The sequence below is a fragment of the Quercus robur genome, chromosome 12 (assembly GCF_932294415.1).
Source record: "Quercus robur chromosome 12, dhQueRobu3.1, whole genome shotgun sequence".
In the NCBI taxonomy this organism is placed as follows: Eukaryota; Viridiplantae; Streptophyta; class Magnoliopsida; order Fagales; family Fagaceae; genus Quercus; species Quercus robur.
The window spans coordinates 27,756,279-27,899,706 of NC_065545.1; the positions used below are offsets into that span (position 1 = coordinate 27,756,279).

Genomic DNA, 143,428 nt, shown 5'->3' on the forward strand with positions numbered 1-143,428 from the left:
CATGTTTTTAAATTTTATTTATTTAATATGACACATATGCGTAATCCATAACAGTTTTGTGTCTATCCAAAAAAAACATGCATGCACCTACCTAGGCACTTTCCAGGAAAATACCCAAAAGCACTACTTATACCAGCTTAAGATTTTAATATTATTCTCAAAAAAAAAAAAAAAAAAAGGAAAAAGGAAAAAGAGAGCTTAAGATTCCATATTATATATATATATATATATATTTCAAGAACGATTTGATTATCTTATAATTTTTCTCATTTATAATTTTATAGTAGACATTATAACTAAAACCTTTTACCACTCACAAGTCTATGACATTAATACAACACTCATTCTAGAAAATGTGTAGACTAACGCCTAAATTTTCTAGTACCATATAAACTACTATAACTTTTGTTATAAGTATTTTCCGTGTCAGATTACATGTCAAATTGTGATTGGCTGCTTATTACTTTTACATGAATTCATCACTTTTTTTTTACCATTCATAGTCTATCATGTGGATAGTTGTGATGCAAGTTGTGTCATTTGATGTGGTCTTAGAATTTCTCCGCTAGTTGTGTATATGCTTAAGGAGTGGGGGTCGGCCTCATGGTCACCTATAATGGAGGCTTTTTCTGTATCCTTCTGGGATCATATCTATAAGTAATTCTTAAAGGTTGCAGATTTAAGAAAGATAGTGGGTAATTAATCTCATTTATTCAACATTGTTTTATTGGGTAAGATTGCTAATAAGGTTAAGAGAGGTTAGGTTTGGAATGGACAAGTATATATGTTTTGTTATAATTAAACGAATAATGTCAGGGATAATACATCATCAATTAGTGAGAAGAAAAAAAAAAAAAAAAAGTGTGACCCTAAGTATATTTTAGTTAAACAAACTTATATATCATCAGAAGCCCACATTAGTTAACTCCAAAAACAATCTAATTTATTCAACACAAAAAACAAGAGCAGTTTATGGGTATATTTGGGATCTATTTATTTTACTGAAATTGAAAATTTTTTGCTAAAATTACTGTATATAAAGATAAAAATTAGCTGAAATAGTACAATAGAACTCATGATAGTACTAAAAAGTGCAGTAAAACCTATGAATAATAACAAAAATAAACTGAATAATAAAATAAATTGACAAAAATAAGTGTTACCAAATGCACAATGAATTATTGAGTCAAACCTTCAAAGAGACATAATAAAATAACTAAACGGAATTTCCTTTGTGATAATGCAGACAAGGACAAAACTCCGGCTACATTTGAACAACCCACTTTCCTCCCTTGGTTCCTGGTTTCACACTATGTGTAGAGTTTATAATACACACACTGAGTACATTGAAATCATGACTTCCTTCTCGATTTTAGTGCATTTCAAATGTGATGTAATAGGGAGTGTATGCTAAAAAAATAATTTGAATGTTCAAAATGTGTATAAAACACCTATGAACGTTTAGATCCCTAATTAACAAATTACCAATTCAATCTTATCAACAAATAATGTACATGCTGAAAATGTAAATAAGTTAAAACAGAATTGATAACATAATCTAAACCAAATAAAATCACACTCATAGCAAAAATTAAATGGCAAAGATTAAGGAAGAGAGATGCAAATACAAAGACAACACAGCGATGTGTTATCGAAGAGGAAACCGAAACTCTCGGCGTAAAACCTCTTCGCCGCCCTCCAAGCGGTCAATAATCCACTAAAGAATCAAGTTGGGATACATGAATAGCAGAAGACCCTCCAAGTCAAATCTATCCAGTGTACCTAAGTCCTCTAAGCTCTTACTCCAACGAGGTTACGTCAAACCTATTTCTTTTTTAACTTGCCGGATTCCACAATAATCCATAGCATCAACTAATATGAATTGATCCCTTCCTAATTACTTCCCAAGCACCAAAATAGTCTTTTCACAGATATGGGTATGGTGAGAAAAGGTTTTGGCTAATGTACCTCTCAAAGATGTAACAATGGAGAAGGTGAGAATTGAGGAATTTGAAGAGTCACTATGTAAAGATTGTGGATGAGTCAATCTTATTTTTCTCTAGGGTTTCTCTCTCAAAATTCTCTCTAGAAACTCTCTATATTTCGTGGGTATAAGGGGTATTTATACTAGAGTGAGAAAGAAATGTGAAGAGTCAGTTTTTCATAACAGAGTGAATTGGCGACTTGACTGAGTTGCAAGTCCAAACTGTGAGCTAACTGAATGGCCAGTCTGGAGTTTTTGTCTTGTAGTGCTACAACTGGCATGATGGTTCAGCTTCTCTGCATGCTTCACTCATATGCATCTTCTAGCGGCTTGCAAACCGCAAGTCACCCGCGAGATCTAGTCGCGAGTCTCTACTTCACTACACAGTCTTGAGCATTTTTTCACACTCTCACACACACAACCCTTACATGATTCCCACCTAAACACAGGGTTACTAATTGCTAAATTACAAGCAAATTTGGTACGAAATAAAACCAACAAGATGGTTGATTAAATTCAACCTTACATAATTCACGCATCCGATGTATATTTTCTCTCTCACACATGAAGGTGGATCACATGTGTGGGTCCACTCCCATGTGAGAAGAGTTTACTAGTATACCTGCTCATGCATACCTCCTCGTGCATAGTATGTGTACTAGTATTTTCTCTCACACTATTATAAGAGTAGTACCTAGAATTGTCTAGGCCCACATACTCCATGATATCATCCTCAACTTCACCTATCTAGGCTAGCCTTGTCACCGTAAACTTTTATTTATTCATTTATTTAGATGTTATCAATTAGAAAATTAGATGTTAAAAGTTTAGATGTTATCCATATTATCAATTAAAAAATTAGATGTTAAAAGTACTTGAATACAAAAAGTTAATTAGTAATGTTGCATATCAAAAGGCAATAAAATAAATCTTAAATATAAAATACTGTATATAAAATTAATAATATATCATAGATATTTAAATAGTAAAAAAGGTCCAATTTTAAAATTGTCGCTTGGAGCCTCAAAATACCTTTAGCTAGTCATGAATCTTAAGCAAAATGAAATTCAAATATGTCTTATATATAAAATAATTTAATCGAGAAACACATTTATAAATGGAAAATGGATTAGAGGAGACACAAGAGTTTAGAGCACTAGCATCAAGTGTGTTAACCTTCATGAGATGTGCAAAAATGTCAAATAAATTTACTACAGTAATATTCTAATTCTAATAATAACAGTGTATATATAGGAAGATATGGAATAAATATTTGGTTATTTTTTTTATTCAAAACTTTCTCTCTCTTCATGACCGTTGGGATTAATTAGAAGAGACCGTTGGGATCAATTAATAATTATTCGAACTTTCTCTCTCCTCTATCTTTTTAATGATGTTGGGAACAACAGAAAAGAAAGAATTAAAAACATTAAGAAAGAATAAATAAAGTGGTAAAATAATAGATTGTGTGATTTTTTTTTTTTTTTTTTTTTGAGAAACAAATACACACGCATACACACAAGGGAGAAGGAAAGGGGTTCTAACACAAAGGCACACCACAACTCCACTCAAAAGCCATGGTAACTTTTAAGGGAGGGTAGAGCAAGTTAATAGATTGTGTGATTTAGGGTGTATTGTAGTTAAAGTGGCATGTTAAAATAGATAAAGTAAAATTTTAATGTGTCAAGATAGTTTTTTTCTTTTTTTTTTTAAGAATGCTTGATACTGCTCTTAGTGAGATTGATGCCAGTTAAGTTGGGCGGAATTTTGAGAAAATATGGAACCAAAATTTTTTATATCATAACTTGATGTAATAGATTGTGAATGGTGAAAAAAAAATAGCAAATTCTTATAAATGTGAGATGTAATACATCAAAATTATGGGAAAGTTGTGATAAAAAATAGTTTTCTTGCTATAACTACTAAACTTACCTCCTAAGCTTTCCAACCTCGACTAGACTTTTGTTAGGACATATGTGGTTCACATGTTAAGAATATATGTTATGATTTTATGTAATTGGCTAATCTTTTGACAAAACGCACTTTAGTTGTATTTGGTAGATTTAGGATGAGGCTTAATACTTCAAGAAACTGTGTTTCAAAATCAAGTGTTGAAGTCATCAAATTTGTCCAAGAAACAAGTGAAGAAGTGCTGAGTTTTTAAAGTTCGATAGCTGCTCGACACCTCTCGACAACTAGGCTATCTATCGAGCCTCTTAAGGTGTTTCTTATCGCAATCTCGACACCTTCTCAATAGCTAGTCGATCGATCGAGAAAGTTCTTATCCCCTCGATAGCTTCTCAACACCTGATGGATCAATCGAGCCTCATCTCTTGTGTCTGATGTTTTAATCCTCGACACCTGCTCGACACCTTATTTGTCAAGCTTTACAAATTTCAGATTTTCAAATCTGATTTTCGGCCCATGCTTATGTATTTGTTTAGGATTTCTTTTCTCACAACCCTAGACCTATATAAGGCTTATTTTAGAGGTCGTCACATAAGAGAATACAAGGAGAACACATGCAAAAGGTGACCGAGACCTTATTCTCTCTGAAAGAAGCTACTGCATCTTTGCGCCTTAGGGTTTTATAACCAAGTGCTTCTTGATCTTCATTGTTGATGAAGTGAAGAACTTTGCAGCCAACATCTTCCTCAAGTTGGTGAGTGAGTCACGTATTGGGATTTGTGCAAAAGAGTTAGTCACGTACTGGGATCCGTGCAACAAAAAGAGTGGCGTTCATATATTGAAGAGTTTTGAGGTTCTAAAGCGGTAAAATGTTTCTGCTGTAAGTTCATCTACGGGGATTGTAGAGTCTAGGGACAAAGGTTTTGTACTAGATCTGAAACTTCTCTTTACTATAGTAGATTGCTTTTCAAGAAGGTTTCCCCCTAGGTTTTTTACTGTGAAACTAGTTTGTTTCATTGGTTTTCTTAGGTCATCATATCTTGTCTTATTTATTTTTTCACTGCATGATTTTGACATGATATTGATGTTTGTTTGTTTTAACAAGTTTTATTAATTATAAATCTAATTAACAACTTAGGTTTAAAACTTGTTAATTCTATCAATCGGGATCTAAATTTTCCAACAACTTTTCAAAACGTGCAAAAAGAATAAAGTTACGAAATTGGAAGAACGTCACATGCGCTTGCGCCTTGCGCACAATGAGAATGGAATGCATCATTTTATGTTCTACTCATAAAGGACGAAAGTCAAAACCCACCTGTCAAGATATTACATAGGGGTCACATGGTCTAGAAAGTAAGAAAGAAATAAATGGCCGTAGGAGGAGAAATAAATGGCCATAGGAAGAAAAGTCTCTGAGAGGATCTCAGCATTAGCACTCAGCCGTCGGTTCGTGGCATCTGCTAGAGAAAAGGACTTTTTTTTTTTTTTTTTTGAGAATAAGAGAAAGGGACATTTAACATTTTCACTTGCGTGCAATTTTAATGTTGGGGCCTAATTATCATATTCATAGTTTAATACCCCATTCTTGTTGAGAAGAATACACCATTCAAGTCAAACTCAAACTTTGCACACATTATATAATCAAATATAAGATCATTTGATTCTCAAAATATATATATATATATATATATATATTATTAGTTCATTTGTTAGAAAGGAACTTATTATCTCTCTAAACTTTAATGAGTATATATATAAATATTTTCTAAATTGTTATAAATAAATAAATAAACAAACTTAGTACGTCTTCTATCAAAATTATGTTCATGATCTTTCATATATATATATCATAAACTTAATCAATTATTATCTTCATGGTGAAACTCTTAAGAATCTCCTTTGATGTTTAAATTATCAAATTGTATGCAAAGAGCCAAGTTTCATGTTTAAAAAACTCATTTCATAATTACCATGGAAACTAAAAGAACCAATATAATTAAGATGAATTAACATATTAATCAAATGAATAGATTTTTATTTCTTATGAAATTGCTAATCCCTTACATATATAGTTCAGATATTGTTATATATTCTAAAATTTTGGATATTTTAGCATATCAAGTTCATTGTGCAATAAATACTACCAATGACGGTCAAATGGAATTTTTTTTATGCTTCAATGATGCTATATGATTTAGAGCAAATGTCAAAAGATATAATTTTTTTACAACTTATTAAGGAAACAAGTTATGATTAGTGCAGTATGTATTAAAATGTAAATATGTATGCATCAATTATAAATATATGTGTGAAATAATGGAGGTGAACAAAATGTGAAAGAATATTTAACCTTAAATCTTACACAAGCAAAGTTTGATACCAATAGGTGAAAGCAACTATGATTCATATATTTAGAAAGGGAAAATTATTGAATACTCCTTGAGTATCATAAATGCATACTCCCCCCTCTCACATAAATTGTGAGTCTCACCATAAATTTAATTAGTGAGACTCATAATTATGTTAGAAGGGAGAGTAAGCATTTATGATATTCTGGGAATGTTCAATAATTACCCAAAAGAAAGATGCTGGTCAAGACCATATCGGTTAGCCCCAGTGTAAGGTGTAAGTATGTCCATAACACAGGTTTCATGTTCATTTATTACCTCCTATTCCCAATAGTTACATTATGTACCGCCAACCAACCAAAGAATCAAACAATGATCAAATAGCACTGACGTAGAGAGTTGCTACTTGCAAACACATGGGAATAGGAGGTTAAGTTGAAAAATAATTTCTTGATTTACAAAAAGGAAAAAAATAAGGAGGTTATAAACGTTATACATTAATATCTTCCATCATTGAAATTTTTCTACAGCCTCACGTGAATATGTAAAAATACAACGTGCATAGTACTGCATCTTATCAAAAGCCCTCAAGCTTTTATAAATTATTACCCCAGTTATTAATACTACTGGTTGATAGTTCTATGCCTCTTACCAGAAGAAAGAACTGCTTTTAAGGGCAGATATTAACAAAACTTTTAGCAACCTATTACCTATAATACAGTGTGCACAATACAACATGTGTTCACAATCCCTCAAGCTTTTATTACATACTAGCTACTAGTGATGTGCCTGTTATACCAAAGGAATGAACTGCTTTAAGGGCAGAACATAACATTATAGTTAGTCCCACCATTGCAAGTAAATGTGCTTGTTGCATCATCCTTAGGGTAACTATAAGCATCTGGGCACAAATTCTTGAAAAATTCAGAAAAAGTTGTAGGCCCACAATTCCCAGAATTGCAACAATATTCATCTGTTTTGAAAACAGTACAAGGGTTGTTACAGTACCCGCTAGGAGTTTTCAATTCAGCTGGGCACTGTCCATTAATATCAGCTGTACATGTTATTCCTTTGGTGCACCCATTAGAGGTTGGGCTAAAATCCATAGGAACATTAAACCCATCAACAAGAGAGATGTCAAAGAAATCCAGGTTTAGATATCGGTTTAAAGCGAATTCGGCAAGGGTGTTTGGGGGTGCACCATAGGCTTGGCATTGAAGAAGCCCACCACAATCACCAGTCTGACAACTGCCACGCCCGTATCCATCAAAATTGCACCCAGTTCGAGCCCAAACGCGGCCCCCGGTTGTGCCAGCATTCACATCAAGGGGCCAAGACTCTTGAGTTGAGTTGCCTACCACCACCAGGCACGGCTGCAGCCCAAACCACATAGGGACAATTGTTTGTTATGTTGAATCGGGCTGCATGAGCGAAAGTAATGAAAAGAGTGGCAAAAAAGATGAAGGAAATGGACAAGTTTTTGAAGATGCTCATTTTGGAGTGTGAGTGGGATATATATGCTATAGTGGTTTGAGGTTATGATTATTTGGAGATGGGTAGGGGTTTATATAGGATTTGAGATTGGATATAACCTGTTGGGGTTGGCGTGGAGAATTTACAGGCGTGATTAATTGCCTAATTAAATTCATGTTGTTTGGAACTGAAATTGTCTTGGCTTGACTTGATCACTTGAACACTATTCTAAAAATTTAGTAGTACTGTGTGACATGAAGCTCAATTAGTTCACATTTGCTAAAACAAATAGTTTAGTTTACAGTTACACCTCCTAAACTCTTAAGAGTGAGAGGTATATTTAAGTTGGTTGCAGTCTTGCAGATAAGATCACATGCAATCTTCCAGTCAATAGAAATCTATTGGAAAAGTCTTACTTTTTGCATGTTAGGGTTATCACACTTTACTGCAATTTCGAAACGTTGTCACCTTTTTTTTTTTTTTTTTTTTAATATATATATATATATATATATAGAGAGAGAGAGAGAGAGAGAGAGAGAATTTAGGTTCAAGTTACACTTGGTGTATAGAACTCTAAGCAATGTTATACCACCCAATAATTTGTTATAGATTTCATATTTTGAAAATCTTACCATTGAATTACATGTTTTATAAGTTTTTAACACTCATGCCAATTTTCATGTCAGTTAGATGTTATTTACCATACAATTCATAAACTCATCTTCTATGCATTATTTTAAGTTATAAAAACTTGAATTTAAACAATTGATTGATGACATGGCTATTAACTTTTGATGACTTTGAAAATTTTCAAGTATGGAAAATATACAAAAATAATGTAATATAATGGTGAATTTTTGTCAAAATTCACATCCAATTAAAAAATATTGAGTTGTGTAACATTGCTTAACTTGAACCCAACCCATATATATATATATATATATATATATAGAGAGAGAGAGAGAGAGAGAGAGAGATGTATACATTATTTAGTTCTTTCTATAGGATAACTTTTGAATTCAAATCTCTCTTCGCTCACCCAGTGTCAAGAAAAAATAATAATAGTAATAAATTTTCATTATGTTATTTGTAAAAGATGCCTTTAATCTATAATCAATATTTCCAGAATAATGGTCCGTTTGGATTAAGGGAGAGGGAGGGGGAGTAGAATAGAGTAGAGTAGATTTAGCACAAAATTAACTAATTTTTGGCCAACTCTACTCTACTTCCCTGCACTCCCCCTCCTTTTCCCCTCCATCCAAACAGGCTATAAGTTTCCTTCGTATGGTTGTGAACACCATAAACCTTTTGGCTCAACCATTAGGTAACTTAGGTCATTACCTAAGCCCCTAAATGTAAGTGAAAAAAAAGGCTCTAAATAAAGGACAAAAAAATTCTAAAAAATAAAATCTCAAATTTTAGTCAATACTTATACAATAATAATTTTTGTTATTAAAAAAAAAAGCACTAGAATAAAATTTTTGGACAATAATTATCTTAGAGGAGTATTAATTAAGCTCCAAAATTTTACCATTACATGGCAATTTTTATCTTAATAGGTGTGTATTTTGTCTTACTCTCTCTTTCAGATGATTAGAATTTTTCATAAGCATGTGAATTTTAGACTAATCTAGTCCCCTACACGCAGTACTAAAACATAGAAGAAACTCAAATATCTCTTTCTCTCTCTCCAAAATTAAAAAGGATTAGCTAAAATATTCCCCAAATAATCTAAAATTGCCGTTAGATTTATCATCTCTACCTGAAATAGTAGTTAGGCAATTCCCTTAGCAATAGCAATCCCTTGAAGACGAAAAACAATGATTATTATTCCAAAAAAAAAAATCTATCTTTATGTGACATAACTTTATTATTTTACTTCTCTTTAGACTGTTTCGCAAAGAATGGGAGAATGAAAGGCAATGTTTTGCCTTTTTAACAAATATATATGGCAGACGTTCGCTTTTCTGGGTTTTTGACGCAAATGTTTGGTAAAGACTAACACTGCATTTGGAAATGGGGGAAGAGGAAGGAAGGGAAGGGAAGTGGTTTCTTGTGTTTGGACAACTTTGGAGGATAGAAGAGAAAAGAAATGCATAGAAAACAATTCTCTTTGGGCTCACATTTTGCAATCCGCCCAATTTGCAGAGAAAAGTGGGGGGAGAGAGCGAAATAAAAAAGTGGAACTCACTTTTTGACTTTTTATAGAGTGGTAAAAAATGGAATATGTGATATATTGTTTATTATAAAATGGTGTATTATAATATATAAAATAACTTTTTGATATGTTAAAATAACATTTTTTTAGAACACTTGAACTTAGAGAAAATTTAAGATCACAATCTTTTTTAGCACAACTTGATGTTATAGATTGTGAATAATGAAGAAAAAATAGTAAATCTTACCTCCTAAGCTTTCTAACATTGACTAGACTTTAATCAAAACGTGCAAAGAGAATTAAGTTATGAAATTGGAAGAATGTCACATGCACACACGATGAGAATGGGATTGCATCATTTTATGTTCTAAGTTCTATTCATAAAAGACGTAATTAAGTCAAAACTCAAAACCCACCTGTCAAGATATTACAGAGGGATCACATAATCTAGAAAGTAAGAAAGAAAGAATTAATGGGCGTAGGGGGGAAAAGTCTCAAAGAGGATCAAACAGAATAATTCTTAGCATAGCACTAAAGGCTCTCGATTCTTGGCATCTGGTGGAGAAAGGGACATTTAACATTTTTACTTGCATGCAAATTTATGTCACTGTTGCTAGCCAATGACTCCGTCTCCGTGTATATACCGGCCCGTAGGGGGCGGGGCTAATAATTTTGACTTGGGGGCCTAATTATGGTATTAATATTTTAATAATACACCATTCAAGTCTTTTTGTTGAGAAGAATACACCATAAGTCAAACTCAAACTTTAGACATTATATAATCAAATATAAGATCATTTGATTCTTAAAAAAATTATTAGTTCATTTGTTAAAATGGAACTTATCATCTTTCTAAACTTTAATGAGTATATAAATATCGTCTAAATTGTTATAAACATTTTAAATAAAAAAAATAAATGAACTTAGCAAATCTTCAATCAAATTTATGCTCACAATATTTCGTTACGTATAATAAACTTAATCAATTATTATCACTGCCGTAAAACTCTTAAAAATATCCTTTTTGAAGTCTAAATTATCAAATTGTATGCAATGAACCAAGTTTCATGTTTAAAAAAAACTTGTTTCATAATTACCGTGGAAACTAAAAGAACCAATATAAGATGAATTAACATATTAATCAAATGGTAGATTTGGATATTTTGGCATACCAAGCTCATAGAGTCATAGTGCAATAAATAGATTCTAATGACAGTCAAATGGAATTTTTTTTTATGCTTTAACGATGATACTTGATTTTGATTTTGAGCAAACATAAAAGATATAATTTTTTTCACAACTTGTTAAGGTAACAAGTTATGATTAGTGTAGTGTTACCAATTCCAATATGCATATCTCATCTATTATGAAAAAATAGGTGAAAATTTTTGTATTAAATTTTAGGTTTTGATTCTCACACCTTCACTATTTTATATATTAAAATGCAAATACTTATCAATTATAAATATATGTGTAAAATAATAAATATGATCAAGGTATGAAGGAATATTTAGCCTTAAGTTTAACATAAGCAAAGTTTAATAACAATAGGTTAGTGTGGATTGAAATGAATGATGTCCAATGTATCAATAAAACTGAACATGGTAATATACAGTCACATGTTCATAACGTGACAGCAGCTATAATTTGTATATTTAGAAAGATGCTTGTCAAGTCTATGTCGGATAGCTCCTATGTAAAGTGTACTTGTGGTCCACAACACAAGTTTCAAGTTCATTTATTACCACCCAATGTAAGGTGTACCGTCAACCAAATAGTCAAACAACCCATCTAAAAAAAAGAATCAAACAACGAATAGCACTGAGACGGGAGTTGCAAACACATGGTGGTAAATCAAACAACGGACGCGAACTACAAGGTTAAGCTGAAAGTAAATTATTGATTTACCAATAGAACAAAAGTATGGAATATGGAGGTTATAAGCGTTGATATCGCCATATCTTTCATCATAGAAAATTTGCTACAACCTAACATGAATACGTAAAATACAACATATATGGTACTGCATATGCTTAAAAGCCCTCAAGCTTTTATTAACCCAGTTATTAATATTTAATACTATTGGTTGGTAGTTCCAAGCCTCTTGTACCAGAAGAAAGAACTGCTTCAAGGGTAGATATTAACTACCTTATAGCAACCTATACGGCGTGCACAATACTGCATATGCTCACAAGCCCTCAAGCTTTTATTACGTACATACTAGCTACTAGTGTTGTGCCTATTATACTTGTGCCAGAGGAAAGAGCTGCTTCAAGGGCAAAACACAACCTTATAGTTAGTCCCACCATTGCAAGTAAATGTGCTTGTTTTATCATCCTTAGGATAACTGTAAGCATCTGGGCACAGATTCTTGAAAAAATTGGAAAAGGTTGTAGGTCCACAACTCCCAGAATTGCAACAATATTCATCGGTTTTGAAAACAGTACAAGGGTTGTTACAGTACCCGCTAGAAGTTTTCAATTCAGCTGGGCACTGCCCATTGATATCAGCTGTACATCTTATTCCTCTGGTGCACCCATTAGAGGTTGGACTAAAATCCATAGGAACATTAAACCCATCAACAAGAGAGATGTCAAAGAAATCCAGGTTTTGATATTGGTTTAAAGCGAATTCGGCAAGGGTGTTTGGGGGTGCACCATAGGCTTGGCATTGAAGAAGCCCACCACAATCACCAGTCTGACAACTGCCATGCCCGGATCCATCAAAATTGCACCCAGTTCGAGCCCAAACGCGGCCCCCGGTTGTGCCAGCGTTGACATCAAGGGGCCAAGACTCTTGTGGGTTGAGCTGCCTGCCACCACCAGGCACGGCTGCAGCCCAAACTACGTAGTGACAATTGTTTGTAATATCAAATCGGGCTGCATGAGCGAAGACAATACAAAGAGTGACAAAAAAGTAGAAGGAAATGGACAATTTTTTGAAGAGACTCATTTTGGAAAGTGAGAAAGAGAGATGCTATAGTGGTTCGAGGTTATGATTATGAGGAAATGGGTAGGGGTTTATATAGGATTTGGGATTGGATATGGTCTGGAGGGATTGGTCTGGAGGGATTGGATATGGTGTGGAGGGATTGGATATGGTCTGGAGGGATATGAACTTGGATAAGTATCGATCATACAATCCAACAATATGAGTCCCACGAAGATTATCACATATATTTGGTTAGGACACAAAGGATAAAATTTGATGGAAGTAGATGGAAGGATAGAAAGTGCAACATATATTTTTAATAATTTAGGGAGAAAAAGAACAATTTTTTTTTTAAAGTTTATGGATAAAAAAATTGGAAACGAAAACAATATTTTTTCTTTAAAATAAAAACTGAAAAATCTCTCTCTCTCTCTCTCTCTCTCTCTCTCTCTCTCTCTCACATATATATATATATATATATACTAGTTGCAAATCCGTGCAATGCACGACTAGTTGTGAAAATATATATATTTATAGATAATTAATGGTTAATAAGTATGAATAAATAAAAAATGAAATTGAACTATTTGTAAAAAAAATAGCTTACCTAATTTAGTTAGAATTTTTATTTAGTTTTGGATCCCTTTATTAAATTCTAAATAGTTCTAATTAACATAGTTGAAAACCATATGTAATTCTTTTTCTTTTTTTTTGATACCATAGAAAACAGTTACAGGACACAAGTTATATAACATAAGATTTGGAGAGATCCAACAGTAATTGGGTCGAATAATGAACTGCTAGAGAATTGAAGCTACTTCTAACACATTACACATGATAGTTTTTGGTACAAAAATGGTGTGAAAAGTTAAACCTTATTAAGTTAGAAAATGCAAGTCTGTTGTCATAGGTTATTCCTGCAATCTTGGTTAACTTCTTCCATTGCAAACCTGTTCAATCCGTTTGCAACCACTGCCAAACAAAATTAGTGTAAATCCAAGGTCTCTAGCTTTTATTGCAACCTCCACGATTGCATCCTGAAATGCTGCTGGGTAAGATGTTGACAGACTGCTAGGCTCCCCCACTAATATTAGATCTCTCTTCAAGTCCTTTGCTTCATATGCATAGCCACTCTGTTTCAATTTCGTTTTCCTTCAACAAACTACTTTGATAATGAGTTGCCAATCCCTATTGGAGACATCTTTATGAGTTGGTATGCTGTGATCTTGATATTAGGATTGTCCATTTCTAAAGGCCTCCTGGTACCTGCATAAAAGAGATTTGGCAGTGAGTGAGAACAACATTTATCAGATTTGGGGTCTTCCCATCATGAACCACTTGATTTCTATGGTTCCATAAGGACCATAGAATGGTAAAAAGAGATTGAAGATATAGGTCCTTTTCCTAATTGACTATATGTAACTATAAAAAGTAAAATTTTAACATATACATTAGAATAACAATGTAGAAAAATAGCATTTCAAATGGTTATCTATAGGAAATCCCAAGGGATGCAAATTAAATCACAATTAGCAACTTGCCCCATCGTCACTAAGGGATGCAAATCTTGAGGAGATTGTTTTTTGTTAAAACTTTAAAAACAGCTTACATTGATAATATGGGACAGAAATAATTCAATAACCTACAACATAACATTAATTATTCAATAATTGAAAATATACTTGCATTTTGTTTATAGTAAAAAAAAATAATAATAAAAAGAAGGAAAAGAAGAACAATTATGAAAATTTTCAATTTATAATTAACAGCAAAGAAAAAAAAAATGAAACTTAGAAACTTATATGGTCTTTATAGATTTAATACTTCAGTTTAGCACATAACATATGCAACAATGATAATTGACAATTATCAGTGGTATACTTAGGCTTCCCAATCATTAGTGGTATACCTTTTCCTTATTCCCATATCTACATCAGATTGGCTGAAATCACAAACATGAATTCTACTTTATGCAAATGTGCTGCAAAAAATATTAATGATAAATACGAAAAAAAAAAAAAAAAAAACCTTTTGAGACACTGAACCATGATCACAAAGTATTGGGACTGGACCATGATTTCTCTCTAGCACAACAAATTCATAGGAGTCACATAAGAGTAAATCAAGATTGAACATGGTGGCTCAGCATTTAAGAGAACTTGTATAAGAGATGTTAGCAAATTAATTTTTACTAAATTGGAATTGAAAATTACAGGAGAAACATTAGTATAGACAAAAAAGTACAATATTGCAAATAGAACTCAATTTAGAAATTGCTTTTGGCTCAAGTGACAATTTGCCAAAAAGAATAACTTGCCTTGATTCACTCTATCAGCCATATCTTTAATTGAATAACATACTACATATCCTTGTCTTTCTCTATTAATCTTTTTATGTGACTAAGCATTTGTAGCAATTGCAATACCTCAAATTCAAAATATATATGATAAATCATTGTTAGATACTTCTGCAACCTAAAGCCATGTTATCACCCAACTAACCTAACATTTCAAATCCATTATTAATAGAATTAATGATTGATCAACCAACTGCAAAGGGGGAGGTTTCTCAACAAACAAACAAAAACCTGAATTTCTGCCTTTTCAATCAAATAATAATAATAATAATAATAATAAAACGAAACTGAATTTAACTCCCAACTATTAAAACAAATTAAAATAGAGACTCACTTAAATAGCAAGTTCCACACAATTACACACCATATGAATTTATTTCTATTTTTTTCAAAGAGAATCCATATTGGTTCTTCCAATGACATTATTTAGAAACACCCTACCCTGTGGTCAAGTTTGAGACTTCCCCTAAAGTATTTCAAATTATTACCATTCTTCTACATCTAAGCAAATAATTTTTTGAATCAAATTATAATTTTTCAGCTTACAGAGATTTACAAACGATGTGAACTTTACATTAGAATTTCTGTTTTCCCCAAAAGAAAATACATATTTTCTAAGCACAACTCATTTTGGCATAAAAGTAAACCACAATCAAGTGATCAAATCAGAAGTTCTCAAAGCTTTAAATTAAGGCAGTTAAAAACTAAAAACAGAGTTCAACACATGGAGAAAAGATGTTGACAGTGTGCTTCAATTAATTGAAAGGCATGACCTATAAAGTATAAACTGACCGGCACATATTGAACACCTCCACCACCTTGATATTACACAAATATGTGTAAAATTGCATATACGTAAAGATCTCTACTTTTAATTTATATTAGAGGAAGTGATTCGTCCACTAACAGACTAATCTGTAGTAGCACGCCAACATTATTTTATAACCCGTGCTATTTCAGGTAAGCTTGTAAATGCATTGTTAAGCTATTTGATAAAAATCAAGGTCAAGTTGGCTTTGAGTTCATACCTCATACCACTTGAGTTCCCATTGCCTTTGTAATGCGGCCCCTGGAATTAACCAGCAGGACTTATTCTTTCCTAGCTTGGCTGCAAGACACAATGCACTATTCCCTTTATCATCCAATTTTTGAAGCGTTGTATCTTTGAGTAACCTGCTTTCAAGCAATAGCTGATATACTTGGGGTTGTCTGCTCTCCTCTGCCAAAAGTACTATATTTTTTCCTTCGCTCGTAACATCATGGATAGCCATTGGAAACTTTTTGAGTATTTCCTCAACTTTATGCGATTTTGATCGAAAATCTCAAAAAATAAGAAATAGAAGAAGAAGAAAACGAACCCTAATTTTCTGAAACAAAGTTCTAATTCAACCATCTGATGCAATCTGTATATTTTTTAATGAAAAAAAGCAGAAAATTTCAGATCCAATGTGAAATCGTATAGATTACCTGAAAATACACTGAAATTGGCGAAGAGCGAGCAAAGCAGGAGCGAATGACTGAATGAGGATAGCTTGTAAGAGAGGTTTGAGGAATAAAGAGAGAAAGGGGAAACGGCAGCAGGACCCAAGACAAAGCGGAGAGAGAGAGGGGTCAAAGGTTAGGGTTTTGGGTTTTAAGAATGCGTATATGTTAGAGAGAGTCAATCGCATAAAAGACTGAAAAAAAAAATCGAAATTTAAAAAATAGAATAAATAAATAAATGCTGACGTGGAAAACTGTGGGAGCTTTAAAAGCTTCGGTTTTATATATATATAGATTAATTATAGTTTTTTTTTTAATTAAAAACTTATGAATTACAATAATATATAAATTTAATTTGAAATGAAAATTTTGGCTTAGGTAACAAAAAAAATAGCATTTCTATGGACATTGCCCCCATAGGAAAAAAAAAATTCAATCCTCAGCCACCCCCGCCCTCCAGCGCCTCACCCCAAAAAATGAAGACGTGGGAGGAAAAGTATAGAGACTTTGAGATTAGTATAGTTCTTAGCATCAGCATCAATCTTATCTCTTTGCATCTGAATGAAGGTTGACAATCACCATTTTTACTCCATATAATTTTGCAAGGTCTATTATTATTATGGAGCTATTGTGTAATTTATACTAATAAGCTCTCATGATCTTATCTTGCAAACGCCTTTTATCTCTCACTCTCTCTCTCTCTCTCTCTCTCACATCTAGTATTCTCACTTATCTTTTTGTTTTTTCTTTTCTACTCTCTCACTTTCGATGGTAAAATTTAGTTAATGTTGTTATCCCAATTTAAGCTCCAAGGTTTTCTTTTGTTACTTTTCAAAAGTTGAAATTTGAGATTTAGAGTTTAATTTAGAACTTCTTAAACTATAAGGTTTAATTTAGATTGTCCTTAAATTATATTGTTTAAGCTGAAATTTACCATTCTTCTCAACAAAACAAAAAAATCGAAATTTACCCTCCAAAAAATAAGTACAACTAGCTTCATTAGTCATTACATGCACTTTACACGTGCAATGAGACTCTTTTATTTATTTATTTTTAATTTAGTGTCATAATTTTTCATTAAAATAAAATAAATATATAATATGAGAGATTAATTTAAATATGCAAAGTTGTTATGAAAGTTTTGAGGGTAGAACAATTAAAGAAAGAGAGACAAAAAGAAAGACAAAGGGAAAGATAAAACAATATAATGAAATTTATTAAAAACAAGTGGTATATATGTTCAAATCTTCTTAATTGAGTTTTGAGTGATTGTTAACTATTTTTTTTAACTGGATTTAAAAAAAATAAAAATAAAAACAGTTTATTGGTTTTTTTTTTAAGTTGTTTTATTATTATTATTTTTTAATTTGAAAGAAAAGTGGAGGGGGTTTTTTTTTTTAATTTATCTAAAATTTAGAAGTGTTAAAATTAATAATTTTACATATCTAACTATATTATTTAAACTTTCTAAACAATATGAATTTGAAAGTAACTTGGACATACAAGAGTAAGAATCTAAAAAGTCCTTTAAATAGTAATTATAGATGTCATAAAAATATGAATATTGGTTGACAAGTCATGAGTCTAATACCGAAGCTACTAGGGCTGTAAACGAGCCGAGTTTTATCGAATAGTGCATGTTTAAACTTGGCTTGTAAGGAAAAATCAAAAGTTTGAGCTTGGCTTGAGCTTGTGACAAGCCTAAAAATAGTGTTTGAGCTTGAGCTCGTGGAAAAGCCAAAAAGTTTGAGTTTGACTTGGCTTGGCTTAATTAATTAGTCAAGCCAAACTCAAGCTTAATATCAAGCTTAAACTTGAACTTAGATTAAGTTTTTGAGCTTGAGATCTAAAAAAATTACATTATTAAATGCTTAAATCAATAAAATTAAGAAGAAGAAAAATAGTATACTCATTTTATCATGCATCTAGTCCTACTTATGGTTAGCCATTATTCAAATTAATAATTTACATAATTAAATTCGTTCATTCATCATTCCTTATCTATAGTTTCAACAACTGTTCAAAATACAATTTTTACATTCATGTTAGATGGTGAAAGACTAGAAAAATACTTGTTTATAACTATTATGAATAAAAAAATACTAACATATTTCATAACTTTGCTTTAGATGATTGATAGGGAAGGATCATATGTGGCCTTCTTATTTATTTATTTATTTTTAAATGTAACTATAGTCTAAAGTGGTTATTGAGCAGTTTAAAGGAAAGAAAAAATTAAGGTAATATAGGTAGTGGTCTCATGTTGGTAATGTCATTATTAAGATATATATAATGAATATATTTAGCTAACACATATAAACTTATAAATGAGTCTATTCTTGAATTGTTGTGTATTAAGCCTAATAACTCACGAGTTTGTTCGTAAACAAATTTTTTTTGCTTGAGTTGGATTGTTTATTAAACGAGCTTAAAACTAAGGCTCAAGTTTAGATTATTTATAAACAAACAAATATAAACAAGCTTTTTATTGAGTCAAACCCAAGTTGTTCATGATCGGTTTGGTTCATTTACAACCCTAGAAGCTACTCCCTCTTTTTTTTTTTTTATTGGACCCAAGCCACTCCTTGAATGCATTAACACGTGTTGAGATTTTTCTTGTGGGGCCCACTCAAAATAAATAAATAAATAAATCTATGTAGGTTAGCTCCTTTGTAAGGCGTATGTGTGTCCACAACACAAGCTTCAGGTTCATTTATTACCTCCTATTCCCAATAGTTACGTTATGTACCATCAACTAAAGAATCAAACAAAGAATATCACAAACATAGAGAGTTGCAACTTGCAAACACATGGTAGTAAATCAAATAACGCACTACTAGGTTAAGCTGCAAAATAATTTCTTCATTTACCAAAAGAAAAAAAGTAAAGAGGTTATAAACGTTATACGTTAGTATTTTCCATCATAGAAGCTTTGCTACAGCCTCACGTGAATATGTAAAAATACAACATGCATAGTACTGCATCTGCTAAAAAAAGCCCTCAAGCTTTTATAAATTATTACCCCAGTTATTAATACTGTTGGTTGATAGTTCTATGCCTCTTACCAGAAGAATGAACTTCTTCCAGGGCAGATATCAATAATTTTATAGCAACCTATAATACGGTATGCACAATACTACATGTGCTTACAAGCCCTCAAGCTTTTATTACATACTAGCTACTAGTGATGTGTCTGTTATGCCAAAGGAAAGAGCTGCTTCAAGGGCAGAACACAATCTCATAGTTAGTCCCACTATTGCACATAAATGTGCTTGTTGCATCATCCATAGGGTAACTGTAAGCATCTGGGCACAGATTCTTGAAAATTTTGGAAAAATTTGTAGATCCACAACTTCCACAATTGCAACAATATTCATTGGTTTTGAAAACGGTACAAGGGTATTTATAGTACTTTCTAGGAGTTTTCAATTTAGTTGGGCACTGCCCATTAATATCAGTTGTACATCTTATTCCTCTGGTGCACCCATTAGAGGTTGGGCTAAAAGCAATAGGAACATTAAACCCATCAACAAGAAAGATGTCATAGAAATACATGTTTTGATGAGATTGGCGCAGTGAGTATTCGGCAAGGGTGTTTGGGGGAGCACCATAGGTTTGGCATTGAAGAAACCCACCACAGACACTGGTTTGACAACTGCCATGCACAGACACATTGAAACTGCACCCAATTCGGGCCCAAATGCGACAACAACCCATTTGTTGAGTTAGGCCTAAATTTGAGGGTCTAGGTTTCACCTGGGTAATTCTGCCTACCACCACCAAGCACAACTCCGGCCCAAATTGTGCTGTTGCAATTGTTTTTTATATCAAATCTGATTGCATGGGCTAATAAGGCATTGAAAATCGTTATCGTTTGTAACGATTTTACTCTTCACCTTCGTAACAATTTCTTTTTTGAATTCGTTTCATTTGTTCCAAGGTTTAATTTGTTTCATTTCTAAAGTTTAGGAACTTTAATTTAGACTATCCCTAAATTATAAGGTTTAAATTGAAATTTACCCAACAAAATAACTACAATACCATAAAAAAATATTGGTTGATGAGTCCAATTACTCCAATACCCAAGCCCCTTTTTGGATGACCAAGAGGCTTGTAACTCAATTAGTTGGCACCTTTTATTGTTTTCAATTAAGGCATCTAAAATTTTTTACCACAAATTATTATGGACGTCTCTTATGAAGCCTAATCACCTCATGAATCGCAACTCAAAATTTTCCTCACAATATGGGCTTCACAAACCGCAAACTTTACTTCATGGTGTGGGCTTTTCTCTCACTTCACATGTTGCTATTGGGTTTACAGCCCTGCTTTCTCTTATTTCAAGATTCAGGCTCACAACCCATATTTTTTCTCTTTCATTATCCAATGAAATAGTTTCCCTCAATTATAGTCCATATTTACACAAAGTGGGCTTTGGGGAAATGTTCAAGTTCAATTTATTTAGCAAGTACCATGAGTTATTGGGTAATGAGTCCGTTAAGCCCATCAATTTTTTATTTATTTATTTATTGTAGTGTATAATTTATTACTTTTCAAAATTTTAATTCAATTAGTTACTTTTTGAAATTATAAGGTTTAATTTGTTATAACTCTTAAATTAGAAGGTTTAAATTATAATTTATAAGGGTAAAACACTACGTTATAGTTATTCCCACTAGGGCACGTATATGTGCTTAGTTTATCATCCAGAGGAAAACTGTAAGCACCCGGGCACCCACCCTTGAGAAACATGGAATAATTTGTAGCTTTACAGTCTGCAGAACCAGCATTGCAATATTCCTTGGTCTTGAATACAGTACAAGGGTTGTTACACCCGCCCGGAGCTTTCAACACAGTTGGGCAATTCCCATTGAGATCACCTGTACAGTCTATGCCTGTGCACTTAAGAGACGTAGGGTTGAAAACCATAGGAACATTAAACCCATAAACAAGAGAGATGTCATAGAAATCCAAATTTTCAAATTGGCCTAATGTAAATTCGGCAAGGGTGTGTGGGGCTACACCATATCCACTGCCTTGGCATTGAAAAAGCCCACCACAGTCACCACTTTGAAATGTACCAATCCTGAATCCATTGAAACTACACTCAGTTCGGGCCTAAATGCGACCATTACCCCTTGCTGAGTTAGGCCTAACTTCGAGGCTCCAGGTTCCACCTGGGTTAATCTGCCTGCCACCACCAGGCATAGCTGCAGCCCAAATTGTGATGTTGCAATTGTTTTTAATATCAAATCTGGCTGCATGGGCTAATAAGGCAATGAAAATAAGAGTATTGACAAAGCAGTAGAAGGAAATGGACAGGTTTTTGAAGGGCTTCATTTTGGAAAGTGAGAGAGATAGGTCTTGAAGTTGGCTATGGGATATGTTATGTTAAATGTTACGCAGGGAAAGACCTTCCGAGTTAGTGTCTTCTAAACTTCTTTGTTCAAAATTTGGCTGTTATATATATATATATATATATATTGCATTTGGCTAATTGGCTTGACTTGAAGACTAGTCGACAAACGAGTCCACGCGGATGCCGCGTTATCCATTGAAAAAAGGGGTTGTTGGTTTCTTATTTGTGGGTTCAAGTGAGAATGACATATTTATTTTATGGTGCTTCATCTTCCTTCTTTTTATTAATCTACCTATCTAGAAACAAAATATGTTCATTTCAATAAATATATATTTTAAATATCTATAAAATTGTTATAATCTATGAACGATGATAGTTTGATAATTACAAGAAGAGAGATTTTATTTGAATCCAGATATAAAAAGAGAGCATGCAAAACCTCTGATGTAGTCTGATTTTCAGAATGAACTTGCTCCATAAGGTAGTGATTCTAGTGAACACACCATATATATGTTCAAAATAATTTCCAAAGTTCAACAGTCAGAGAGAGAAAACATACCAAAAATTTTCAAACATCTTCTCCACTCAATTAAAAATAAAAATCAACTTCATCGACTCCACTTCTCCACCTTCAACCTCAACCTCAACCTCAAGCAATCAAATCCAAAAAGAAAAACCTAAAACCTCTCTGCAAAATAAGTGTGAATTCTGTGAGGTGGGAAATTGGGTTGAGCTAGAGCCCGAGTAGATTGAGAGACTCGGAGGTCGAGGATATCATAAACGTAGATACATTGTAACTTTATAATTAAGCACCAAAAAAGATTATTATTCTTGTTTTAATCAAAAAAATGGATCTGAATTTTTAAAGCCCATTCTTATTGGGTTCAGCCTAATTGGGTCACTTGTTAGTGAAAGAAGAATTTGTTCACTTTTAACTAAACCCACCACATTTTTTTTTTTGGGCCACTGAATGATCTCCCTCCACAACAACGTAGTACCACTTCCTTCTTTCAATTGTTTTTGACCGGGCCTGGAATTTTAAAAAATGACCTTCATCTTTTATCAAGCCCAAAGCTCTAGATTGACTAGGGATGGCAATGGGGTAGGGTAAGGCCAAAGGATGAGATCTTCGCCCCCACCCCACATGCATTTTTCTTTCCCCATCCCGCCCCACCCCGCATGACGGGGAAAATTTCTTGCCCCATTCCCGCCCCTTAAGGCCCTGCGAAGACCCGCGAAGTCCCGCCCTACACCGTAAAACTTTATTTCTTATTAATTTTCCCTACAACTATTACCATTTTTTCAAATAAAATGACATATTTCAATAATAAAAATATACTTGAAATTATAAATAAATTTATCCTATCAAATCAAACTAATTTTTAGCAAAAATTAAATAACATTATCTAAATGTTTATATTTCATTGGCCTAAAAAACACTAAAACAAATCTCCTTTATACTAAGTAGTGTGCATTATTTAATTCCTCCCATTTTGTGACTATTTCATAGAGAATGGGACAAAGTCTCAAACCTGTACCTTATATTTTTTTATAAAAATACAGAAAACTAAATTAAATTGTATATAATTTTTGTGTGGAGAACGAGAACAATCAGCTAGAGCTAGTACATGATTGATGCCATCATATCTGCAATCAAACCAATAGGGAAACATATTCCTCATCATCTCGTTCTCCAAAAATTAAAAAACAAAAACCCAGCTTGTAAAATAGATATGGATTTTGACAAGCATAAAGAAGCAGTGTTGTTAAGCAGCAAAATGCCCACACAAAATTACAAAAACAATGACACAGACACAAATATTTAGAGCCTCAAACCCATACCTCATTAAAAATATATATATTATGTTCATGATGAAAAGTAAGTTGAGAAAGATGTATGAATCATGAATGAAATCAGTAATTCAATAGTATATAAATTTGTTTCTAATAAAGACCAAAAAAACCGTTAAAATTGGTACCTTATTTCCAACTTTGCTAGAGAGAAAAAAAGAGGTAGAGCCACGTTAGGTAGAATAAAATAAGCTAATGATATTTTTGTTTAAATAGTAGGGTTTTAGGGTATGAAAAAATTACAATTTAACCCTTATTAATGCAGGGTGGGGCGAGGATGGGGCGGGGCGAGGTGGGTCTAAAAAGTGTAAACCCATCCCCGCCCCGCCCCATGATGCGGGTCTAAAATCTCGCCCTACCACCTTTGTGGGGCAGGGAAGACCCGTATGGGGCGAAGCGGGAGAGGGGCTGGTCAAGCGAGGCGGGGCAAAATTGTCATCCCTAAGATTGACTAAAGGAATCCCTTTTTTGTTTTTTTGTTTTTTTTGTTTTTTTTTTCCTTTTTTTTTGAGAAGAAGGCTGAAAATTCCAAGGAGTCCCATAATTTTGAAAGGAAGTCTACTTTCTTACAAAACATAATCCCAATCCGAATTTAGAATAAAGTCCAAACTAAATTTATTTTCTCTTGTCTAAGTAAGTTAACGTTTAGCATGCTATTCTAAATTTCATTATCCTTCCTCACGTCACTTATTTTATCTCATGTATTGTCATGTAATATAATTTTAAGCCAACAAATAAAATTTACTACTTTTTGGAGTTGTTTTGTTGAGAACCCAATTAGGGTTAGGTTTAGTGTTCATGAGATGATTCAAGTTGGTTTTTGGATGGAAATCTTAAGGTTTCATGTATAGGAGGTGGGACCTATTGCTCGGGAGGATGTTGAACCCGAAGTGTCCGTTGTGGGGAGAGCCAAAAGTACTTTCTCAACCAAGTAATGATAGGATTACAACTTTTGTCACAATTTTGTCACATGTTAAGTTGTGTGTGGTGGAGTTGTGACCCACCACTTTTACTCCACCTGCATTTACAACTTGCCACGTGAGTAAGTTGTGACAAAAGTTGTGATCTTAGCATTTTCCATAAGTCGGGTGGTCACTAAACTATAAGTAATGCTAGGGACATAGACTGCATGATGAGTTATAAGTGATAGAGGTGTAATGGTAATACACCTCTACCACTCACAACTCGCCACGCGAACTATGTGTCGCTAGCATTACTTATAGTTGACACACCTCTACCACTCACAACATGCCACGTGGGCGAGTTGTGACACAATTGTGTCATTTTTTGTGTCCCTATTATTACTCCTAGACTATTAGCTTTGAGTTTTGCAAAGGTATATCTAGGTGTTAGGATTAGTGCCCTTAAATCCTATTGTATGATGCTATATATGATATTATGTTGTGATTAATAAAGTTGTTTTATTATTATCTAAAATAATGGTAACATAAATATTTGGACATGATCATATAGTCCATGTGATTTATGTGATTTAGTCACAGAAGATATAAATCACAAATTCTTTGTAAACTCAAAATTTTAATTCGTAGTCGGTGATAAAATTGGGCATTTCATCTGCGAAAACTATAACATATCAACAAAGATGATTTTTCTTGATCATGGATATGGAGACTTCTAGTTGATATGTTTTAAGTGTTAAGACATATTGAACTGGAACCCTATGAGATTTATTATTCTACTAACGACCATTAAATGAATGATAAATCTCACAACTTTTATTTACATCAACTTTTAATCTTGAAAGAATAATGAACCAGATCATAAAGTGTAGGTTGCTTTGATATATCAAGAGTGAGATCTAATGTCACAATCAAAACCTCAGTATGTTGGGCAACCACATTTAATGTTGAAGGAACATATATTCTCAAGATGGAATTTCTAATCTCTTAACGAAGATATAAAATATTCTTTTGAAATAAGTTTAATAGGTTTGGTTATTCAGAATGTTAGGCCTAACTACTTTAGTAAGAAGTTACTAAAGTATATACTTATGAAATTGGATTTCATAAATGATGAATAACTTAAAGGATTAAACTAGGTACTCAAGGATTAAGATGTAGTAATTTTCAAAGTGGTAATTGTCAACGCTCGGCCTCGATAGGAACGGAAAACCGCCATCGGGCCTTCATTCGACCACCCACCATGGCGACACTCCCGCGCACACGGGGCCCGTTAGAGGCCCCTTTCTATGATCTGTGTGTGATTCGTGCGGTGCTTCAGGTCCTCTCTCTCTCTCTCTCTCTCTCTCTCTCTCTCTCTCTCTCTCTCTCTCTCTCTCTCTCTCTCTCTCTCTCTCTCTCTCTCTCTCTCTCTCTCTCTCTCTCTCTCTCTCTCAATGGAGGAAGGTATTTGTCTACCTTTGGTGGTGTGGCAGGAATCTTGGCCAAATTTTAAGGAAATTACCAAAGGTAAATGAAGTCGCCACCAATCATTAGGTTTTTCTAAGGTGTGATTGGTTACCTGTTTCTAGTTGATTTTATTACCAATCCTAGGCTAAGAAAAATGGCATTTTTCCTAATCTAATGTAGAAGGCAAAAATCTTGATTCTTGAGTCCAGAAGTTTGGTTATGTGTGGAAATGGTGTTAGGCACCCCACAACACCTGTCCAAGGACAGTCCTTTGTTTTGATAAAATCTTAATTTTCAGAGATTGGTAGTAAAAAACATGATTTTAGGATTGGATTTCGGGACTTTGCATACACAGGGGTTTTGAGGTTTGGCTTTTGCATGGGTGTGGTCCTAATTTATACTTTCCTAAGGCATTCAGGCAAAGTACTAGATTTCCACAGTGACATGTCACCTTACTTTCGCGATGGAAATTAGGCATCGCTTTACCTTAGGTGACATGGACTGTGACAATCACACCAGGAAGGGGCGAGCAGGTGTATATATATATATATATATATATATATACATACATCATGCTTAATGCAAGCACACAGAGCAGGAAAGTAAATGCCTATATCCCTAGAGCATGACCCAAAATATAGGTGTAGGAAAGTAAACAAGGGCCACCGTACTCTAGAGATGAGGATGAATAGTACATGGCATGATATACCTAATACAACTCATCTAAGAGAGAAAGGAGAGAGGAAGGAAGGGGGTTTAAGAGAGTACATAAGCAAATGGGAAAGGCTAGACCCCTAAATCTACTGAACATAGCTGCTTGGCTTATATCTACATGCGTGCATCCTTGTCCTTTTTGCTTGCGCCTAGGAAGCTATGCCCTAGCTCCATGTGTCCTCGTTCCATGTGTGTACATGTAAAGGAAAAGAAAAGAAACCAGCAGACAAGCAACGGAAGGAAAAAGATGTAAAGAGCATGTGAAAGAGGCATAAAGGAAATAAGCATAGTTGACATGGCAAACATAGCATATGGCAGGAGACATGACAAGCCACAAGATAAAACAAACAAACAGGAAGGCAAACAGGCAAGCAAGCAAATAAGAAAGAAGACAAACAAGCAAAAAGGCAAACAAAAGGTGGTGTCCACGGTGGACAAATGTAGGTCTGGATTGGATGTCCATAGCTTCATTGTATTAAAGTATGGAAAACACACTAGCAAGCAAAACTTATGCATAGACATGTAAGCAGGCGTGTAAAGATGCAAAGAAAGCCAACAAGTGGCACAAACAAGCATAGCATCGCACGGAGCGGAAAAGGGAAGGGTACGCACAGAGCAACCCGACACCCAGAAACGCATCCCAAGGGGTTACACCCAAAAAAAACCAAGCCCATGGAGGGCGTCGGATGTAACCAAACAAAATCAAGCCCATGGAAGGCATCAAACATGGCAAAGCCTAGAATAAGAGAGGCTAGCACAAGCATAAAGCATAGAAGCAAGCAAGCGTAAACATGCAAATAGGGTGATCCAAACCCTTTAATATGGGCCTTGGTGTATGGATAATGACAAAGACCATAGGGTCTAGATCGGGTCCTAACCATTAGGCCAAAATATAAGAAAGAAAGACAAAGCAACAAAAAGGCTACAATAGCATACGGCATAACAAACATAGCCTAAATCTAGGCACACAAACATGGCATGGAGCACACAAGCACATGGAAGATAGTATAAAGCATGTAGGGAACACAGATTCAAGCACATAGGCATGTGAAAACATAGATCTAGACATATAGGCATAGAAACATGCATGTAAACATGTAGAAACCTGGCACATACGCATGGAAGAACATGAATCCAAGCATATAAGCATGTGAAGACACAGATCTAACCATGTAGCATGGAAATAAACATATAAACACATAGATCCAAGCAAGGCATGGCCAACAACATCATACAAGCATGTAAGCATGTAACCCTAACATTAACATAGAACAAAAAGATGCACAGAGTATAGGAAAACATGGCATAAGATATAAAGCATGTAGATCTAAAAATATAAGCATGTAAGGATGTAGATCTAAGTATGAAACATGGCATAAGACATAAAAAGCAAGAAGATTTAAGCTAGAAGCACAAATAAAGCAAAAAACATGCTAAAAAAAGTAATAAATCATGCTATTCAAGCAAAAATAGCAAGATAAATGCTACAAGAAAAAGATAGAAATATAGGGGTGTGGATAGTAGCTAAAAAACTACATCCACACCCCTAAACCCCAAACCCAAGGTGTAGAACCAAAGAGAAGAAGATTAGGTATAAGAACAATACCTTGTATTTTTGGTGAAGAATGAAGAATCAAGAGGCTTTGATGTGTTTTTTTTTTTTTTTTTTTTTTTTTTGTGTGTTTTTGTGTGTTTTTTGTGTTTGGAAGAGAGGAGAAAAGCTCAAAATTTGTCCAGGCAGAGCACAGGACCAAGGGAGTCTTCTTTTTTTTGGTCTGGGGGTGCCTAAGGCCTTTTATAGCCCTGGCACGCTTTATAGCCCTGTCTCTGATCAGGTTGATCTTGACACCCCTGAAAAGATCTCAACTTCATGTTTCTGAAAAGGTATGCAACTTGAAAATCCAATAGTCAAATCAAAAGTTATGGCTTTCGAAAGTTAGCGGTGCATCGATCGATGCGTTAACCTAGCTTTCATGATATCTCAACCATTCTAACTCTGATTTTGACCCATGAATAGTTGTTAGACTGAAAATTTGATAATCTTCGCGTTGGCATAGGTTTCAACCCATTCTAACGACCTAATCAAAATTAGGGTTTCTAGGGCCCGTTAAGAGTCAGCTTCAGGTCAAACTTGATCAAAGTTGTTAAAAATCTCCGTGGAACTCGGATTTGATGTAAAACTATGAAAGGTGCTATTCTAAGGGGATTTTGACTTTGTTTGACTTTCAGTCAACCTAGGATTGACTAAGGGCATTTTAATCATTTTAACTGAAAAAGGCACTTTGGGTGTTCTGGTGTCCGAATGGGTTACGCCATATCATTCTGGATGTTCTCGCAGTCCCATGGAGAAAAAGTAATATTTTAGGATTTTTCGGGGTCTGACACACAAATCGAGAGTAGACAAAATACAGTATCAACAGCAATTAACATTCATGACTTTATATTACTACAAATATTTTAATGAAGGGGTTAGATGTATAATAAAGTCTTGGGATATAATTTATTAATAAGGCCTAGAGTGCAATTATATTTATATAGTAGTATTAAATATATGGTAATTTTGGGCTTGTCAAGAGTTGACAAAAACCCTATTAACTTTAGCAATCTACAAGGAAAAATATGAGCAATCTTTAGCCACACCAAAAAAAAGATACTTATTTTCAAAACTTCTAGGAAACCCTATTAACTTAAGTATCAAAGAGACCCCTGCAAAAAAATGCATGACTACTCTTCAGATGTTTTCCTCTTTCTTTATAGATGCTCGTGGACTGAGGTCAACCTAGTGATCAACTACGTCATCATTTGGTGTCTTTTGTGGGAAATGGTTGTAAGTTTTCTTTGGACTAAAGATTGTGGCAGCATCATGTCTTGTCTTAATTAGAGTAAACCCAATCATGGTGCTTCCCAACAATGATTTAGCCATTAATCACCAAGAAGGTAAAGAGTGAGGTGGGTAGACATGATGGTGGGTAGGGGGAAGGGTACAGGACTATGGTACTATCTTGACCTTGCCTCTTAGCATTTGCAAGGTGCAAATACAATGTTTCTATTATCATCTCCATAAAAAGTTCCTTAATTTTATGTTTCTTGTTAAAATTAAATATATATGTTGTAGATTGTGATATGGAAGGAAGGAAAGTAATACCAATACCTACAATAAAATACTTGAGAGAATTTATAGACAAGTGGCTGTAGAACAAGGACAAATGCTTGCGGATGGCTTGTGGCACAACATGTGTGTGTGATTAAGATCAGACAATGATTTTATTTTATTTTAGATCATAACCCATGAAAGTAATGTTTTGCTAAGTAAATAACTATTTTTTGAAGAATTATGAATTAATCTAAAAATCCTTGATAGTAAATGATGATACACAAAAATCATCAGTGAATCGATCGTCTAGACGCGTAGTGACAAGGGGGTGGCTGATGAACAAAAGGTGAAGAACCTGAAGAATAAAAGGTGAAAAACTTGAAGAGATCACAAGTGGTGTAGCTGAAGAATGAAAGTTGAAGAACTTAAAGAGAGCACTAGTGAGGAGTCGGCAAAAGACCCTCTGAAGGTTAAGTCAGTGACTGAATGATCCCCAATAACTTAAAGTATCAGAGCTAGGAAATTCTACGTACCTTGGAGAAGATGAGGCTTTGTGCTTATATAGTAGTTTAGAGCTAACCAAGATCCCATAAATGTAGGATCTTCCCTTGTAGGGAAGATATGGAGTTGATGTTTCTCGATCATTGGGCCTAGTTTCTCATATTTGGAGGATATGAATATGTAAAATCATATTTGGAGGATATGAATATGTAAAAAGATCTTTGAGCATGGTGTGCAAGTTCTTTCCATATCATGAAGACATAGGAGTGTAGGATACGCAAACGGCATGGAACTAAGTATACGTAGTCATCGATATGATGATGGTCATTGGCACCACAAGGAGACGAAGGAGTCATGTTGTCTTTCTCAAGTCCCCTAAGGCATGGGAGGCATGACGATCCCTTAGGAGACTGGCGTCTATAATCCTGACAACTCAAACAGAGCTTTGACTAGGCAAACAAGGTGACTAACATGTTGGTGACCGACTACACCTTTAGAGGCAAAATATCCTTTAGTGGCCAAAGACCCTTTAGTGGCCAAAGACCCTTCAATGGCTGAAGATACTTTTGGTGATTGAAGACTCTTTTGGGGAGCTCATAATGCTTTTGGTGATCGAAAACTCTCTTAGAGACCGAAGACTCTTTCAAAGACTAAAGATGCTTTTGGCCACCGAAGACTCTAAAGTGTTAGAAAAATATTCGGGATGGTGAAAATGTTCTCTATCAGTAAAAAACGTACCAAATTAAATGAAGAGTTCAACTCTTCATTGTCTATATATTAAGGGCCTAAATCATGGTAAAATATACAATTTCATATGAAATTCTCTTTAATAGAAACTTTGGAATTGCTGTTTGTTATTGTTGATTTTGTTATATCGTGGAGGTGAACTGTTCTTAACTTGATAGCAAACTTTGGGTGAAACTAGAAAACAATTGATACACAACTCAAATTCATACTATCAAAAATATCTTTTTGATCATTGCTTCATACTCATGTTATTCAATTGCTTTAATAACCATGACTTTAAAGGTAAAGTGGTTATATTTCCGATATCCATGTCTCTTATACACTATATATAAAATAAATAAAATAAAAACCCAAGAAATCCCTTAGGGTATGTTTAATTGAAGGTGAAAAAGGGTGGATGGAAAATTAATGAGAGAAAATAGGGGAGAAAATAGAAGTGGGTGTTGTTTGGTAAGGAGAGAAGGGGAGGAAATTTTTTAGTAGGGCCCAGGCATTTTCCACCTGGGCCTACAAAAAATTTATCTCACCAATTTGGAGAGAAAACAAGCATGGAAAGCTTGTTACTTGCCCAATTACCGAATTGCCCCAATTTAAGTCTCACCTACACTCCTACAACATTTGAAATACATCGATATCTCTCTCCCAATCGCTTCTCTTTTGTTTCTTTTGCACAAGCACAACCATAACCACAACCATGTGAAACAATCAAACAACAATATGTCCAGCTCTAGGTTTGTTATTTCTTTGCCAAGTTTTTTTTTTTTTTTTTTTTTGAGCCACTAAGAGGCTGTTTGGATGAATTTTTTTATCACTCAATTTCCATCACTCATCACTCATTACTTAATTTTTCACACCCTTTTTGGCACCATCACTCACTTTCCATCACTCATCACTCATTACTCATCACTCATCACTTAATTTTTCACACCTGTTTGGCACAATCACTCACTTTCCATCACTCAATATTTTTCACACTATTTGTGGGTCCCATAACTATCACTCGATGTAGCTTTTTTTTTTTTTTAGTACCCAAACTCACTGAATCCAGTAAAATTAAAAAATTAAAAAATTAAAAAAAAAAAAAGAAGAAGAAGAAGAGAAAGAACTGAACCCAGAAAAACCCAGTCAAAAAAAGAACCCAGTGAAAGAACAAAAAAAAAAAAAAAAAAAAAAGAACTGAACCCAGTGAAGAATGTGAAGAAGCCACTAGTGTGAAAGGAAAAAGAAAAAAAAAAAAAAAAAGAACATGAAGAACACACGCATTGAACCCAATGAAAAAAAAAAAAAAAAGATGGTCAAAAGTTGTGGCTCTGACTGATAGTAGGTCCCTGCATGTAGTGTTATTTACGGAAATGCCATTGAGTTATGAGTTATGGAAACTGAAAATAGCTAAAATGTGTTTTCAGTTTCCATAACTCATAATTCAAAAATCAAATAATTAAGTGATGGAAACGGAGTTATGGAAATAGAATTTTCGTGCGCCAAACGGATATTGAGCTATGGGTCCCACCATTTTTTAGTTATGAGTTATGGAAACTGAGAATTGAGTTACGGAAACAGGCTATCCAAACAGTCTTTAATATATCATATATAATAATAAAGGAAAATAATATAATGAGTACAAAAATAATAATTAATATATTATATTACATATAATGTTATTTTGTTAATTTTAATTATTAATAATTAATATTTTCTTCTTCTTTAATGAGTACAAAGAAATTATATATTTTTTATAACACGCATTAAGGGAAAATTAAATCTTTTTTATCCTTCCACTTTTTCATCCTTCTAATCAAACGGTCCCTTAACGTATAATGACTTTCACCCTAGTTGTAGCTACACAAAAATGCCAAGTAATTTCTTCCAGATGAGTACAGATTATTCTAGGGGAAGAACCAAAAATAAAAATAAATAAATAAACAAAAAAAGGTTTATAGGGTGAGTGATTTGTATGATATGGGCATGGTTTTGGTGCCATTATTTAACCTTAGGCTTGCAGAATATCGAACAAACATTCCATAGACATTGAGAAAGTTGAAAGCTCATTCCGAACGAACAATGGAGAGTATGTCGAGTACCAATTAACAAGAAGAAAACTTTGTTCCTTAAACATTAAGGTACTTGTCAAAACAAATTATTACAATCATTTTATTATATGGTAAATCAAAAATATGACAAACCATTCCATTTCTATTTTACGCCTATTCCATACTAATATTCCAACAACTCAGTAGTGAAAAACTGTCACATTCCACCTGATGATTGCATTAGAATTGGGAATGTCAAGAAAAACAGTCTCCAAAGTAGCATAACCACGAGCCAACCTGAATAACCCGGTTCCTGAAACCACGGATACCTCCCTATACTTTAGGTAGAACCTGTCTGCCCCTTGTATTTCTAAGGTGCTACCATTGTACTCCTTGTTGGTGAACACAAATGACATCAATAGATGCAAATCAGAGCCATCCAATGCTGAGTTCACGTAAATTCCATGAGCCCTTCCAACCTCAGATGAGTTCCTTTCAATAGCCACTGTCAACTTATCATCCGTGGCAAAGATCGTTCCGAACCCAAGGATCCACCACCGCTTGTGGGGGATGCCAGCGACTGGGGTGGCAGTGGCATTGGCGCCCGTCTCCCAATCTTGCATGTAGAACACCATGTTGGTTTCTTTGAGCTTTTGGAACTGGTACTTTGAGGCTTCAGTGGATGTGGCTAGAGCTAGGAGGAACACGAAAGACAAGGTGACAATTTTAGTTGCCATTGTGGATTGAGCTAACTAAAATGGCAATCAATTAAGCTCTTAGAGGGTGAATGAAGTTGATTGTGTGATGTGGTGATGAATGGTGAGGGTGCAAGGGGTTCTATATATAATGCTGGAGAGAGAGAGAATATATCTACGTCACGTGCGCACGCCGGCTTGGTAACTGATTGATTTTCCATGTTAGAGTTGGGTTAGTATACTTTGGAAGTTTATGACTGAATTGTATGAGTTTGGTAGGTCAGAGCAAGTTGGAATTAAAAATTATTTTCTTAGCAGGTGGGATGATTCATTTCACATGTCCATAGTTAATTATTGGCCAAATATCATTAACCAATGCTAAGAACACAGCATACCACACCATTTTTGTCATAATTCATCAAATGATGAGTTGTTGTGAACGTTGAAAATATGAATCAATATGAGTTCATTTTCACTCCTATTTTAACAAGGTGTGGCAATAATTATGTAATAAGTTGTGTCTCTAATATTTATCATAATTATTTTTAGTTCAATCATTTTGTATTGCATGTCATACATATGTAAAAGCCTATGTGCTAATTGGTTGGCTGATCTGTGCGTTTCTGCTAGTAAAACCTACATTATTCAAGTTCAACTCAATGTTACACGTAAATTATCGTAGAAACAAATGTCAGGCATCGACAATAAAACATGATATAAAAAAAATATCGATTGATTTTTAGAATTGAGGGAAAATATAGTGGCAAACTATTGAAATCCGCATCATGTTCTATATAAAATGCTTAATCCAAAGTTCATCGATCTCAAACCAAAGTTACCCATCTGGCGGGCGCCCAACAACTTTGAAAGTTAATCAAAGTTCTTTCGAAACTTTCATGAGCTACTTTGACTTCTTGTTTACTGTTATAGTCTTATAGTAGCAACTGCCTACATTGATGCCCACCACATGTTATTAAATTTTTTTTATTTAAATATGACACACATGCCTAATCCATTACAGTTTTGTGTCTATCCAAAAAATCATGCAAGCACCTACCTAGGCAGTGTAGGCACTTTCCAGGAAACGATGAAACGAAAATACCCTCCAATACCCAAAATCACTGCTTATACCAGCTTAAGATTTTAATATTATTCAAAAAAAAAAAAAAGAGCTTAAGATTCTAATATTATTTGGAAAAACTTAAAACTATTAAAAATTTAAGATTGTTTAAATAAACACAAGTCAACATCGAATTCCTCACAAAATTGGACTCTATATATATATATATATATATATATTTAGTTCATTTTTTTATTCAACGTAATTGAATTTGTTCAAGAACTATTTTGATTATCTTAATTTTTCTCATTTATAGTAGACATTATAACTGAAACTTTTTACCGCTCACAAGTCTACAATAAATAATAATAATCACTGACACCAAATGACATTAATACAACACTCTTTTTAGAAAATGTGTAGACAAAGCCTAAATTTTATAGTACCATGTACATTATTATAACTTTTGTCACAAGTATTTTACATGTTAAATTGTGATTGACTATCTGTTACTTTTATATGAATCCATCACTTTTTTTCACCATTTATAATTTACCATGTGAATAGTTGTGATACAAATTATGTCATTTGAGTCGTATCAATAAATAATTCTTTTTTTTTTTTGAGAGAATCAATAAATAATTCTTAAAAATTGCTGATGTAAGAAAGATAGTGGGTAAGTGTTAATCTCATTTATAAAACATTCTTTATAGGGTAAGATTGCTAATAAGGTTAAGAGAGGTTAGGTGGGAATGGACAAGTATACATGCTTTGTTATAATTAAACGAATGATGTCAGGGATAATACATCATCAATTAGTGGGAAAAAAGTGTGACCCTAAGTGTCTGTAAGATAAACAAACATATATATCATCAGAAGCCCACATTAGTTGACTCTAGAAACAGTCTAATTTATTCAGCAAAAAAAAAAAAAGAGCAGTTTAAGTATAGTGAATTATTGGATCAAACATTCAAAGAGGCATGCTAGAATAACTGAACAGAATTTCCTTTGTGATAATGCAGACAAGGACAAAACCCCAGCTGCATTTGAACAACCCACTTTCCTCCTTTGGTTCCTAGTTTCACACTATGTGTAGAGTTTATAATACACACACACTAGAATACATTGAAATCATGACTTCCTTCATGATTTTAGTGCATTTCAAATGTGATGTAATAGGGTGTGTGTACTGAAAAAATACATCACGCATCCGGTGTATGTTTCCTCTCTCTCACATGGAGGTGAACCACACGTGTAAGATCCATTCCCATGTGAGAAGAATGTACTAGTATACCTCCTCATGTGTGCCTCCTCATGCATAGTATACTGTATTTCTCATCATGTGTATTAGTATTTTCTCTCAGGCTATTATAAGAGTAGTACCTAGAAATGTCTAGGCCCACATACTTCATGATTTCATCCTCAGCTTCACCTATCTAGGCTAGCCTTGTCACCATAAACTTTTATTTATTTATAATTTTATAGTTACAAGTTACAAGTAAAACTACGGGAAATGAGAATTTGAACCCTCAATTTCTATTGAAAATGACAGAAAGTACTGGTTAAATTATAAGACTTTTGATATCACCATGGACTTGACAATATTCTCACTAGGCCATCTGAGTTCTATATGGGCCTCGTTAATGCCCATGACAACAACCATATTTCTTAGATACCACTTTTATGAAAAATATAAAAAACAGTAAAAAAATATTAATTACTTTCTTTTTTCATAAAAAGTTTCTAAAAATATTATCTAAACCAATGCTCTTAGGGCCTGTTTGGATGGAGGGGAGAAGGAGAGAAGTAGAATAGAATTGGTTGAAATTAGGTTAAGTTTTTGCCAAATTTAGTCTACTCTACTCCCCTCCTTCCCCCTCAATCCAAATGAACTATAAAGGCATTCGTTAAGCTATCTTTTATCTCTTTATGGGTATTACATTTCAATTCCACTTCTACAAGCCAATGCATCAAAGTTGAGACACAGCTGCCAAAACGAGGTCACGAAAAACAGTGGATATTCATTTGGCCATTCTTTCAGCGATCTCGCGAGATCGCTAACAAACACATCACTACTGTTCGCATTATTAATTGCTGATGTTATGATATCTTGTCTGCCCTTGATTGTTACCCAAAAAAAAAAAAAAAATCTTTATTTTGGCTTGTGAAGATCCTAATTGTATTTTTCACTAAGAACCCTTAGGAATGAAGCCAATTAAGTCAATTTAAATCGATTGGATGAAAAAAAAAAATACCAAGTGTCACCAATTAAAAGGTCTAACCCTTATTCGTTGCACTTTGACTATATGATTGACCAGGTTTGACTATATAGGCCACTGAGAATTTTTTTTTTTAAAAGATACTGGAATGTTGAATTTCATGATTTTACAATCAAATACTCCATGTTTTGAAACACTTGTCAATTATTTTTTATTTTTTATTTTTTTTAAAGAATCACTTATCAAAGTTGAATTGGCAATTATATTTTTGATCTTGGGTGGCCTATAGTCAAAAGATTAATGCTAGATATACCAACTTTTTTACAAAAATTTTTACAAACAATTGATATGGTAAGGTTGAATTGACAATTATATTTTTGATTTTGGGTGGCTTATAGTCAAAAGATTAATGCTAGAGATACAAACTTTTTTACAAAAAATTTTACAAACTATTGATATGGTGAATAGTTATTGGTAAATGAAAAAATAATGTTAATGTTAGGTTTAGATGAAAACCAATAAGAAATTGGACACATCAACAATTTGTAAAAATATTGTACAATAGTTTGTAGTTATAATATTACTCAGACAAAATTGCCGAGAGACAAATCCACCATCCACGTATAAAGAAATCCTTAGTTTAAGAAGCACACAGAGGAATAGAAAACAAAGTAGGCAATGACCATAGACAAAATAATAATAAATGTACACACTATGTTGGAACCTGTAGATAATCAAAAAAGATTTGAAATTCATAAGCAATAAGCAACCACGGACCACAATCAGTGCCAAAGGCCTTGTAGCTGAATTGACACATCCTTATGTACAAAGTGCTTGGGGGTCTAGGGGGGAAAGGGTTTGAGCTACGGGGTTAGCACCATGTTGTAATTATCTCTCAAAACAAAAACAAAAAAGGACCACAATTAGTACAACATTAAATAAAGGCGAAAATACTATTTTTGTTCCTACATTTTTACCCCATTTTCACTTTGGTCCCTATTTTTTTATTTTACCATTTTTAGTCCCCAAAATCAAAAACCGTTCCATTATGGTCCCTACATGGCAAACAGAGTGCACTGTTGACATATAGAAAGCTGACGTGGCTATTAAAAAAATAATAATGAAATTTATTTGACAGTTAAAATTGCCACGTCAACATAAATTTTTTTTAAAATAATTTATTAATTTTAACTAAATAAAAAACAAAATCAAACACAAAAAATCATATGAATTGAGATCTGAGTTTATCTTTAACAAGAAGACAAACTCAAAAGTTTTTTTTCATTATATTTCTAAGTTTTTCTTTTTATTTTATTTTATTATATTTAAAAAAAAATAAATAAACTTTTCTTCCATGAACCTAAAGCTTTTTGAGAAACCAAACACAACCCAAAAACAATACTCAAACCTAAAGACCCAAAAGCTCTCTCAGTGTATTATCTCATCTCAAACTCTCTCTTCGCTCATGCTGAAATTCCAATCATGGAGACCCAATCCCTCTCTCTCTTCTCTCATCTCAAACCTGAGCTCTCTCTCTTCTTTCATGGCCGATCCAGCTCATGACTGAAAACCCATGGCCTATCATCTTCTCTAAATCCATGGCTGAAGACCCATGACCGAATCCTAGGGTTGAAGACCCAAAGACCCATGGCTGAATCTCATGGTTGAAGACCCAAAGACCCAGATCTATAGTGGCTGACCCAGATCACCTGTCATCTCATCTTCTCTCTCTCTTTCTCAAATTGGTAGTGGCTGACCAGATCCAAAATTAATGAGAATTGGCTTGTGTTTTGGTGTAGTTTATTGATGAATCGGCTTTGAGTTTTGTGTTTGTGTGTTTGGTTTCAAAGCATAAGAAAATCTTGTTGAATGTCTTACTGTAATTGTTAAATGTCTCTATGTTTTGTAAATTTTTATGGGCATGTCTTTTTATCTTGTAAATCTAAGTGATTTATGGGTTTTGGTTGCCAAGAAAATGTAGAATTTTAATTTTCTGGGCAAGCTTAGTTGGGAAAGAAAATGAAGAACACATGTTTTGGGTTCTGAGGTATTGTGCAAATCAGCTTCCTTCAACCATTCAAATTAGTTAGTTAGGCACGTTTTCAAACAATTTAGAAAACTAACATCTCGAGTTTTTGAAACTCGAGATCCATATTAGAACTCGAGTCTTAAAGACTCGCTTTAGATCTCGAGTCTTTAAAACTTGAGTTTTATGCAAAAAAAATTTAACCTATAGTGGCGCTTTTAAGACTTACAGTGACGTTTTAAAACCCTATAGCGACGTTTTCCTGCAAAAAATTTTTTTTATAAGTACAGGTTTAAGGAGTCCTATAGTGGCGTTTTTAAGCCCTATAGTGACGTTTTATAGACCTATAGCGGCGTTTTTTGCAATTTATGAAAATCGAGTCTCTAAAACTCGATTTTCAGCGCAATTTTTTTTCTCCAAATCGAGACTTAAAAACTCGAGTTCCATCTGGAACTCGAGTTTTAGATACTCGAGATGTTATTTTTCAAAATTGTTTTAAAATATGACAATTAACTAAATAGTTTAATATTTATTGTTATTTTAAAAAAAAAATTCTTTGGGTTCTCCGTGATCTTCAAAAAAAAAAAAAAATTAATTTAACTATTTTCTTTTCTTTAAAAAAAAATAAGAAGGTTAGAATTTTTTTTTTAATTTTTTATTTGATGTGGTTTTTTTAAAAAAATTAAATTGCTGACGTGGTATTTTTAAAAAGGCAAATAAATTTTTTAATACTATTTTAATGGGCACATCTATATTTACTGTGTCAATAGTGCATTCTGTTTGTCATGTATACTATTTTTCGTTAATAAGCTAACTGTAGAGATCAAAATGGAACGGTTTTTGATTTTGGGAACTAAAAGAGGTAAAATAAAAAAGTAATGACCAAAGTGGAAATAAGGTGAACATATAGGAGCGGAAATTGTATTTCCGCCTTAAATAAATCCATTAACTTCGGAATTGTGAGGGAAAAAATATTTTAAAGAGAGGACACTCATAAATTTATGTGCATGCACCTGTATGGCTGTATTGAGTATTAAAGCAAAAGATTCCCAAGATCAAGCCCAAATCAAAATTGTCATAAAGTTTGTAACTCAATTAGTTAACATTATTTCTCACGGAAACATAAAAAATTCAAATCCTCATCTCCTGGTAGGATTATTATTGAATTATCCCCACCCCCCCCCCCCCCCCAAAAAAAAAAAAAAAAAAAAAAAAAAAAAAAAAAAAAAAAAAAAAAACTCCAAACAAAAAATGCAATAGTAACTAAGGAAAAAGATCTATAAGGACCACAATTAGTACAACTAGTCGCTAACCCGTGCGATGCACGGGATAATTTTTATAATTTGGCTCAAAGCATATTATGGCTCAAAGCATATTATAATTTTTTTTTTAACTCATAATAGTACAGAATGTTAAAGCAAGAGCAAAATGGGGGAAAATATAAGGAGAATACAAATTGACTAAAAAAGGGATGAGAATCTTAACAAATTTAAGTTAAGAATAAGCAGTTGCCAATGTAAATCCTTCAATTTAAGAACTTTCATGGCCTTACAATTAATGCCCAAAAACCAAGTCTTGTCTGGTTGAAAATAGCTACGGAATAAATAAAAAATTTTAAAAAGGGGGGCTCTCTCCTTTTCTTCTAACCTCAAGTGTCAAGCAAGGATCATAGGATGGATTATGGGCAATAATAAAAGTCCACAACACAAATTTGGGTAAAAGAAACCACCTGCAACATTTAACATTTTGTGAGGCAAAAGATATGACAATCCAACTACAAATTTGAGTTAAAAAATTAATTGCAAGTAATATAGAAAAGCATGATTCCAATCCAAAATCTGGATTCTAAAACAGTAATAGGTTCAATAACAAAATATGATCCAACTCAGATTTTCAACAAAGATGAAAAAATTGATGTGTAACCCCAAAGTCTTAGGGCATAAAGTTCAACCTAAGCAATCTATATATTAAACTCTAGGAGTTTAAACTTTCTTTTTCAGTTTTAGATGTCTTTGTGATTCTCATTATAAAAAAAAAAAAAAAAAAAAAAAAAGCTTTAAATGTAAATAATCACCCTTTCATCAACATGTTTAATATAAACATAGGCTAGGGAAAAAAACCATAACCAAAAAAAAAAAAAAAAAAAAAAAAAAAAAAAAAAAAAAGAGAAGAGAATCCTATAGAGATGAGAACAATTACATCTCAGCGAAGAAGCAATTAACAATAAAAGTACTAAATTTCTAAACTTTGTTTTATCAACATAGTACAACTTTTTCATTAAAAAAATTAAATTAAAAAAAAAAAAAAAAAAACATAGTACAACTTAAAATGATGAACCATAGAACAATGGAGAACTTTGTTATGTTTTTTTTTAATAGTAGAAAAAGGAACAAAACGGAATAGTAGAAGAATTAAAACCTTCTAGGTTGTGTTCCTTGCAATCCTCCAAAACCAAAGGAAACCCATCAAACAAAAAAAAAAAAACATAAAAAATAATCAAGCAATAGGGAACCAAACGAAATAAAAGAAAAATCCATATGGAAAAAAGAGAGGAAAAAATAGGGATGTACAGAGATTCAATGGTGGAGTTTACAAACAAATAGAGAGACAAACGGATATAATTTAGGAAAACAAATTTGAAAAGAATTGGGAGAATTACCTAACATGAGAAACCAATCAAAATCTCATCCTGATTATATTTATGCTGAATAAAACTTTGGAGGCTGTACTTATTTTGCTAAATCTTGTCTTTGCCATTGCAAGGTGAAAACAACACAACTTTCTTATATCCTTTATGCAACATAAATTTCAATGAGGTTGATGGCATGCTAAGCATGGCTGTAGCTCTGTACTTGCAATTACATATATGTACTTACATATTTGTATTGTAAAAGTTCCAATTAAAACAAATTAGAGATAATTAATAACTTCCCTAATATGAAAAAAATTCATCAAGAGCATTTACAAATATAATAAGTCTAGAGGATAATTCAGTGATATAACAATAAGGGAAGTGGCAGAATAAATAAAATCTAAATGCATCTTATAGGGAGTAACAATTAGCATAGCTGCTCCTGGCTGCTCCTTTTGGAATTTAGATCAAACATATCTTTGCAGCTCTCCATACCATTTTAAATCACAATCATATCATTGAAAAAACTATAACACTATAAGAAGAAACTATACAATGTATAAAAGGAATTGAAATGGAACAGAGCTGATATTGTACAAAATTACAACAGAAATTGCTATGATAAGCCTAAAGACTGAGCTAACCTACATTTTTTTTATAAGTAAGATACGCATACATTGGCTGGATCTTGAACCCAAGACCTCACCATCTACTTTGCTCTTACTAACATACAAGCAGGTTTAGAACACAAAGAGCCTCCACAAAGCTGATCAAGCTTGCTCTCCAAAATTCTTCACAGGTTTGATACCCAATAAATTAAATCAAAACCAACCGACCAAAATACAGAAAACTAAATCCTACGAAATGTAAAATTAAAAATATTTTTGTTAGTGTTCATATATTTTGATGAAGATTAAGTCTTTCAAACATGGAAGACTCATAGCTTGCCTACAATTATATGGATAACAACAAATAGAACCCAAAATATATTTAAAACCTTATTCAGAAGTTTTGAATTAAAAAAACACAAATTAGTAAGCCAAAGTGCTAAACTGAACCCAAAAACCACAATTTCACTCCTACTAACAAATAAATAAAGAGAACAGGTTAGGGAGGAAATCCTAAATTAAATTAAAACTCAAAACACAAAGAGACAAAGCATAGGTAGAATTTGATCTTCTATGGTGTTTCCCTGGGAAAAACAAAAAAGAACAAAGAGGAAACATATTAGCAATTGAAATCTATAATTGCAGCAAACCCTAATTAGGAACCCCAAAATCCCAAAACTAATAAAAACCCCAAATCAATCCTTCAGCCTCAAAGTCATCTTGATTTCGTCCTAATTCAAGAATGTTCAAAAACTATGGAAACAAAAACCACAAATTAATTATAAGCAAATAGATTAGGACAACAACAACAAAAAAGGAAGAAGATAAGGAAGATTGAGGATTCAAGGTGATCTTACCAAGGAGTTCTTGAGAAATTGAACCGGGAGATTTTGGGGCAACATTGACTTTTACCCTCTGCTTCATCCTGAAAACAAAACCGTCACATGCATGTGATTGGTCCTTATGAAAAACACCAAAATTATTGAATTCCTCTTTGTTCAATAATTTTAGCGGTGTGTAAGAAGAGGTTTAGGGTTTTATCGGGGAACTTACACAAAGGATAGTATATAATAGAAAAATTAGCACGAACGATCAATGTTGGTGATGATGATTCAGTGGCTACGTGATTGACCTGTCAATGAAATATGCAAGAAGCAAAGAATTAATTTAGATAATAGCAGTGATTCAACAAAAAAAAAAACAGAAAAGAAAAGAATGTAATTGGGCTAATTAGTACTCTGATGTTTAGGGTTTTAATGGGTTTGTTTGAAAAATAAATCAGAGGTTGAAAGGGTAGAGAAGAGAGATGAGGGAGAGAAATAAAGAACAAAGAGGCGGTGTGTAAGAAGAGGTTTAGGGTTTGGGGAAGGAGAACAAAAATTTGGGTATCGGGTTTGGTTTTGTCGTGGAAATAGAAATAGGTTTTTTTAGCTTTTTTTTTTTTTTTTTTTTTTTAATAATGCTGATGGTTTTAAAAAAAATGATGACGTGGAGCTTTTTTTTTTTTTTTTAATAATGCCGATGATTTTTAAAAAAATGATGACGTGGATTGGAAAATAAAAATAGTTTTTTAATTTTTTTTAAATGGCGATGATGTGGAAAATTGTGGAAGCTTCAAAAACTTCGGTTTTATATATATATAGATAATAACTGGGAGAGAAAGAAAATAGGAAATAGCTACGCTCTACTATTCAAATTTCTACCCAAATTCAAAAACTTAAAATAAATAAAATCTTAAATTTCACATGTTACCTATATGTTTCTTTGAAAATTTGAAAACCGGTATGGAACATACATTGCATTTGCATCAAGAACAACAATGAGGAAAAGGAAATAAAATTCTTTCTCCTGACTAATTGAAAATCCCAATATCTTACGCTAGTAGTAAAACTCTTGAGAATTTTCTTCAACTGAATAGGATTTTTTAAATAGTGAGACAAAAAGCATAATAAATTCTAATTTAGTCTTTGTATATTTTTACAATTTGAAAAATGATATATCCACAACATTTTTACAACATTCTTACAATAAATCCTAAGTAGTAGATTGTTACTGGTTGTTATTGTTGAGGCAAAAAAGTAATCTTAGCGTTAAGTTCAAATTTGAACCAATAACAACTAACCACCTATAATTTGTTGTAAAAATGTTGTGGACTTAGCTTCTCTCGTGAAATTGAGATGCATTTAAAATCTAAACACATGACATTACATGATATTTAAACAAACACTTGGCATCAATTATTGCAAAATTTTGGAATTGTGAGAGACCAGACTTGGCTCTCAAAAAGATAGGCTTTGGTACCTCTTTTTCTGGGATTATGTGAAGTTACCACTTATTTTATAAGAAAAATAAGAAAACTATACTAAAAAAATACAAAATATCTTTACAGTTCATATTCTTATTGATTTCAATACATCTTGATAAAAAAGAACTATACATAGCTTTATTTCCTAGTTACAATCTAGTAAAAAAATACAAAGCCTTGTTTCCTAGTTACAATCTATCAAAAGAAAATAAGACACTATATCTACGATCCTAAGATTCTAATGTTCGGGGACAAGGTTACAGAATGGGAAGGTATTAGACACTATTATTCTTAGACAGAGTCTGGTCTTCTAGACTCTAAATGATCATTTAAATACCCTTATAATGACATGCAACATGTTGTACTAATATTCTTACACTTATAATTAGATATTATACAAAAATCATAGATCTGTAGCTCTTCTATATGAAGAAATTAAATCTAATTTTTTTAATTATAAAAAAAATGATTTTTAAAGAAGAATTTCAAATTTGATTTTTAATTAACATAGAGAATGATTTTTGAAGAAAAATTTCAGATCTGATTTTTTAATTAACAAAGAGAATGAATTTTAAAGAGAATTTTCATATCTGATTTTTTTAATTAAAAAGCAGAATGAACTTCAAAGAAAATTTTCAAATCTGATTTTTTAATTAAACAACAAAATGAATTTTAAAGAGAATTTTTAAATCTGATTTTTTTAATTAAAAAACAGAATGAATTTTAAAGAGAATTTTCAAATTTGATTTTTTAATTAAACAACAGAATGAAAGAGAGTTTTAGTTCTAAATTTTTAGTTAACAAAGAGAATGAATTTTAAAGAGAATTTTCAAATCTGATTTTTTTTTTAATTAAAAAACAGAATGAACTTCAAAGAGAAATTCCAAATCTGATTTTTTAATTAAACAACAGAATGAATTTTAAAGAGAATTTTCAAATCTGATTTTTTTAATTAAACAACTGAATGAATTTTAAAGAGTAATTTCAAATCTGATTTTTTTAATTAAAAAATAAATAGAATGAATTTTGACTTTAGTGGTATTTTGGTAATTTTGATAATTGGGTGGGTTGGGGTTTATCCATAATAATTGGGTTGGGTTGGGTTGGGTTGGATTTGGGTTAGAAGCAATTAGTTAAATGGGTTTTAAATGGGTAAATGGATTTTATATGCCCAACCCAATTATGCCCACCCCATACTCACCCAAACCCACCCATTTGCCACCCCTACCTCAGAGACAACCTCGTTTCCATTTGTCTGGTATGGAAACCGGCTGGAATATTGAAATAAGAAAAAGCATAGTCTTAAAAAGCATCCAATATTCTATCAAAGACTTTCACTTATATGCAACATGTCACTCATTAATTAATCAACATAGATATGAATTATGATATGCTAGCTAGCTAAAATGATAAATTTATTTAGGGTCTGTTTGGAATGGAGGAGAGTAGAGGAGAGGTGACTTTTCCTCCTCTCCCTCCGTCTAAACATAGAATTAGTAGATAACCTTTTTCTTTCTAACAGCTAGTGTTCCTATCCTTTCCTTAGTTCAATATTCCAAAAAAAACAGATGAAAATGCAAAGGGAGATAGAGAGATGAAATTGTAGCATAACTCTAACTCTATGTTAAATTATATATATATATATATATATCTCGCTCTCAATCATAAAAGCAATGTTCGTGTCCCATTGATTTAGCACCACATTGCTTATGATTGAGAATGAGCAAATATACAAGAGTTTATTGGTAGATTTCATTTTAGAGTGAGTGTACTAATTTTTGGTTTACCTATAAACTTTATCAACCCTTCTTTCTTACTTATTTTGCCAAAAATATATATTCATAATTTTTATTTATTTTTCTATCATTTAAACATTGAATATTATTATTTTCCCCATCAATTCCATTATTCAAGATCAATCAAACAACCTGATCAAGTTCAAGGCAATCTCTTTCTCAAAAAAAAAAAAGTTCAAGGCAATCTTCCTGTTATCATCCTGGCTAGGCCCAAAAATCTTACTCTCAAAATGTTTCAGTTGATGAGCCTAACTGTGGAAGTGTCATCACGTGAGCCGCGCAGGCCCTAGTCCATTTGCGTAAATAAAACAAAAACCCGAGGTGATTTTCGCAAACAATCAAAAAGTGATTCTTAAATAAATAAATAAATAAGAACGTTTTTTTCTCAAAACCGTTTATGACGCCAGCCGTGACATAACCCCCACCGTTAGATTTTGATCCCATTGAGTAGAGTAGTGTAGTAGTGAGTGTGAGCAGACTTTATTAGTCAGTCCCTTTCGTTTTTTAACTTCCAATGTAAGCTACTTTTCTCTCTCTAGTCTGTACCATTTACAAACAGCATTTAAAAAAGCCCCTCCTCCTCTTCATCAAACACAAACACAAACACAAACACAAACACAAACAGACACTTTCTTCCAGTCCAATATATATACATAATATAATAGCTCTATACTATCCCACTTTCCACTAATAGCAATACCTTCCCTCGCAAGCTATTGTTTTCTTTAAACGACGTCGCTCCTTTATAGTAATATAACTCATCCTTCTCTCACATTTTCTTCTCTTTTTTTACTACTTTTGTATATTGGTCTTATTGTTGTTATCTCAGCGGTTACACTTTCAGAGTCTCATTTTTAAGAGAGAGAGAGAGAGAGAAAGTAACGCTTTTACAAACTCTCCAAGCTTTTTCTTAATTTGTGGTTCGTTTCCTTTTATGCATTATCATTTTTTTTTTTTCTGTTCACTACTCTGCCCTTTGCTTGTTGATGGTTTTTTTTATAAAAAAAATTTCTTGTTGGTTTGCTCTGTTTGTTTCCCTAGAAAATGTTAGAAAATGAGACTGAATTAAGCTTTAGATTCTAGATTTTGCACAATTTGACCCTTGAGGAAGTCAAATTTCGAAATCAGACTAAAGAAGGTGTAGTTGAAAGTTGAAACGAAGCAAAAATAAAGTTAGTAGCTTTTTAATTCTCATAAATTTTCCCGGGAAAAAAAACCAGAATTTTTTTTGTCAAAAGGAGTGATTTTTTAGGCCTGTGCTGTTTTTTCTTGATGATTTGTTTTGATATTCCTTATCTGCTGCTGGATTTTTGTTTTGTTTTGTGGTTAAGATTTTGCTTAATTTTGGTGAATGTGATAGGATAACTGGTTGAGGAGGGTGATCATGGTGAAGGTTAAGAAGGAGAAGGAGGACCTTGCTGCAGATTCAGCTAAAGAAGTTCGGTTCGCATCATGTTCTTTGTCATCCAATGGCAATTGTGATAGCCCTGTTCAGAGATGTTCTGTTATAGGGTATGTTGTTCTGGCTATGGCTTTTTTTACAATGATTTCTCATTTCTGAATTGGTTATCTAGGTTCTATACATTTGAAGCATAGGATCCATATGGGAATTTGTCACATTTACTGTGTTGAATACTACCAAGTTTATCCTATTAGTGAACATGTCACCTAGCATATTTTGGTAAAGCCACATTGTAGTGGTACCAGCAACAATGGTTATTCCATGTATATGTGAGAGACTGTGATTCATGCACCCATTACCATTAGGCAAGATATCACCTCACTTTTTGGGTCAGTAAAATCTAACCATTACCCTTGCAAGGGGAAAAAAATATTGTAGTACTGTTGGTTCATAGAGATTTTCCACGTGGACTATGTTCTAGCACAGTTGGAATGAAGCAAAGGAGCTTTTAATATGGCCATCAGGGTGTTGTAAGACAATAGGAACAATAGGCATGCAAAGCAGATAATGCCAACAACCCTAATTTATGAGTAAAACAGTTTCAATTTTATATTGATATAAGCTGTCATGTTATTGAAGGAGACCAACTGGTCCAACCAGACGTTCAAGGAGAGGCTGGTCAGAAAAAGAGGTCAGTCAATCAAAGGAAACTCTAGTTTATTATTCTATTTTTATATGCAAAATGAATAGTTAGAGGTTACCAATAGCTATATAAACTTTGTACTATGACTTGGAGAGTATTGAATTAGCACTGATACTACTTCTTGGAGGAACTATAATGCAAAACTAGCTTGTTCATACTAAATTGCTGGTATTTTGGAAGCCAACAAGCCACAGTATTGAATCATTTAACATTTAGTTTCCTTGGTTTTTTCCTTGAATTTCTCTTGAAATATAGTTTCATCTCTTGGAATTTTAAAAAATAAAAATGGTATTACATAGTTTTATTGAGTGCACATTCTCCCAACATTGGCCTAAGCTATCTCTGGAATTTGTGGCTGTAAAAGTTTTCTAACTTAAATACAACATGACTTTTGATGGGCAGGATAATCTTCTAAGTGCATTAGTCAAAAAGTACAATGGGAAGAAGTGGAAGCAAATAGGTATTGGCATGACATGTTTTTCCCTTGCTTTCAACTTTGTGCTTGTATTAAGTGGCATATCTATTTGTTTTCTGATGTCAACCATAGTCTTTTATCTTTGAAGAGGATGTTTTAAGAGCTAGTCATGACCCTCATTCATCTGGCTTCAGTTGCTTTGATCTGTTCTTTAGTTGGAATGCTCAAAATATTAGTGGCACTAGCACTTCATCAATACTCCTGCTAAAATCGTTTGTTGCATTATTAGATAAATGGAATGAGGCATGAGAGCTACCCTCAAATGGGGGAAAAAAAAAAAAAATATATATATATATATATATAAATTTCCTCATTAATTTTCAGTTTGCATGAATTTCCTTGATTGTCATTATTATCATAAGGCATCATTGGATAGTATACAACAGAAGTAATATAAGTTGTTAATTGCCTTATTCAAAGCTCCTCATTTAATTATTTACATTTCCTGTACAGCTGCACATATACCTGGGCGGACAGATGTTCAGTGCTTACATCACTGGCAAAAGGTTTTGAATCCTGAAGTTGTCAAGGGATCTTGGACAAAGGAGGTATGAATCATATACTGCTACTTGTTTTGGTAGCCAGAAGAATACTGCATGTGCTCATTTTTTATATCATTGATATGTTATCACCCCCCACGGATTTCATCTTGAGATTTTCAGGAAGATGATTGTATAATCAAGTTTGTGAAAAATTATGGTTGCAAGCGATGGTCTCTTATTGCAAAGAGCTTACCTGGTCGCATAGGCAAGCAATGTCGAGAGAGGTAGGTTCTGTAGATATCTAATTAGTGCATCAATTATGGGAGGCCATGCTAATTGAATGGCACATGTCCTGTTTGTTTGTTTCACATCGTTACTGTCATGTGCAATTTGTTAGTTTTCCTTTATGAGAATAGAAACTTCAGTACAATAGAACTCGCTTCAGTCTTGAGGCAGCTCAATGGGCTGAGACCTTCATATTTATCCACCTATATTTTAGCAATCCACTATTTATGCATGTTATGTTGTGATGTGTGTCAGTTGAGGGTTTTGTGCGTGTGTGTGTTATTGGTAAGTTACATGTGCACCTAGTGGGTTTTGAACCAATGACCTCATCCTCCACCTTACCCTAACAAGGGGAGGAGGTGCCATTTGAGCTAGAGCTCACTGGCTATATCTGTTTAGAGGATTATGAAGCTTGTAAATTGTAATTTATTTTCCAGGTGGTTCAATCATTTAGATCCAGCTATAAACAAAGATGCATGGACAGAAGAGGAGGAGTCAGTTATTGCTTATTACCACCATAAATATGGTAACAAGTGGGCACAAATAGCAAGGTTTCTACCTGGAAGGTATGTATCTGAGATCAATGTACTGCAATAGATCACTTACAATAGAGTACTAACATTCTTGGAATACACACATTATCATTGCAAAGAATTTACTGTTGAAAGATACCCTTTGAGATTGACCAATTCTGTCTTTTGTAGCTTCAATAAAGTAAATTCTTTTGGATATATTTTTATAACAAAGGGAAAAAAATGCAGCTTATATTAGTTCTTTTAGTCTTTAAAATTAAGTGGCAGAATTCTTCTTTGGATTGAGTTATTGTGGCCAGGTGTTCACTAGTTAGTCAGTTTTGGTGGTAGTGTAGCACAATCTAATCCAAAATTTTCGCCCAATTGAGCGCATCGAGCATATTTTTTCACAGTAGCAGGATAACCTTTACTTTCTTTGCCATGACAGTTTTACGGATCCTAAAAATATGGCAAATAGTGCAGAAAGAAAGTAATAAACTGGAAAAGATATTTTCTGGGTAGGGACCATTACATAATGAATTCCACCTTCCTAACTTGCACCAAGCTTTAAAACATTGTTATAATTTTGGTGTTCATTGTTTTATTGTTTGAACCTTGAATAACTAAATGTGCATTACTTAGGTATTTGTGGGTTAATTTAACATTCCCTTGTTGAATTGAAAAATGACAAAATTACTGCACTTATGTATGCATTTGTACCATCACATCGGTTAATATGTTTGCTTGCAATTATCAAATAGCGAGATGGAGGCCTTCTATTGGATATATCATAATCTTCTCATAATTCATTGATGTCGAGAATTGGCAGGACTGATAATGCGATTAAGAATCATTGGAATTGCTCAATGAAGAAGAAACTGGATTCATACTCAACTGATGGTTGTGACACGACATGTGAAAATATGTCTCCTGATTTCAGCAGTCCTGAAACAAAATCTACATCTCCTGATTTCTGCAGTACTAGTACAAAACATGAATGCACGAAGGTTAAAGTAGAGAAACTGAATTTCAATAAAATGTTCTCTCTCAATCACAGCATGGAGTTGGAGCACAATGTTGACACTTGTTCTACAGATTTGGTTCTTGGAAATGCTTATAGAGGAGAAATTCATTTAATGGAAAAAAGAGGGGAACCTGAACTGGTAGATCCACTAAATGGGACACAAAGTAACCACAAAGGTGCTGCTGCAAGTGGTATCACCACTAGATCATACATACACAATGTTAGCCATGATGAAACAGATGGGCCCTTGGTAGCCAATTTTTTGGATGTTTTCTTGGATGCATCCACTTACACCAAACAAAATCATATTCCTGTTGCTCACAAAATACTTGAAACTCCTAAGAGTTTAAGGGAATATACTTCAGGTGTTATGAATTCAAGAATGGCCAATGGATCTGGCAATCCATGTTCAACTTCCTTAACATTGGGACTTGGTGAGCACATGGGTCAAGTTGGCAAGAAAAACCAAGTCCATAGGGTTTTGCGACATGCAGTGGATAGAAATCATGCTTACTTGCCGTCAGAGTCACCTCTGGTGAATGATTTGGTTAATGCTGTAGAAGATAGTGGTGGATCACCAAGCACATATGTTCATTTTAGGCATCCAAACACTCCATTTTGCTATTCTACTCCAACATACCTTGGACAAAGTATGTATGCTAATGGTAGCAGTCCAGAATCTACATTAAGAAATTCGGCCATGACCTTCAAAAATACTCCTTCTATAATAAGGAAGAGAACTTCAAGAAAGACTGGTAATGCCAACCTTCCTGATGTTACCTGCACGCCAGAGAGCACAGTCACATCTATTTGTGATAGACAATATGTCAATAGTACAGACTTCCTAAACACAAAGCGGGGTTTCCTCTCTTTCTTTGATGAAACTGAAACATCAGTTGCTGTTAAATCTCTGGAAAGATGCCTGGAATATGCATTTGACTTGGAAAAGGAATCAGTTGCTGTTAAATGTGGCAAATCTGTTTCTGCAAGCATATCTCCTAATATTGATATCTGTGCAAATACAATGTAGATATCTTGAAATGATTGAGTTGTAATTAACCTTCTTTTTAGATTTCTTACCCATCTTTTTTGGCTATGAAATCGAGCATAAAACTTGTATTACAGAGATATACTTACATTACCATAGTGCATAAGATTTGATTGCATATGAGATTCCCAATTTGGTAGGCATGTTGAATTACATTTTCATAGGCATGCTTGAGAATGAGAGATGACATTTACATATATTTTAGCTCTTAAATTGGTGCCTTTGTCTTCTTACTAGCCCTACATTTATATGACAGAAAAACCAAAACTTTTGGAGATTTGATTGGTGTGAAATGGAGATCCCTATTTTTTAAGTTGATCATCCTATCTTCTGGTTCTATAAGTGTCCTTTATGATTAAATCGAAAAAGAATTGTGTCATGATGCAATTGGTCTCTTTTCTTTGTAGAGATTCTGTATATTCTATCAAAGCTACGACAGGCTTGTGAACTGCATTCAATGGATAGTAACGGATATGGAGTGGTGTTTTATTGCATTTGCTCTTCTCTATTCTATGAAACTGGGCATTTATCCACAAAGTGTCACCTGAAACTACTGTTATCTTCTTTTATTATAATAATCTTTTGGACAGAATTGCCTACTACTACTACTACTACTATTATTATTTGTTTTGTTTTGTGGGCTAACATAGTCATTTCTGTGTATTTGATAAAATCAGGATTGGTTGAAATGTATTTTATTGAGCATATGTTAGACCCAATAGTGGATAGTGATTACAACATGTTAATATAAACAACATTGGGTTCTTTTGTTGCAACTTATAATTAACATTATGTATTTTATTTTAATATGTCTTTGTCTGGTCATAAACAACTCTTAATGGGATGAGTTTGGATTTACACACATGAAAATTAAGGTCCCTATCATCTACTTGTCAAAGTTTAATTTGGTTTGGCACATTAAAAACCAATACATCATGGTACTCTCTTACACATATATATTCACGTCATATATTGTGTTGGTGGATGGCACTATGTGCGGAGAGAATAGCAAGTAAATAGTAGTAGTTCACTCTCCACACTACACGCACAGTACTATTCTAACTGCTCCGGCAACCTTGCCCTCTTGCCTTTGTTCTCATGAAGGGCTCATCATCTTTATCATAAGGTGTGTCATGGTGTGTCATGATGAAAAACTTGAACTAAGATCCGCTTTGGTTATGTGGATCTTAGTTCAAGTTTTTCATCATTGCCTTATTATACAATCAAAGTTAAAGTAAATTAATTTGTTTGCTAAGTTATATTGATTTCCCAAAAGAGTAAAGGTAATTTTAAAAGATATATATGTGCCTGCAGCATCATAGTGAAATTTAGGAGTTGCTCCTTATTCTGCACTCTTAGATGACACTGACTTTTGTTTTGTACTAATGTATAAATGTAAGAGGTAACATCAACAGTATCAAAGCTCATAAGCCTGTATTAAATGAAAGCAGGTTTGACAGATTAACTTCAAAGAAACAGTGGACCTTATTGGTATGCAAGAGCTGGTCGTGGAGGTGATAGTGCATGCAGAACTGGTTGCTATGCTTAACTCTACGATCTATGCTTTTTAATATTTAGGATTATTGGTTGATGACATTAGGCATGACTCATGAGGCTGAGTATTTGAGGGAGATTTGTTTTATAAGCACGTTTAAATTTTGTAATCGAGCTGCCCATGCTTTAGCCATGGAGGCTCAGTTGATAGAGGGGCCTCAGGTGTGGTTAGAGGATTTCCCTCCCTCTCTTTTACCCATTGTAAACAACGACATTTCTATATGAATAATGAGACTGCTGTTTTCTACTAGGAAAGAAAAGTCTTTTCTCCTTTAATTATATCGAGGCTGCTGTTTTATACTGGAAAAGAAAAGTCCTTCCCCTTTTGATATATTGAGGCTGCAAATTTGTTTCTTGAGTCTCAAAGCAGGCAGGGATATCATAGATGCCAACACTGCCAAGTTGACCAGTGCTTGCACATATGATGCTAAAGTATCCATTTGGAAACAGTTTTTTTAACTGAAACCAAAATTTTTTTGCGGTAGAAAATAGGTTAAAAAATAAGCTGAATACTAAATAGTACCGTGGGATGCACAAATAATATCAAAAAATGCAATAGGACCCATAAATAATAGCAAAAATATACTAAAAATGTAGATAAGCTGAATTTTTTAGCTCATCCCAAATAGATGCTAAATATGGTATATGCTGTGCTACTAATGCTAGTGTGGTTTTATAAAGCTAAATGGGATATGCTGTGCTACTAGTGCTAGTGTGGCTTTATAAAAGCTAGATGGGACTTTGACTGTACTATATCTTCTTAGAATCTATGTTGATTGGAATTTTTTTTTTAAAATGTTAATTTTGTTGCGTACATCCCTAGTCTCTACCCACAACTTTGGAAATTGTGTTCAAAACCCCATATAATCTTAAAATAGTGAAATCGTATCTTGAAAACATGATTGCATAATTTAATTAAAATCGTGTTTTGAACCCACGATTTCAATTGACGTAGTGCACACATATTGTACAAACTAGTGTATAATTAACAGTGCTCTTTAAAATATATATATATATATATATATACTAATGTGTGTGTACCCCATCAAGCATAGCAGTCCTCACGCGACCTGTCTTTGTATCTCATAGTTCTAAATGTTTTGATTCTTGCATTATGTATGTATCTGAAGTTTGGATGGAATACATGATTGTCTGTACAGTCTTTTTATATCTATCTTATCCCTTTCATTTTGAATGTGATTGTAATCTCCTTTTCCTTGAGTCAGTAGGCTGCATATTATCCTTATCCTTGACACAGTCAGATTTCCTTATCCTAAGCACAGTCAGATTTCGGTGGTGGTGTGATTTAGGGTATGTTTGATACACTGAATGTAGATTACATTAGGAATAGTAATCTTTATTACTGGGAATAGAAGACATTGTAATGGAATAAATATTACTATTCATAAGTTTCGTTGTTTCATATGAAAAGCTTGTAAAAGATGATGTATAAGGAAACTTTATATTTTTGAAAATATATTAATTTTAAAACCTATTATATATACTAAGGAATAGCTATTACATCCATTTTAAAGAGGCGTAGTTATTCTTTAATTTAAAGAATAGTCATTCTAATGTAATAACTAATCCATGTAATAAAGATGCAACTAAATGACCGAATTGCTATTACACATGAATAACTATTCCATTACAAGAGCTATTATAGCATACCAAACGTACCCTTAGTTTACCCCCCTGTTTTGAACACCCCATGGGGTAGTCCTTTATAGTTTATTCCAATACCACCTTAGAGTACTGGCTTTTACCACGCTTGATACATTTCTTGTGAATGATTTTCCTGCATTTATAGTTTATTCCAATACCACCTTAGAGTACTGGCTTTTACCACGCTTGATACATTTCTTGTGAATGATTTTTCTGCATTTAAGTCTCCGTCCCATTGTCAAAAGTTTTATAACTTAACTCATATTTTGATATTTCCAATATTCACGGTTCAAATTTCCTTACCCTCAATAATCGAATTATTAAAAATAAAGAAGATTACTTCCACATTCCTAAGATCCAATAGGATCCTAAATGAATTATTAATTGGCAAAATCGATCTCGTAAGCCCTCATGAATTCCAATTATATATGATTATCTCTATCTTATCTCTCTCTCTCTCTCTCTCTCTCTTTTGCAGGTCATAATCATAAATGCGGAATAATCTACCATTGATGAGAGACCTCGGATTGAAAATAACATTGTAAATTACACAATGAAGTGAAAGGTGCCGTTGATATCTAGAATCTACATCAGGAATTAAATTATAGGAAAGCCGCTACAAAACAACCTAAAACTCATAGTTAAAGTCGCCACTATTAGTTAGCACTAGAAGATTAACGAAAAGATGCTCTTTGATTTATTTTTTCACTGTTTGGAGAAGGCAATTCAAACGTTATTGATGGAATCACTCTTGGTAATTGTCAATAGTTGTGTAAATTTCTTCTTGTAACAAATTTTTTTCATTGTAATAAGAACTTGCCGAACATGTCGGTGAGAGTTTTTAGCACAACTTAAAAAATAGGCCATCTTTTCCAAGGGATTTTGTGATGTAGAAAAAAAAAAAAAAAAAAAAAAAAAAAAAGACTGATGCAATATTATTATGCCCCTATTTTACTTTCTGATTTTGATTTCATGAACTCCTTTATTTTGCTCAGCTGATTGGACTGTTCAAATTGATCCAAGTGTTACCGACTACAGGTACTCAAGTACACATTGAAGGAACAACATTATACTAAATTTCAACTACACATAATTTTGTTTCTTTCTTTCCTTTTTTTTCAACATTACACCAGATTATTAGATTGCATTTTTTTTTTCCGCATGTTTTTTCTGCTTATGAAGATGTTCTTTTCTTTTGATTATAGAGCTTGGCTTGTGTTCAGTTTTTAATGAACACACATTAAAAAACCAACTCATGTCCAATAGGACCCACATCTAAATTTATAGAATAATCACAATGTCAGCCTCGCTTAACTCTTCCATAATTTTAAACGTTTAAAAATTGGATTGTTTTTAATTATTGAATTGGGATTTTCGTTTAGCTATGCCTTCAATTGTTTTTTTGGATAATTTTTAAATATTAATTATAAGACTGCAAATGTTATGAGTGTTTTGAAATTATGTAATAATAATTATTAATTTAGTTATAATGTCTAAATAAAATTATATATTTTATAAGTTTATAATCAAAATAGTGTATCAACTTTTAAGTTTTAACTAATACAAAAATAAATTTTATCCGGACATTCATATTTTGTCACACCTCAAAAAAAAAAAAAAAAATTGTCACACATGGTTTATGAATGCGTAATTATGTGAACTCACAACCTTTTAATTTGCATATGGTTCTCAAACAATTCATAATATTAATTAGTATAAAAACTAAATAAAAATAACGACATTAAAAACTACTAAACCAATATAGTGAATAAAGTAAACAACTATCACATTACTTATTATATTATAACCACAAAGTAAATGAACTTTTCAATCTCCTAATTTATGTGAAAGTTTATGGACACAATTTTTAAGCCTCTTTCTAATGTGAATAACAAAGAACGGTGGAGAAAAAATAGCAAGTATATGTGAAAATAATTGTTCACCAATTACAGTCAACCATATCAGCAAGTTATGAATTATCATTTACTAAAAAAAAAAAGTTATGAGTTATCAAAAGAAAAAAAAATATATCATCAAGTTATAATACTTGTGAACAAAATATGTGGATAAAAGAAGTTGATTTATAAATTCTATTCCCACCTTTTTAAAACACATGAAAAAAAAAAAAAGGTAAAAAAAAAAAAAAAAAAAAGGACAATCTCAACTTTTTTTTTTTTTTTGAGCAGAAGGACAATCTCAACTTGATTAAGATATTTTCTTTTAGGATTCTCTGTTAACACTTTGTCCATTTATTTTATTTTAAATATAGAAGGATTGAATTTAGATTCTCACCCAAAAAAAAAAAATATTCATTTTAAAAATCTAATTTCATGGGATTTGGCAATAATTAGGAGAGGAAGCTAATCAATGACAGCAACATTATGGGGAATTGACAGATGTCTCTCCCTAACCATTTTGGCTTTAAAATTTGACGTGTGACGGTGTCACCTCCTTTTCCTACGGTAACGGTATCACAGTCATCCTCACCTGATAATTGAACGCGCGATTCCGATTTTGACAGATCCGGAAAGAAATTAATGGAAAGCGCGCCAACAAAACAAACCAAAATTCGATACCACAACCACAACTAACCAAAATAAATAAATAAAAACACTGATTCACAATTCCATTTATATATATTTCTCTCTCTCTTTTTCTATTTCTGACTCACTACCCTTTCTATTTTTCTTTTACACTTGCATTCATATTTCACTCTCTCTTTCTCTCTCTAAATTCTCATTCCAGACAAATCCCTTCTCTCTCTAAAAAAGAATTTCTTTGTAGTTCGAGTTGAAAATGACTTTCTCGGAAAAGACGATTCTGGTTACCGGAGGAGCCGGTTTCATTGGCTCTCACACTGTGGTTCAGCTTCTCAATGAAGGCTTTAGGGTTTCGATCATCGACAATCTTGATAATTCCGTCACCGAAGCTGTTGATAGGGTCCGTGATTTGGTCGGCCCTAAGCGTTCTCAGAATCTTGAATTCCATCTGGTATCTTCTTCTTTTTGTGTGTGTAAATTTCTGTTTTGTTTGGCTGCCGAGAAAATGAGGGAAGAGAAGGTTATAAATTATAGATTCTTGAATATCTTGAGCAATGCTGGTTTTTTTTTAACAGTTTCTTGGCAACCAAACGGTGGCGTTTGAGGTTTTTGGCTTTTGGTTACATTACATGTTGGTTTGATTGCAGGGTGATCTTAGGAATAAGGAGGACTTGGAGAAGCTCTTTTCTCAAACACAGTATGTTTAATTTCAATTACATTAGCAGTGCTATGAATTTTCACTGTTTTCATTCAATTTTACTGTTAAATATTTTCTGCGGAAACAAACAGAATTATAGACTTTTTAAAGAGTTGGCTTAATTTTGTGCCATTGGCTTTGTTTGAGACAGATTTGATGCTGTGATCCATTTTGCTGGCCTAAAGGCTGTTGGGGAGAGTGTTGCAAACCCTCGCCGTTATTTCGATAACAATTTGATTGGCACTATTAATCTTTATGAGGTTATGGCAAAATATGATTGCAAAAAGGTGCGCCTGCAATTAAATTTGATTTTGTTTCTGAATCTTGCGCTTGTAACAAATGGTTTGGAAGTGAATCAACAATAGTCTGTGTTTTAAAGAATTTTTTGCTGTTGAGTTATGTATTAAATGTTCATTTTAGTTGTATTTGATTTTGCTAAATCTCTGATTCCAGTCTATTTCTTTCAAATCATAACTGCATAAACAATGATTTGTATATGTAGCTGTATATTTGTGGTAGTAACATTGGTGTTTTTGGTGTCTTACTGCTAAATTGTGAAGTTTTTATGTTTGATGTCTAATTCTTTTGTCGCCACAGCCCTTGTAAATCACCCACCATTGTAACTATCAAATCATAAAAAATGTCTAATTATTTGTTTGTCGAAATTAGTTATAGCATTCAAGTTCCAGTTGAATCTTTAACAGAGAATTGTTTAGTCTTAGAATGTGCGCCATTTTTTTATTGATTACATCACATGTTGGCATGCTCTGCCCATTACTGACACAAGTAATGTTATCCTGTGGCCAAATAGATGGTTTTCTCATCATCTGCAACAGTTTATGGTCAACCTGAAAAAATACCCTGTGTTGAGGATTTTGAATTGAAAGCTATGAATCCTTATGGAAGGACCAAGGTATGTATCACTGGGTTCTTAGTAATGTTTTTTTTGGGCATACCACACATAGGATTCGTCTTTGAAGTTGGATAATCCCACTTTCTGTTTCTTGTGTTCATAGGAGTGCAGTTTCTTTTCTTTCCTGACTTTTAATATAATCTATATTTATAGCTTTTCCTTGAAGAAATTGCTCGAGATATTCAGAAGGCAGAGCCAGATTGGAAAATTATATTACTCAGATACTTCAATCCTGTTGGGGCTCATGAGAGTGGTAGAATTGGTGAAGATCCAAAGGGCATCCCAAACAATCTCATGCCATTCATACAGCAAGTAGCTGTTGGCAGATTGCCTGAGCTTAACGTGTATGGTCATGATTATCCCACAAAGGATGGTAGTGCGGTATGTTCTTTATGTATAGTTTTGTATTCCACTTATAATCCTTTATAACCATGGCAGTAGTATTTTACATTCTGTCATTACATAAAATTCGATTAAATTGACAATTTTTTTGTGCTTACAAAATATCAAATGTTTTTGTGTTAAACAGGTCCGAGACTACATCCATGTCATGGACTTAGCTGATGGTCACATTGCTGCTCTTCGGAAGCTTTTTACTAAAGAGGATATAGGTGATCATTCTTCCTTGCATACGTATTTGTATGTCAATGAATTTTCTGTCACCTGTTAACAGTTTATTAGGCATTTATTTAACACGCTCATGCTTTTATCATGGGATTTCTATGAAAATCTTGTTTTAGCATATCTAGGAAGGGTAAAAGTGAATTAAAAGACAGTTTACTCTCTTAGGTTGTACGGCCTACAACTTGGGAACTGGATGTGGTACATCTGTGCTTGAAATGGTGGCTGCATTTGAGAAAGCTTCTGGCAAGGTGACTCTCACATGCCCCTGCAGATATCTCTCTTATGTAATTATTGGGTATATGCTGAAATTTCTCTCATATTATGTTTCAGAAAATCCCCGCCAAACTATGTCCAAGGAGGGCGGGAGATGCTACAGCTGTTTATGCTTCTACAGAGAAAGCTGAGCGAGAACTTGGTTGGAAGTATGTTGTTATTCTATTCTTTTTTTTATATTTTAAAAGTACATTACATTGATATTATATCATGTTTCTATTGATGCAACTTTCACTATGAGATGGATCCTTTATAACATACCTGATTGTACTATAGTAACCATGCTAAGGCTGTGTTTACGTAGCTGACAACAGGGCTTATAATGTTTATCTCTGTCTCTTAGCTTGTTCTTACAGCCACTTTTGTGCCTTTTTACAGGGCGAAATATGGTATTGCAGAGATGTGCAGAGACCAATGGAATTGGGCAAGCAAAAATCCGTGGGGATACCAGTCCAAGCCTTGAATGGCATGCTTAAGGGCGTAATAAGCAAATTGTAGAAATTCTTTAGATGACATTCTAGCAAAACCGCATCCCACAATTTATTGAGCTACATGCCTTGCCATCTCAAAAAATAAAGAATTCAACTGTATCAACTTCTCTATATTTCTGCCAATGTTGAGGATAAACTTCATTTTAGCAAACAGATAGGAAATTCAAATTTTTTTAATGAAATTGATGCTGTATGATCTTTCATCAATTTTCCTAGACTCTTTAAGTTTTATAAATTGATCTGAGAAACTAAATGCTTCAGTGAAATACTTCAAACCAGATGCTAATTGTTTTTAGAGATGGTAGAGCTCTGCTCAGAGTTCTGTCATTGTGTTGACAGCATGAATCAACAATACTATGTTACACAACCGTTCTCACACACAATTTCACAACTTGTTCCCACACACAATTTCACAACTTGTGGACTTGTACAATCGTGAGTGGTTGGCAAAAAGTTATGAAATTAGGCGTGTGATTGGGGTATATCTCTAGAATTATTCTCTTAGCTTCTGTCCACTACCAAAACCTCATCAGCATTCGGTCCCAGTTGCTGACCATGGAGGTTGAATTTCACACTCAAAAATAAGCTTCTTGGTAATGATGCAAATCACATAGCAAAACCTCTCATCTCATCTTATGCCGTATTGTTTGGGGAAGTAGGTAGCTGAATGCATCCAAAAATTGTGCGTGCAAATTGCGTAACAAACTACAAAGCTGACATGCCAGGTCTCTTTTTTCCACGCAAGTTTGGATAAACCTACCCTTTTATATTTCTTGTTAGTATAATGCTCTTGCAGGAAACCGATGGATTAGGATGATGACGAAGCATGGATAAACTTCGTTAAAATAATAATAATGTTGAGTAGAATATTGAGTGCAAGAAGTTTCTGGCTCACATTACAATATAAACGAGAAATTAAAGTTGACCAAAGAAAGTCGACATGAAAAACTTCTCTTTCCAATCCATAACCTGCCTCCTTTTTAAATCAAGCAGTGATTTGGCGATCCCATCCCATCTCTAGCATGCTTATGTAAGCTAGCATTGGCAGAAGCAGTCTTTTCTTGCTTATGTGTCTTCTTCTGTTTAGAATTTTCAGAGCTTGTTTCTAAAAAAATTGTTAACTTTATATTTTCTTATTAACCTTGGACAGTGACCATTGACCATAATAACAAGCTGCTTTCCTTGAAGTTAAGTAAATGGTTATCAATCTACCCATTTTTGGGAGAACAAAGCTCTAACATAAATCAAATTTAGAGAGTAGTCCCCGAAATCATCAGAAGCAAAGAAAAAAGAAGAATATAATGAAGAAAGAAAGTGATGTGTTAGTGATTGATTGTAGATCAATGGCCGGTGTTTCACCTATGGCAGCTAGTTCTCTTGCCCAACAGCCATTCCCAACACCATCGCCGTTCACTTTCTCAATTGCCTCTGCCAGGTCGAACACTAGACCTTCTATCCATCTTTGCTCTCTCATCCTTCGGTTCTCGGCACTTATTTTCTCCTTTGTATGCGCTCTCTCACTGGCCACATCAACACCAAAGAAACAAGGCAGAGCACCTTCTAACTTCAATGAGTACCCAGAATTAATGTAAGCTCAAATGACTAAACTTCCTTAGTGAGAGAGAGGCAGCTTTTCATTTAATTCTCGTTGTGTGTATTGGTGTATTTGGGGAGTTGGGACTTGGATGCCAATTTGATCTATGGTTAGGCAAAAGCCTACTTCCTAAGGATTATTTTCACAAAACTTGGGTCCAGTGTCTAGTAGTACTGGACTTGTCAAAATGATGACACATATCCAAAGTGAACACGTGTCATTATCTTGATGTGTTCAGTGCAACTAGACACTAGACCTAAACCAAGTCCATTTTCACAAGGCCAAACTTTTTTGAAAGTTAACACTTTCTAATCAAAATCAAATATATGTAATATTTGGTCCAATCCAACGTCCAATTAGATCCTTGTTTTCTGATCGATGTTGAATTATGTGTAGAATTGTAAAACAGAAACGATTCCAGTATAAAGTACCATATTGGGTGATAGATTTTGAGGTTAGTGATTAACATCCTACTACCTTACATCTAGCACATCGATTGCAAAACCAAGTACAATAATAACACCTTTTTTATTACAAGAATCAAGCTGTCCTACTCACAAGAAAACGATCAGGCTACCATATAAGCTCGCCGTTACTTCACTTGGTGAACCCCACTATAACAGTGCATAGGAATATCTTTGCTATAATAGTACAAGTTAATATTATTTCATTGATTATCTCTATGTAGGTACTGCTTTATTGTAAACATATTTACTTTCATCTACTCGGATTTCCAACTTTTCAAAGGTGTCTGTGACATTACCTATAGAGGCATTCTCATCCCAGATATGATCTCAGACTACATTAGCTTCATCCTCGATCAGGTAGTTGGAATGTTTTCAATTAAGAAAAGTTTCTTCCAATAATGTAAATATCCATTTTCTTGGCATAAAATATCTCCCTGAGAAGGCTGATTCATTGGTAGCATTTGACAGTTGGTGGGTTACCTTCTCATTTCGTCATCCTCAGTAGCAATACCAGCTATTCAACGCATTAAGCACACTGCATCACTCTCGAAGGCAACCATCATTGCCATCAGTATGTCCTTTGTAACTTTCCTTGCAATTGCCACTTGCGGTCTCTTGTCAGGCTACAAGCTTTGTAAGAGGATCATCTGGTGATGCTTCAGGTTGCTTGTGCAAATATTATATAACCTGATCAGCTTCTCAAGCAACTTCTTCTTACTTATGTTGTAATGTTAATCAACTATGATACTTCTCCAATAAAATAGCTTCCAATACAATTGAATGCTGATTCGTCATTGTCTCATCGTCCAAGAAATTGCTATAATTATCGACGTATTGTTTGTCATTCATTCAAATCAATTTAATTAAAAAAGAAAAATGAAAGATCTAGAAAAATAAAAAAAAATAAAAAATTCACATTACCTTTCAAAAATAATCTAGGTCATCTCAGGGTAAACAGCAAGTTAAAAACTTATCTTTCAACTAGGAAGTTCAGAACATAGTTATCAGTATTATACGATACGCGATGCGTATCATATCATGTGTAAAAAGTTCCGTATCTTATTGGCATATCGTAAGTACTGATGAATCGTACGATTTAGTGTGCATATCGTATGAATCGTATCGTATCATAAAATCGTACGTATCGTACGATACATAGACAAATGCTTTAAAATAATATTTTTTGTTAAAATTTGTACTTTTATTTTATTTGAATCTAACAAGTTGTTAGACTTGTTTTTAACACACAATTATGAGTTTACTTAATTTTGCCTAGTAAAATAACATATTTATAAGTTTTTTCCCCTCTCTTCTACAATTGGACTATACAGTACACACTTATCTTTCACTTTAATATTAAAATTTTTTTTTTAATTTTTTTTATCATTATTGTTATAAGTCCAAGAAACTAGAATACCACCAACAAAAAAAAAAAAAAACTATAAAAAATTATTAAAATAAAAAGAACAAGAAGATATAGTAAATATTAATGACGAATGACGATGAAGAAAATTTTAATAAAGAAATAAATTTGCAAAATTATAAATACGATGATAGCGTTGACTTAGATGGGGTTGACTAGGTAATTTGATGAATATGATGAAAATAAATTATTATTTTTGGGTCATTTGTAATATATTATCACTTTTGAATTTAAGTAATTTGAATATGTATGTTATGAACAAATGCTAGTTTGATTTATTTAGTTAGCTTGTTAAATTTTATTACATAAGTGATGAATAAATTAGTTATTAGTTAAATATATTCAAAATTTATAATGAATATACCATTTATATATGTATATATATAATTTTTTATAAATTTTATTAAGTGTTTGTGTATCTTACGATACACGATACAAAAAAATTAAAAATTGATTCACGATACGATTCACGTTTTGACAACTATGGTTCAAAATGTGCTAAACAAGTTATATGGTAACTTCTATGTTATGACAGTCAAACAGTGACCAGAATCTGATTCTAGTGTATTTTTAGGAAATAGCAGAGACAAAATTCAAAGTTGGAACCACCTGCTATGATATCATAATAAATTATCACTTATTCCAAAAGCTTAAACTATTAGAAAATGGCAAACTAATCATTTAATCATTATTCTAACAATTTTTTGTCTGAACCAATGGTATTCAATAAGTCATTATAAAATTCAAGTTCCACACAAAATTGTAAATTATATGGAGCTTCTCTGTTTAGTGGATTAATCTTGCAACTAGCAACTGATACAAGAATGGACTACCCCCTAGATTTTAGTGAGAGAGTGATTCAAGGAGAGGGTATGCTAAAGATGTAAAATGTATTGTCACCTTACAACTGGATTTTTCGATTCTTCAGTGACAACAAGCTGGCTCTCTTTGAACTCACAAGCTGGAATGGGAATTCCAAGCTGCTTCTGCAGCTTTTTCACGACAAAAACTTCTGGCTCTTCACACATGGTCACCACAGTACCCTTCCTGCCAAGCCGACCTGTCCGGCCAGCTCGATGTGCATAATGAATGGAATCTGTGGGTAAGTCCAAATTAACCACAAGATCACATTCTGCCACATCTAAACCCCTCGCTGAAAGTTCATTTGTCACCAAAACCCTCACCTCCCCATTCTTGAATTTTTTTAAAATTGTAGATCTACCAAGCTTTCCAAGATCCCCATGTAGCTCGGCAGCATTCATCCCACGTGCCTCTAGCTTGAAGACAGCATCCTTCAGCTGCTTAGTGTGGTTCATGAAAGCTATTACAGACTTGGCATCAAGCGCATGTACACATCTTCGCAATGTATCAACCTTGTGCTGTAACTTTGTGACACAATAGTAGTGTTTCAAGGAGGGCGGTAGGCTTTCCACAGTTGCCTGAGCCTGCAAATTTGAATTTGAACTTGAACTGGAAGTAGGCTCGGTCAAATTAACTGGACCAGAGGGAAGGATGGATTCAAGTGGGATGACCTTTTTGGCTTGGACAAGAAGTGGGTCACGCCCCCAGCTCCTAGCTGCCCTTATTACTGAGAATGGCACAGTTGCAGACACCATGATGGTCTGACGCTCAGCCCGTTGGGCAAGTGGGCTTTTTGGTGCATGAGGATCTGCACCTGATCTCCTACCCACATGTTCCAGTATCCGGTGCATGTCCTCTCGAAAATTAAATGAAAGTAGCTCATCCACTTCATCTAAGACCAGGAAACGACACCCATGGGTGTGAAGCTTTCCAGCTGCACTGATCTCCGCAATCCGACCTGGTGTACCAACAATAATGGCTGGCTTGTTTTTCTTGAGAGCTTCTTCCTGCCTTGATCGATTTGCACCCCCTACAAGCTGTTGAACCACTTTTTTGTTTATAGGTCCCAAAATCTTCTCAAACTCCCTTACTATTTGCATGCCCAGCTCCCTAGAGGGAGCCACAATTACTGCTTCTATCTCCATTTTCTTCACAGATTTGCTATTATCATCAGAAGGTTTCTTCCCCAGTGGGCCTACTTCAGAGAGTATAGGAACAAGATATGCTAATGTTTTTCCAGAACCAGTGTAAGACTGAATCACAACATCGTGATTCTTAAGTATGGTAGGAATTGCTGTAGACTGTACATCAGTAGGAACCGCAAAGCCCTCAGTTGCTAACCTCTCAATTAATGGAGGTGGGAGGCCAAGCTCGGAAAATGACTTTGCTGAAAATGGAGCAGACTCGATTCCAAGCAACTTTTTTGTCCCAACTACCTTGATTCCCTTGCTTCCAACTGCGTTGTGCTTTCTGTTAGGAACTTCAACAGGAGAACTCATCTGCTTAGGTTTTTTGGTATTGTTCTTGTCTGTTGCTTCAAATTCACTCTTGAACCCAAGGTTCGTAAGAGTGAGGGGCCCATGGTCCCGCTCAACTCTACTTAGAAAACGTATACTTCTGTGTAACCAAGCTGTCCTAGACACATGTGATAACTTTTGGAAAGGAAATGACTCTCCAACAAGGAGCAACCGGGATGCAGCTAATGTTGGCATCCTTTGTAAATTTTTCCTAATCAGTGATTATTTTTCCTGTATGCAATAGCTTATCCCAGCAGCATATGAAAATCAATGGCTGCTAATAGCCTTTGAACCTAAACAGAGACTAGAACCCCTCAAGCTGCAATTTTAAATGGATAACAGCAAATACAAAGGAGTCAAAAGCACATACAAAATACACTGAAAAGGTTGTAAGATATGAATACCAATTAAAAAGAAATATATTCCCATCAATTAAGTTCAATAAAGAAATGAAAAATTAAGTAATAGGCACTAATAACTCAATATTTCAGCTCTCATGTTCAACCTCGAAATTCACAAATGTAGAGCAGCTAGAGCAGACAATGCTAATCATGTTCATTACAAATATATAAACCAAAAGTTTCCATGAAATTACAATCCTCTTATAACAACAGAATCAGGCTACCATATATTCATTATTTTAACAAAGTAATTACATCATCATTTTTTCAATGTGTAACTTTCAGGGCTTAATCTCTTAAAACACTCAACACCCAGTTTGTGGAGCTCATGCAAAACGCACATTTTACAACTTGATAAAACTTATCATTCACTATATAGTTTCTTATTATGCAAATTTTACAACTTGATAAAACTTATCGTTCACTATATAGTTTCTTATTATGACCATTATAATTACAATGAAATATCTTATAATTTAACACTTGAAACCAAACAAAACCCATTTCCACACTGATTGAGGCATTTTGTCGAACAATGGCTGCACCAACTAACAGAAACTTTGTATTTCGATGAAGAAAAGAACTGGGGGTGGAAGTGAAACTTAGCCATACAAACAATAAGGCCCTGTTTGGTTTCCAAAAAAAAGAAACTATGAAATATTCAAATTATGAATTTCGTTTTTCCATAGCAACGAAGTAGTCAGATAAAAGTAGATAACATAGTAGGACTAAACTTGTTGGTACAATTAAGAAGCAAGATTATCATACTTCAATAACTACAAAGAGAGAGAAAAGTGAAGTGAGAAACAAACCTACGACGTTGTTAGAAGCTCAAGTAAATTCTCATTGTTGCTTTCGTTGTTGTTGTGGCCGAAGTTTGCAGATCGTAGAGCAGAGCCCAGCTGAGCGTCGAGTATCAAAGGGTTGGCAAATTGGTTTCCCTTATTTATATACACCACAAACAGATTGAAAGGTACGACGTCGTTTTTAAATAAATAAATAAACAAAAAGAAATTAAAAAAATTAAAGATTAAAGATAAAAGATAAAAGAACATATTTCAAAATGGCCCCCCAAAAAAATAAGTTGTTTTAAAAAAATGAGACCAAAAAAAAAAAAATGTAAATTTGTAGCAAGTAAAACTTGTATATATAACTTGGAAAGAAAACTGATGTAAATTCTCAAGAATTTGATTGGCAATTAGACGACCATAATTTGTTGAAAAACATTGTCAATCAAAACAAATAAAGTGTTATAAGTAGCAAACAAGTAACGCATTAAGAAAGGAAAATTACACTTTAAATCCTATAATTTACAAGATATCAAATTAAAGTTTGTAATTTTATGTTACAAATTAAACTTTATAGTTTAGGAGAGATTTCAAATTAGTCTGCCATATTTTTTTTTTTTTATACTAAAAAGTAAACCCTAAAAAGAGAGAGAGAGAACTAAAATGAATTTAAAATTTTATAGTTTAATTTATAACAGGGGCAAACTACGTTGATATGTGAGGGGCCAAAACCCCCCACAAAATTGTTTAAAAATGGTCTAAAACTGTCAAATTTGAAAACTTGAGCTATTTTTTAAGGAAGTCTTTTGCCTTGACTATTGGAATCCTCTGACATAGTGACATGTTAGAGCAACTACATCAGTAGTTACATAATCTTGCAAAATAGAAAAAATAAGTTATTTTACACATTTTTATCAAAAAAACACCCACATCAGTAAGTGTAAAATTGTACATAAATTCCCATCTTGATATATTTACCTTTTCAATTCCCCAGCTTCCATATGTAATATGTTGCTCAAAATTCCCATCTTTTCAAACTTCTCTTCCACTAGTACTAACAGTTGTTCAAGCTTCCACCAGTGTGCTATATACTAACACCTCACAGTATTTAGGTCCTTTATTTTCCTTAAAAGAGTCTTGAACTTCTTTGAAACTTAGCAAAAATGACTTAAAATCTCCAGAGGTACTAAATTCTTATTCATTTTTTTTTCTTTTCTTTTTTCAGTTCTATGTATTTATTTATCCTATGGTTCATGGTTTTCTTTTCCTTCAATTTATTAAAGCAATTGGTAGGCTTTGTTCAGAATTTCATTTTGATTTCTATTCTACTCCAACAACCAGATTTGGAAGTCATCTTCGCTTTTTATATATAGTTTCATATTGGCTTATAATGATTTTGTTATATTTAATTTAATTTATACTGTCTACTTGGAGATATTGTCAAGTGTTGTTATATTCTACCACTGATTTATAAGTTATGAAACTATAAGATCTAATTTTTTATCAAAGAAAAAAATAACAGTCTAATTTGAAACATCCTTATAAGGTTTAATTTGTAACTTATAAAATTATTAGGTTTAATTTGAAGCCCTTCCTAAATTATAGGAGAGTTTAATTTTATTTTATTTTCCCCCAAGAAATAAAAACGTTATTTTCTATTTGACAATTTTGCTGTCCTGAATTTGATATATTTTTAACTTTTTATTTTTAGTTTGAATAGATAAATAGTGAGAGGGGAAGAGAGGTTGTAAGTTGTAACCATTTTTTTTTTTAGGGAATTGTTAGTTGTAACTTGTAACTTGTAACTACATAGTTGAACCCCTTACCTATTTAGTTTTTAGAATTATAAAAGTGACAACCAATGACAACAACAAAGTAAGAGCTAAAGACAGATGTTTGGTCATCATCTAACGTGATGACGTGCCACACGTACGTTGCTGAGACCCAAAGCATGTTCCTATCCAGACTCAGTCTTATATCGAAGCTTTCGGACAAGATAACTTTCTTTTTCCTCCAATGTTACTCATTAAATTTGCTTATTTAGTTTTGAAGGGGAAAAAAAAAGTTGTGCACTGTGGGGGACCTGGGACCGTTACAATAATATTATGCGCGTATTATTGTAAAAATAAAAATAAAAATGGTGCTTGCAGCACTGAATACATGAAAAGCAAAAGTATTGAGTTATCACAGTGTTACCAATTGATAAGGACGTATTGTTGATACGTGTTTTTATCTATTACAGAGGCATATCTTTTTCTTCATTTCAAGGTACGAATTTCATTCTCCCTTATTTCTCAATCCTTCCTTCTTCTTTCTTTTGAATATATTCTGCATATTAGAGGTTTGATTTCTTTTCAATCTAGGACTTTATTTATCAATAGTTGTGAATCAGATATCATAAACAACAACATTTTTTTGCTGTTAAACTTTTAGTTGCATTTCTTGGCTTGCCTGCTTATCAGCCCAGAACAATATGAAAAGTTATTGGGTTTGTGATTTATTAGTTATTGAATTCGCATTTCTATTATCTTTCGCATCTCTCACTCTGCATATTAGTTTGGTTTCTCATCAGCATATGTGTATATATATATATATATCAAATTTTCATTTTGGTGATGTATTATATTAACACGGCTTATTGCCTTTGTTGGGTGTTAGCCTTTAAGGCCTAGCCGCATATGGTTCACTTTCATTAACCAAATTGTTGCTAATCTAGAATATGGGAACAGTTTTATAACGAAGCATTCATTGATGATCACCATAGGTATTAAGAAACTAACAAACAATTCTCTGACTCTAATTCCTTTTCAGGGCAATCAGGTCAAGCCAACGTCTTATCTGCGTGATTTGGACATCAAAGGCGACTGTCATACCCAGTATGAAAATATGAAGTAATTCAAGCCTTTACTTCTAGTGTCTGAATCCCTGTTCAACTTTTATTTACTTTTTCTTTCTTTTCTTTTTTATTTAAACATTTTGGTTTGGAGGGGGCTGATGCTTATTTTAGTTGTATATTTTAGAAAAATATCACGACTATTGTTTGGCAGATATGATTTTTTTTTTTTTTTTTTTTTTTTTTTTTTTTTTTTTTGGTTATCCTGATACAAGTGGGACTAATGGTGGAAACCGAGAAATATGAAAATTTGTTAGCAGCATTTTAAGAAACCATCAATATGTCAATATATATAATACATTAATCATACATTTGTCTTTTTTTTAATGGTCTTTGTGTTGTAAAAGAATCCGTATTGGCAGTGTGACTAGTTGTGATTGTGCATCAATTATGAGAGTATTTTAGATGATCGCGATTTTTTACTGTTGCTGAATTCATCCCCAGAGGGTGGAGGCTGCAAAATGGATATTCATCTAATGGATGCACATGAACTTTTTAATTTTATTCATATTGATACTTAGGATGAACTTTCAGATATGGAGATGGAAGCATTAGAATCTGTCATTTATTAAAACTGTAGAAATAGAGAGAGAGAGAGAGAGAGAGAGATTATTGGATGCATTTGCCCTCAATTAGTCTATGAAGCACGAACACAGACAAGGACATGACATGGGTACTTAAGGTAGGTAATGAGCTATGTTGCCTTCAGCTACCGGTGGCTGGCCTGTAGACCTTTCAAAACATGCGTACTCTGAAGAAACTAAATTAGATCTTCTATTGGTTGAACGTATCACAAAGTTGGGCTTTGAATGCAATGTAAAAACTTATGAACTTTTAGTGTTAGATTTCATTTTTTTTTTTTAAATTTGATTCATGAGAACAAATTATGTTCGCTAATATCAATTTTGTTATGGTTAGGGGACGTGTAAGATGGAATGAAGCTAATCTTGTTGAAAATGAGGAAAATAAACCTGTACGGCAAAAGATTTCTGAACCCAAGACACCATTTCATCAAATGATCGAGGAAGATGGTAAGGAGTAGGGTAATTTTTGTTCTTCCTTTAAAGTTCTGTTTTGAGAATATGTTGAACATTATGCTAATGATATAATTATAACGGTTGATTCTTATAGATACACCATCCCCTATACCAGAATCTGTTGCAAGCGTTGGTTATGCTGAACATGCCGAAGCTATAAGAAATGCTTTAAATGTGGTTTCGACTCAAAAGCATTCTGCACCTTTAGAGGGATCTGTATCATCATCATCTGAGGATGACGCTGATGCCATGGAACAAGATGAAGGTACTTGATTGATCTTAATTACGAAAGGTCTAAATGATTGTGAGTGAAATATTATACAAGTGACTTTTTTTTCTTTTCTTTTTTGCTTTTTCTCTACCCATTTACTATTTTCATGTTTCTGTTTTTGAATTCAGCATATATCTCATTGTCTTTTGCACCATTCTGTTGCAACTTTTATCAGGTTCTGTAAAGATTAATCGAGACATGAGCTTTAATAGTCACAGGAAAGCACATTATGACGAATTCTTGAGGGTGAAAGAGCTTAAGCAAAAGGGATATTTTGAGGATGAAGATTATGAGGATCATAATGCAAGGAAGCATAATTCACCTTCATTGCTTAGCGATGGGGTGAGAGCAATACAAATTGATGACAATGGGGTGAGAACAATACACATTGATGGGGATGATGAGATTCTGCGAACAATAGACATTCAGGAAGATGCTGAGAGTCTGCCTCGAACAATAGACATTCATGAAGATGCCGAGAGTCTGCCTCAAGGACAATTTCTTCCACATAAGAGAACTTAGAACCTGGAATGCGAAGCTGACTGGAAAGAAGTTTTCATATTAGATGATATTGTTTGCATGTGTTCTATAGTTGAAATACAATATGTTATGAACTTTGGACTTGTTCTTTTTTTATAACCAAAAAGAAAAAAAGACTTTCAACATAACTTAAAGGGAAAGATTTGCTGAATGATAAGTACTTGTTATTAACTTTGAACAACTCTAGAATTCTTAAGCATTCTAAATGAAATCATTCACATTTCACACCCTTTAGCACGTTTCAGTATCTACGAACTGTTTGTTCAGCATTGAGAGTTTGTTTGTGTTTCAAGATCTCCATATATATTTGATACTTTAATGAATCACGCAAAACATCTGTCATTTGCTCTCCTTTCTCAGAGCTTGTCTTTTCAATTTTGTAATATGTACTTTCTAAGACAATGTCTTTCGTCTACTTCCTAATTTAATATTAAAAGAAGGTCCTAATTGTCTCATCCATGACCCACCCCAGGTTCAGCTTGCCCTAACCATGAGGCATAATTTTGATTGTGAGAAAAAATAATGAAAGGGCAAAAAAGAAAGGGCTTTAGGATACGTGCTCTGCTTATCATAAAATTCAATTGTCACGTGACACCAATTGAGGATGCTAGGGTCCGAAAAAATAAAGCTTCTTCTTCCTTTTTTTTGCAACAGAAGATCCATTAAATAAACATCAGAGATGAGTTAGGACAAAGCCTATCATAGAACAAATCCAAAGTGTGATAATATATGTAACAGTAAAACAACATCAGCCAGAGGCCTTTCAACAATCACAAATCCTGCTATATAAGCCAACCCCTATTCTTGTAAGACCATTTGTGCATTTATTTGCTTCGCAAAAGCAACACTTGACCATCAGCTTCCCTGCAATCAGTGACAAGGGAAGAGTGAGTAGTGATAGTGCAAATAAGGCCTTGGACCCAATTTACCACCACCTTAGCATCAAGATCAATTTCTATGGCCAAAAAATTCAAATTAAGACTCATTCTAAGACCCGAGTCCCCACAGAAGATCCATCCTTATTGAGTCACTTACTATAAAGCTACGACCTAGCTCAACAAACAAAGCATTCACTGTAAAGGATAGATCTCAATGCTATATTGTTTTCATTCTACTGTTGGACATATTGTTCTATTCTTTACTCTCTTTTTTTCTTTTTCTTTTTTTTATATAAAAGTTCTATTCTACTGTTGGACATATTGTTCTATTCTTTACTTTAGCGTTGAATATAAACGAAAGTTTTTTATTGTCCATAATCCCTTTTCGGATTTTATTTCTTGGAATATGTTAACGGACCCGAGAGGATCTGTTAATTAACAATTTTAGGAAGTTTTATATATAATAAAATAAAATAAAAAATTAATATTCTAATAGTTTTTTTCTATTTTTCATATAAGTAATGTTAAAACTCGTTAACAGAACTCTTATTTCTTTTGTAAACCAAAAAGCATACTAGTAGCCATTGATCTTGTTTCTGCTTGTGTTAAGTTATGAACTTGACTCTCGAAAACAAATCTCAATCTGATAAGACCAGTCCTTAAGCGACTGTATGACCAGTCCCAAAAAAAAAAGAAAAAAAAAAACAACAATTAGCTATTTGCATGAAATCTCCATCATATTTGTCCTGTCCGTACTAATGGGCATGAATCTATGAAATTAAAGGGCCGATGAACTTATTAAAGAATTATGATGTTGTCAAAGTAGATGGGAAAGAGCTAAAGAAAATTGTCCTACCCTGCAGGTCGCTATATAGGAAATAATGAAAATTCTCAAATTAATAGAAGGCTAGAGCACTCCTATCAGGTGTGCCAAATGTGCCAAATACCAAATATTTGGCACATTTGACACACCAAACACAAAAACAAGCCCTCATCAGACATTCTAAATCTCAAAAAATTTGGAACATGTCTACAGTACCGTCTCAAATATGAGACGGTATGGACAATAATGCCATTACTATTTGGCTTTATTTAATTCGTTTTTACTCTCTCCTCCATCATTTGTCTCTCTCCGACTCTCCTTCTGCAACCCATCTCTCTCTCTCTCTATCTGGCAATCTCGCCACGCCGTCTCGCCACGTCGTCTCGCCAAGCCGTCTCACCACGCCGATCTCACCACGCCGAGAGACAGAGACCGCCAAGGCTCACCACTGATCACTGACCCACTTTGCGACAAAGAGGAACTCCAATGTGAAGGACACGGTGGCCGGAAGTGAAAACTTCCATCAGCGACGGCGACGGAGACGGTTGTCCTAATCTGATTGTCGCTCTTGAAAGGTAACAAACACTGAAGGAGGAGAGAAAAAAAAATGGGTTTGTGCCGATTCAATTTATGATTTTAGTGTAAATTGTAATTAATTTTATAATTGATTTGGTGGACTTGGGATGTGGTTTGTTTAATTTGGTGGATGTGTGTTTCTGCCGGTAGTGGATGTGGATTTATGCCGGTGGTGGGTTTGGGTTTGTGCCGATCTCTCTGGTTGTGTTTTTTTTTTTTTTTTTTTGAGGTGGTGTTGGCGGTTGTGGGTTTGTGTCAGTGGTGGATGTGGGTTTGTGCCAGTGGTGGGTTTGGGTTTGTGCCAATCTCTCTGGTTGTGTTTTTTTTTTTTTTGAGGCAGCGTTGGCGGATGTATGTTTGTGCTGATGGTGGATGTGGGCAAGGACAAACCCACGTTGGGGCAGAGGGGCACCATTGCCCCCCCCCCCCCCCCCTTGAAAAAAATATAGTACTGTGTACTTAATTTGAGAAGTCATCCTTTGTACTTAATTTAAGAAGTCATCCTTGACTCTTGAATTTGAAAAAAGAGATGGTCAAATAAGGACAAATGAGATAAAAAATAAATATAAAAGTAAAAAGAATAAAAAAAAAACTAGAAAATGGCAATAAAAAAGTAAAGCCTGTGGCACTGGGAACTATGAATCAAATGTGTGTAGTGGTTAATAATAAATGTTATTAATTGATAACGTTTGTTTGTTGATTTATTTTATAAATTATTAATTATTTTTAGAAAATAATTTATTAACATCAGTGTTGTTGTAGCGAGGTATGTTTGTTTGGTTTATTTTTTGGACTAAATTTTGAAACTATAGAGCTATATAATATGGAAATAATGAAACTTTTATTTGAATGGTTGATGATGGGAAAATTATCTATAATATTTGATTTTTTTTAAAGAGAAAAAATTACAAATAATTTGAAGTTGATAATGCAGCATTGCCTCTAGTGTTAATGTCCCAATTCATGAAAATTTCAAACAAAATTCCAAAAAATTAACACCAATTAAATCAGTATCAATCCAAATTGTGAAAATATGAGATTATAATGTTAATAAATGGGATGGAATTCAACAAAGCTTGAGTAGATGTTAGTTTTGATTTTCATAAACTTTTTTGTGTTTATACTTTGCCCCCCCCCCCCCTCCAACTTCGAATCCTGGTTCCGTCCCTGGATGTGGGTTTGTACCGGTGGTGGGTTTGGGTTTGTGCCAATCTCTCTGGTTGTGTTTTTCTTTTTTCTTTTTGAGGTGCCGGTGGTGGCCGTCGGTGTTTGTGCCGGTGGTGGCCATTGGTGATGATGATGATGATGATGATGATGATAGTGATAGGGATAGGGAGGAGGAGGTAATATATTTTTTTAATGTGAAGTAAATATTATTTTAATGTATAGAATTGAAGTATAGAACATCTGATAAATGATATGTTATAAAATGATATGTTAAAATGATAAAGTGGGTTTTTGATGTGTCAAAATGGCATTTTTTTTTTCTAGAAAGCTGATGAGAATGCTCTTAATGGAAGAGAATTATGTCCTATCTTGAATCTTTGTAATCATGAACGTTCCGGTCATTGATAGACTAGTCTAAAATGATTATCAAAAAAAAAAAAAAAAAACTAGCGTAAAATAGTATGTCATCACTCATCATGGAGATGTATATAAGTAATTCTTTCATTATATTAAACGATTTATATGTCATCACTCATTCTGTCATTCACTTCCAAACAATGAAGTATTAGGTAATCCATGATGGAAACTTTTATTCTTTTTCATTTTTGGCAAAGCAACTATCAACTATGATGGCAACATTTTTTTTTCCATATGGGATTATGGGAATGGGAATACCGTAATGTAATTTGGCAGGACATGTTTCAGCTCTTCTGGATCATGTTTCACAACAAGCTTTGCACTTTGGACAATTTGAATAATAAAAATTCATTCATGTAAACTTTAAGTCATATTTAATACAAGAAAATCCACGCACAAAATAACTTGTTTGAAATTTTGTGTTTACCTATTAAGGATTTGATTATATATGAATATTTTATTTTTGTGATTTTTTTTAATACATAATTTGACCTACAATTCACATAAAAAGAATTTTAGTAGCTAGACAAACCTCAACCACAACTCATATGAATTCTGATATTTTAGTTAAATATAAACTCATGAAAAAACCAAATTAAAATATTTTTAAAACTATACTATATATAAGCATGTATACACTTGAAATTTCAGAATTTAATTTATAAACAATAATAAACATGGGGAGTTTATTATGCAGTTATACTTATATTTTGTTTCTTTTATACAAATTTTCCTAGAGAAGAATAAATTATTACATTAAGAATTTGAGTTTCTTTTATCATTTTTGTATCACTTTATTAAATGTAATAATAGTGCTTTTTTTCATTATCATTTCGATTAAAACTCTTGCTTCTCTATTTGTTTTTTTTTTCAACTTTTGTTTTTCTTTTATAGGTTACAATCTTTAAAAGTCATTGATAAAATTTTTTATTTTTTATTTTTTACTTTTGCATACAAAAGAAATAACGGTTCATTATATTAGTTATTATGTAAATGAAAAAAGAAATACATAAAGCAAGGTAAAAAAAGAAAAAAAAAAAATCAATCAATCAAGTTTTAAGATGGGGAGGACAACTATGGTTCTATCTTGTCTAGTATGTTGTCATTCACGTGCGTGTATGCTAACTCCTATACAAGCACCTAAATGCATTCTTAAAGTAATTTTATTGGGTTATTCATCTTATGTAGTCAACTTTCGTATTAAAAAAAAAAAACGTTATTCATAAAGAAATTAAGAGATTGTTTGGGAACATTTTATTTAACTAAAATTAAAATTTTTTTGCTAAAAGTGCCGTAAATAAAAATAAAAACTAGCTGAAAAATACAGCGAGACCCATAAATAGTACCAAAAGTGCAATAGAATCTATAAATAATAACAAAAAAAAACTAAATAATAAAAGAAACTATCTTTTCTCAACATATCCCAAATGCAACCTAAGTGCACGGTGTACCACCTTATCTTTCTTTTAAAAAAATAAAAAATAAAAATAAAAAGTGTACCACTTTATGAATCACATTTAACACATGCCTAACAAAGAAATCTCATTTATATACTATAAAAAGAGATTAAGATGAAGGTGTTTGGTTTGAAACAAAAAAAATGTGTTTTTTATATTCATTTTCAGTATTTTGTGGAACTCACCACAAAAAAATTGATCTAATTTACAAATTTGTACTCAAATTTCATTTTTAGTATATAAAAAAAAGTGAGTTGGAATATAGAAAATGAAAACGACTTTTGGCCATTTTCATTTTTAGTGGAATGGATACATGGCATTTTCGTAAAAAAACCAACTTTGTGGGTCCTACTAACAATGAGTTCTCTCTCTCTCTCTCAATTAGCACTTCATGGTGTTTCCCACAGAAATATCCGAAGTTTTTCTCCTCTTTTTCAATTGGCACTTCATGGTATTTTTAATAAAGACATCAAGAGTTTAAAATTTAAATCTCCCTCCCCTATTGGAACTAGACTATTTCATCCACACAAGAGGTAAAGGCGTAGAAGGACTTATGACCATGAGAAAGAAATGTCATTTGGGGTTGTATTACCCATAAACCCAATGTGCAATCAATAAAGCAAATAATGTATAAGCGAGTGTGACTAGAAGTGAATGGATTAGAACCCTTAAAGTTCTCAGGATAATTTCATTACAGAGTTTTTTAAATGGGCAAAGATTGGGTCTAGTACTCTTGTGCACTAGACTTATCAAGATTATAATACGTGCTTTTTTAGGCCACATGCCACAATCTTAATGGATATAGCCTAAGTTACTGATGATGCCAAGATCGTCAGTAGAGATGATCGTCCAGTAGGATCATTTATCAAGGTCGTCCAAAATCCCTGCAAGAACAAATAAAAAAAGGGAACATCGGTGTGGCTTCCAATGCTTAAGTTAGTTAGCTGAGAGAGAAAGGAGACGTTGGATACTAAAATATCAAAGTTTCTATATTAGAATTTTGTACCCCTTTAGGTCCTCAGATGCTTGTATACATACCTGCTTCCTTTTCCTAGCTATTGGGGGTGCTCTAATGGTGGCTTAAATGTGGTGTTTGTAACGCTTCCTGGTGGTGTTAATAAGAGGATCTTCGTCTCTCCAACAATAAGTAGACTTATTGCAATCCTGTAACGTATTGCCATAATTTATGAGCTGGTGGTCCTTCCTTCATCCAATGGATTCGAGAAATGACAGAGTGGAGTGGTTCCTTCGTTCATTGGCTCCCTTCTTGGACGAGGAGGTTGCCTAAGGGAATTGTGATTGTCCATCAGTTACAATTTTATCCATCAATTTTGAAATAAGTGAATTGGACTTTATCTCATTATTAATATTTTTTTATATATAAACATCATCAATAATTTAAATGAAATTTTTCTCAAAAAAATAATTAAAATAAAATATAAAAGTAATAATAATTAATGTTTCTTTAAATATTAATGATGTTACTTATTTTACAATAGATAGATAGCGTCATAGTATCTTATAAATTCTATGGTGGAGCTATCCTTATAACACTAAAGTATCTTAATTTGAAGGGAAGAACTATATAAAATATGTAAGATTAACGTCACAATTGATGTCCTAAAGCCTTATCCGAGAAAATAAATTCATAACACAAGCCTCTTATAGGAGTCTAGGCCAATTCTCATTTCAAATCTCCTTTAGTGCCTCACTGCCTCTTATAGGGTTTAGGCCAATTCTAATTATGCTAACCATGTTTTTTCTTTTTCTTTTTTTTTTCTTTTTTTTTTTTAATTATAGAATACGATAACACAGAAAAAGTGATTTAAATTCTACGTGTCTCTGTTAAAAATAACAAGAAGTGTTAGTTGAGTTACAAAACTCTTGAAAATTTTAAATTTGTCTTTTTTTTCTTTTATCTTTTATCTTTTTAATTTAGAAGAGGCCATTTGTCTACTTGACTTGTCAAACATGGGCTAATACATAGTGTGGGGCCCAATAATTCATGGGCCAGGCCCATTTACTCGTTGGGGCCCAAAGGCCCAGGCCGAGGAAAGTCATGGCCCAGGATCGGTAATACAAGTACAAAATAGCCTTGGGACACAGCCGAGGACGATTCAGTCCTCGGCATGTCCGAGATCTCACAGGAAGGAGGGGTAAAAATGGTATAGAAACAGCTTGGGAAAAAATCTAAAATATCTGTGTCAATAGAAAAGGGTATGCGGGAAAGTATAACGACCAGGGAAAGCTGCCCTTACTGCCATTCAATACTCTGCACCTGACAGAGCCATACTCTCCAGCTTTTACAACCACCCTCAACCACTCTAGGTATGGGCTGATGGGACAAGTATCAGTCTTGGAATGCCGATCCTACACGTGGACGAAGGATAAAGAATACAGGCTAGTATAAAAGGAAAAGTAAGCAATCCAAAGAGGAGGCTGGGAAAAATGGCCAAAAACCAGAGCCTCCCAGTCCGCCTTCAGGAGAAAGACTCCTAAGGCGAAAACGACTTAATCATGTATGAATACCACTAGAAACCTACCGTCTGGTGATTGAGACCTACCCTTTCAAACCCACGCCCTACAAATGATATTGTTTGGGTATTTTTACGTGCGAACCCAACACTGTTACGGTTCGTTACGAATCACGTCCTTACACATAGATTTTGGAAAGCACAAATAGATTTAGGAAATACTAGTACTTGATGTGGCCATAAAATAAGAATAAACACAGGAATGGGAGGTGGAGGGATGTTTTTAATGAATTCTGAAAGAAACACTCTCAAATTTCTGTCTAGAACCAGCTGGAAAACTGCAATGTTGTATTGACAATAAATAAGCAATTAAGGAAAATGTCGTTAATTCTTAGAGAAGCTAGAACACGATCGAGAGTATAGGCTATCAATGCTATGTGAGATCTATTGCCATGCCTAATCGTCATCTTACCATACCAGATGATGTGTTCCCATTGCACGAGTCTTAAATATGAAATTGAGTTAAAGAAATTCACTAGTTTCTTTCATTTCTCACGTTGAGTCGGTGTAAGGTTGCTGTGCGATCCTTGCTTAGGGATTAACAAATTTCTTTTATCCCCATATTCGGCATCAATTGTTGAGGTATCAATTTTGCACAGCAAATTTTAACCAAAAATAAAGAATTTTGCACAGCAAATCCAAAAACCGAACATTAACAAAAAGGAAAGAAGAAATCAAATAGACCGTGGATGCATCATGACCTCTGTACATTGGATTCGTAACTATACAACTATATATGCAATACTTTTCACGTGTCTTCATCTTATCAGTACTACGCAGAAGACATTGGATCAACCCACCCACCTTCCCGAGGTCCATTTAGAATCCACTTAATTCGTTGAAATTAAAAAAAAAAAAATTTCTTAAAGTATTGTAAATAAATATAAAAATTAGTTGAAACAATATAATAGGACTTATGAATAGTATCAAAAAATGCAATGAAACTTATAAATAGTTGTAGGGACACGATTCTCAAACGGCCCAACAATGACGTTGGGCTCGCGCGTGAAGGATCCCTCACAATAAAATTTGTAGAGAGTGGGCTTGAAAGGCTAGCGTTTGGTCACAGGGCGTTGGTCCAAACCGGATTTTAAGGAACTCAGATAAGAAAAGGCTTCAGCCTGGATATCCAAGCCCCACAACTTTATAACTTGAGGGATTGGACTCCTCGGATCAGGTCCGAGGAACACTAATGTTTTTCTTCGGTTACCCGGCGGGGGGTTTTTTGTGATGGTGTACATATATTATCCGGGCATTCTCATCCCTAGAGTTTTTCCCAGGAAGTAAGATGGGGCCTCCTCCCTTTCTAATTAGTTTACCTTACCTTTTATACTAGCCTACGTTTGTTGTCCCTCGTCCACGTGTAGGGTCAATTTTTCCAGGCCTGATATTTGTCCCGTCAATCTAATCCCAGAATTGTTGGGGATGGTTAATAAAGCCTAAAAATCAGGTTCTGTTAGGTGTAAAGTCTTATCAGTGAAGGGTATTAAGGACAACTTCCCTGAGATATTTTAGATCTTCTTATGGATTTGTTTTTATAGCTCTCTTTTACCCCTTTTGTCAAGGGAGCTTTAGGCTTGCCGAGGACTAAACCGTCCTCGGCTGCATATCGGGGCCATCCTCGGCCTTATACTTTTGAGCTTGGGCCACGATTTTTTTTCAGCTTGGGCTTGCGAGCTCCCCACGAGCAAATGGGCCTGGCCCATAAACCATCGGGCCCCACAATAGCCCCTCAAAACCCTGCTGTCCAACATCTTAGTTGGAAAGGTGGGTTTTGGTAATGTTGAGCCTTTATTGTGGCTCATTCATTTCAGCCCTTGAAGGACGCGGGTAACTCTTCACATGCCCAAGGAATGTTCCGGTCTACGAGCTGTTCCCCTTAATTTGCGCACGTTGCCCTTATGTCGTTTGGGTATTCAAAGCGCGTCTTTAATATCCTCCCTTTACGATGCCTCCTAGATCTGACGGTTATGGATGGTGTGGGAGAACGAAACGGCGCATTCTTATTTGTAGGTTTCCCTAGGGATCTGAACGGGTTATGCACCCTTTTCTTCGTCCCTTATATAAAGAGAGAAGACAAAAGGTGATTCTCTCATATCAGAATCCCCCAAGCTTTTCCCAGAGTTCACTTCTTCCCTCTGGTTATACCCTATCCATTAATACGTTCACCATAGTAGTCAGCCATGAATAAACCATTCCTTTCCCAGAAACGCCATGTCCTAATAAAGCTTGAGATGGCTCGGTCAGGGCAAGGATGGCGGAGACTCAAGATTTGTCTCCCCTTCCTTTTAGCCAAAATCCGAAGCAAGGACTCGTCACATCTCACTTTCGGTGTGACTGAGTCGAAAACATCCATTATCACCACCGTCCGCTCTCTCACGAGCATATCTAACATGGCGCCAGCGTGTTAGGAGTCAGGACTGGGGCAGGGACTAAGTGCCCCTGCTTCTTCCTCTCTTTGTTCACTGGCGCCCCCCTTTGCCTCTCCCTCTTCTTCTCCTCCTTCCTACTCATGTCCTCCATCTTCTTCATTCATCTCCTCCATCTTCTGCTCATGTCCTCCATCTTCTTTTTCTTTTGCGCTCCTTGGTGACAAGAGCTTGCTGAAGTGCTTCCATGTGTTCCAATTCTTCTTCCTTCTCCTTCATCTTTTTCTAAAGGAAGTTCTTCTCCTGATATGAGCAGTACGGAGGCAGAGATTGGAGAGACTTTGAAGGCGAGTTTAAAAGACACCTGACCATTTACTGATCTGTATTGCAGATGCTATCGTTGCTTTTAGCAATTCATTTTTTGTATAGGCTTGTTTAAGCCATTCTTTGTACGTTGTAATAATTTTTCATATTAATAAAAGTTATTGTTATTCTACTTCGCATGTTCTATTTATATGTTTTAATAAATTTGCAAACACTGCTCGGCACAATAGTATAGCATTTGAATCAATGACAACTAAGGCCAAAATATTTACTAATAAAAAGATTCCATCATAACTTTAACAAAATTACTTGACATAGCAATGCCGATCAGGGAGGGACGACACTTACCTCAAAATTAGCCAAGATGAGGACTGAGTATTCGATACGGTGTAAGGAATAGCTATCCGAGGACATGTCATCCGCAAAACGAACAGTTTCCTTAGGCTATTGAATAGGGGGTCATTTTGCCATCTTTACATACTGGCCTTAACATCTTACGGTATTTGAGCCGAGAACTTTCCCGTCCGAGTACTTGGTTTCCCCATAGGCTTGAGTCCGAGGACCATGCAATGCCTTGGCTCTGTCCAAAACTCTTTAGAGTACTTGGTTTCCCCATAGGTTTGAGTCCGAGGACCATGCAATGCCTTGGTTCTGTCCAAAACTTTTTAGAGTACTTGGTTTCCCCATAGGCTTGAGTCCGAGGACCACGCAATGCCTTGGTTCTGTCCAAAACTTCTCTTCTCTTTTTTTTTTTAGAGTACTTGGTTTCCCCATAGGCTCGAGTCCGAGGACCATGCAATGCCTTGGTTATGTACAAAACTTCTTAGAGTACTTGGTTTCCCCATAGGCTTGAGTCCGAGGACCATGCAATGCCTTGGTTCTGTCCAAAACTTTTTAGAGTACTTGGTTTCCCCATAGGCTCGAGTCCGAGGACCATGCAATGCCTTGGTTATGTCCAAAACTTCTTAGAGTACTTGGTTTCCCCATAGGCTTGAGTCCGAGGACCATGCAATGCCTTGGTTCTGTCCAAAACTTTTTAGAGTACTTGGTTTCCCCATAGGCTTGAGTCCGAGGACCATGCAATGCCTTGGTTCTGTCCAAAACTTCTCTTCTCTTTTTTTTTTTTAGAGTACTTGGTTTCCCCATAGGCTCGAGTCCGAGGACCATGCAATGCCTTGGTTCTATCCAAAACTTCTTAGAGTACTTGGTTTCCCCATAGGCTTGAGTCCGAGGACCATGCAATGCCTTGGTTCTGTCCAAAACTTTTTAGAGTACTTGGTTTCCCCATAGGCTTGAGTCCGAGGACCATGCAATGCCTTGGTTCTGTCCAAAACTTTTTGAGTTCAATTTCTCCCTTTCTTCAGGTATATCACGAGGTGCCAAGCAGGAGGTTACCTTCGGCAGCGACTATTCCTCGGTGTGGGCCATAATCCCTGGGCCCTTATGCAGAACGGGCCTGGGCCGCGAATTCACTAGGCCCACGAATTAAGAGGTATTTATGCAATCTCTGGCCACGCGGCACTTTCTGATGTCCCAGTGTTCGAGGTGCGCCTTTACGAGGCTCCTTTAATCTTGTGGTTGCAGTTGACGTTGGAAGTTGAGCCAAAGCCATCTTGTCTGTAGCGTTCCTTGGGGACGCTGCGTGAGTTGACTGCCACCACCTTGTCTTTTCAAATAAATAGGAGGGAGAAAGAGTTGCTTTATATACACACAGCTCCTTCAGTTTCCTCCCAAATCACAATTCCTATATTCAGTGCTGTCCTCCCTTAACATAACATGTTTGAGGCGAAGGTTGGGAGGGAAAAACTCTCTCCGTCACAGAAGCGCCGTGTCCTCATGAGACTCAAAATAGTAAGGTATGGGCACAGGAAGCATAAATTCAGGGGAATACTCCATTTCGACCGAGGGGAAAAGGTGTCTCTCCCTCTTTTAGTCAAAATCCGAAGCAGGTTCTGTTCATGCCAGAATTTTGGTGTGTCAGAAGAAAGATTCTCCGCCATCAGCGCCTTTGCCTTGTGGCAGGCAAATATTTAGAGAAAGCCCCTCAACTTCCAACTCCCTACACCTTTCCTTCAGCGGTGTCAGGCTCAAGTTGAGTCTCTTTTGCTGTTTGAGTTGTGGGCATGTGAAAGCATTGAGGAAGAACAAGGTCTTGGAGCTGTAGCAAACCTCTCCTCTGATCTACTTCCTCAGCTTTATTTTATTCTCTTGTATCTTCCTTTCTTTTTGGTTATGTAGTGAGCTTTGACACAAACTGATTCCAGCTTTTCATTGTACGCTGTACTATTTCTTTGTTTTAGTAAAAATGGAAATTTCTTTACTTGTTTTGAATACTGTTCCTCTGACAACACTACTTCGTGAATGGGTGTGCCCTATGTGTGTGTTTCTTCAAGAATATTTAGAGCAAAATAGCTTGAAATATAATCTAACTAACTCCAATTTACCAATACTACCAGGCATTATATCGATAATTCATAGTAAATCAAACTTAGGAAACTAACCGGGATAATAGTTGAATATTCTGTGATAAGCGCGTGAATACCGTCCAAGGCTGATGATCTCTAAATAATCCATCCGAGCAGTCGACTGGGAAGCAGGGAACTTCCGATTGTGCTTTTGTGTACTTGGTTTCCCCATAGGCTTAGGTCTGAGGACCATACAAGGCCTTGGTTCTGTCCAAAACTTGTAAGATTTCTTTTTTGTACTTGGTTTCCCCATAGGCTTGGGTCCGACGACCATACAAGGCCTTGGTTCTGTCCAAAACTTGTAAGATTTCTTTTTTGTACTTGGTTTCCCCATAGACTTGGGTCCGAGGACCATACAAGGCCTTGGTTCTGTCCAAAACTTGTAAGATTTCTTTTTTGTACTTGGTTTCCCTATAGGCTTGGGTCCGAGGACCATACAAGGCCTTGGTTCTGTCCAAAACTTGTAAGATTTCTTTTTAAGTAGTTTTTTCTCTATACTTATTTATTTTTCGAAGGTTAAACCCTAGGCCAAGGAGGGGAGAGTTGGCTTGAGGCCGGAAGCCCCTAGAGCTGCCCGCGCCGTTAGCAGCGCAAGGTGTAGCCCCTAGCAGAAGCCTATGTCAGAGCAACAACTGCACGTCGCCGGAGATGGGAAAAACTCGCGAATCTCTGCTTGCTAGAGAGTCGACTCATGCGCCACCCGCGCCAACGCGTAAGCCTTTCCCACAGACGGCGCCAATTGTAGGGACACGATTCTCAAACGGCCCAACAATGACGTTGGGCTCGCGCGTGAAGGATCCCTCACAATAAAATTTGTAGAGAGTGGGTTTGAAAGGCTAGCGTTTGGTCACAGGACGTTGGTCCAAACCGGATTTTAAGGAACTCAGATAAGAAAAGGTTTCAGCCTGGATATCCAAGCCCCACAACTTTATAACTTGAGGGATTGGACTCCTCGGATCAGGTCCGAGGAACACTAATGTTTTTCTCCGGTTACCCGGCGGGGGGTTTTTTGTGATGGTGTACATATATTATCCGGGCATTCTCATCCCTGGAGTTTTTCCCAGGAAGTGAGATGGGGCCTCCTCCCTTTCTAATTAGTTTACCTTACCTTTTATACTAGCCTACGTTTGTTGTCCCTCGTCCACGTGTAGGGTCAATTTTTCCAAGCCTGATATTTGTCCCGTCAATCTAATCCCAGAATTGTTAGGGATGGTTAATAAAACCTAAAAATCAGGTTCTGTTAGGTGTAAAGTCTTATCAGTGAAGGGTATTAAGGACAACTTCCCTGAGATATTTTAGATCTTCTTATGGATTTGTTTTTATAGCTCTCTTTTACCCCTTTTGTCAAGGGAGCTTTAGGCTTGCCGAGGACTAAACCGTCCTCGGCTGCATATCGGGGCCATCCTCGGCCTTATACTTTTGAGCTTGGGCCACGATTTTTTTTCAGCTTGGGCTTGCGGGCTCCCCACGAGCAAATGGGCCTGGCCCATAAACCATCGGGCCCCACAATAGTAATAAAAATAAGTTAAATAGTAAAATAAGTTAACAAAAATAATCTTTACCAAACAGACACTTAATCTTCACTAAAGTTAAAAGGAAAATATAAAAAATATGTGTTTCTCAAAATAAAAAAAATAAAAAATATAAAAGGAAAAAGTCAACGGTCAACTAAGAGCATTGGATCATGAAATATTTTTAAAATTTTTTTATAAAAACCAATTTTTTATAAATTAATATCAAAACTTTTTAAAATGTTTCATTAATAAAAGGTCTAAAGTCCTGCCACTTTAGAAGCAAAGCAAGAGAAATGAAATACTCTTTGTTTCCCCCCTCAAAAAAAAACTCTTTGTTTAGACCAACCAACTTTTGCCACGTCTTAAAGTGGAAAACCCCTAATAAAATAGTAATAATTATCCCAGAATAGATTAGCCACGTGGCAAAATTATGATAAAATCCTTATCTCCTGCGCCGGATTGGCATTCCATAACCTTACTGACACGTATATGACAGACCGGTAATTACAAAATACCTCAAAAATAGTAAACTACGTTATCAAAAAAAAAAAAAAAAGGAGAACAATTAAATTTGAATGAAAGAAGAAGAAGAGAGAAGCTTCTGGAAAAGACTCACATAACTATTAACAAAAGAAGATCGAAGAAGCCACACACACTCCACCTCGTCTCTCCTCTCCACGCGCGCGCACACATACACTTTCTTCTGGCGCCTTCCCATCTTCTCTTTCTGTGGGCCCCACTCTCATTTTTACTACTTTTTCTTGATCTTTCTTTTATTTCCCTTTCCTTCTCGAACCCACGATTTTATTTTCTATAATTTTTTTTCTCTCTCTTGCATATCATTATTTACTTTCAAGTTCCACCTCCCAGAACCTTCTAGAAACAACAAAACCTAATTCTCTCTCTCTCTCTCTCTCTCCTAATCCAACTCTCTCTCTCAGCTCAGCTCAGCTCCTTTGCTGTGGTGTTTGGTTTACCGGAGAACCTAATTGGTTTTGCTCCGTACTTCCTTGTTTGGTTTGTGAGAAAAGTCTAGCACTTTGTTTCAGCTAAAACCACCTTGTTTTTTTCCAGGTAACGATTACAAAACCTAAGACTTCAGCTTTTTATTTATTTGTTTCTCTACAGTATTCATTTATCATTCTCATATTTCATGCTATTGCCATAAGTATAATCAATATTTGTTAATATTTTTTTTGAAGTTTTATGATACATAATATATTACACACAATTATAGTTATTTTTTTCTTTGTTAATCGCATTCTGATCTAACAGTAAATTTTATACAAATTAGATTGAGCCACCACGCCTAGTGAAAACCAGGCTTCTAGTTTTGGGTCTCGGATCCGTGACCGAAGCCCATGGGACCATTACCGGTGGAACAGAGCGGCGATTCCGGACCTGGACCCGGACCAGGACCCGGATCCGCATCCGGAGACTCGCAGAGATCTATACCCACACCATTCCTCACCAAGACTTACCAACTGGTCGACGACCCTGCCGTTGATGACCTCATTTCCTGGAACGACGACGGATCGACCTTCATAGTTTGGCGTCCCGCTGAGTTCGCTCGCGATTTGCTCCCTAAGTACTTCAAGCACAACAACTTCTCTAGCTTCGTTCGCCAACTCAACACCTACGTAAGCATAAAGAAAAAATATTTTCTATTTCATTTTCTTACGCTTTCTCGGAAACCAAACGGTGTTGAATGTTTTAGTATTTCTTCTTTCTTTTTTTTTATAGGGTTTTCGGAAAGTTGTGCCGGATCGATGGGAGTTCGCGAACGACTGTTTCAAGAGAGGAGAGAAAGCTCTCCTCCGAGAGATACAGCGCCGTAAAATATCGCCGGCGACTGGAGCAGTAGCGGTTCCGCCAGCAGCGGGGGTGACGGTTGTGGCGGCGGGTCCAGCGGGGGTGCGAACTTTGTCGCCGTCAAACTCGGGAGACGAGCAGGTGATATCGTCGAATTCGTCGCCGGCGGCGGCGGTTCACCGGAGCACGAGCTGCACGACTACGCCGGAGCTCCTGGAGGAGAACGAGCGGTTGAGGAAGGAGAACACGCAGCTGAGTCACGAGTTGACTCAGCTGAGGGGACTCTGCAATAACATATTCGCTATGATGACGACCTACGCATCTGGTCAGTTGGACGTTGGTGGTGGTGTTAACGGTAATGTTCACGGTAACGGCGTTGCGCTTTCGATACCTGAAGGGAAGCCTCTGGATCTTTTGCCGTCGAAGCAGGTAACGGTAACGGAGGATATAGACGTTGGCGTTGGCGTTTGTGGTGGGGCCCACATGGGTGATGATGAAGAAGAAGAAGAAGAAGAAGAGAACGAAACGACGCCGCGTCTCTTCGGGTTTCGAATTGGTGTGAAGCGCGTGAGGAGAAGCGTGGAGGAGGAGGAGGTGGAGTTAGAGGAAGAGAGAGAAGCGCAAAATGGGGAGAATATGGAAAATTCGCAGGAGAAAGAGTCTGGGTCTGAGGTGAAATCAGAGCCGTTGGATCAAAATGGGAACTCTGATCATCGGGACCCTCCTTGGCTGGAGCTTGGAAAAAAATGATTAAAACAGTGTTGGTTTCATTTGATAGTTGTAAAATAAACAACACGTGGGAACTGATCACGTGATCGAAAATCGTCACGTGACTGAATGTTGTAAAGTTATGTAAGAAGTTCTTCCTTGTGTGGGAAAGAAAAGGTCATTGTTGCTTAAGCAGCGTGCAAATTTGATCCGCATATGGTAGGTAAAACCCCGAGGGAGTGGGAGTTGGTAAGAGAGGCCTTTGTTGAAAAGACAATTAAGGAGGAGAAGTGCACAAAGTGGAGAAATAATAAGAAAGGTTTGTCAAAAGTTGGGGGCTGATTGTGCAAGAGAACAACAAAGACCAGAATGGAAAATGAAGATGATAATTTATGGTTACAAGTGGAATCAGGAGTGCAAAAAAAATGCGAACAATGAGCCGAGTACTACTCTGATGTAGGAGGAATTGTAGTTTAGAGTGTTACATTTTGTTTTGTTGTTAGCTCTTGTTCAGGTACTAAGTGCTTGAGCTTGTTTTATGAGTCTAGGCTAACACGCCTGGACTTTAATTTGGTCCAATGTTGTATTGTATGTTAGAATTCTTATCCAATGCTAATATTTAATTGATAATCACATTATTGTTTTTTTCTTTCTTCTCTATTTCTTGGTAATTAACTTGGTATATTTTCTACTTGCTTTGGGTTGCTAATGGATGGGTGTAACCGAGTAACTTCTTACAAGAATTTGAAATTGCTCAAAAGTCGAAACTAACTGCTTATGGATTCGAAGGCCACATATGAGCAACTCAATCTAGTGATCCTCTTGTTAATTACCTCATTGACAGTATTACAAGTTCCTAAGTACAAATAAGTAATTGGCAAAATTCTCTAGAATTATCTTTTTGAAAATCGGCTAGATGGGTTAAGCCAAAATACTTAAATCGGGTCAAGTTGTTTCTTTCTTTTTTTTTTTTTTTTTTTTTTTTTTTTTTTTTTTTTTTTTTTGAGAAGGAACTTGTTTCAATTTGAAGTGGTTGTTGAAGGACAGAGTCGTGGTGTATATCGAAATTATTAAACATAGATGTTAGGAAATTAATAAATTATGCTTGTTTTGAAGAAACACGAGTCTTTTTAACCACTCAATTCTGGCCTATGCTCCAGACTCCAGTGGCCCCCTTACCTAATGAAGTTGTCCATTGAATATCCAATGTACTAGTATCGGACAAATTGTTCTCTCTTTTCGCATATGATTCATGTACTTTGGCATGTGACACTTGTTTGAACTTTGAAGCACTCATCCACTAAAGATTAGTTCTTGAGACCTCGCCTGCTTCTAGATTATCGTTAGCTTTAACTGCTTTTCGGCAAAACATTTGATCCTACACAATGCCAGGTTAATTATATGCCTCCGTTTGGTAATAAAACATCTGATTTATGACTATTCTTGTTGACTTCAGACCATGGAAGAATTTATATCAAATCTGAAACTTTCCATACATTGTCTAATTGTCTATTGTAGGCGGTGGAAACCTTTTAGGGGCGTTTGGTTCGTCGTGATATTACATAACGCCGTAATATTACGTTATTGTAATCTTACATTAATGTAGTGTGCATTTGGCATGGATTATTTTTCCAAGCTGATTTTACTATTCAGTTTATTTTTGCTACTATTCATGGGTTTCACTACACTTTTTGATACTGTTCATGGGTTCTACTGTACTATTTCAGCTAACTTTTACATTTATCTACAGTACTTTTAGCAAAAAATTTTCAGTTTCAGCAAAATAAGCAAATCCCAAACAAATCCGTAATCTCAATTCAAGAATATAACATTACATTATTTAGGAAGCTGATGAAATTAAGATGATGTGATATATTTTGTAATTTTAAATTATGGTAATGTTAGAAAAAATAAAAGAATCCAAAAACCATAATATCATATCATTGTAAAGTGCATTACATCAATGATACATCACAGCAAACCAAACACCAGGGAGAGGACATGGCAGAATAGGACGTGGCAAGATAGTACCATGACTACTACACATGTTCGGTCCAGCACTGAATTGAGTCGCACTTGCATAATAAACTTTTTTTTTTGTTAAGAATGAAACTGCTAAAGGTTAATGCAACCTATGTCTAGCATAAAGAGAAGAAAGCACTCTGATACTTAAGTAAGTTCCATACTTAACAATGGAAACAGAGAGCATGAAAGATAGTAAAAGAGAAAAAAGCCTTAGAGAGAGAGACCAAAAGTCCTTTACCAAAAGACTTCTTCGATCTTCCTTAAATAGCCAAATGTGCGACTATAAGTCAATAGTAAAATGTGTGGCTGAAAATGTCTTACTATAGCAACCCCCCCCCCCCCCCAAACATCTACAATTCTATGCTTAGAGCATTCACATCTGGACTTCTAAACGGTGAAGTGTGGTATATTTTAGCATTAAAGCACAAATAACATGCATTATGCGGTCATTTAATTGCAAAATTTTTTACAATAGTGTTACAATACTATATTACTTATATGATGGTACTATAACATGTTCGTTTTTAGACTTCTTAAAACACAACTAGATTAACCTAGTTAATTAGCCAAGTGATTACTTAGTCAAATTATCAAATTTAGGTTAACACAAATATATCATATCATTGTAAAGTGGGGAAAATAAAGAACACAACAATATGATAACCCAAGAAAACCAAATCAGTAAAAAACCTGGGAAGGATTTAACCTAACTATCCTCAAGGTAAACCAAATCCACTATGAAAGAATTGAAGTTTACACAATAGCGACTTAGACCACTAACATCCTCTTACTATCTCGAGTAGGAAACTTACTACCACAACCACGTGATAGCTCCGAGTCCACGAACTACTTCTTTCTTGGATTCCCAGCAAGCATAAGCACTGTCACTTGTGTATCTTTAAGCTCTTGAATCTGCAACTGAATTTATCACCAACCTCTCGACATCAATCTTGAAATTGAAAACCCTAAGTGTATTTGAAGGCAAACACCTCTAGATCTCACAAAAGATTCACACACACAGCATAAAGAGCAACTTCTAAACGTGACTAGGGCTTTCCCTTTTATACTTAATACAAAATATAAAACCCTACACGTCAAACCGGGCTTAGGCTGAGTTGAAAAATTTTGCAAAAAAACAATCTGCACAAGTTTCAATTGATCGAGTCTAATTTTCGATCGATTGAGTTAGACAGATTTACACAGTAAATCCTACAAAACACTCGATTCCAACTTTACATATACACACACTTTAAGCAAGTCTAAAACAAGATTAAAACGTTTTGATCATGGTTTGCCAACATTACAAATTGAAGTTTTAATACATTAGTTCCTAATTCCTTAGAACCTAACAAACTTCCCCTTTGGAAATCCGTGACAAAACACAAACTAAACAAAGTGCTCAAAGTTTACAAAAAAAACAACCCAATATAAAACTTTGCCCAACAAAACAAATTCAACCTAACTACTATCTATCAGTTGCATGTGTAGACAGCAGCACGACTGAATCAACCTATATATTCCTGTAACACTTAACAAATACATAAACGCATGTGTGGAAAATACAAGTAAAATAAAATAAATTCTTGATTTCACATAACATAAACTACAAGACATATATCATGAATAACCTTATAAATATAAATCAATAATCAATGTAGCACAATGTGAAACAAGAAACATATATAAATACATCATAGTATCTCCCCCTATCATGGACAACCCAATCAAAAACAAAAATACATCATGAGCCAAAAATGTAAATACAGAATGAAGTACCTAGATACAATCTAAAAGCTCCACAGCTCCAAAACATCAAAAATCTCCCCCTAACAACAAAATATCCCCTACATATGTACTCCCCCTTTTGTGACGAATTGCCAAAGGGCACTCACTCATCATCAAAAGGAGGTGGCGGAGGCGACTGTCTAAAAAGCTCCAAATCTGCTCGCAAGGCATGAAACTCATCAAGCATGTCCACCAAAAGCTGACCATGAGCTGCCTGAACGGTCATGAGCTGCCTGACCAAAAGCTGACCAAGACGAATGTCTGAATCATCCGAAGTAAAAGGTGGAGGAACAGCAGCAGCAACAGGATCGACATATGTCTCAACAAAAGTATCACCTGTAGAGGAGGAAGGAGGAGGTGTGACATCGGAAGACTCAACCCTAGGGCGTTTAGAGCTTGCTCTCATCTAAGCAGCCCTCTGCCTAAGAAATGTGGCACCGATAGGAGCTATGATATGAACGGGCTCAGATGCAAGAAACTGCTCTAATCCTAAATGCAAAAGAATCCAATGAATGAAAACCAGAAAGAAAAGAGCATGAGCAGTAGAACTACTCCTATGAACCTCAATCAAGGAACGAATAAAAAGATGAAAAAAACTCATAGGAGCGTCTGTGACAAGGGCATACAAAAATGCACATCTCTCCAAAGGAATGGTGTGCAGATGAGAGATAGGCCAGATCGAATGGCAAGAAATCCGAAAAAAAAAAAAAAAAAAAAAAAAAAAAAAGATAATGAATCTCAGTTAACTCGTGAAAGGTGATCCGAGGATCAAAACCCCACTGGATAGAAGTACCAGTGATGTATGACATGATGTCATCAAGGGGTGGAGACTCATCGTACGGTTAAACAAGATGCTGGACCAATGGCACCCCAAGAGCATCAGCCACTACTGAAGGAGTAATGGTGTACTCATCATCCCGTATCCAACTTCTCACAAGAGTGTTGGAATCATAGGAGTGGACAGAGAGGTTTGAGTAAAACTCTTTGATCAAGGTAGCCGGAGCAGGATGATCAACATCCAACAAAGGTAACCAGCCCCTACGGTCAAAGTTTCTCCTAATCTCACCATCTAGCTCGTCTAACAAAACCTTCCTCTTAGCCCAAACATTCCTAAGAAGGTTCAGCTTCTCATATGCTTCCTTGTTTTTCTCACTCAGGAACGTCTCACTATCAAAGGTGGGGGAAGAAGTAGAGGTGCAGGTCCTATGAGCTATAGTCTTCCTAACCATGATGCTAAGGATCAAAAGGACAGACACAAAAGAGATTGAGAAAAAAACAGAAAAATCAAGGGCAAACTGCAAGTTAGCACAGAAATATATAGAAATAAAAATTTTATACGATGCATGAAAAATATCAACACATGATGCATGCTCTAATACAGGGAGAATAAGTTCAATTGCACTTTAAAGTCACAAAATTGGCTTGAGCATAGAGTTTAAATCAAAAACCCCAAATTTGAAAACCCACTTTCAAAAATCCAACAAATTGACCAAATTGATCATTACACAAGATAGAAAACATAAAACAGTGATCAAAGCAAACAGTCTAACAAGCCAATTTCATCAAATTAAGCTCAATTGAACAAAATCCCCAAATCGGGTAGTTTCAAGCCCTAGAAAATGCAATTTTTCCAAAATCATCAAATTGATCAAATTAATCCATAAAGATCAGTTTTATATTGTCCCACAACAAAAACCCATTGATCAATTTCCAAAGAAAAGGCTTAAATCAACAAAAATCCCAAAATTTCATAGGTTCGAAATTATCCCCAAAATACATGAAACATGAAAATAAATGAAAAAATGAGGGGCAAAAAGGTCTTACCGGCCTTAGAAGGCAAAAACCTTGCAAAAAATTTAAGGGAAAACAACAAAAATTGAGCTTTGATTCTTAGACCGATCGAGTAGAGAGAGAAAGAGCTTTGAAAGTTTGAAAAAGTGTTTGAACACGTGAAAAGCTAAAGGTTTTAAAAAAATCCCCATGCGATTTTCAATTGATCGAAAATTAGATTCGATCGATCGAAAATGCCATCGATTGATCCAAAACCAATTAAGTAGCGATCGAAACAGGCAGATTCAAACCAAAATTTTAATCGCATTTTCAATCTGTCGAGAAACAGATTCGATCGATCGAAAATCTGGAAAACACAATTTTTTGAAAAACAAAGCAAGTTTATGCAAAAACTCCTCAAAACATAGTATTTTATGAATAAAATGCATGAGTATGAGATGAATTCTCTTCAAAAACACTTGTATTGAACCCAGATTTCCCAAAAATAAGATTTTCAATCAATTATCCTTAAATTCTCAAACTTCAAACACATTTTGCATTAAAAATAAGGAATTTTCAATCTTGGATGGCCAAAACAGAATCACACACAATAACATATACAAAATTTAGCAAAGAGTAACTTGTGTAGTGTGTGTAACTAGCAAAAGTATGAGATACATGTGAGGTGATATGTGAATAGTAAGTAATCACAATTTCTACAAAATTCATCACATAAATTTTAGAGAGACTATCACCGAAAGAGTTACATCATATAACTCCCACATCTCCTAGAATAAAAGCATGCAATCATGTATGTTTCTTGATTTGCCTCATATTGTACACACCAATTTTATTTGATCAGAAACTTATCAATAATAGCCAGGATAATGTACACACCAATTTTATTTGATTTAATTATAGTCCAATAATGTACACACCAATTTTAGCATTTAAACCGAGGCTACACCTTATAATCTTTTTGTGCATGTGCTACACTTTTTCGAGCACAAAATCATATGATATGCTCTAAGGTGTTCATGATTGGCTAGTAAACAGTGGTGAAATGGTTATTTATGTCTTTCTCAATAAGATCAAGTCCGACTATCAAAGGCATGTGACATCAAGATCAAGACAAAGTGATCAAAAATTATAAACATCTTCCTACACAATATGCACTACAGAGCTCAAACTAGTAAAGTGCAATAAATAGGCTCATCAAAGCGAAACAAGGTACATACACATGTTATGTAAAAATAAATTGACCAACCTTGATTTCAAATCCAAGACAATTAATGCAAAATATATTTTGCTTCCCTTTTTTTTGTTTTGTTTTTTTTTTTTTTTTTTGAAAAGAAATAACAAAAACAACCTTGAATGAAATGCATGAATGTTATGCAATGCAAATCTTAGAAAAACAAAGAAAACAAAAACAACAAAGAAGAATTGTCACAAAGAGTAGAGCGATGAAGCACAAGGACCATGTCAAAAAGACTCAATTAGATTGAGCATTTTGCATCCAAAACTTTTTAAATGCAACTCTAGCATTGGAGTTATTATTCAAATTAGAATTCTGAGTAACTCCAGGATTGGAATAAAAGTTTAAAGCCTTTACCAACTCACCAATAAGTACCATAAGATCTTGTGCTTGAGGCACAGGTACTTTTGGCTTATTTGCTCGCTTAGCAACGTGCAATTTGAAACAATTTGGATGAATGTGCCCAGATTTTCCACAAAAATGACAAACCCATGCAGGTCTATCATGCAACTTGCCCTTAGGAGGATTAAGAGTCTTAGGTTTAGAATCTTGAAGATCAACCCTAATTTTCCTAGGAGGTGAAACCTCTACAGGTTTGACAACCTCACTCACAGGAGGCTCAGATGAAGGAACAAAATTTGTGGAATAAGTTTCAGGCATAGAGATACTTTTTACAAAACCTAACCCAGTTTTGTCAGAGGAAGATTTTTGAACACTCAGCATGTGATCAAGTTTGAAACTTGCAGACCTATTAGTTTGTTCTCTAGCAACAGATAATTTAAGTTCCAAATTATTAACTTTGTCAAGTAAAAGCATGTTCTCAGTCTTCACATTATTCAGCGATTCATTAGCATCAAACAGTTTCACAAGCAAATTCTTCTTATCAAGTTCAAGAGATGCAATTTTCTTTAAGCCTAAATCAACACTCATAGCATCCTTTGCAGCAACTTTACAAAGTTTATTATAGGCTTCTTGTAAATCTGCATCCTCAGAGAGTTCCCCATCAGAAGGATTCTCTTCAACAGCAACACTTTCATTAACTATAACAGTAGCTGTGAAAGCAATGAAGTTCCCATCCTCATCACTACCAAACTCATTGTCAGAAACTTCATCGTCACTAAGGGTTACAGCCATAACCTTACCCTTAGACCTCAAGAATGTAGAACATTCTGATTTCACATGACCATACCCTTGACACCCAAAACATTGTTGACCCATAGAATTATTAAAAGGTTGACCTACTTTCTCTTTAGGTTTTTCAGTATTGTTCACCTTAGTGGGATCATTCCTCCTAAAATTTCTAGGTTCAACATTGTTTTTACCTCTTGCCCTTCTGTTATTGTTCCTAAGAAAGTTTCTAAAGTTCTTGGCAAGATAGGCAATCTCTGTAGCAGAGAGCTCATCATCAAATCCATTCAAATCAACATCATCAACAGACTTAAGAGCCATTGATTTGGATTTGCTAGTCTTAGGTAGGTCCAACTCATAGGACTGAAGAGATCCAATAAGTTCATCAACAGAGATGGATTCCACATCCTTACTTTCAGTGATAGCAGTCACTTTGAGTCTAAAATTCTCAGTCAAAGATCTAAGAATCTTCCTAACAATTTTAGGTTGATCATAGATTTTACCCAAATTATATGCAGAATTAACAATATCATTAAGCTTAGCATAGAATTCATCAAAACTTTCATCATCAGACATCCTAATGCTTTCAAATCTAGTTGTTAACTGCTGCAACTTATTGATTTTAACTGTCTCTGTGCCTTCATGCAGAGTTTGGAGGATATTCCAAACAGTATGAGCAATCTTAACATTAGAGATTCTCTTAAATTTCTCCATAAAAATAGCATTAAAAATAGCATTCATAACTTTGCTATTAAAAGCGGTTGCTTCTTTCTGAGAAGTTTGCCACTCACTAATAGGAGTAGTGGGCATCTCCCATCCGTATTCAATGGAGTTCTAGACTCTCTCATCAATAGATTTTAAGAACGCTTTCATCCTTACTTTCCAATAAGCATAATTATTCTCATCAAAGTGAGGTGGAATAATAAGAGAGTGTCCGTGTTCCATGACAACCAGGGTCAAGGATCAACTCTAAAATCAAAGGATCTAAACACAAGAGCTAACCCACTCTGATAGCACTTGTTCGTTTTTAGACCCCTTAAAACACAATCAGATTAACCTAGTTAATTAGCCAAGTGATTACTTAGGCAAATTATCAAATCTAGGTTAACACAAATATATCATATCATTGTAAAGTGCGGAAAATAAAAAACACAACAATATGATAACCCAGAAAAACCAAACCGGTAAAAAACCTGGGGAGGATTTAACCTAGTTATCCTCAAGGTAAACCGAATCCATTATGAAATAATTGAAGTTTACACAATAGCGACTTAGACCACTAACATCCTATTGCTACCTCGAGTAAGAAACTTACTACCACGACCACGTAACAGCTCCGAGTCTACGGACTACTTCTTTCTTGGATTCCCAGTAAGCACAAGCACTCCCACTTGTATATCTTTAAGCTCTTGAATCTGCAACTGAATTGATCACCAAGCTCTCGACATCAATCTTGAGATTGGAAACCCTAAGTGTATGTGAAGGCAAACACCTCTAGATCTCACAAAAAATTCACACACACAGCATAAAGAGCAACCTCTAAACGTGGCTAGAGTCTTCCCTTTTATACTTAAGACAAAACATAAAACCCTACACGTCAAACCGGACTTGGGCTGAGTTGGAAAATTCTGCAAAAAAAACAATCTGCATGAGCTTCAATCGATCAAGTCTAATTTTTGATCGATTAAGCCAGGCAAATTTACACAGTAAATCCTGCAGAACACTCGATTCCAACTTTACATATACACACACTTTGAGCAAGTCTAAAACAAGACTAAAACGTTTTGATCATGGTTTGCCAACATTACAAATTGAAATTCTAATACATTAGTTCCTAATTCCTTAGAACCTAACATAACATATTGTATAATATTATATTATTTTTTTCTCATCTATCAGCCACTTCTTTCTTTCTTTTTCTTTTTTTTCTTTGAGTCTCACTCTTTTCTTCAGCCCTCTCTCTCTCTCTCTCTCAAAGCTTGCACCAGAGCTGGGTTGGATTCAGAGTGGTTACAGCATGGTCACGGTGTGGTGGAGATCAGTGTGGATTTTGGATTGGTAGAGATCGAAGAACAGCGTGGATCGAAAATGAGGTTGTTTTATTTTTTGCTATGGATTTTTGTCTTTTAGGTTTTGATGGGTTGGATTTTGGATTCCAATAGGTTGGGTTTTGGATTCCGATGGGGTTAGGGTTGGATTTGGATTGTTGAAACTCATTTAACCTTGTCGCCATGCTTTCACACCCCATATGGTGTTCTTGTTTTTCAACCCCATATGGTGGCAGAGGTGGGTTTCAATTGTGTGGATTTTTGCTTTAATATTTTTGTAGGTTTCTATGCATGGTGGTGGTAGGATGCGTTGTTGAAGTGGTGATGCCTCTAGTGGGTTTCCTTGGTGGGTGGTTGTTGGTTGCTGATTTGGGTATGATTCTATTCTATGGGTTTGATTCTCACTGTGGATGTGGATGTGGCTATAGTGTTTGGTGGCTTTTTTAGCGGTGGTTTTATGGGTGGAAGTGGTGGTGGATTTTATGTGTTTTGTTTCCGGTGGTAGGGTGGGTTTTTTTCACGGTGGTGGTGGGTTTCTTATGGCAATGGTGGTGGTGATGGGTGGTTGAAAGAGAGAGACAGTGATGAAAAGATAAACAGAGTGATGGGGAGAGAGAGAGATTGTATTATATTATTTTAATGAGTTGAATAGGAAAATAAAAGTTGGGATGTTGGGTGTGTTGTAAAATGGTATGGTATAATTGATAAAGTAACTTTTAAGATAATAAAATGGATTTTTTTGAAGAATTTGGATGCGAATGCTCATGTAGAGACGTCCAAAGGCATAAGTGGATGTCTCTATTATAGTATGTGAGATCAATTTTTTTTTTTTTTTTTTGGTAGAAAAGAACTTCATTAACGAAAAGAAATAAGTGAAACAAGGCAGATCAGAAGTGTATCTGCTATGGTACATACCAGCTCTATCAGAGCTTAACAAATCCAACATACCCACAAGCAGGTCATGAAATAAAACAAAAGATCTATCTTGTTGAGATCCTAACCGAGCTAAAAAATCAACACAAGTATTGGCCTCAGAAAAACAATGTCTGATTTAGACTTGGCCAATCTGAGATATCAAATGTTTGCAATCATCAAGAAGAGGCAATGCACAAATGTTAGCACTTGAAGAATTAGAGAGAAGCTGAACAACGGCCTTTGCATCAAGCTGAACATCCACGGCACTCAACTGCATTTCATAACAAAGATTAAGACCATCTCTAAGCCCCCAAAGCTCTACCATGAAGCTGTTATAGCATCCAATACTCCTAGAAAAACCATCCAGCCATTCCCCGTGTTTGTTTCTGATAAGATCGCCACTCCCAGCCCAGAGTGGATTCCCTATAGCTACCCCATCAGTATTCAGGCAAGCCCACCCGGCTTGAGGTCTCTCCCACCTGACTTGCACCAATCTCTTGTTGCCCGTCTTCTTGGCATTTAAACCACAATGCTGAAATTCCAAAGCACGGAAAAGAGCCTCCTTGTGGACATATGGTTGAGCATGCAGGTTCCTAAATATAGTTGCATTTCTGTACTTCCACAGTAGCTAAATGGTGAAAGGGAAAATGATTCTCCAAGGGGGTTGCACTCCTAACCTGCAAAAATTATTAGTATAGTTGATTTTCAGCCATTCAACCAGATTTCCCTCATAAAAATTTCTATTTGGGTTGACTCCCAATCTTTCCCAAGTCAGTCTTAAGGTCGCATGATCCCTTAGCCTATGGAGAATTGTTTCAGGCTCATTTTGACACAAGGGGCAAGTATCACTTTCACTAATTCACCTTTTAACAAGACATTCTCCCACGCCAATAGCATTGTGTAAGCATTGCCAAATAAAAGCTTTAATTCGAGGAATGGTGTCGAATTTCCAAACCCATTTCCCATTAAAGAAACCTACATCCGAATCACTCCCCATAGCTAAAGCATAAGCATGCTTAAGATCAAAGTCCCCCCGATTAGCTCCCGACCAAAGCAGCCTATCCTCCCCCTGAACTGTTCTCATCGAATAGGGAATAGAGCTAATTTCCATGAGGATATTATTAGGAAATGGAAAGAGAGAAAAGACCAATCCCAACCATGCAATCCAAAAACATCTTTCACCTTCAAAGACTCATCCTCACAAGCAAGAGAGCCTTGAATGATAGACCTTAAACTACCATTAGGCATCCAATTATCATACCAAAGATTCAAATTACTACTTCTCCTCGGAATCCATCAAATACCCTCGTTAAACACCTCACCCCCCATCTTAATAGCTTTCCCAGTCCTAGAGCAAGGAAGATTATCACCATTTCTCGCATTTAGCCTTCAATACGAGTAATATTTGCTATTAAGGACCTTCACCCATAATGCATCTTTCTCCATCCTAAATCTCCAATTTAACTTAGCCAAAAGAGCTTGATTCCTACCCTTGGCTGCCTAAACCCCCTTCCTCTTTAGGCTTAGTAACTTTATGCCAGCCCACCCAATGAACTTTCTTAGCATCATTCGTCGATCCCCACAAAAAGTTTCAATTGACCCGATCAATGTTGTCAAGCAACTTTTTGGAAGAGCCGTACATTGCATAATGTAATCAAGGATGGTAGAAGTGGCAGCTTGAATGAGAACAGCCCTACCCGCCAAGGACAATAGGTTGGCTTTCCAACCAGCCAACTTTTGCTTAACTTTCTCCAACACAAAGTTTAGATCCTCATTAGTGGTCCCACGATGCTTTATGGGAAAACCAAGATATTTTCCTAGGTTAGGTGTTGAACGAAAACCTAGAATATCACACAAGGACTCCCTAGTATCCACATCAACATTTGGGGAAAAGAAGACTCTTGATTTACTCTCACTAATGGATTGCCCGGACCTAGCATAGAAATCATCAAGAACATCCCAAATCATTGAACAATTAACATGGTCCGCATTTGCAAATAGGACCAAATCATCCGCAAAGAATAGATGCGAAACGGCCACCCCATTTTTGGAGCTCTTAACGGGAATCCAACTTTTGTTTTTGCATTTCTCCTTGATGAAGTAACCAAGGGCTTCCATGCAAAGAATGAAAAGGTAGGGCGAGAGCGGATCACCTTGCCTAATTCCTCTTGAGGGAAAGATAGGCTCCATATTACCTCCATTAAATAAAATGGAAGTGGAAACTGAGGAAACACAACTCATGATAAGGCTAATCACATTATGGGGGAAATTGGCATGAATGAGAACTTCTCTTATGAAACTCCACTCGATTTTATCATAAGCCTTTTCAAGATCCACTTTGATAGCCATATACCCTACTCGACCTTTCTTGTTATATAGTATGTATAACCTATTGCACCACAATGGCATTGTCAACACTTCTTCTTCCTGGCACAAAAGCATATTGGGGAGGAGACACAAGATTATCAAGAAGGGGTCTAATCCTGGCTACAAGAATCTTAGTGACAATCTTGTACACTGTATTGCAAAGGCTAATTGGGCCATAGTTTCCTAAGCTTTCAGGACCTGCCATCTTAGGAATCAAAACCACATTTGTTCGATTAAGGTATTCAGGGATCTTACAATCCATAAAGGCCTTCCTCACTTCAGCCTTCACCAAATCCCTCACAATGAGCCAAAATCTTTGAAAGAAACCTGCATGGAGGCCATTTGGACCCGGAGCTTTGAAGGCTTTTAACACCCAAAGACCATCTTTAATTTCTACATCTGTTACCATACCACTCAAGCTGGAGCTATCCTCATCCGATAGGGCAGCTAGCCACCAGGAAGGCCAAATGGGATTAAGAGGAGCAGCATCAAGAGAAGTTGTGAATAACCTCTCAAACCCCCTTCTAATATAATTCATAGCCCCTACTTCACTTTGAATCCATTCACCCAACTCATTCTTGATGCAAGAGATTTTGTTGCGCCTTCTCCTAACAATAGCAGACATATGGTGAAAGGTCGTATTTCGATCACCCACAACCAGCAGATTAATACGAGATTTCTACACCCACAACTCCTCCTCTTGGTCCAAGAGGGTATTAAGATCTTTGTGCAAAACTTTCTCCAACTCAAGTAGAGAATGCGAAGGGTGAATAGCAATGGCTTTTTGGATGCTGTTAAGACGAGCCATGACCCTTTTCTTCTTCCCAAAAATATTACCAAAATGATCCTTGTTCCAAACCGAGGCTCTTCTAGAAAAATTTTCAATAGATTCCCGGAGAGATCTAGTCCAACCCCAAGCCTCCTTGACAATTCCCGGAAAAGATACATCCAACAGCCAAAAAATTTTGAATTTAAAGGGTCTAGGCAGAAACACACTATTGGAAGGATTCTTCTCAAGAAGCACCGAACAATGATCAGACACACATCTAGTGAGGTGGGTAACTCTAGCATCAAGGTGTAATGCATACCAGCTAGGATTGGCGAAGAATTGGTCAATTCTTTCTTGAATGAGATCACAAATAAGCCTTCTATTGGTCCAAGTGAAACAAGGCCCAACAAATCCCATATCAACCATAGAACAGTGGTCGAGGCATTCTTTGAAGAGAAGGGACCTATTAGAGCTAATGCTTCTTCCCCCAAATTTATCCCCTTCCACAAGAACCTCATTAAAATCCCCAGCAATAATCCAAGGTTTATCATGAAGATTGGCAACATTTTTTAAATTATTCCAAAGGACACATCTCTCTTGAAATCTAGAACTAGCATAGACAACAATACAAATAAATTCAAAGTTTAAAGGGAGTACCTTAACCAAAACATGGATTTCTTGCTCTAACATGGCCAGCTGATGAACCTGGACTCTATCTGAATTCCAAAGAAGCCAAAGCCCGCCAGCAAACCCAAGAGTATCTGTATGAATGGCCCCATCAAAAGGTAGCTTATCAGTGATGTCCCTAGCACAAGCACCACCAATGTGAGTCTCCATAATGATCATAATGGCTGGATCATGAGTGTTCACCAGCTCCCTCACATGGTTCTGAAAAGAGGGTTTTGAAGCCCCCCTACAATTCCATGCAATAATATTCATTATTAAACAGAGGATGGATTGGACACTCATCAGATGGAGGCAGGAGTGTTGATTCCACCATCGAATCCCATACAGACATCCTCATCTGGCCTACGCCTGGCATCAATTCCACACAGAGCACCTGCACATCCAGCTTGAAGTGAAGCTTCCACCTTAGTTCTTTCTTCATTCCCCAGGCTGGAATTGTCAATGACAGGTAACCCAAGCCTACACTCATTGGCACTAAAGGGTAGAGAAACTTTCGTACTGTGAAGGTTTGGATTTCCTCCATAACCACCTCCGGCATCACCATCGCCAACCCGTCTAAGCTGATCACCCATATTAATATCTGGATTGGCACCGAAAATAAACTCTCCATTAATCTCAAGACGAAGTTTAGAAATGCTTGAGGACCAATCGGCATGAGTGGATAAACTTTTTTTTTCTGAAGCGGCTGTGATAAGAGACCCTTTGTCTGATTCAGCACTAAAAGGAATAGAAAGAGCTGCCCTACTACGCGCATAATCCTTTTTACCCTTAACTGAACCAGATTTGGGCTTTCACTTGTGCAACTCCTTACTAGCGCGGCCCACACTCACAACAGGATCTTGATCTAAGCCCGTGATAACTAAGCCATTTGAAATTAATAGCTTATCTAGAGGAGAACAGCTTAAGGTGGGGCTTGTATTCAATTTGGACTGGGCTTTCCTCTTCCCATTCGAATCATTTGTATCACTTGGCCCAGCCCAAAACTTATTACAACTCAAACTCTCCAATGGCTCTTTAGGCTTACCGTGAGAAAGGTCCTTTCTCGAACCAAATAAAGAGCTCGTGTTCTTTTGCTTCACCCCTTTGTTGTTGTTCCTTTTATGTGAAACCACCATCCACGGACCAAAGCAAGCATTAGAGTTCGCACTGTCCAATGCATTCTAATCCTCAGTCTGATTCTCTGTCCGCGCCTCAGGATTGGCTGTCGTTTGACCCGTAATTTCTGCATTGCTCATCACGTGGGAATCTTTCAGGGGGGATGACGGAGGCTTGATAGAATATAGGCAAGTCTCATTCTGGTGGCCTAGCTGACCACAGGAGAAGCATAACTTGCTAACACCTTCGTACGCGACTGGTTGGTTTCGTTGCCCGATGCGGACCGAGGTGACAAGAGGTTTGCTAACATCAACCTGCACACAAACACGTGCATATCGACCCCAAGCCTCCGTTGCAGTGTGTGTATCTACTCTAAGAACCGTTCCTAGAGCTCGCCCAAGCTGTCGGAGGACTTCCATGTCATAGTATTCTATGGGTAGCTCATGGAATCTAACCCAAACCGCCACCGAAGAAACTTGTGCTTCAGACAGTTTAAAATTAGCTTCCCATCTCCGGATCGACAAAAAATGTTCACTTATAAACCATGGTCCTTTCTTGAGGACCAGCTCTAGATCTTCAATAAGCGAAAATCTCATAAAAAAAAAGTCCCTTCCAAGATCCACCTTGTCAACTCTCCCTGCTGGTTTCCAAAGTCCCATGAGCTTAGCATGAAGGAAGTTAAACCCCATAGTTTTGCCGAATACCTTGACAATAAGTGCTTTTGCCCAAGGAGCTCTAATGCGTCGCTTTGTTTCTTTAGAGAGACAAATCTCAGCCATACCATCACAAAGTTCCTCTGTTTCCTCATCCGACTCAGAGTCAGCATCCATGTGGTCCAAATAGGCGAAAGCTTGGGGGTAAGCTTCTGGGATATCCCCCACGAGTTTATCCCAGAATGAGAACTTACTGGCAAAACTGGTACTCCCAGGGAGTCTAATCGTATCAACAGGGGCTTCATTGTGCAAGTCCTTAACTTTCTTGTTGCTCCTCACGAGCTCCTGTTCTTCTTCGGTAGAGAGGGAGTGCGAGCGTTCAGTCATGGAGGACGTACTCTTTACTAATAGTATATTTCTTTGATTCTATCCTTATGTGAGATCTATATATACTATAAAAGAGAGGTCTTATGAGATTGTCTCATAACATACTTTTTCAAAAGGCACTCAATTCTTTTTCACCTGTCATTTTTTTGTTGCAATAATTTTCTCACATGGGGATTATCGGTTGTGCACCTTTTGTTGGCAACTTAAGATCCACTGTCCAGGCTAATGAGTTTTCATCTCACTATTTTGCCAATATGTAGTAGATGAATAGCTAGGCGGTCTGGCCTTACAAGAAAAGAATAAGAACATAAAAATAATTCTCTTTGGAGCTTGATTTTTTACATTTCTCCACTGCTTTACAAAGGTTGTTATTGTGTAACCATTTAAGAGTGTTCACAGGTAGTGAAGCTAGAATTTTCCCAGCCCATGAACAGCTTGTCTCGACCCCAAGTTAGATAATTGAGTTTTAGTTGTTACTGATTTTTGAATTACTAATTTTTAATTCGATAATCATAATGAGGGAGGGGAGAATTTGAACACTGAATATCCAAGTTTAAAACATCAAGAGGTGCCAGTTAAACTGCAAGCCTCTTAGCTTCTAAATTACTAATTTAATAACACCAAGTTAAGGCCGAATTCAAGATACAAAGCTAACTTGTTCGGCTCCCATACATTCATAACTTGCTCTAATCTTTTATTTTTATCTTCAAAAATTAATGCATTTGTTATGCAATCTTCCAAAAAAAATGTTCAGAAATTATTTTGTAGATTATGAAAGTTCAAATAGTGTATAAAACACCATTGAACGTTTAGACCCCCAATTACAAAATAACCAATTCAAGCTTTATGACAAACAACAAGTGTGCGGAAAATGAACACAAGCTATAAACAGAATTGGTAAACAATCTAAACCAATTAAAATCACATCCACAGCAGAAAATAAAAGGCAAAGATTAAGGGAAGAAATATGCAAACACAAGGACAACACAATGATGTGTTATCGAAGAGGAAACCGAAGCTCTCAGCGTAAAACCTCTCCGCCGCCCTCCAAGCGATAAGTAATCCACTAGAAAATGTAGTTGAGATACATGAACAGCAATAGACCCTCCAAGCCTAATCTACCCAGTGTATCTAAGCCCTCCAAGCTTCTTGCTCCAACGAGGTTGCGCCGAACCTATTTCTTTTCTAACTTCCCGGATTCCGCTACTTGACCATAGCATCAACCAATGTGAAATTGGTTCCTTCCTAACTGCTTCCCAGAATACCAAACAACCCTCTCACAGTAATGGATATGGTGAGAAAGGGTTTTGGTAAAAGGCCTCTCAAGGATTTAACAATGGAGAGGAGGAGAGTAGAGGAATTCGAAGAGTCTCTTATGTGAACATTGTGGATAAATCAATATTGTATAACTCTAGGGTTTCTCTCTCAAAATTCTCTCTGGAAGCTCTCTTTCTTTCGTGGGTATAAGGGGTATTTATACTGGGGTGAGAATGAAATATGAAGAGTCAGGTTTTTCAAAACAGGGCTGGCTCGCGGCTTAACTGAGTCGCGAGATCCAACCGCGAGATAACTAAACGGCCAGTTGTCCTATTTTGTCCTATAGTGCTCCAACTAGCATGACGCTTCAACTTCTGGCATGCCTGACACGTGTACATCTTCTGGCGGCTTGCAGTCGCGAGTCACCCGCGAGATCCAATTGCGAGTATCTGTTTTTCTTACACACTCTTGAGCATTTCTTCACACTAACTCACTCACTATCCTTACAAGAATCTCACCTAAATACAGGGTTACTAATTGCTGAAATACAAGCAAATTTGGCACGGAATAAAGCCAACAAGATGGTTGATTAAATTCAACCTTACAGATTAGTTTAATTTGTGCCACATAGTAACATGATGCTACATTGGCAAGTATTACTAGTATTGTTGTGATAGTCCATTTTTGTATAATGATATGTCAAAACATTTTCTTTTAAAAAGTCAAAAATGACATGTAAAATTTCAAATAATTGTTAGTATGCAAGTATGAGTAAAGTCCCACATAGAATAATAATAATAATAATATAAGTGGTTAATATAACATAGTAGGGCCCAAAATCAAACTCGTAAGTGTAAGCTTTTGGATCAAATAGTATCCATATATGTTATATTAATTTTTCCAAGGTGCTCTCTCCCCCACATTCTTGTGGTTATACTTTGACGAAATGGACCCCACTAGATGATAATTCCAGGGCGTATCTACTCTCTACTTTATAATCACGTTTGTTTCTGTTGTAATTGCTTGTTATTCGGCATTGTTTCTGGAGAATTTTGACAATTATGAAGTAAGACGTCCTCAATCACCAAGAAATATATGCCATATTTTTAGGATATTGTCTTTTAGGTACTTTTTTATTCTTATATTAGTAATTAGCTATGGAAAATCTGCAAGAACAGCAGTCTTGTCACTAAATGACAAATAGACCAAAGGAAATCTAGATGCATTCAGAATATCATCAATAAAGATTACAGAAAATTAATTCACTACTGATCGTGATCCTTCAATTCACTTTGTCCTTCACACCATCACTTTTCAAGATAAGATGGAGTGGTGGACATTGGTATTTTTCAATCTAAGTTATCATGTAGATCTTTTGTAGGGCATCAATCGACTTGTATCTGTTAAAGGTGTCTTTATTTTCCTCCCTTGATTTTATTGATGCTCTCTATTGTGGAGTCTTGAATGTATATGGCAATATATAACTTAGCATGTGCAACAATAATTAGTGTATGATTTAATACACTCCTAATGATTAATAAGGTGTGGAGTGCATTTTTAATATCTCATGGTCATGGGTTTCAAAATCTTTGAACAACAAATACTTGTTCTAGGATCCGCTTATCTCCTAGGAACAAAATTTTAAGACATCCACGCAGCTTGGGTTAAAGCTTTTTTAATTTGAAACAGGAAAAATAATACAAAAGGAAGAACAAATAAACTTGCACAGAGTTTAAAACAAAGAAACATACGCATAGTCCAAGTTCAAAACTTCAAATTGCAATTCTTGAGCTGATTTCGCCTTGGAGAATTGCTTCAATCATAACTGACCTGTGGTCTCTTCTGGTAACTTACTCTAATGTTTCTATCTCTTAGGTTCCTATGCTAACTAATATGGCAACTCACTCCCTAAGAGCATTCGCATCCGAGAATTTCATCCTATCCTATTTTACCTTCTCAAAAAGCTTTTTTATCATTTATACCATACCATTTTACAACACACCCAACATCTCAACTTTTATTTTCCTATTCTACTCATTAAAATAATATATCTACCCAATAAAATAATATATCCCAAAACCATATCTATTCTCTCCCATCTCTCTCCTCTCTCTAATTTTTACCTCTCTTCCATTGAAACCAAACCACCTCCATCGTCCAAAAAGGCTAAAAAAAAAAAAAAAAAAAAACCACCTGCAAAAATCCAATACAAATCAAACCCAGATGCCAAAAACCTTAACTTTCTCTGAATTTGGCTGATTTCTCAGTAGCCCAGAATTCAAACAGACCTCCAAAAATAAAAACCACTTGCAAAAACCAAATATCAATCAAACCCACTTCCAAATAACTCTCTCTCTCTCTGCATCACCTCTCGCCGCCACCGCCACCGCCACCACCAATACACCAAACCCACTTCCACCGTCAACCCAACTGCCACAACAACTCCACCAATCTCCAAAAAAATCCAGCCACCACCACGACACCAGTTAGCAACCACTACCCAATCACAGTACCCACCACCATGCTACCACCATTCCAACCACCAAAACCCACGCTGACAACCTTAGATGAAACCCACACCGACAACCACCAAGAGAAACCCACGCTGATCCGAACCCACACAAACTATGGAAAACCTAAACAAAACCCACGACAAACCCACAACCCAACGCCGATTTCCACACCACACCCAAACACCAATCGCTGCGCCAAATCCCAAACACCGATCTCCATGCCACAACACTGATCTACAATGAGAGAGAGGAGAAATAATGAGTGGGTGGTGGCTTGCCATGGCTGGTGACAATGGGTTAGGCCATGGTGTGGTGGCTATGGAATTTTGAGTCTAAAGAGAGGGAGTGAGTGAGGACTGAAAAGAGAGAGAGAATCAAAGATTGAGAGACCGAGAGAGGAATTGATAAAGTAAACAATGAACCGAATAAAATATTAGTTTTTTTTTTTTTTTTTTTTTTTTTTTTTTTTTTTTTTTTTTACAATTGAGCTACAGTAGCACAATTGCAAAGTTTTTTTGCAATACTTGGTTTTTACAAGTCTGGATGTGGGAATTTTTTGGACCTTTATGCTAAATTTTACCTACATATGACATATGGCATTCTCAATGTAAATGCACTAAGTGGCCTTTAGCTTATAATTTTTTTTGGTTCCTTTGTTTGGCGTAACTGCCCTCCCTGTTTTGTTTATGTTATAAGGGAGGAAGCTATTCTTTTTTTGTAGTCTGTTTTTCCGTTCAATAAAGTCTTTTTTCATAATTAAAAAAATGCTATTTTTTATTTTCTGTTAATAAGATTCCCCCTCCCCCTCCCAAAAAAACCTATCAACCAATTTGATGGGGATGTGAGTAATTTCAACCGTGTAGCGCGGTGTAGTCAAGTCTAACATTAATAAAAATAAATAAAAGATACTTGAGAGAGTCTCATGTTTTATATTGTAATCTTAAAAAGTACAGTAATACGAGGTGGTTTTATTTAGATGAGCGTATGCTATTATTGAGTTATGTTGTTTTTCATGTTTTATATTGTAATAATCTTAAAGAGTGCAGTAGTTATCTTTGGTTTTCATGTTTTATATTGTAACCTTAAAGAGTACAGGAATGATGAGGTGATATGTGGTAGAATTCTAGTCCAACGGGTCGTTTGTTACCGTAAACAATTTTCAGTGTTTAAACAATATTACTTGTATTTTCATACACTTTTTCACCCACACGTATTTCCAAAAAATATAAATAACATTACTAGAATAACATTATCAGACGAGCCTTAAATTTCTATGTTTCTTCATTCTTCAAAATTCTCACTCAGCAACACAAATGAACCCAACGTGCCAAGCTATGATTTGATTGAGCCTGAACTCGTCGCTTTTACTGAATTTTCTACTATCTTAAAGTAAAAGTAATGCGGTACAAACTACTTTACAGTATTTTTACAAAATATTGATATGACTAATTTTTTATTGGTTTTCATCTATACCCACCATTAATATCATTTTTTTCATTTATCAATAATCACTCATTATATCAGCAGTTTGTAAATTTTTTTGTAAAATAATTTGTATCTCTAGCATTATTTCTTAAGTAATACTACAGACAAACTATTTTACAACATTTTTACAAAATGTTAATGTGGCCAACCTCTTATTGGTTTTCATCTAGGCCTACCATTAATATCACTTTTTTATTTACCAATAATCACTCACTACATCAACAATTTGTAAAAAAATTTGTAAAATAATTTGTATCTCTAGCATTTTTCATCTTAATTTACTCTTTTGAATAACTTATGGGGACCACCCTTTGAAGCTCATCTGTAATTTGTATACCCCTTTTACAGTTAAAAGAGCAATAAAAGATTTCTACCTTTTATTTATTAAAAAAAAATCTCGCCTATAATTAAATGATTTAATTGTTAGGCGGAATCACATAAATTTTTTATGTATTCTTCTCTACTTCGTGCTATCGCTCTAACAATCGAACACAATCACACAACAACAACCTTGACATGATCTAATTGCATGTGCATATTATAATATATATATAATGCATGTGAATATCCGATGGAATATCTACGTAGAGTTTATAATTGCCGTTTTGGATGTATTCCTGTAAAATTCTAGAACACTCTCTCTCTAATATAGAACTCAGATTTTATTGATTAAAAGAGAATACAAGTAACTGAGTAATACATATCACTACTCCTATATATATATATATATAGATTGAAAGAAGCAAAAAACAGAACAGAGTAACAAACTTCCCTGATTTTTAGGGAATTTGGAGGGAAAAGCAATTACAACCAATTTCTATGTACACGTCACGTGTGCTTGGAGTGCCTAATCACTTAACTAATTACTTAAGCTATCTGATATCATCACCAAGAGTGTATGAATTGCTCATGAAGTGGCACAGCTTCAATTAAGTCCATTAGCTCTCTGCTAGCCCAAGCTACCTGTGAGGCTTGAGTTGTGCATCCACTCTCTACATCAAGTCTAGGTCTGCTCTGTTGTACAAGTGTTTCAGCATGAAGCACAGCTTGAACCTTAACTCTGATGTGCAAGACCTATTTCATTATTCTCAACAATTTCCAACTACCACAAACTCCTCTGAGAAAATGCAGAAAACCCGATCACTAATCACACATCTCAGAGACTACTCATTAATTTTTTCCCCTGCCGGTCTCAATATAAGTAACAATTACGTCATGTCATGATGAGACAAAAAATGTCTCGCGACTCTCACCATCCTTTTAACAACGCTGGGATATTAATTTATGTCGAGATTCATACAGAAATTTGCCAAGTCGCTAAAAGTTGTGAAATAGAAATACAATGATAATGTAAGAATGAAACAAGTTCTCTCTGTACCTTTATATGTTTTGGAAGTAGCTAGATTCCCAAGCGTTGAGACTCGTACTATTCTTTCTACCAGGAGTATATTTTAGTGCATATTATCTTCAATTTTCTGTCTTGTACATCATCACTAACGTGATAAAGAGGGCTAAGATCCATTCATGGTTGCCACCATGCATCTCAATTTTCTAGTGCAAATCTTCGAGTTCTACCTCCTCACGTCTATTTCGGCCAAGAGATGAACATGGATTGCTTGCATCCAAGATAAGTTTCTACTTCCTTCCTCTCTATATACATTTCAACACATCTTCATATGATTATTTTGCTTAATATATTTATTGGCATGGATTTAAAGCGATAAATATATTAACTTGGGTATATATAAATATATTCATTTAATACTGTAAAATTCACTTGCTTGCCATTATTTATAGTAGCCCAACATATACATTTTCTCCCATTTATTTATTCTTAAATAATCCGTTAATTCATTATTTCCATCACTCATTATATCATTTTTTGCCTCAGGAAAAACACATTAGTAATTGCCAACAAACAATCTATTATCATTAGTACCAAATTCGACTATTCTAAAGAACTTAGGTCTAGCTACTTACGTATCCAAACATTACACGTGTCACGGCCAGTTTGCCACAAAAGACAAATTAAATTTGAAGTAAAATTAAACAAATAAAATTAACCGGCATTAATAAGATTTATAAACTAATATGGTACTGATGATGCCAAAAAAGTCACCAGTGAGCCACAGGTACTTACACACTCGAAATAGCACCTACACAACACAAAAGAGAAGACCTTGCAAAGAACACCGGTGTGGTGCTGGCCAAGTACCCTCCGAAGGTAAAGTTAGAACTTCATACAACTCTAAAGTGTTAGAAAGGGGTGAATTATGCGTACTTTGGCTAGTGAGGATACTGGGGCTTTTATAGTAGTAAAGGGTTGACATCTCTTCCTTGGTGCAGAAGTCTTTTCCTTATAGGAGTCTTCTTGGGCATATTTGGCAGGATCCTTTCCTTATAGGGATCCTTTGAGTAGCATCAAACGTGGAGGGCAAGGCATTTCCTTATATATGTAATCGTGGGCAGCAAGTAAACTTGCATCAGAGTCGTCAACTTATCTTATTTCCTTCAGTCTTACTGGCGTCAGTTTGTTGATGTCGTCAGCCTTTAGGTGTGCCTTGCAGACTCCCCTCATTACCCTACTTTAGAACATCATTCGTTGACTCCTATAAAAGGAAGCTGACAGTTGTAACTGTACCCGTCAGCTTGATGGCTTTATCTAAAACCGTCAGCTTTATACTTTATATAAGTAAGTACTATTTTTATCCTTATCAGCTGCCCCCTACTCTACATCCTCGTCGTTTTAAATTGAGGGGTTGTGGAGTTAAGTTTTTATTGGTTAACTATCTTTTGGTTCGGAGGAGCGGAGGAAATCATTTATGAGTGATTCCTTGAGCCGCCAACCATTTAATGCTTGGACACGTGGTGCGCTCTCGTTGGCTTCATTTCTGGACAAAGGCGTCGCCTCGCCTTCCGCGCATTTTTCTTCCTATATATAACACACATCCTTCTCCTCATTCCTCTATTTCAACCTTGCTGATATTTCAAGAGAGAGAGCTCGTCGCCGTCGCTATTGCTGATTCGTCACCTATTGCTAACGCCGTCACTTTTTAGGCCGTTCTTTCCTCCAAGACTTATTCACCTGTAAGTTCTTTTTCCTTCTTTCTTTGCATTTTTGCTCTAGTTGAACAATTTCTTAGTGAGGACATCAACTTAGGTACTTAAAATGGATCTGTCACTTGTAGGTAGTCAAATGTCAAGTGATGCGTAGAGTGAACAATCGTTAGTCCGCGATGGAGCGGGCTACAACGAAGTTTTTGGCTCAGGTCAAGAGTCCGACAACTTTTCTGAGTCATCAGGAAGGAAAACGTCAGCCCAATCTCCTAGCGACAACGTAGAAGACTATGTTGAGGGAGTTGAGGAGAAAGTAGTAGGTGAGGTTGAAGGGGAGCGAGAGAGAGACGGAGATGAGGAGGAGGATGAGGGTGACGATGAGTCCTATGAAGAGGCTTCAGTAAGTCCCGGAGGAAACCGTCCCTTCATCCTTCCCGAGGATTGGGCCGTCAACAAATTTTTACCTAAAATGAGTGAAAAGGTTTTCAAAGAATTACGTATCCATTTCCAAATCCCAGACCACATCTCAATCCGTCTCCCTAGGAAAAAGGAAAAGTGTTATACAGGGAGGACTGTAGACGTCGGCATGTATGACGCCGTGCTTGCTGCTGGATTGAGGTTGCCACTGACGGCTTTGCACTACCAGCTTGTTGACTTTATGGGGCTATCCGTCAGCCAGATTGCCCCCAATGCTTGGAGGACTTTTATTGGAGCTGAGGTTTTATGAGGTCGTCTGAGCGGTGGGAACCGTCAGCTTTCCCTAGATGAGTTCTTCTACTGCTACAAACCCCGTCAAATTGTTTCGTCCAAAGGAACATATCATTTTTCCGTCAGGGAGAAGGACTTAAGACCTGTATCTGATATGCCTGATTCCAACGGGAGTTGGAAAAGTATATATTTTTTCCTTGAGGGGTCTAACTGGGTATGCCGCCCAGAAGAGTGGATTACCATGACTCGTGGTTTTGATAACACCTAGACATTAGTTAAAGCCTCGGGTTTTGATACTGACAGCTTTTGTTTTACCGTCAGTTTTTAGTCTTTTATTACTCTATTTAGTGTTTTAATGTCTTCGTTTTGTCTCTTCAGCCTGTAGTCGTCCACATATAATTGCCGAGCAAAAGGCGTTCATCCGTCGGGTTCTTGAAATCCATTTGGAGCAACGAAAGTGTAGGGACTTGATTACCCTTGACACTATTCACTTGTACTGCGGGGTCCAGAGCTGTCGACTGAAGCTCACAAACTGGACGATTTCTCTCGTTGACGTGAGTAAATTCTTTATTGCCTCCGTCAGTTTACTCATCCCGTCTGTTGTAATAATTGTTAGTTATTTTGTGCAGAGATGGAATTTGCCAAACAAAGGGTTAGGGCTGCTGCAGCCTGCAAAAAAGAGGAAAAGAAGGCGAAGGACATAGAGGGGGGAACCTCGTCAGCCCCTAAGACCGTCTCTAAGGTTTCGAAAAGGAAACCTAACGGGAAAGATGACCGTCCATCCAAAAAGGCTACCGTCACTCCTGGGGACGTGTCTCCGAAAAGGAAGTCACCCCTTAAGCCAAGCCATGGTGCGGGCAAGGGGGTAATGACTTCCTCTGGTCCCGTCATCGAGGGCCCTCGTTGCCTTTTGACCCATAAGGACTATGCTATCGGGGAAGTGGGGTCCTTCATAAAGTCGACGGATATAGGGCCTTGTGATCTGTTAGGAACGGAGGACTTAGGGGCGTCAACTCTTTTCGATCTTGTTAAGGTATGCTCACCCCCTCAGGTTAAGTTGGTTTCATTTCTTTCTGATTCATTTAACTAACGCCTGTATCTTTTGCAGGCCTTGGTGCGTGTTAAAGCCCTTCAGGATCGTTGTGTTGCCAAGGAGGGGGTCGTCAGCCGGGTTAGGAAGCATAATGCAAATTTAATAAATGAGCAGGGACAATATAAGGAGGCCATCCGTACTCTAAATAATGAGCTAAAGGAGGTAAGGAGGAAGTTGGAGGAGGCTGATCGTCAGAAGGAGAAACTGCAACAAGAGGTGATGGCTTTGCGCGAAAAGGTGGAGACGGCTGGGACTGACGCTGTCCAAGAATTTAAGGTGTCGCAATCATTTATTGACTCTTGTGCCGACTATTATGGCACTGGGTTTGATGATTGCCTTAAACAAGTTGCGTCAGTTTTCCCAGAGCTAGACCTATCTGGGATTACGATGGATGATGAAGGTGACGACTCCCCTGAGTCCAATCCTCCTCCCAAGGATGACAGCGTCGTTGTTCTCGCACAACCTGCTGCCAATCCTCTTCATACTCTTGCTTCCAACCCTCTAATAGTGTTTGTAGATGTTGAAAATCCTGAGTCTCAGAAAGATGACGGGAACCCTGCTGACGCTCCTGCTACCTAATTTCTTTTATGTGTATTTCACTTATTTTGCAAACAATTGTTTAAGTGCCCATTTGGCTTTTTGGGCTTTTATTTGTAGACAGTTTATTTTGTTATATGGCATGTTATTCCCGTCGTTTTCTACTTTTTAATCGATGATTATGTTGGATGAATTCGTCAGCCTGTAATCCCGTCTTCTTTGGGAAACACGTTAACTTTTAAGGGTGGACTTGTTCAATAGAAAAATCCGTTAACACGGGCTTCGTACAACTTATGTTCTTTTTTGAGCCCGTCCATCTTATCCTTTGAGTTTGATAAGCTCGTCAGTTTCATGAGCTTTACCTCTGGCCATTTGATTGTGTTGCTATCCTTATGACCTCGTCCATTTTGTAGACTTTTAAGGAACATTATTTTTCATAGGCCCGTCAGCTTTGTAGCTTCACCCATGTTATGTATTTAATGATTCTGTCGTTTTTACTAGCCCGTCAACTTTATAGCCTCGTCCATGTTATGGACTTTAATTGAACTTGTTATTTTTATAATCTCACCTATTTTAATGAGACAGTCGGCTTTTTAACTTCCGGCCATATTATGGACTTAATGACCTTGTCATTTTTGTAAGCCCATCGACTTTATAACCTTGACCATGTTATGGACTTTATGACCTTATTTTATAGTCTCATCCATTTGGTGAGACCGTCGGCTTTTGTGAACTTCAAACTGTCCATTCTTGTGGACTTAGCCGTCTACTTTAGTCGTCCACTTTTGTGAACTTAGTTGTTTACTTTAGTCGTCCACTTTTTAGGACTGTAGATTTGTAAATAGAAACTTCAGCAATTTTTGAATAAACTCCTCTTATTGTCATGCATTTGTAAATAAAAGTGGTTCAAAAATCAAATCCTGCCCTTTGGGCTTAAAATGAAAAAGAGGTATTGTTGCAAAAACTAAAGTAAATGATAAAACTGAGGAGTATAACTAAAATTTGCTATGGTGAACTATAAATAAAAGGGGGGTGCGGGGGGGGGGGGGGGGGGGGGGTTGGTCTTCATGCCGCCATCCCTACTGGTAATATTTTCGCAAGTGCTCGGTGTTCCATGGATGTAGCAACTTCTATCCGTCTAACGTCTCTAGGTGGTAAATGTCTTTCCTCTGCCATGACGTGACTCAGTAAGGTCCTTCCCAATTGGGGCCGAGCTTCCCTTGGGTAGGGTCTCTAGCAGCGCCTATGACTCTTTTGAGAACGAGATCCCCAACCTAGAAGTCTCTGTGTCGAATCCGGGAGTTGTAATGCTTGGTCATGCGGTCCTGGTACCGTGCGAGCCTTTGTTCTGCCGTCACCCTGACTTCGTCCACTAGGTCAAGTTGTAGTCGCATGGCCTCATCGTTCGTACTCTCATCATGGTTGTGTACCCTGTAACTTGTGAGTCCGACTTCGGCCGGGATGACCGCTTCGCTCCCGTATGTTAACCGGAATGGTGTTTCTCCCGTGAGCGTCCTTGTCGTTGTCCTGTATGCCCATAGTATGCTTGGCAACTCTTCAGGTCATATACCCTTTACCCACTCGAATCGAGTCTTGATAATCTTGAACAAGGATCGATTCGTGACTTCAACATGTCTGTTAGCCTGAAGGTGGGTGGGGGAGGAGTAGTGGTTTCTTATCCCTAACTGTGAGCAAAAGTCCTGGAAGGAGTCGTTATCGAATTGCTTCCCATTATCCGAGACTAAGACTCTAGGAATGCCAAACCTGCATATGATATCTCCAGACGAAAATCCGCACGTTTTTCTCTGTGATGGTGGCCAAGGCTTCAGCTTCCACCCACTTTGTAAAGTAGTCAATGCCCACTACCAGGAATTTCAGCTGTCATAATGCTGTAGGGAACGGTCCCATAATATCTAATCCCAACTGAGCGAACGGCCATGGGGCCGTCATCGGGGTCAACTCTTCGGTTGGTTGTCTAATAATATTGCTAAACCTTTGGCATTTGTCACAGGTCTTGACATAAGCCTCAGCATCCTTCTACATGGTGGGCCAATAAAACCTTGCTCGCACAAGCTTGTGTACCAATGATCTTGACCCCGAATGATTTCCGCAAATCCCCTCGTGTACCTCCCTCATGACGTAGTTTGCCTCTTCCGTACCCAAGCATCTCAGATATGGACGAAAGAAGCCTCTTTTGTACAGGACATCTTTTATCAAGACGAATCTCGCTGCCTGGACCTTCAGCTTTCTTGCAGCCTCCTTCCCGTCAAGCAAGACCCCGTTTTTTAAGTACGAAACTAGCAGTGTGATCCAGTTACTTTCAGAGCCTATCTCCTGTATGTCATCAGCATCTATTAGTGGAGAAAGCTGAACAAAAGAGAGTACGTTACCGGGGGTGATCATATGTCCTACTGAAGCGGCTTTACCAAGACAGTCGACTTGCTCATTTTCTCCTCTGGGGATTTGGATGATTTTGGCCTCTAAGTCGTCTACTCTTCTCCTCACTTGATCAAAGTATCTCTTCATCCTTTCGCCCTTGCACCCATAGTCTCCATTCACTTGGTTAGCAACGACCTAAAAGTCGCAGTAAATGACTACGCTTGCGGCTCCCGTTGCTTTAGCGAGGTCGAGGCTTACTACTAATACTTCGTACTCCGTTTCATTGTTGGTGGTGGGGAAGTCGAGACGAACCATGCATTCAACCGTGTCTCATTCGGGTGATAGTAGTACGATGCCAGCTCCCCCGGCCTGTCTATTGGATGATCCGTCCATATGTATGCTCCACTGAGGGGACTCTTCTGCCCCCTTGTCTTCGTCATGGGTGAATTCTGTTATGAAGTCCGTGACGATCTGTCCTTTGATGGCGGTCCGCAGGCAGTATTGGATATCAAACTTGCTCAATTCTATGGCCCATAACACCAATTGACCCGCAGCTTTAGGGTTGCTCATCGCCCGTTGCAGGGGCTTATCGGTTAGGACGTTCACCGTATGGGCTTGAAAGTATGGCTTGAGCTTGCGAGCTGCCGTAACTAATGCAAAGGCAAGTTTCTCCATAGGTAGGTATCTTTCTTCGACACCGCAAAGCTCCCAGCTCGTGGAATATACAGGCTTTTGTACTTTTTCTTCTTCTCTGACCAAGGCTGCGCTAACGGCTGCAGGGGAGACAGCTAGATAGAGGAAAAGTTCTTCTCCCGGCTGTGATGGACTTAGCAATGGTGGGGAAGAGAGATAAGCTTTTAACTCCTCGAACACCTGCAGACATTCGACAGTCCACTCGAATGATCTCTTCAGCATGCGGAAGAAGGGCAAACACTTGTCCGTTGCCCTCGACACAGACCTTTTTAGTGCTGCTATTTTTCATTTGAGGCTTTGTACTTCCTTCACATTTCTTGGGGGTGTCATCTCCATTATGGCTCGAATCTTGTTCAGGTTGGCTTCGATGCCCTTTTGAGATACCATGAATCCTAGGAATTTTCCCACTGTTACTCCGAAGGCGCACTTTCTTGGATTGAGCTTCATGTTATAAGAACGAAGGGAGTCGAATGTTTCCTTGAGGTCCTCCAAGTGATCTTCCTCCCTTCAGCTTTTTACCAGCATGTCCTCAACGTAGACTTGGACATTCCTCCCAATTTGCTGTGCGAACATTTTGTTCATAAGCCTCTGGTACGTTGCGCCCGCATTCTTCAGGCCGAATGGCATCACTTTCTAATAGCAAAGGCCTTGGCTGGTTACGAACAAAGTTTTCTCCTGATCAGCTTCATGCATTCGGATTTGGTTGTAACCCGAGAAAGCTTCCATAAAACTTAACAGCTGGTGCTGAGCCGTAGAGTCTACTAGAATGTCGACCCTCGGGAGGGGATAGCTATCTTTGGGGCAGGCTTTGTTAAGGTCAGTGAAGTCCACGCACATCCACCACTTCCCGCTAGCTTTCTTAATCATCACTACGCTCGCCAACCAATCAAGGTAGTACACCTTCCTAATGAAATTCGCCTCCTGTAGTTTGCGGACCTCTTCCGCTATGGTCTGATCTCGCTCCGGGGCAAACACCCTCTTCTTCTGTCGAATGGGTGGGAAGAAGGGCGACACATTCAGCCTATGTACCATGACTAAAGGGTCTATCCCTGGCACGTCTTCGTGGTTCCAAGCGAATACATCCGATTACTTCTAAGAAAGGTCGTGAGTGCTTGATGGAGCGTGGGATTAGCAAGGGTTCCAATTTTGGTTGTTCGATCGAGCTTGGAGTCGTCAAGAAGTATTTCTTCAAGCTTTTCTACGGGTTCTGTCGCCATGTGATGTTCTTCTACATTCATAGCTTGGAGGTGGTCATCCATCTCCATCATGATTATGTAGCATTCACGTGCAGCCACCTGATTTTCACGTACTTCTCCCACTCCATACTCAGTAGGAAACTTAATCATTAGGTGGTAGGTCGAGGTTACAGCCTTCCACGAGTTGAGGGTGGGTCGTCCGACGATAGCATTGTAGGCGGACGAGCAATCGACCACTAGGAATGTTACATTCCTGGTGATCTGCTAAGGGTAGTCACCCACCATGACAGATAATGTGACAGCGCCCAAAGGGAACACCCTTGTTCCTCCAAAGCTGACGAGCGGGGTATTTGTCGAAATCAATCGTTCTCTGCCAATCCCCAATTGCTGGAATGTGGGGTAGTATAGGATATCCGTCGAACTGCCATTGTCGACCAACACCCGGTGTATGTTGTAGTCCCCTACTCGAATGTTGACGACAAGCGCGTCGTCATGCGGGTGGTGAAACCGTCGCGCATCTTCTTCCAAGAACCCAATGACGGGGCCTTCTGTTCGCGCTACCTTTGGCACGGTGCCCGTCAGCTGGACGCTTTGGACCATCTCGAGGTAAGTCTTGCGGACCTTCTTTGACGACCCAGTAGTTGCTGTTCCCCCTATGATCATCCTAATGTCTCTTATGGGGGGCCTTAGGCGCTCATTATCCCATTGGCGGGGCTGCTCTTAAGGAGGTGGATCCGCTCTCTCTTTTCTAATGAACTTCTGCAATTTCCCTTGCTTGATAAGGGCCTCGATCTATTGCTTTAGGTCGTAACAATCGGCCGTGTCATAACCGTGGTCACGGTGGAAGCGGCAATATTTGTCCCTCGATCGCTTGTTAGGATCTCCCTTCAACTTTCCGGGGTAGGTCAGGGCCTCCTCATCCTTTATTTGCATTAGGACTTGGTCTATTAGGCCAGTTAATGAGGTAAAGGTTGTGAACCTTCCTCCCGGGGGCCTGGAGCTCCTTTCATCCCTTCTGTCTCCTGTTCTTGCCTTCTTCCACCCTTGGTCTTGCTGTGTGTCTTCTTGTCTCTCCCTTTTCTTGGGCATTTCCTCTCAAGCTAGCAACGCGTCTTCAGCATTCATGTACTTAATGGCCCTGTAAAGTACTTCTGACATGATCTTCGAGTCGTTCTTGTATAGGGAGAACAAAAACTTTCCCTTCCGTAGCCCATTCGTGAATGCCACTACAAGTATCTTGTCGTCGGCTTCGTCGATCGAGAGTGCTTCCTTATTGAAGCGGGATATGTAGGATCTCAGCGTCTCGTCCTCTCGTTACTTGATGCTCATCAAGCAAGCCGTAGACCTTTTATTCCTGTGTCCCCCAATGAAGTGCGCGGTAAATTGAGTGTTTAGCTCTTTGAAAGTGCTGATGGAGCCAGGCATCAAGCAACTAAACCAAATTCTTGCCGCACCCTTCAACGCCGTGGGGAAGGCCCTACACATGATTTCATCGGCTACTCCTTGAAGGTGCATCAAGGTCTTGAAGGTCTCTAGGTGATCTAGAGGGTCCTTGACTCCATCATAGCTATCTATCTGTGGCATGCGAAATTTATGCTATAGGGGGAAAGAATTGACGGAGGCGGTGAACGGTGAGTCAGTTCAGTTAACGAGATCGTCAAGATCGCTGGACACTCGTCCCTTGAGGGCGTTCATCATAACTTCCATCTGTTCCTTTATAGCCTGTATCTCTGCGGCAACCGGCGGCGGAGTCACATCCGTGAGGGATGGAAGGCTTACATTTTGTTGCTCCGGTCTGCTTAGGGCGTTACTACCCTCCGGTCCCTCCAGATCTCGTCGCTCGGCGCTGGTATCCTCTTGGTCCTCTTCCTGAGCACCGTGTCCTGCCTTCCGGTGTAGCTATTCTTCCAAAATCTAATTTTGCTTGGTGAGACGCTCCACGGTCTCAGCTAGAGTCTGCACTTTTCTCTCGAGAGTAGATGGTCACGGCTCTTCTTCGTGATCGTTGTTGGTGGTTGCCATTGATCGAGTAAGTACCATGCAACTCTTTGTTCGAGAAGCGATTGCTACGACTTATAAATTCAGTTAAACCTTTCCCACAGACGGTGCCAACTGATGATGCCGAAAAAGTCACCAGTGAGCCACAGGTATTTGTGCACTCAAAATAGCACCTGCACAACACAAAAGAGAAGACCTTGCAGAGAGCACTGGTGTGGTGCCGGCCAAGTACCCTTCGAATGTCAAGTTAGAACTTCGAACAACTCTAGAGTGCTAGAGAGGGGTGAATTATGCGTACCTTGGCTAGTGAGGATACTGGGGCTTTTATAGTAGTAAAGGGTTGACATCTCTTCCTTGGTGCAGAAGTCTTTTCCTTATAGGAGTCTTCTTGGGCATATTTGGCGAGATCCTTTCCTTATAGGGATCCTTTGAGTAGCATCAAACGTGGAGGGCAAGGCATTTCCTTATATATGCAATCGTGGGCAGCAAGTAAACTTGCATCAGGGTCGTCAGCTTATCTTATTTCCTTCAGCCTTACTGGCGTCAGTTTGTTGATGTCGTCAGCCTTTAGGTGTGCCTTGCGAACTCCCCTCATTGCCCCACTTTAGAACATCATTCGTTGACTCCTACAAGAGGAAACTGACGGTTGTAACTGTACCCGTCAGCTTGATGGCTTTATCTAAAACCGTCAGTTTTATGCTTTATATAAGTAAGTACTATTTTTATCCTTATCAGGTACAATATGTAACCATTATATATACAAAATGTAATATAAATGTATGGCAAAAGAAATGTAATAAATAAGTAATGTGTAATGTACATTTCATACATAATTGTAGGGGTGTTTGCGATGCGGTACGGTGCGGTTTTGGGCCATTTTTAGCACCATATTTTGCGGTGCGGTTTAGCTGAAACCATAACTGCACCGCACCTTATTTTTGCAGTCACATGTGCGGTAAGGTGTGGTGTGGTACGGTTTAAAGTTTAGCCAAAACCATTACCGCACTGCACTCATTTTTGCGGTCACATATACGGTGCGGTGTATAAGATGTGGTTTGAATGATTTGAAATTTGTATAATTTTCAAATTTTGAGTTTTTTCTACCCAGCCCAAAACTAATTTTTCCCTTTGTTTTGGTCCAAGTTTTAAATTATTGAGCTAGTTTTTCTTTATTTTGGGTTGGCTTTCCTAATCAACACTTGCTAGGATTATCAAACTATTTTTTTCTTTTGAAAACTAGGGTTACTAAACTATTAATAATATATTTAATATTAAAAATAATTAAATATATTAATATATAGAGAGGGTGCGGTATGGTGTGGTTTGTGCGGTTTTCTTATTATAAAACCGCAAACCGCATTGCACCATGTGGTGTGGTGCGGTGCGATACAATATTACATGCGGTGCGGTTATGCCATTTTACGGACGATTTTAGTGCGATTTTTGCGGTTTATGCGGTTTGGTGAACACCCCTACATAGTTGAATTGACTCAGTTGTCCTGATAACTTTTCAACTGTATAATCAATTTTTAACACTATTTATTGCTGAAAAACCTCAAAGAATATAGTCAAAACTTAAAGTTTGAAACAGGGAAAGAGTCAAGAAATTAAGGGGACAAAAATCAGTGGAAGGAGGGATGTATTAGAGATAGTGTCATGAAAAAATAAAACATAATTTTAAAATATGGACCCACTGCTTTGAATCAGAGTACGTGAGAATTTTATATATATTTAGCAGATAATTTTTATTTGAACTTAAAAACCGGGGTGATATGACAAAATTGAACTTCAGTTGATGTAAAAGATCTAGATCTAGTGTTGTGCGTCTCCCTTAACAAATAAATAAATAAAGTGTTGCGTGTCAAATTTTAAATTATGTCTTTATTTTCATTTTTTTAGCGAGGATTATCATTATTATTATTATTTATTTATAAATAAGATGAGTTTCATTAAAGCAAAACACAAGATACATACAGCACTAGCTCATCACTCACAGCAGCAACTTAGAGACCCTGCTAGTAATATTATCAGTAAACCATTTTTGATAAAATGACTCTACAAATGTGTAACAAGTTCATGGCTTCATGCATGTGCTGCCAGAGAATAACAAGCCACCTAATTAAAGTCATCAGCACTATCTCTCTCTTTGTATTTGAACATTAATTGTGGTCACTAATTCTGATTCTGCAGCTAGCGTCTCGAAAGCTTTTATATAAGCAGCTCTTTGTTTTCGTTTTAATATATACTATAACATGTTATGGCGCCATTAAAGCTTTATGTATCATTTGCGTTGTAATGGATTGCATGGATATTAAGAGATGCTGGTTGTCATGGAATATTTGTCTTTCTCAGAAATTCTCGGGGTGGGGAGCAAAGTAATCTAAATTTCCTACAATTCTACAAAATGATCAAATTGCATGTGCGTATCTTTTATCAAACAAAATTTGCAGCAGAGGTAAGTGGTGGTGGCTGGCAAACCAGTAAGTGGTCAGCAATGACACCCAAACCAGACAAAGATTGTTCAAGACTAAAATAGTAAAATTTGGTCACGGCAGACACTATAAAAAGGGGTTTTGCCATGCACAGTAGAGAGGGGGAGGAACAATCACAAAAACACGATAATCGCAACCTCTAGGAAAGTATCATAGCAAAAAATAAGAAAACACAAAGAAGGAAAAGGAAGAAAAAGAAAAAGAAAGAAAAGGAAAAACTAGGAAGGATAGAGAATAGAGAGTATAGAATGGCAGGCATACACCAATAGGTTGATCTCCTCTCTCCCTCCTAAAGCCCTGCTCTCTATCAAAAAGATAGAGGATCCCCATAAAACATAAACCATTTAAACCCATTCCCTCAAAGCAATTAATTTATTTCCCCTGGGAGATTAGTCGCGTTGAGGAAGTGGTTTACCTTATTGGTTTCAGCTCCGCAGCATTATTTGGCATGGCAGACTGATTTTTCCTCTTTAATTCAATAAACCTATTATTATTATTCCTCATTTATTTCTCTACTTTTGGCCTACGGGTTGCCGCTTGTCGTTCCCTTTTATTCATTTTGTCTATTATTTCTTGTATTGTCTTTATCATGTTTGTCTGCCGTAACTTACATACAGCAGCTCTATTTGCCATAGGCCTGTGATAAAAGCCTAGCAAACGAGGTATAGTTTGTGCACAAGCCAGACCAAAGTAAGCCGCAGTTGGACTGGTCCCGACTCTCTTACTTAGAATATTTGGGTCTAATACCGCAAGAGGCAGCTCAGCCCAACATTGTGAAAAAGGCCCACTACAAAGTGTATATGTGTTTGAAATTCCCTCATAGGAACTTAAATCCCGGCCCTTACTCCCCACACCCCACAAGCACTTATACTTGTGAAGTGACCAATGCATCAAGGGTGTACGGTGATATATTGTAATAGACTTATGACTATCTAATATATGATATTCCTTTTTTTACCAAAAATTTTATTAAAAAAAAAAAAAGAATCAAAGCAAAATAAATTCCAACAATAGTATGTATTCAATAATTAATATTTTCATACTTCTGCGGTTTTGCTAAAGAAGAGTACTGGAATGCCACCAAGTGCCCGTGAGGCTGTGATGAAGCTGCTATCATATGATCTCTTTAGCACTTTAATGGAGTGGATATTTTTTAGTTATCTGCTAGCATATTACAAATTTTATTGCTTAACATTTTAAAACTAATTTTATCACATAATATTTATAAACTCGTGTATTATCAATCACACAGAAAAAATTAATTAAATATTCATTTATTTGATTGGAGTTCACCAATCACGCAGAGAGACTTGTAGTTTAATTAACATATCTTCATGCACGAGTGATTGAGAGTTTAAGAGAAAAAGGTTCAAATGGCACGGTTAACAACATAAAATGTATATATTTCTAACTATTAAAAAATAATAATAAATAAGTTCACCAGTCAACTTCTTACCGTAAAAACCAGTAAGTTTCTTGACTGATCCAATGATAAAAGACCAATCATCGTGAAGTGAAGTTAAAAAAAAAAAAAAAAAAAGTACGGAGAAAGGGAGAGACGTGAAGTAAAAAAAAAAAGAGTACGGAGAAAGGGAGAGAGATGGGTCTGGTTTAATGCATTATGGATTATAGATTGTTGCATTAGCCCCAATAGCAAGGCTAGTTTAGTTTGGGCTTTGTATGTATCGTCATTTTTTTCCATTTTGGGCCCCCCTGGGCTCCTAACATTTTTGAGCAGCTTCAGACCGGCTCCTTCCCTTTGAAGCCCATGGACTAATCTCATTGGGTTACAATTTACATGGGAAAAAATTACTTTGGAAACGTTTAAAACTTTAAATAAAACAGCATCGTTTGATTAATTGATTATTTTAACATATATATTGATCGTGTATTAACATTATTTCACTCCAAGTCATTCGATATCGTTTTGCTTAAGCATTTTTTTTTATTAACATTATCATCATATCATGTTTAATGGGTTGATGATATGAATTGAAAACTTTTTAAAAGTATAGAGTTTGATTAAAAACTCTTTAAAATGTTAGATTTAATTTGAAATCATCCTTAAATTATGAGGTTTAAAATAATATTTCAATAAAGAAAAATTCTTTGAGAAGAAATATAGTTTGGTAATTGGTAGCATACTATATGAGAAACAGGGAAGGCAATCATATATGACGAGTAATACTTATTAGAACACACACAAAAATAATAATAATAATAATAATAATAATAATAGTATTTTAAACTAGGTTTATAATACGTTACATAACCAGAGTACAATTACAAAAAGGTCTAACATTTGTAGTTATAGACTAGAATTATAAACAGCGGACACTAAACACATACAACCAATTTGGGATAAACATTCCTATTTTCTTTATTTTGAGTAAACAGTAATACTTATTAGAACACACACGAAAATAATAATAATAATGTTTTAAACCGGATTTATAATACATTATATAATTAGAATACAACTACAAAATGGCCTAACATTTGTAGTTGTAAACTGGGGTTTACTCCCAAAAAAAAAATAGGGATGTTTATCCTACACTGGTTGTATGTGTCTAATGTCCGTTGTTTATAACCTCAGTCTACAACTACAAAGGTTAGACCCTTTTGTAGTTGTACTCTGGTTATGTAATATATTATAATCTCGGTTTAAAATACTATTATTATTATTATTATTACTATTATTATTATTATGTGTTCTAATAAGTGTTACTGTTTACTTAAAAAAAAAATAGGGATGTTTATCCCACATTGGTTGTGTGCGTCTAGTGTCCATTTTTATAACTTCAGTCTACAACTACAAAAGTTAAGCCCTTTTATAGTTGTACTCAGGTTATGTAATGTATTATAAACCCAGTTTAAAACACTATTATTATTATTATTGTGTGTATTCTAATAAGTATTACTGTTTACTAAAAAAAAAAAAATAGGGATTTTTATCCCACATTAGTTGTGTATATCTAATATCCGCTGTTTATAACTCCAGTCTACAATTACAAATGTTAGACCCTTTTGTAATTGTACTCTGGTTATGTAATGTATTATAAACTCGTTTTAAAACACTATTATTATTTTTTTCATATGTATTCTAATAAGTATTACTATTTACTCAAAAAAAAAATATATATATATATATATTGTGGGGCCAGAGAATTTGTGATCCCGGCCCACTTTCCATTAAGGCCCAAGGCCCACGTCAAGGAGAGGTGTTACCGAGAACATGCAACGAAAGTCCAAATGGCCTAGAGATATAGCCGAGGACGATCCTGTCCTTGGCTTCCCAAAGCCTAGAAGGAAGGAACGGCACGCTATCAAAGGCAACCCCCAGAGCGCTCTTAGAAGAAAGGGCGAGTGCAGTGTAAGAGTAGTTCAAGGAAAAGCTGTCACCTCCGCATTGAATGCGCCAACAAATGTCCTGGCCACCTTAATGGGGAAAGGACCCCAGAACAGTGTGGCGACAAAGAACAAGGGAAAGGCTGCCATTACTGCAATTAAGTACTCTGCGCCTGACAGAGCCATGCTCTTCAGCTTTTACAACCACCCCCAACCACTTTGGGTATGGGCTGATAAGACAAGTATCAGCCCTATAAAACTGAACCTACACGTGGATGTTCGAGGGAGGGGAAAAGCTAGTATAAAAGGAGGATGATGTATCGTCTCTAAAGGGAGGAAAAAACCGAGCACAAAAGAGGTAATAAGAACATTAAACTCCTCGGACGAGGTCCAAGGACCGGAGCCACCCAGGCCGTGCTGAGGAGAACGTCTTCTTGGATACGCTCAATTCACCCTTGTGCGATCATCATGAGCACCATGACTAATGACTGTCCGCTCACCAAGGCCTAGCCTCTTAGCTCACTCTCTACAAATTTATTGTTTGGGCCTTTAACTTTCGAACCTAATACCAATTTGGGATCGATACAAATTGAGTCCTTACAATTGGCGCCGTCTGTAGGAAGAGCTTGATCTAACTTAAAAGAAATCTGGTGCAACATTCATGATGGAGGAAGCAGGTCCGCATCACTACGCAGCAAGACCACTTCAGGTGGATGCCAACCCACACCAAGCAAAGTCAAGGGGCTCCCAGCATGGTGATCCCCACTGGAGTCCCAAACGGAGAGAAGGCCGTGAGGGGAGTGTGCGCACAACTCATTCCACCAAAAGTCACTCTCGTGGGAAGAGTCATGTTTCCCATGCAAAGCATGACAGGAACCTGCAACGTGAGATTGACGAGTTGAAAAGAGAGTTGCGTCATGCCCAGCGAGAACGTTCCCCACCTTGCTCCGAACCATCATCCGAAGAGACGGATGGAGCTAGTTATAGGCGGAGATCTAGAACTCCGCCTAGTGAGACTTTCTCCTATGAAGAGGAGCACGGCCATCGACATAGGTACAAAAGTCCGCCTAGCAGGGTCTTGGGAAACAACGCCATGAACAAAGCGTTAAGCCAAGTTTCCAAATCACCCTTCACAAGGAATATAGAAGATACGGTTCTTCTTCGGCGATTCCACCAGCCTACATTCAGCCTGTATGATGGCCGGTCAGACCCAGTAGAACACGTTAGCCATTTTAGCTAAAAAATGGCTATCTACTCCAGGGATGAGGCCTTGATGTGCAAGGTCTTTCCATCAAGTTTGGGTCCGGTGGCGATGAGATGGTTCAACGGTTTAAGGGCCAATTCTATTGAGTCCTTCAAAAAGCTTACCCGGGTTTTTGGCGCTCGCTTTATCACTTGCAGTAGGGTTCCTCGGCCTTTGGGATCCTTGCTGTCTATGTCCATGCGAGAAGGCGAGACTCTCAAAACTTATTCAGATAGATACTGGGAAATGTTTAATGAAATTGAGGGAGAGCATGATAATGTGGCCATAAGTACTTTCAAGGCTGGTCTTCCAGCCGAGCATGATTTAAGGAAATTTCTGACTGGTAAACCTGTTACCAGTATACACTAATTGATGGATAGGATTGACAAGTACAGAAGAGTAGAAGAAGACCAACTTCAGGGAAAAGGAAAGGCCAAGGTAATCCCTCAGGAGAGGAGGGATTTCAGGTCGAACCGTTACAATAGTAACTGACCTCGGAATGACTTTGGTGGGCAATCAGGTTCTGCTGACACCCAGGTGGTTAATGCAGTGTTTAGGGAGCCAGTGTAGCAGGTGTTGGAGAAGATAAAGAATGAGCCCTTTTTTAAATGGCCAAACAAGATGGCAGGAGAGCCTAAAAGACGCAACCTGAACCTTTATTGTCACTATCATCAAGATCATGGACACACGACGGAAGATTACAGGAATTTATGGGACCATTTGGAGTAGTTGGTTCGATAAGGGAAATTGAAGCAATTCCTGCATCATTCCAGTGGTAGGGTAAGCCAGGTAGGCTCAGAAATGCGTAGGGACGCTTTTTCAAGACTCCCCCTTGGTACGATAAACGTTATTTTTGCTGCCTCAGGGAGGACTGAATCTTGTCCTTCCAGGGTACTGTCGGTGTTCCGACCTCCGGTCGAGGATCATTGCCAAGCGTCGAATAGAGCCAGGGTGGACGTCCCCCTTATTTTGGGCTTTTCGGATGAGGACAAGGTTGGAACCATATAGCCTCATGATGATGCTCTGGTGGTCACATTGAGAATTGGTGGGTACGATGTAAAAAGGGTGATGATTGATCAAGGTAGTGCTGTTGATATAATGTACCCAGATTTGTATAAGGGGCTAGGTCTGAAACCAAAGGACTTAACAGCCTACAGTTCCCCTCTGGTGAGTTTTGAGGGAAGGATGGTCGCTCCAAAAGGACAGATCAGACTACCCGTGCAAACCGATATGGATGTGGTGGAGGTGGACTTCGTTATTGTAGACGTTTTCTCTCCATACACGGCTATTATGGGCAGATCTTGGCTTCATACCCTGGGAGCAGTCTCATTTACTCTACATTAGAAAGTGGAGTACCCATCTGGAGGCCAAGTATTGGAGATAGTAGGAAGTCAGGTTGCAGCTCGGCAGTGCCTAGTAGCGGCTATACAACATCGGCCAGAGGCAAAGACCTCGGCTACCGCCGATAATGGATTATAGCAATTAAAACCCCCAGCACTACCCTTAGATAGACCAGCCGACGAGATGAAGTGTGAAGATTTGGAGAGGGTAATTGTTGCTGATGATCCGGAAAGATTCTTCCAAGTTGGGGCTAAACTGCCTTTGCAAGAGAATGAGCGATTACTGGAATTCCTCAAGGCAAATATGGATGTGTTCGCATGGAGCCCATATGAAGCCCCAGGTGTAGATCCGAATTTCATTTGTCATCGACTCAATGTGAATCCTTCCATAATTCCTAAAAGACAACCACCTCGGCGACCATCAAAAGAGCACGCTGAAGCTGTCAGAAGTGAGGTGACCAAGCTCAAGCAGGCTGGAGCTATCAAAGAAGTTTTTTATCCTGAATGGTTGGCCAATACGGTGGTGGTAAAGAAGAAGACAGGAAAGTGGCGAGTGTGCGTGGACTTCATGGACCTCAATAAGGCTTGTCCCAATGATCCATTTCCCATGCCGAAGATAGACCAGTTGGTAGATGCAACCGTTGGTCATCCTAGGATGAGTTTCTTAAATGCCTTCCAAGGATATCACCAAATACCGCTAGCATTGGACGATCAAGAGAAGACTGATTTTGTCACCCCAATTGGAAACTATCATTACAAAGTGATGCCCTTTGGTTTCAAAAATGCAGGATCTACCTATCAACGGATGATGACTAAAATGTTCGAACCCCAACTGGGCAGAAACATTGAAGTCTACATTGATGACATGGTAGTGAAGAGTAAGGTGGTGTCCGAGCATGTGGAAGATCTCACGAATATCTTCGGAATACTGAGAAAGCATAAGCTACGCCTGAATGCTTCAAAGTGTTCCTTTAGTGTAGGCTCCGGGAGGTTCCTGGGATACATGGTGACTCATAGAGGAATTGAAGTGAACCTAGATCAGATTAAAGCCATCAACGATTTACAAGCACCTCGAAATCCAAAAGAGGTGCAGAAACTGACTGGAATGACTGTTGCTTTGAACCGATTTATCTCCAAATCGGCCGAAAGATGTGGTCCCTTTTTCCTTCTACTGCATAAGTGGAAAGGATTTGAATGGACCAAGGAGTGTGCTGTGGCATTTCAGCAGTTGAAGGAGTACCTGTCCAGGCCGCCTATCATGTCTAGTCCTGAGGTGGATGAGGTGCTGTTTGCTTATATAGCAGTTGCCCCTCATGCAATTAGTTTTGTCTTAATACGAGAGGACAGCGGCGTCCAAAGACCAGTTTATTACGTAAGCAAGTCCTTTCATGAAGCCGAGGTGAGATACTTGTCATTGGAAAAGGCTATCTTGGCGATGGTCCATGCAACACGCAAACTTCCGCATTACTTTCAGGCCCATATTGTGGTTATCTTAACTTAGTTACCTCTCAAGTCCATACTTAGAAGTGCAGACTACACTGGGAGAATTGCTAAGTGGGGCACAATCCTAGGTGCTTTCGACATCAAGTATATGACTCGCACCTCTGTGAAAGGCCAGGTCCTTGCCGATCTGGTTGTTGAGTTCGCCGAGTGCCCAGAAGAAGCTAACATGAAGCAAAATGACATGGATGAAAAATCGGCTGGTCTGATATCAACACAAGGTGGTTCCTCCTGGAGGGTATATGTGGGCGGAGCAGCAAACCAACGGGGGGCAGGATTGGGGCTAGTTTTGATATCCCTTGAAGAGATCATCATTGAGAAGTCCTTGAGGTTGGGATTCTCGGCTACTAACAACGAAGCAGAATACGAAGCTTTATTGATGGGAATGAGTATGGTCCAGAAAATGGGTGGAAAGATAGCAGAATTATTCTCGGATTCAAGATTGGTAGTCGGACAAGTGAAAGGAGAACTAAAAGCCCGAGATCCAAGAATGCAGGGGTATTTGAGTCAAGTTAGGCACATGCAAACGAAATTTGAATCTTTCGTCTTGTCGAACATCCCCCGAGGTGAAAATACCCATGCCGATTCCCTGGCAACCCTTGCCACCTCTTCAACACAAAATTTTCCTCGAGTGATAATCGTTAAAGATTTGCATACACCCACTTCACCAGAAAAGGACGTACGTCAAGTTCATCAAGTTAATCTAGCGCCGAGCTGGATGGATCCCATATTGAAATTCCTCGAAAGTGACACCTTGCCTAAAGAGAAAATAGAAGCCGAGAAGATACGGAGGAAAGCTCTTCGATTCTGGTTATCCGAGGACAAAAAGTTATACAAATGGTCCTTCTCTGGGCCGTACCTACTTTGTGTACATCCCGAGATGTCAAAGTCACTCCTAGAAAAGCTGCATGAAGGCATTTGTGGAAGTCATACAGGGGGAAGGTCCCTATCACACCGGGCCATTACTCAAGGATAATGGTGGCCAAATATGCAGAAGGAAGCGCAGGAGTATGTTAGAAAATGTGACCAGTGTCAAAAGTTCGCTCCAAACATCCACCAGCCTAGAGGGATTCTTAACCCTCTGTCCAGCCCTTGGCCTTTTGCTCAATGGGGGCTGGATATTGTCGACCCTTTTCCTAAATCCTTAGGAAATAAAAAGTATTTGCTGGTCGGCACGAATTATTTCACTAAATGGGTTGAAGCTGAACCTTTGGCTAACATCTGAGACGTAGATGTTAAGAGGTTTATTTGGAAGAATATTGTCACGCGATTTGGAACTCCGCGCACTCTTGTCTCTGATAATGGCCTTCAATTTGATAGTAAGGCCTTCAGGCAATACTGCTCAAACTTAGGTATAAAGAATAGATATTCCACTCCGGCCTATCCTCAAGGGAATGGGCAAGCTGAAGCTGTTAATAAAGTAATAGTCAGCGAACTTAAGAAGAGGCTGGATGATGCAAAAGGAAAATGGGTGGAGGAATTGCCACATGTTCTTTGGACCTATCGAACAATGCCTCGATGATCAACAGAAGAGACTCCTTTTTCCATGACCTATGGAGCTGAGGTCGTCATCCCTCTGGAAATTGGATTCCCAACTTTAAGGACTAGTACATTTTTCTCAGACAGTAACGATGGGATGTTGGAAAAAAGTTTAGACTTGATCGAAGAGCGAAGGGAGAGTGCAATGGTCCAATTGGCTTACTACCAGCATAAACTCAAGCAAGGCTATTATAGTAATGTGAAGCTGAGACCGTTAGCTGTAGGAGATCTGGTGCTGAGGAAAGTTCTGGGAACCACCAAGAATCCAGCTTAGGGAAAATTGGGACCTAATTGGGAAGGGCCTTATCGGATTACTTCAGTAGCCGGAATAGGAGTCTATTATCTGGAAGACCTAGATGAAAAAGCTGTACTTCATCCTTGGAATGTAAATAATCTCAAGAGGTATTATTATTAATAAAAGTAATCCAGTTTGGGTTTTTCCTTTAATTTACGCTAATCATGCATCTTGTGTTTCCACACCTAATGACATCTATTGAAGTATTAAACAGAAACTAAGTTATGTCAGGTCCTCGGATCACAAACTTAGTGGAAATTAATACCCTATGACATCTATTGAAGTATTAAACAGAAACTAAGTTGTGTCAGGTCCTCGGATCACAAACTTAGTGGAAATTAATGCCCTATGACATCTATTGAAGTATTAAACAGAAATTAAGTTGTATCAGGTCCTCGGATCATAAACTTAGTGGAAATTAATGCCCTATGACATTTATTGAAGTATTAAACAGAAACTAAGTTGTGTCAGGTCCTCGGATCATAAACTTAGTGGAAATTAATGCCCTATGACATCTATTGAAGTATTAAACAGAAACTAAGTTATGTCAGGTCCTCGGATCATAAACTTAGTGGAAATTAATGCCCTATGACATCTATTGAAGTATTAAACAGAAACTAAGTTATGTCAGGTCCTCGGATCACCAACTTAGTGGAAATTAATGCCCTATAACATCTACTGAAGTATTAAATAGGAGTCTATGAACGTCATTTAATGTATAATTGAAGTACTGAAGACCCAACTTTATTCAACTTTTGAACATTCCCCAAAGTTTCAATTGATTAGAAAGAATACGTATGTATCTAAAATGTCTCCCTGAGACCTCATAGTATTAATGTTTATCACCCATTTTTAATCGCCAATTGTTAATATTTATAAGTTATTTTTTCTCTTTCAAACAAAAGATAGTCAAAATGAATCCATTCAAATTAAGATAGCACAGTGAACAAGTGCAAAAATAAGATAAAATAGCAACAACAATAAGCAAATAAACATAAATATTCTTGCAAAAGTCCTAATCAAATTACAAAATTAGTTCTATTTTTTCAACTTAATTTGGAGCTTTGGAGCCTGATTGGCTGATTTATCTGCCTCCAAAGTGGTGACTCCCTTTTTATCCTTAGTAGCTCCCCCAGCTGGCAAGACTGTGGAAGCCAAATCCTGTTGAAAGCTTTGGGAGGCCACCTTTGCCTCAGAAGCTGCTGTAGTCTTGTCCAAGGAGGCTTCCGAAGAGGCAATATTCTCTTTAGCTGGCTCTGGTTGGCCAGAAGGAGGAAGACTTGGAGGCAAAACCTCCTCATTGGGATTAACGGTTGAGGGAATGGCTTCAGCTTGATTGGATGGAGGAGCTAAGGGGCGGATTGCTTCAGGGTAGAATACGTTCTCTGGCCTCCTTAACTCGGATAAAGCCTCAACCCCAGCTCAGTTAAGGGCCTCATCCCAAGTTTGGGCGCAGTAGATGCTGCACACCATTGGCACCTCGGCCCTCAGAGTCTCCTCAGTCTCAGCTACACCGATCTCATAGCCTTTCTGCTCAGCTTCATTCATTGCCTGTTCGGCCTCAGTTTTTGCTTTCTCAACTTCCTCCCTGGACTTTTCAACTTGCTCCCTCAGCTTTTGGGTTTCCACCAAGTGCTTCTTAAGGGCTACAACTTGCTCCCAAGCTTTCTTCAGTTCTGCATTTGCCTCACGCAAGCACTTCCCCTGGTCCTCAGCCTGCTTTTGATAGCCTTCCAAGGCCGAGTCAGCGCTCTTGTGAGCTTGCTCCTCAGCAAGTAGCTTTTTCCTCGCATCGGCCAAATCCTGTTCGGATTGTGTCAAAGTCTGTACAGCCATTGCCCATTTCTTCCTTTCGTCTTCTAGCTGACTGGAGCAGATATTGAGCATCTCATCCACTTTGAAAGTATTTTGGATAACCTGTAAGGAAGAGGTTAACACTATAGTCAGTAAAAAATACACATCAGTGAGTAATAATCACAAAAAGAAAAAGAAAAGAGTTAGCACTTTACCAGGCCCAAGTATCTTTTATTATTGAGGATGAGTTCATTCTTCCTCGCGTTCTTTATCTCGGCCATATCTCTGGGGAGCAACAAGGCCTCCTCTATAGCCGAGGCTACGTGACACCCAATGCCACCGTTGAAGTCCCTAATAGATGCATCATCTCGTAGGGGCTCCCCAGCATGCATGGCTGTTGGCAGCCAGGCTTGAGGCTCAGGAGGTTGAGTGTCAGACCTCTCCTGGCCTCGCTAAGGAGGATGGCTAGTCTTTTGCTACTTTGCTGCTCGCTGGGCATCCTCCTCGCGGGTCAGACGAGACTTGCCAACATCCACCACATCCTTCCCCTTCTGCTCCTTACGCCTTTTTAACTCGGCAACATCAGCTCCGACTGGCTGGGGAGGATGATGAGAAGGTTGGTGAGGAGCAGGAGGAGGAGATTTGAAGGGAAGAGAAGGAATCTGGGATTGCATCAATTTTGCCGGCGCATTCTTCCCGGGCTAATTCTCCATCAACTCCATCAAACTTCTTTGGGGCTTCCTTTGTATCCCCATCTCGTCAGGATCTTCTTCGGAGCGTATAGGTTGATCAAAAATCCCAAAGTCGTCCAAAGAGTCTAAGAGTTCTACAACTTCTCCTTCTTCTTCCTCTTCTTCCTCTTCTTCTTTCTCTTCCTCTCCCTCTTCTACTTCTTCTTCCCTGAGAGCAGGCTGGGATGAAGAGGCTCCTGTTGAGACGGTGGCCACAAAAAGGGGCTCAGTGCGGGACGTATCCTGGGGAAGTGGGATACCTTCTGGAACGATGAACCCCCTAAAGGCAACACTAATACGGTGGAGCCGAGGATCGTAGGCTCTGATCACGCACTTTGGCGCCTGGAAAGCAAACGAGAGGGGAGTGTAGCCGAGGATTAAATGGGCTGCTCGGAGTTGGCCGTCAGCTTCGTTCACGTATATCTCCGCTTTCAATACCCTATCCAAGCTTTCTTTGTTGACTAACTTAAGGTTGGGCTTGGTGAAATGTCTATCTGCAAAATCATTGAATTAGCATAAAGCGTCATTAGGGATAAGAATGCTAAGACTTAAAACAAAATAAAAAAAAGGGGGGAAAAACATGTATGAACTGAACATTATGAATCTATGATTGCATCCCCACCTGGTGTTCCTTCCTCAGTGGGGCATGACAGACCATCATGCCATTCCCTAGAAAAGATAAGGAAATCCTCCTTTAAGTTCTTGTTTGAGGTGGGAAGGCACTGAATTAGCCTCACCTCGGGATATCTCGACTTGAGATAATACCCCTACCCCTTCAAGTGGTGGAGGTTGTACACCCAATTCACATCATGATGGGTCAGGTTTAGGTCCATTCTCTCGTTCAAGGCTTCTATACTTCCCAGAACCCTAAACATATTTGGGGCACACTAAGTGGGGGATAACCTAAAGAACCTAAGGTAGCTCCTAGTAATCTTACCCATGGAGATGGTTATCCCGCCTTCTATGAAGGCAATCATGGGAATAACCACTTCCCCTGTTCGTCTAGCGTCGGCCCATTCCCTTTGGGCTGCGTACCTCATACCCACCGTTGAGGGAATCCTATACTTAGAGCAGAAATTTCTCATACTTTCCTCGAACTCAACTAGACAACGAAACTTACCCTCCTTTTTCCCCATTTTCCTAAAGGACTTAGTAGAGAAATTAACGAGTTTAAGATGAAAGTGGTAAAGGTTTTGAGAAAACTTACAGGTTTGAAAAAGGGTCCTCGGACAGGATTTTAGTATTTGTAGATGCCAGGAAAACGACGAAAAATGAGAAAGACAGGTTCAGTGCATAAACTCTAGAATTGTGTGATCGCTGAAGGTAAGAAAGAGAATTGATTCGAGAATTCCTTTATAGTCATGCAGAAGTTATGAGCGGGAAAGTTCCCGCTCATGAAACGAGATAGACCCCCTATCGTTCGATTTACATCTCACTGTTGAACGTGGGAAACAAGGGCGTTGCCAAAATTTAATGCTACCACGCTTAGGATGCTGAAGCGTCAGGAGCATGCCCAAAACATAAACGGGATGGGCTTATGACATCAAAATCAATCTTTTCTCCCGAGGAGTCGAAAAGCAAGATTTTGAGGGGCTATTGTGGAGGCTGGTTAATCAATAAATTATTAAAATCGTATTAATTGGACCTGTGGCCCATCCGAGGACGTAAAACTGTCCAAGGAGGCCCATATCAGGTTATAAGGGTAACCAAACGAAAGGAAGAGTAGATATCACGTGAGGTGAGTTCAGTATTCGTCCGAGGACAAAATCCTTCTCGGCAATATGAGTCCGAGGTCGACCTAAACTCCATGTTGTTACAAACGCACTTCAGAGCTACGTTACCACTAAAGGTGGAACATGGGACCAAGGGTAAGAAAGAAAAGGTAAACAAATATCTTTAACAACAGCTGTCTCCGCATTAATTGCCTCTCAACCAACTCTCTGACCGCATTAATGTGGAAGTGATGCCTAAACAGTGATGAGGCAGCTTTACAGCTGCTGGTTGGAGATTCCAGAAGGTGTTGGATGGGACAGGAAGAGATCCCCCAAATCTAACCTACACGTGTGTGGTGAAGATGACACCAAGAGGGCAGTATATAACATGGAAGAATGCATTAAGAGAAAGGATCGGAACTTCTAAACAAAGAGTACTGAGAAGAAAACCTTATGAACTAAAGAACTGAACTTGTTTCAAGGAGAAATTGGTCGTTATATCAGTGCTAATCCATCTATAAACGTGAGGTTTGATCGTTTTTCTTTTAGAGTTAACCTAGTTCTTTGACATTCACGCTCTACAAATTTATTATTTGGGCCTTTAACGTTCGAACCCAATACGAATTTGGGATCGTACAAATTGAGTCCTTACATATATATATATATATATATATATATATATATATATATATATATTTATATTTATATTTATATGGAGAGTTTTACTAAATGCATATTTTTTTTATCAGTTGAGTAATTTTGAAGGCCCCTTTAACTTTCTTCTGTTCTCTTAACACGAGCTCTGTCTAATAATCCTCTTATGTGTTTGACAATCGGCCTCAAATCATCCTTTACAGATCATAGAGGTTTCTTACTTTCAATTCGGACCAATCCTGTATATGTTTCTTCTTCATCACATGGTATTGTGAAATGAAATTTTATATAGAAGGTGGTTTTCTTTTTCTTTCTTTATTTTTTTTTTTTCCTTAAATTGAAGTTTTATTGATTCGACTTCTCTACTTTGACTTAGATATACTTCGATATTTTTCTTTATATTTTGATATAGGAATATATTTTTCATTACAAAATATTTTGAAATTTTTATATAACATTTTAAATAGATATACTTTTTTTCTTTTTTCTTTTTTTACATTTTGATAGTTGGGAGATGGGATATTTAAATTCTGGATGTTTTTGTTAGAAATACCAATTGAGCTACAAGATTTTTAGCGAAACTCTCTTAATAAAACACGTGTTATATACCACCTCAACTTTAACATCTTTGTTAGGTCTTTTGCATTTAAGATTTTTTTATTGCTTTTTAAAAGAGTTGTTAAAAGAGTGATATTTTTTTGATACAAGATAAAATTTCTACTCTAGCCTAATCTAAGTGTATATGTGTGTGAAACTCCCTCCTGGAGACTTGAACCCCAGGCCTTGCCCCCCACACCCCATAAGCATGGAGTGACTACCGCACCAAGGGTGTGCTGTGGTGTTAAAAGAGTGATATTAATGTTTAGTTCTTAAGTATAGGTAGATAAAAGCTTGTTTTAGCTAAAAATATCAAGACTAAAATGCAAATTGTACCCTCTAAGTTTGACTAAAATTCATTTCAGTCTTTTAATTTTATTTTTATTCAATGAGTCCTCTAAATTTTAAATTTATTCAATTCAGTCCTTATATCGCCATTAGAAATATTTTTCTCGCATGAAAAAAAAAATCTATAAAATTAATAAAATATTTTATAAATTTTTTATGTGAGAATTTTTTTTCAAATTTTTTTTATTAGTTAATTGTGTACTTAACAACAAATTTTAATGGAATTGGATGAATAGACCTGAATTAAATAAATTTGAAATTTAGAGGATTCAATTGAACAAAAATAAAGTTATAAGACTAAAATAAATTTCAGTCAAACTTAGAATGTGCATTTTGCATTTTAGTCAAATATTAATTAATTTTAACATGCAATTTACGTGCAACTTTTTGAAAGACTTTTCTTTTAGGCTCAATTGTACTTTTATATAGCTTATTTTTCAAACAAAATATCACATTGAATTACAATATCATGAAATATTTTTTCTTGAATTTTTCAAAACTTTGATCCAATTCCTTAGGTGTTTTATCCTAAAATTTTTAATTGAACTCGGCCATATAATTACATTAAATTTAATTCTTTTTGTAATAGATACTAACAAAATTTATATTGTATTAGTCAATCAATACTACTATAATTTTAAATTTAATTAGAAAAATCTAAAGTACTCCACAAAATTCACCTAAACTTCAACCCCTTTGTCAATACTCTCAATGCAAAAGAAGTGGTCTCAAATGGCTCTTTTAAATATTAAAATATAGAAATAGGTTTCCATTGTCCCTCCCTTTCTTCTTGTTGATTTGTGTTGATGCCCACTTTGGCAAGAAGGCTTAATAACAAGAAAAAGCCCAACAATATGGGAGACAATAAGGGAGAAGAATTAGCAAAGTGAGAAGAAAACCATTGAGCCCAAATGGCAAGATAATGGTCCATGGGCCTATAAGATAGTCAAAAGGCCCCAAAAAAAGCAAGCGGGCCCAAAGGAGCCTAAAGAAAGAAGTAATAAACCCGTGGGAATTATGAAAAATTCAAAGTAAGCAAAAATGGGCCAAAGGAACCCAAATGAAAGAATTAATAAATGAGATTGGTAAAAAGACCAATAAACCCCAAAAGTAAAGGATATGGTAATTAGGCCGAGGAAGCCCGAAAGATTTAGCAAAAACCCATGGGAATGAAGGATTAGAATGGGCCGAGGATGCCCAAAGGAATGAAGCAGGCCAAGGATGCCCAAAGGAATTGTAAGGACTCAATTTGTAACGATCCCAAATTGGTATTGGGTTCGAACGTTCAAGGCTCAAACAATAAATTTGTAGATAGTGGACCAAAGGGCTAGGCCTTGGTGAACGGACAGTCGTTAGTCATGGTGTTCAAAATGATCGTACAGAGGTTAATTGAACGTATCCAAGAAGATTTTCTCCCTGGCACGGCCTAAATGGCTCCGATCATTAGACCTCATCCGAGGAGCTTAATGTTTCTTATTATTCCTTTTACACTAAGTTACAATGGTCCTAGAGACGATACATAATACTCTTTATTTTTTTCCCCTCCCTTTCCTGTGGATGAATTCTTACATTATATAGCCCCTCTCAGTTGATCCTAACCTTCCATCTGTTGATCAAGCAGGTAACTACTCAAGTGCTTGTCCCATCAGCCGCCTTCCCCCACTTTCTGTTAGTTGCAATAACCAAAACCACACTGTTCAGGGGTCTTTTCCCATTAATGTGGCCAGGACGTTTGTTGGCGCATTCAATGCGGAGGTGACAGCTTTTCCTAAACCGCTCCCACACTGTACCCCCGTGCGAGTCCTACTGTACTCGTCCTTTCTTCTGGGAGCGATTTGGGGGTTGCCTTTGATGGCATGCCG

The 143,428-nt window shown here is 36.4% G+C and overlaps 12 protein-coding genes, 1 long non-coding RNA gene and 4 pseudogenes across 20 annotated transcripts; 6 read left to right on the forward strand and 11 right to left on the reverse strand.

Annotated features, from left to right (window-relative positions):
• Positions 1-7,058: 7,058 nt before the first annotated feature.
• Positions 7,059-7,761, reverse strand: LOC126709060 (protein P21-like; annotated as a pseudogene).
• Positions 7,762-11,805: 4,044 nt separating this feature from the next.
• LOC126709644 (protein P21-like) lies at positions 11,806-12,905 on the reverse strand. Its single transcript, XM_050409952.1, has one exon. The coding sequence runs from the start codon at positions 12,824-12,826 to the stop codon at positions 12,146-12,148; it is 681 nt and encodes a 226-aa protein (XP_050265909.1). The 5' UTR covers positions 12,827-12,905; the 3' UTR covers positions 11,806-12,145.
• Positions 12,906-19,862: 6,957 nt separating this feature from the next.
• Positions 19,863-21,007, reverse strand: LOC126708338 (protein P21-like; annotated as a pseudogene).
• Positions 21,008-21,275: 268 nt separating this feature from the next.
• On the reverse strand, positions 21,276-27,983 carry LOC126708339 (protein P21-like; annotated as a pseudogene).
• On the reverse strand, positions 23,608-23,694 carry LOC126710657 (small nucleolar RNA Z102/R77; annotated as a pseudogene).
• Positions 27,984-33,508: 5,525 nt separating the features above from the next.
• Positions 33,509-34,045, reverse strand: LOC126708340 (dirigent protein 22-like). The gene has a single exon (XM_050408133.1). The coding sequence runs from the start codon at positions 34,043-34,045 to the stop codon at positions 33,509-33,511; it is 537 nt and encodes a 178-aa protein (XP_050264090.1).
• A 6,739-nt stretch (positions 34,046-40,784) lies between these two features.
• Positions 40,785-42,854, reverse strand: LOC126709095 (uncharacterized). Its single transcript, XR_007649312.1, has 2 exons — positions 41,968-42,854; positions 40,785-41,037 (listed from the first exon to the last, which is right to left on the reverse strand). It is a non-coding gene; the product is annotated as an uncharacterized LOC126709095 (long non-coding RNA).
• Positions 42,855-47,234: 4,380 nt separating this feature from the next.
• On the forward strand, positions 47,235-52,698 carry LOC126709729 (myb-related protein 306-like). 4 transcript variants are annotated; one of them, XM_050410061.1, is made up of 8 exons: positions 47,235-47,397; positions 48,010-48,161; positions 48,691-48,742; positions 49,157-49,214; positions 49,683-49,777; positions 49,892-49,995; positions 50,434-50,562; positions 51,338-52,698. In XM_050410061.1, exons 2-8 carry the CDS (start codon positions 48,034-48,036, stop codon positions 52,560-52,562), a joined length of 1,791 nt encoding a protein of 596 aa, XP_050266018.1. In that variant the 5' UTR covers positions 47,235-47,397; positions 48,010-48,033; the 3' UTR covers positions 52,563-52,698. The 4 variants fall into 4 exon arrangements, with proteins under 4 accessions (XP_050266018.1, XP_050266020.1, XP_050266017.1 ...); XM_050410063.1 differs by lacking the exon at positions 47,235-47,397 and adding an exon at positions 47,423-47,527; XM_050410060.1 differs by lacking the exon at positions 47,235-47,397 and adding an exon at positions 47,457-47,569.
• A 5,574-nt stretch (positions 52,699-58,272) lies between these two features.
• LOC126708840 (bifunctional UDP-glucose 4-epimerase and UDP-xylose 4-epimerase 1) lies at positions 58,273-61,544 on the forward strand. The gene is made up of 9 exons (XM_050408806.1): positions 58,273-58,790; positions 58,987-59,036; positions 59,188-59,323; positions 59,848-59,949; positions 60,103-60,330; positions 60,479-60,560; positions 60,739-60,821; positions 60,904-60,995; positions 61,225-61,544. The coding sequence occupies exons 1-9, from the start codon at positions 58,596-58,598 to the stop codon at positions 61,307-61,309; spliced, it is 1,053 nt and encodes a 350-aa protein (XP_050264763.1). The 5' UTR covers positions 58,273-58,595; the 3' UTR covers positions 61,310-61,544.
• Positions 61,545-62,337: 793 nt separating this feature from the next.
• Positions 62,338-64,185, forward strand: LOC126708841 (CASP-like protein 4A4). Of its 2 annotated transcripts, none has more exons than XM_050408808.1 (3): positions 62,338-62,925; positions 63,620-63,755; positions 63,857-64,185. In XM_050408808.1, the coding sequence occupies exons 1-3, from the start codon at positions 62,639-62,641 to the stop codon at positions 63,926-63,928; spliced, it is 495 nt and encodes a 164-aa protein (XP_050264765.1). In that variant the 5' UTR covers positions 62,338-62,638; the 3' UTR covers positions 63,929-64,185. The 2 variants fall into 2 exon arrangements, with proteins under 2 accessions (XP_050264765.1, XP_050264764.1); XM_050408807.1 differs by having other exon boundaries at positions 62,350-62,925; positions 63,867-64,185.
• A 1,292-nt stretch (positions 64,186-65,477) lies between these two features.
• On the reverse strand, positions 65,478-68,551 carry LOC126708983 (DEAD-box ATP-dependent RNA helicase 47, mitochondrial). Its single transcript, XM_050409043.1, has 2 exons — positions 68,413-68,551; positions 65,478-67,518 (listed from the first exon to the last, which is right to left on the reverse strand). Exon 2 carries the CDS (start codon positions 67,392-67,394, stop codon positions 65,718-65,720), a length of 1,677 nt encoding a protein of 558 aa, XP_050265000.1. The 5' UTR covers positions 67,395-67,518; positions 68,413-68,551; the 3' UTR covers positions 65,478-65,717.
• Positions 68,552-70,427: 1,876 nt separating this feature from the next.
• Positions 70,428-73,363, forward strand: LOC126709959 (protein phosphatase inhibitor 2-like). 4 transcript variants are annotated; one of them, XM_050410341.1, is made up of 5 exons: positions 70,428-70,656; positions 71,200-71,279; positions 72,200-72,312; positions 72,413-72,583; positions 72,765-73,363. In XM_050410341.1, exons 2-5 carry the CDS (start codon positions 71,275-71,277, stop codon positions 73,109-73,111), a joined length of 636 nt encoding a protein of 211 aa, XP_050266298.1. In that variant the 5' UTR covers positions 70,428-70,656; positions 71,200-71,274; the 3' UTR covers positions 73,112-73,363. The 4 variants fall into 4 exon arrangements, with proteins under 4 accessions (XP_050266298.1, XP_050266299.1, XP_050266297.1 ...); XM_050410342.1 differs by lacking the exon at positions 70,428-70,656 and adding an exon at positions 70,669-70,729; XM_050410340.1 differs by lacking the exon at positions 70,428-70,656 and adding an exon at positions 70,766-70,876.
• Positions 73,364-88,440: 15,077 nt separating this feature from the next.
• On the forward strand, positions 88,441-90,806 carry LOC126708985 (heat stress transcription factor B-2b). Its single transcript, XM_050409046.1, has 3 exons — positions 88,441-88,727; positions 88,948-89,293; positions 89,397-90,806. The coding sequence occupies exons 2-3, from the start codon at positions 89,015-89,017 to the stop codon at positions 90,213-90,215; spliced, it is 1,098 nt and encodes a 365-aa protein (XP_050265003.1). The 5' UTR covers positions 88,441-88,727; positions 88,948-89,014; the 3' UTR covers positions 90,216-90,806.
• Positions 90,807-101,235: 10,429 nt separating this feature from the next.
• LOC126708341 (uncharacterized) lies at positions 101,236-102,210 on the reverse strand. Its single transcript, XM_050408134.1, has 2 exons — positions 101,963-102,210; positions 101,236-101,710 (listed from the first exon to the last, which is right to left on the reverse strand). Exons 1-2 carry the CDS (start codon positions 102,208-102,210, stop codon positions 101,236-101,238), a joined length of 723 nt encoding a protein of 240 aa, XP_050264091.1.
• A 1,935-nt stretch (positions 102,211-104,145) lies between these two features.
• Positions 104,146-105,174, reverse strand: LOC126708342 (uncharacterized). Its single transcript, XM_050408135.1, has one exon. The coding sequence runs from the start codon at positions 105,172-105,174 to the stop codon at positions 104,146-104,148; it is 1,029 nt and encodes a 342-aa protein (XP_050264092.1).
• A 908-nt stretch (positions 105,175-106,082) lies between these two features.
• On the reverse strand, positions 106,083-107,057 carry LOC126708343 (uncharacterized). Its single transcript, XM_050408136.1, has one exon. The coding sequence runs from the start codon at positions 107,055-107,057 to the stop codon at positions 106,083-106,085; it is 975 nt and encodes a 324-aa protein (XP_050264093.1).
• Positions 107,058-132,580: 25,523 nt separating this feature from the next.
• On the forward strand, positions 132,581-134,872 carry LOC126708345 (uncharacterized). Its single transcript, XM_050408137.1, has 4 exons — positions 132,581-132,845; positions 133,185-133,795; positions 133,898-134,134; positions 134,297-134,872. The coding sequence occupies exons 1-4, from the start codon at positions 132,581-132,583 to the stop codon at positions 134,870-134,872; spliced, it is 1,689 nt and encodes a 562-aa protein (XP_050264094.1).
• Positions 134,873-143,428: the final 8,556 nt, after the last annotated feature.

What these genes read in the sequence shown, in the direction of transcription:
- LOC126708841 (XM_050408807.1), top strand. Translation starts at nt 62,639, where the DNA reads ATGAAGAAAGAAAGTGATGTGTTAGTGATTGATTGTAGATCAATGGCC. An exon ending in AATGAGTACCCAGAATTAAT is followed by an intron (nt 62,926 to 63,619) that starts GTAAGCTCAAAT and finishes ATCTCTATGTAG; the next exon opens with GTACTGCTTTATTGTAAACA. An exon ending in TTAGCTTCATCCTCGATCAG is followed by an intron (nt 63,756 to 63,866) that starts GTAGTTGGAATG and finishes AGCATTTGACAG; the next exon opens with TTGGTGGGTTACCTTCTCAT.
- LOC126708840 (XM_050408806.1), top strand. Translation starts at nt 58,596, where the DNA reads ATGACTTTCTCGGAAAAGACGATTCTGGTTACCGGAGGAGCCGGTTTC. An exon ending in AAGCTCTTTTCTCAAACACA is followed by an intron (nt 59,037 to 59,187) that starts GTATGTTTAATT and finishes TGTTTGAGACAG; the next exon opens with ATTTGATGCTGTGATCCATT. An exon ending in TTGAGAAAGCTTCTGGCAAG is followed by an intron (nt 60,822 to 60,903) that starts GTGACTCTCACA and finishes ATTATGTTTCAG; the next exon opens with AAAATCCCCGCCAAACTATG.
- LOC126708341 (XM_050408134.1), bottom strand. Translation starts at nt 102,210, where the DNA reads ATGGAAATTAGCTCTATTCCCTATTCGATGAGAACAGTTCAGGGGGAG. An exon ending in GGAGAATGTCTTGTTAAAAG is followed by an intron (nt 101,711 to 101,962) that starts GTGAATTAGTGA and finishes GTGGAAGTACAG; the next exon opens with AAATGCAACTATATTTAGGA.
- LOC126708340 (XM_050408133.1), bottom strand. Translation starts at nt 34,045, where the DNA reads ATGGCAACTAAAATTGTCACCTTGTCTTTCGTGTTCCTCCTAGCTCTA.
- LOC126708985 (XM_050409046.1), top strand. Translation starts at nt 89,015, where the DNA reads ATGGGACCATTACCGGTGGAACAGAGCGGCGATTCCGGACCTGGACCC. An exon ending in TTCGCCAACTCAACACCTAC is followed by an intron (nt 89,294 to 89,396) that starts GTAAGCATAAAG and finishes TTTTTTTTATAG; the next exon opens with GGTTTTCGGAAAGTTGTGCC.
- LOC126708345 (XM_050408137.1), top strand. Translation starts at nt 132,581, where the DNA reads ATGAAGTGTGAAGATTTGGAGAGGGTAATTGTTGCTGATGATCCGGAA. An exon ending in GCACGCTGAAGCTGTCAGAA is followed by an intron (nt 132,846 to 133,184) that starts GTGAGGTGACCA and finishes TCAAAAATGCAG; the next exon opens with GATCTACCTATCAACGGATG. An exon ending in AGTCCTTTCATGAAGCCGAG is followed by an intron (nt 133,796 to 133,897) that starts GTGAGATACTTG and finishes ATCTTAACTTAG; the next exon opens with TTACCTCTCAAGTCCATACT.
- LOC126709959 (XM_050410340.1), top strand. An exon ending in ACCCAGTATGAAAATATGAA is followed by an intron (nt 71,280 to 72,199) that starts GTAATTCAAGCC and finishes TGTTATGGTTAG; the next exon opens with GGGACGTGTAAGATGGAATG. An exon ending in TGCCATGGAACAAGATGAAG is followed by an intron (nt 72,584 to 72,764) that starts GTACTTGATTGA and finishes AACTTTTATCAG; the next exon opens with GTTCTGTAAAGATTAATCGA.
- LOC126709729 (XM_050410061.1), top strand. Translation starts at nt 48,034, where the DNA reads ATGGTGAAGGTTAAGAAGGAGAAGGAGGACCTTGCTGCAGATTCAGCT. An exon ending in GGCAAGCAATGTCGAGAGAG is followed by an intron (nt 49,996 to 50,433) that starts GTAGGTTCTGTA and finishes TTTATTTTCCAG; the next exon opens with GTGGTTCAATCATTTAGATC. An exon ending in GCAAGGTTTCTACCTGGAAG is followed by an intron (nt 50,563 to 51,337) that starts GTATGTATCTGA and finishes GAGAATTGGCAG; the next exon opens with GACTGATAATGCGATTAAGA.
- LOC126708342 (XM_050408135.1), bottom strand. Translation starts at nt 105,174, where the DNA reads ATGAATATTATTGCATGGAATTGTAGGGGGGCTTCAAAACCCTCTTTT.
- LOC126708983 (XM_050409043.1), bottom strand. Translation starts at nt 67,394, where the DNA reads ATGCCAACATTAGCTGCATCCCGGTTGCTCCTTGTTGGAGAGTCATTT.
- LOC126708343 (XM_050408136.1), bottom strand. Translation starts at nt 107,057, where the DNA reads ATGACTGAACGCTCGCACTCCCTCTCTACCGAAGAAGAACAGGAGCTC.
- LOC126709644 (XM_050409952.1), bottom strand. Translation starts at nt 12,826, where the DNA reads ATGAGTCTCTTCAAAAAATTGTCCATTTCCTTCTACTTTTTTGTCACT.